The sequence below is a fragment of the Periplaneta americana genome, chromosome 2 (genome assembly GCF_040183065.1).
Source record: "Periplaneta americana isolate PAMFEO1 chromosome 2, P.americana_PAMFEO1_priV1, whole genome shotgun sequence".
Taxonomy (NCBI): Eukaryota; Metazoa; Arthropoda; class Insecta; order Blattodea; family Blattidae; genus Periplaneta; species Periplaneta americana.
Window position 1 is genome coordinate 149,348,057 of NC_091118.1, and position 144,179 is coordinate 149,492,235.

The 144,179-nt window shown below is 35.2% G+C and overlaps 3 protein-coding genes across 8 annotated transcripts; 1 reads left to right on the forward strand and 2 right to left on the reverse strand.

The window, feature by feature from the left end:
• Window positions 1–1,189: 1,189 nt before the first annotated feature.
• Window positions 1,190–7,900, forward strand: LOC138694700 (uncharacterized). 2 transcript variants are annotated; one of them, XM_069818690.1, is made up of 2 exons: window positions 1,190–1,283; window positions 4,670–7,900. In XM_069818690.1, exons 1-2 carry the CDS (start codon window positions 1,254–1,256, stop codon window positions 6,362–6,364), a joined length of 1,725 nt encoding a protein of 574 aa, XP_069674791.1. In that variant the 5' UTR covers window positions 1,190–1,253; the 3' UTR covers window positions 6,365–7,900. The 2 variants fall into 2 exon arrangements, with proteins under 2 accessions (XP_069674791.1, XP_069674790.1); XM_069818689.1 differs by lacking the exon at window positions 1,190–1,283 and adding an exon at window positions 1,331–1,466.
• A 2,134-nt stretch (window positions 7,901–10,034) lies between these two features.
• Window positions 10,035–79,668, reverse strand: LOC138694698 (angiotensin-converting enzyme-like). 5 transcript variants are annotated; one of them, XM_069818687.1, is made up of 15 exons: window positions 79,522–79,663; window positions 55,136–55,375; window positions 43,914–44,141; window positions 38,132–38,290; window positions 34,709–34,805; window positions 33,282–33,425; window positions 29,624–29,815; window positions 26,951–27,048; window positions 25,250–25,419; window positions 20,581–20,705; window positions 15,289–15,541; window positions 15,023–15,121; window positions 14,776–14,916; window positions 12,355–12,530; window positions 10,035–10,352 (listed from the first exon to the last, which is right to left on the reverse strand). In XM_069818687.1, the coding sequence occupies exons 3-15, from the start codon at window positions 44,130–44,132 to the stop codon at window positions 10,252–10,254; spliced, it is 1,974 nt and encodes a 657-aa protein (XP_069674788.1). In that variant the 5' UTR covers window positions 44,133–44,141; window positions 55,136–55,375; window positions 79,522–79,663; the 3' UTR covers window positions 10,035–10,251. The 5 variants fall into 5 exon arrangements, with proteins under 5 accessions (XP_069674788.1, XP_069674789.1, XP_069674785.1 ...); XM_069818688.1 differs by lacking the exon at window positions 20,581–20,705 and adding an exon at window positions 20,736–20,860; XM_069818684.1 differs by lacking the exon at window positions 26,951–27,048 and adding an exon at window positions 27,108–27,205.
• A 5,087-nt stretch (window positions 79,669–84,755) lies between these two features.
• On the reverse strand, window positions 84,756–137,183 carry LOC138694701 (angiotensin-converting enzyme-like). Its single transcript, XM_069818691.1, has 15 exons — window positions 136,967–137,183; window positions 132,008–132,109; window positions 127,689–127,907; window positions 125,830–125,988; window positions 122,759–122,855; window positions 118,149–118,292; window positions 113,338–113,529; window positions 108,681–108,778; window positions 104,025–104,194; window positions 102,463–102,587; window positions 98,506–98,755; window positions 91,831–91,929; window positions 91,534–91,674; window positions 90,288–90,463; window positions 84,756–84,962 (listed from the first exon to the last, which is right to left on the reverse strand). Exons 2-15 carry the CDS (start codon window positions 132,104–132,106, stop codon window positions 84,928–84,930), a joined length of 2,004 nt encoding a protein of 667 aa, XP_069674792.1. The 5' UTR covers window positions 132,107–132,109; window positions 136,967–137,183; the 3' UTR covers window positions 84,756–84,927.
• Window positions 137,184–144,179: the final 6,996 nt, after the last annotated feature.

Sequence of the window (144,179 nt, forward strand, 5' to 3'; positions counted from 1 at the left end):
GAACCTAGTATTTTCTATCAGCTGCTACTTCTTCTACACGGAGCGCTCTGGTTCAGCGCTGCTGTGTTGGTTTTACAGTGGCTCTATTTACAATATAACCACTGTAGTCGGTTTGCTACATGCACTGTCACGTGGTTTTACTATCACGTAATTTCTGTATTAGTGATGAAGGATGAGTGGAACGGAGAAAAATTCTCTCCGACACCGGGATTTCAACCCGGGTTTTCAGCTCTACGTGCTGATGCTCTATCCACTAAGCACACCGGATTCCCATCCCGATGTCGGATCGAATCCTCTCAGTTTAAGTTCCACCTCTTGGGTTTCCTCTAGTGATCTACCCTCATGCACTGCGTCATAGATGTATGGCAGTGGCACAATGTCCACACATGTGCAGAGGTGCACTCGTTATGAGTAAAAAAAAAAAAAAAAAAAGCAAGCAAATCCACCCCCATCACAAGTCGCTGCATTCCACGAGATGATACAAATTAATTTCATTCCAACTTTACCAATCTTATTGAGTACACAGAAGATGCCTTTCTTGCAAATAACGAAACCTCGTTTATTGCAGGCTGCTTTTATTTTCACTTAAATTTACTTGGCATCGGAAAGGGCTTTATGTACCACTCTCAAGAAGGCTCGATTTTCTTGGGAATTTCTGCTGTGAGTCGCCGTGCACTCTGACTATGAGATCAGTCACTACTGGTCTGTCACCTCGCGCCACAGTTCAGCTGTCGTGTGATTCCTGACGCACATGATGTCATTAAAATTTGTTATCAGAGATCGGAAACAACCCTGTAGTCGTAATAAAATTGTATATTCCATTTCTATTTACCGATGATTCGGAGAAATTCATAATAATTACATGCACTCATTAGTCATTTGCTTTATTAAAAACATAATGGTATTTTGCTTGATTGCTGACTCATTTATTTTTCTCGTCTTTTATCTCTTAACTCGAGGTGGTGTGATGTGGAAGGTATATTCCTTCCTCTGTTTACCGGTGACTCACATTAGAATTCTTAGTATTTTGTACACTAGTAATTCGGTGACAAATTTATGCATTCAAGATCTTTCTTAAGTTACGTTACTGCAATATGTTCGTTCATTTTGTACGTAAATCCATAGTTAAATATTTCAGAGATAAGAAGTTTAACATCTTCGTACGAAAGGCTATTTATTCGTCAACGAAATGTGGTAATGTTACTTACGACATCAGACCTTCACTCGTGCTGTTACATAGAAGAGAGACTGAAATGTTTCGTATAAATCCAACAGTCGTTATGGTAAGAACATGTTTTTATATACGTAATTTTATTTTTGAGAAGTCCATCACAAAGTAATTCAAAATGGAACATTTGTGTAACTGCTGTAACGCACTCAATTAACTGAGTAACTCAAATACTCCTAGATAGGGAAGAATGAGCAAGCAGTGGTACAGTTTAAAGTTGTTTGGCATCGTCATGATTGTGAGTTTGAATATTGTCACTAACTTAAGACGTTTGTCTGTTGTTACTGTGATGCATTGTGTTGTCTTAGTTAAAGAAACTTGTATAATATATTATATTACGTACATAGAGACGGAAGTAAAATTTGGAGCAAGTATTCGTGGGAGTCCACCTGTATGTAGGCAAAAATTTCACGCGACTGACCACAAGTAGCATATACTGTACATGTACAGGGGCTCTTGTTTACTACGCATGCTCTGTATGTTGTAGTTCTAAGAGAAACATGCAATAAGGAAGTTCCAAATTTTAATTCCGTAGCTGTACACACGCATGCACACACACATACACACACTTATTTGTTTGTTTATTTATTTATATTTCATTTATTTTTTACTTACGAATTAATTAATTTATTTATTCATTTATTCTTTTATTGACTTATTCACTGATTTTTATTTATTTATTTGTTTGTCTCATTGTTCGTTTATTTATTTCATCAATCTTTGTTCACGTCATGGCGGATTAGATGTGTTCCAGTTATTAATTCGCCATCACTCTCTATATAAATATTACAAAAAATAGTACATATTGAACCTATAAGTATCATCATCCATTAATAATAATAATAATAATAATAATAATAACAATAATAAAACTAATAATAAGTATAGCTCTTGTATTTGAAACTCTAACCTTTTCATTTCTATACTCAATCTCTTAAAAATTATTCTCTTAACTTCATTGACTACTTTTCATAGTTTCCTAGCGTGTCCAACTACTCAACATTTATAATTCCATATCCGTCAGAGCTTTGACTCTCTCTACCCATCTAATTTTAACTCTAAAAAGAAATTTTCCTAATTTATGCAAATTGCTGGCGTTTAGGGGACCATTCATTTTATATAAGCTACTATAGCGTTTATTTGTAGTAATCTTTTATCCAGCCAACCGTTTCTCAAATCATTCGTTGCCTGACACTTTAACACAATATTTATTTATTTATTTATTTATTTATTTATTTATTTATTTATTTATTTATTTATTTATTTATTTATTTATTTATTTATTTATTTATGCATTGCGTCTTCCGCTATTGTTTGTTTGTTTATTCGTTTATTTGTTTTTCGTTTGTTTATTTATTTATTTGTTTGTTCGTTTAAGTTTATTTGTGTATTTATATTATGTTTAATTGTCCATTTGTTCATTTGCCTATTTGTCATTTGTCCATTCGTCCATTTATTTATTTACTTAGTTATTTACTTGCTTGCCCCTTCATTAATTTATTTACTTATATTGGCGGAGTTAAGGTCATAGGGCCTTCTCTTTCACTCCACGTGTGTACATACATTCTTATACAACTACACACGTATATACGTACACTTTCGATAAAGCCTATAGATTTATATTACAACGAAGAACTTTAAGGGCCGTATTCATAGACATTTTTAGCGCGGGCTTTCGGTGGATTATCAGAGTTTTTCGTATTCATAAATCAGTGTTAAGGCTCGTTCACAATAAACCGGGAACGGAAACGACAACGGGAACGAGAACGGAAATAATGTTAAAGAAATGTATTCAAATGAAAGCATTGACAATAGTTAATTATGAATACTCACATTTAAATACATTTATTTTAACAATATTTCCGTTCTCGTTCTCGTTATCGCTTCCGTTTCCGGTTTATTGTGAACCAGCCTTTAGCGATAGGATATGATTTGAATTCTGTACTAGTAACCAGTGGATAGCCGGGGCTAGCTTAGTACGCTCGTAGCGCGTGCTGCGAAATGTCTATGAATAGCACCCTAAAGGTTTAAAATAAAGTATTGTTTAAAATAACTTTATCTAAACAGTTCATCATACAACATATGCCTGACGGAACCTAAATGTACCACAACTGTAGCTTATAGTCACAGTAGCAATTTCGGCCAAAGGTCCAAGGCTCTATAACAAGAGAACAGTTAAATTACCAAACATTCAATTTGCTAATGTTTCTTATTTTAAAAAATTAATTAAAATTATTGTTTAGAGAGAAAATAGAAACTAGTTTCAATTACTGTAATATCTGTGTTTTTCTTTTTCTCTTTTTACTTTTCATTATCTTAATTAATAAAATGATTAACAATTTTGTGCAGTGACACCTGAGCACGAGTAGGCTTATGTACTCTTTCTTGGGGGTGCTGGAGTGATTTTTATATGTAAAAATATGTAACTTATCTATGTTCTAGCAATAAATTATTATTATTATTATTATTATTATTATTATTATTATTATTATTATTATAAAATTATTATTTAAATTATAGAAAATTTAGACCTGTTTAATTCTATTTTACTGTTGTAGTATTAAATAAAGCTATAATTATGACTCTTCAGCCTTTCGGCTATCTGGATTCTTTCTTCAAAAGCATCACGAAACAGCGTGCACACTTACCTCTCTATGTATATTTGGTTTCCATATCACTGAGTTACTGTACTTGTATGCCTAATTCCTTGTAAACAGTATGAAATCATTGTTAAGACCCAAGACAGTGCAGTCATTCTCTCTTTGTGATAAGCTGAATCCTCACGGTAAACTATAGCATAGACTATATGAGTTCCCAAACAGTGTGTTATTTATTTTCTGAACAGTGTTGAAATTGCACTGTAACATAATATATAGGCCTAGTGTTGTAATTTAACGTTGATCGAGTGGATGATACATTTTACTTTGTTATAGATATGTTATTTGAGTTGTTATAAAATTATCATTTTTTGTTTAGTTTAAGACACAAGTCAACTTAGTATATTATTCTACATCTTGAACGAAAATTATTTGTGGGTGATCGTTATAAAACAAGGTACAGCATAATACATTTCTACGCGTTCACAAATTCAGTATAAATATTATATCATATCGTAAACTTGAAGGAACCTTAATTTTTATAATATCATTGTGGTTTCACTGTGAATCTGTTTTGGACTATTTCGAGTTTACATAACAGTAAATCATTCAAGATAGAATTCCATTCAGAGAGTTCATCAAACGCCATTGCGTATTTAATATTTTTCAGTTTATGAGAATTGTTTGAACAACTTAACTCTTTAAAAAATTATACATATTTGCTTCATAAATGTTTCTATGAAATTGGATTTATAAAGCTATATCCTTAATGCTACAAATTTTATTCGAGAAAGTTCCTGAATATTAAGTTAACAAAGGAAATATCCCTTGCATATGATTACAGAGTCTACTTCCTATGCTGTTGTTGGCAACAGTCTTTGGAAGTGTCCTTGTAGAAGGGCGCGAAGAAGATGCTTCCTCGACAAGGCTATCACCTGGACCATATACGCAAACAGTATCTACAGATCTGTCAACAGAACCCGAGACAACAACGGATAAAGTGTCAATAAGTGATTCAATATCAGTGACAGAATTTAAGGAAGTAGCTCCAGAACCGAATAGTACAATCCGTTCATCAATAAATCAGACATTCACTGATCTGTTTGAATCTGAAAAAGAGGAAACACAGTTACTAGAAACAAAATTAGAGGTGCCCTACATAGACTACGGTTTGGAAGAAGCAAAACAGGAACCTATGTTTGTTGAAGTGGCGCAAGTTAACAGTTCAATGACTGCCTTACATTCCAACATAAATAAAACTACACAAAACACAACAGAAGCAGAAAACAAAAACTATGATTTAATTCAGACCGGATACACTGCATACGACAATGTAAAGCCAACTACTGACAAGTCAAAGGAATTGAACAACAATGCAGATGAAATTCGGGATATAAATAGTACTAAACAAGAAACTATGAATTCTAATGAAATCTTGGTTAGTGAGGCAACAAATGAAAATTTAGATATTTCCACAGTTAAGCCATTAGGTGCAGCAATCACAGTAATTCAAAGTGAAACTCAGAATACGTTTAGCAACTCTTCAGAATCTCTGCTTCTTTCTACTTTCAACATAGACATGACAACTGTTTCAAGTCATTCAAATAAGTCTTCTCCAAGCACGGAAGTTACAGAAGCCACAGATATACCAATTACAGTTCAACATCAATTCAACAAATCTCCAGAATCAATGAATATTTCTACTGTTCAACCAGAAGTGGCAACTACGACCAGCCTCAGCAACAAATCATCAAACACAGAAGTTAAAACTACAGAAGCAGCAATTGTAACTAGGAATAACTTCAGTAAACCTACAGAACCAGTGCAAATTTATACTACTGAAGCAGATGTAGAAAGAAATATTAGTAACACATATTTCAGCACTGAAGCTGTAGTAGATGAAGATGAATCAATTACAACCCAGAGCGAACCCGAAAAATCTTCAGTGACAAATGTGACAAGTTCAAGTACTGAGGTTGCAGCAACCACAACGTATGGAATTAACACATTTTCTGAAACAACGCACCGAAATTCAACAACTAATGAAGCTCTAACTACTACGAGCATCACTGCAAGTGTTCGCCCACTGAATAAACCAAATTATGCCGATGAATCCTCCATGAACAAAGAGACAGAGTCATCACGAGATGGATCCACGACCGAACAAAACAATCTGCAGACGTACAGTCCACAATACATATGCATCAGACCAGGAAGATTCCCAGCTAGGCCAAGTTGCACCGAGTACCACGTATGCCGTCGCGTTGGTGTGTGGTTATTTCATTTCAAAGAAAGGTGCCATTATGGCTTTGAGTTCAGCTCCCGCCACAGGCGTTGTGTTCCACCCCATGTGTCTGACTGTAGAAAGGAATTTGTTTTTTCTTACATTCATAATCGACATAATAAAGAAGATGAAAGTAAATCAAGTGAGTCCGTTAATGAAAACAGTGATGAGGACAGTCGTAGCAGTCACAGTGAAGAAGAACCAAGAAGGAATATTCTGGCGTTCCTATTGAAAAAGAAAGTGAAATATGAATAAAAGATTTAATGGTTGAGATGTTTGGACATTTTACATTCCTAATTTTAAAAAATTGTAGCACAACGTATCGAAGAGTGGATCTCTCTTCGTTGTCAGGTGAAAACCTGCTGTGTGGATCGTTACAAATAGCTAGCTTGTCTGACTCCACCCTTCGAAACGTTGTGCTACAATTTTTGAAAATTAGCAATGGAAAAAGTCCAAACAACTCAACCATTAAACCATTCACCGTTTCTCTCCCCTCCTTCATTCAGATCAATGAATAAAATATATTTCCTTAATGAATTGTACATTTATATTGGCATTAGCTGTATGTTAGACTTGAACTAATGTAACATACGTTTGGATGTTGGCAATGTTGATTTCTAATTTTGAGCCATTTCTTGTAATACCTCCTTATTGCCAACTGTTGTTACTAAATAATGTATTTAATTTAAGTCATCTCTTAGTATAGCTATTTATTGCTTCTAAAATAATGTGTAATAGCTTTCTTCCTATAACCATTACAGGCTGCCGTTGACAAAGAGTACCATGATACAATAAATATAGAGAAATGCCTTGAGGCTTTATGAAACATATTTTTGTTGTTACAGTGAAAAATAACAAATTTAAATAGATTGAAACACAAAATAATATAAGAAGTAACGTCAAAAAGATGTGAATTAAAGACATGGTCCATGTATATAATGCCTGAAAATAGCTATTGATCCTTCGCGTGTTTGTTTTTAAAATAATGTGTTTAATCTGTAACTACAGTCAGTATATTGACATTAGTATCTTTTTGTTGTTACCTATTGCCTTAAAAAGAATGTGTAATTTTAAGTCAATTTTTCTACTATTCCTTTACTGTTTACATTTGGTTTTTAAATCTTTTGTATTGTCCCTACTATTATATATTGTTCTTGAAGAATTTCGTTAGTTATAAGTCATTACTTGTGTTATTATTTCAATTATTGTACTTGTTTCTGAATCATGTATGTAACTTGTAACCGTAATCATTGCTTGTAATATCCTTTTATTACTCTTAACTGTTCCATTGTTCATGAATTAAGTATTAATTTGAAAGTGAAATTCAAACATTGTTATATTAATGTACTATTAATTATCTTTTTAGGTCGTATATTTACTCTGAAACGGTTAGACATTATTGTATAATATCATTTGCATTGATTATTCCTCAAACATCTCACTAATCTTCAACAGGATCCATTCTTTCATTAAAGTGCATTCTTATACATAATTCATGTGAATTGTAAACCTTGACCACAATTTTATATTATATTGTTCATTGGTTATAAAATATATATTTTGATGCCAACTATAACCCTAGTATACCTCAGGGTGAAATAGGGTTTATTAAATTGGATAATAAAAAAAAGTCACGAAATTTTGTTAGTCATCTGTACTATTGCACAGTGGTTGTACCAGCTGACCATTATGCATAATAAATATCTGTATTACAGTAGTGTTTAATATGAAGTGTTTTTGCAACGAAGTAAGTAAAGAAATCATCCTTGAATTAACCTAGATCACTGTCATTTTTTATCTCGTGAAGCGTATCATTATTAAAATTATGAGTATATCGCATCAGGCCTTATTTGTATCTTTTCTTCACTTCTGTGAACCGTCTTCTTCTTTTTTTTTTTTGTTAGATATTTAATTCTTGGCTGACTCGGCGAAGAAGCCTCTTTGGACTTTTGACGTTACCATCCCAGACCGCCTCCACAGTTACTTAAACACCTTTTCTTTCTTGATCCTTGTGTCTGTAAGCAACATGATCCCTTGTCTTCAAAACTTAACGAACACTCTCCAGGTTCCTAAATGACTGAGAATTTAGCTTTTTCCAGCATTATTAATAATACTTGTTTAGTAGAAACAAATTAACATATTTTAGCAATGTTATTGTACTCCAATTCAATAAATTTGAACTAGTCTATTTATTGCTGTTTTCCGCATGGATTCATGATTCCTTTTCGTGTGTTAAAATTAATCAAATTAAATTTTGGACGTGAGGCTAGTAGTCAACTGTTAGATCTCTGTATAAAGAGCTCTTTCACCACGGATAATTATTAATTAATTAATTAATTAATTAATACATTTATTTCGTAGGAATAATTCACTGTTCCTCATAGGTTTCCTCATCCGAAAGATACATATTTCTTCCTCCATAGATCATGATCCAGGCATTTATTTTTCATGTTTTTCTGCATAATTTCCCTTTTCCTATATTTCTATTTATGGTGTGCCAGAAGTGTTATTTCAGTTTTTGTTTGGAAGGGGTTAAGATTTTTCAGGAGAGATCTTAATAGATATATCGCGTGAAGTACTCCTTCCCTATGTCCTCTGAGATGAACTATTTTCCATACCATAAATTGGGGTAAACTTGACCGCTGGAATAAACTTTCCATTATCCATGATATCAGATGCACTGAACATATTTTTGAAGTTAATTGTTTTTCTCTGTTTTTTTAAGTATTTTTATTATTTTAATTCGTAAATAGAACTGATACCATGTTTTATATGGACAATTTTATTTCACTTTGCGAGTATTACATTTCCAGTTTCCTAATTTTACCTTCTTATTCTACTTATACGATACGTAATTTTCATGCACTTGCTATTAATATGATGTAGATGTGAACAAATGAACACATACTGTTTTCTTGATAAAGTAATTTCAATTTCAGTTAATTTACTTTTATTTACAATAGGTAACAGCCACTGATGTAGCAAAGGGTAACTCCTTTGTTTAATTTGAGTAAAATCATTCAAAGCTTAATTGTCAGGACGATGCCACGAAACCATATTACCGGTAGCTTCCTCTCATTTTTTCAATAGATAAATAACGTAGAAATACCAGATTCTACGAAGCAATATTCATAAAAAGCACTATTATGTAAGTTAACATAATATATTAAACTCAGAAAAGAGGACATAATATGCAATATAAAAGCTTAATATCTGATATTAAATCTACCATTTTCAAAATATTCATTATGCATGAATTTACTTCGAAAAGGGCAAAAAGATGCAAACATGCACGGAAAAAGTACGGTTATTTGAAATCTTCAGTCATGAAACGAATATTTCCAAAGTTTGAGAAGTGTAACAAGCTCAAGCCTAAACAGAGTGGAAGTGAAATAGCCTTGGAGATGTTGCATGTAACAAGAAACTATAAAATCATATTGGTGGAAATTTAATAGTTCTTTCAGAAATTCCCTCCCCCCCAGATGTTTGACAGCCTTGTATTCGGTAACTATTGAGAGTAGGATCGTGATTTTTGTCCATATCGATAGTTGACAATAGTGTGGACGATTTTCATGTAAATTTAATTTTAAAAACCTCTAATTTGAAGCCACTTCACGATACGAGTTGGTTGCAACACAGCGTCGGAGAACAGCTCATCTAGCGAGATACACCGAGTTCGCTGATCTCTTACATCTGTATCACGAGGAGTGTGTGTTAGCGGCAATGTTGCCGGATTGGTGAAACTTCAAACTTAATTTTCTAATTAACCGTACATTTAATCACAAAACGTAGTATAGGTTTTCTATTCATTTCATTGTACCCTATCGTCCCTTTCAATCTGCAATGTTATTTCACTTCCACCCAGTATAAAAACATGCGTTTGCATGGAAATCCGGACTCTACGCATGAGATAAGTAACCACTACTCCAGGCTTATTTCCGCTAATTTTATTTAATATTATGTTACATAAGTTTTCAATCGAAACAAAACAGAAAATTATTATTTTTCATCCATGTTCTGAATAAAATTTAATACACTGTTCTCGATTTAAATTTTATTAATCTTATGGTCATCTCAGTACAGGAATAAAACGAATCACAGACGTGGTTGTCACTGTCTGTCTTCTACAGATACAAGTAGTTTCATGTGGAAGTCTTCTCATCATCCTTTTCCGGTGCTTCATCCTTCATTTTTTCACTTTCTTTTCTAATAGATTCCAGTTCCTCTTGCGTTTGCACACAAACTGAAAAATAATAAATAACCAGAGATATAATTCAGATTTCAAATAGGCACTACAAAACTTCCTACATAATTTTTTCACGCGTTTTGGATCCTACCTAGATTTAAATAGACGGGGTACACTCAGATTATAGAATAACATGAAATATATTTTATATATCTTGATTACACAACTTTTAACACTATATCACACGGAATAAGTATTATATGTCTTTCACGTGTTAAATTTTACCGTACCAGGTTAACATGTTTCAGCCTGTTATGGGCCATCTTCCAATCTTCAACTTCCAAATGAAATTCTCAACACACAACTCAATTTCAGAACACATACACTATTTGACTCCACATTACACCACACAAACACACCCTCCAGGAAACACAAACAAAAGGCGCCAAGACCAGCACCAGCAGTTCTGAAGATGTCCCATAACAGGCTAAAATATGTTAACCAGGTACGGTAAAATTTAACACGAGAAAGATAAGTAATACATATTCCGTGAAATATATTTTACTTGAGAAATGGAAGTTGGTATACTAGTACAAGTTGATCTGTTTATTCTGTATATAGACGAACATAATTCGTTTATTGAATGTAGCTGCAAGGGGGTATATTTTATAATTACATATTCTATACAATAAAACATATCAACAACTATAAACTCTGCTGTAGCAATGCGAATTTCAGGTGTTAGAAAATACTCTAAATAAAATATTATACATTTTTTTAATATTCGTATATTTCTGTATGTAATTTTTAAAGGAATGCTAACATTAATGGTACAATGTAATCTGGCACTGTTGTGCACTGTAATTGTATTTCAATATATGAGTGAGGCATTGAATGTGTACTCTTCAGTATGTTTTTTTTTTCCTTTTTGTATGAAGGAGAAACCAAAGCCTAGCACCACAACCTCGAGTAGGCTTATTGTGCCTTACTATTCATTTCCTTAAGAATGTTTCAATCCGAACGACTGCTTACTTTGTAGCTGTCGTGATCCAGCTACGTGGTACCGTCTATAGATTGAGCATTGGAGACTTAAGGCTGGTCCACAAAAAACCGGGAACGAGAACCAGAACGAGAACGAAAAGCGGATAACGTGAACGTGAAGATTTTTGATTCACAATAAACCGAGAACGGAAACGGCTGTGCGTATCGATATGCATGTCAATAACGATGTGTAAAGTCGATATTGTGCATTTTTATGTTATTTGTGTACAATTGACCAAAGACGTTCTCTTATGAGTACAAGCCAACCAACATGAACACAAGTTTAAGGCACGGAATGTTTAAGAATTCAATTCATGTGATAGTCTAGTCACATATACACATAGCGCATATTGAAAGTGATTCTACTGAATTTCTGAGTTAGTTACAAGCAATTGATATAGAATAAACTATGTCATGCCTTCCTTGCAACAAAATATGCGATGATCAAATAGCTTTTTGATGGCAACACAATGAATCTAGTAGGCTGTGATCGGAATTGAGAACGGCAAAGTTAAAACTTGGTCAACCTTCACGTTCCGTTCCCGGGCTCCGACAAGCTTCTCGTTAATTGTGAATGCTCACATTTAAATAATTCATTTTAACAATATTTTAGTTCTCGTTGTCGTTTCCGTTCCCGGTTTATTGTGGGCCAGCCTTTAAGAGTTCCGGTGAAATTCTGCTAAGTACCATTCACTCCCCGAAAACGAACTACTTTTCTTCTGACATGCCATCTGTACTCCAGTTTGCAATGCTACATTACACCGTTCTGATTAATTGCTACTCGTATTGTGAAGATAACTAATATTCAAATGGAGAACGATCGTGGAATGTTAGGAGGAGATTCCTGAGAAAAATCTCGGAAACATTGACATTGCCCACTACAAATACCACTCCATCAACACCGGGATTCGAACTCGTGTCCGTATTCATTGTAAGCTGATGTTCAGTCAACTGAGCTACCAAGCTGTGGTCCTTCAACATCTTTGGTTTCGGTCAGTTATTAAGAGTCTGTACTTACTTCTCTTAGTATTCTCCCATCCGATGTATTCTCCAGAGTTCTTGTTTTCTTTCTCCAGCCACTCAGACAGAGGTTTGAAATAATCCAGCAGTCCACTAGCATCCATTTCCCTTTGGCCCGTCAAAACTTCCATAGCATCTGGCCAAGGTTTAGATGATCCCATTTGCAGCATTTTCCTGTAAAATATGTACATGCGCTATGATTTTAAATGTATATAAAGGAAATCTTGTTTATTAACTCAAAACATTTAGGAAGTTTCTTAATTGGATAGAAATCATCAAGATTAGTAACTCCTGTAATATGCAGTAAAATTTATTTTATGTGTTTGACACTTATGGCTGGTTCACAATGAACCGGCAACGGAAACGAGAACAAGAATGGAAATAATGTTAAAATAAATGTAATGAAATGTGATCATTCACAATAATTAATTGTGAATGCTCACATTTAAATGCATTTATTTTAACACTATTTCCGTTATCGTTCTCGTTATAGTTTCCGTTTCCGGTTTATTGTGAACCAGCCTTTAGGCCTACACGTTATACTGCAAAATTCCTATACTTTCAATATTAATTTATTTCGGTTACACATTTTTTGTTTATACGTCTTTTACACTTATACGATCGTATTTTAAACCTTAGGAGATATGAAACAACATTTATACGTTCTAAATCAATTTTTCTCGAAATGAGGTTTGCCGTGAAAATATAAGAACGCGAAAATACAGCACATTAGGCCTTCGTGTTCATTTTTAAGATGCTGCCGACTTTGAAATTGATGGAAATTCGAAGCTTCCCATGCTTTCCTCCAACAACCTTAATGACGCTTTTACTGCTTTAGAAACAGCGAAACATTTTGTAACTCATCGTGATGTAACTGAACAAATTATGGAACAGTATTATCACAATCTGAGGTCATGATTAGGAGCAAGCAGTCCGAAATAACTGATTTTTTAAAATAATTCTTTGCTATTAAATGAATGTCACACAATAAGAACAAGGTAAGTCATTGTCGTAAAGTTTTCTGCATTGGAGTTTGAAATGTAATGTATCAGCTAGCATTGGTTGTAAAGCAGCTAAGATTTTCAACAAACAGTCTTACTTTTTTCCAAATATATGCGTTGTAAATTTGAGTACCTGTAGGCTACTGCATTAAAGATTCGAAGATGGCTTAAATGTGAAGTCCTAAATTTCTCTTGTGAAATTTTTACTAAATTGACTTAACTTGTTCTCCCCGTATAGTCTAAAAATGTTATTTCAGATGTTGTTTTTATTTTTTTTCAATTGATTATTTTATGACGCTTTTCAACTGCTATGGTTATATAGCATCCGAATGAGATGAAGCCAGCCAGCGAAATGAGTTCAGGGTCCAACACTGAAAGTTACCCAGCATTTTCTCTTAATGGGTTGAGGGAAAACCTCTGAAAAACTCAACCAGGTAACTTGTCTCAACTAGGATTTGAACCCGAATGCTAACCGTTATTACACAGCGGTGGACCAGATGTTATTAAATGTTATTTCAGTTGTACGTCTTTCTCACTTACGTATTTTTTCTTCAGACCCCCATAGAACGTATAATTCAAGTTTTATACGGTATGCATTACCACATGGAGAGCCCAGTCGTAATTACAGTAGAGCGTCTCGTTTAGGCACAGTGAAAACGTAAACAAGGCGCAGGTAACATGTGGGGGGAGGACGAGCCATACGATTAACACGAAGGATGCACAAGGTTTTAGTTACAACATTTATAGCGGAGCATTAATTGAAATTAGCTATATTTTCCAAAAACACATAAAACAAAAGAACACAAATTGCATAACGTTATCATATACACATTTTAACGAACAAGCAATTGTAACGTTGAAATAATTCAATATAACAAATCAAATTTTGCTATTTATATGATGTAGGTTTCAAGCAGCATTTTTACGGACATGAATTTCATTCTCTGTACGACTAACATAATATCACCGTCTTCTATAGCCGAATTAACAAAACTACAGTGTATTGGTCTGAAGTGACAACACTATTTCCTAAACATAATTATCCCTTCTAAAAGTTCAATTTATTCAGGTACTGTACTGTCCTTGCAACATAACACTAACAACTATATACTGTATAATAAGTGTTATATCGGCCCCATTTGCAATTGAACCCGAAACCAAAAAGAAGAGGCAACTTGGATATATATTATGTACTTGTTAATGAGTCAGAGTCCTAAAAGGTGACTGCGGGGGGGGGGAGGATGTCAATTTTTTTTTTTCCACTGTGAGAAAAATTATACTTGTTAATGAGTCAGAGTCCTAAAAGGTGACTGCGGGGGGGGGGGAGGATGTCAAATTTTTTTTTTCCACTGTGAGAAAAATTATAATTATTGGCATAGATTATAGAATCAGATATTAAAAGAAGTTTTTTCATTTACCCTAAGAGATTGCCGGCTTCCGTGCTTTTGTAGATATCACATTCGTGAAGAGGTTTCTTCGGATCGTTAGGATCAAACTGACCTGCCTTCTCACACAGAGCTCTGTGGAACTGGAACTGAATTACGAAGCTCACAAAGTATCTGGAATCATAGTAACCCATTACGATTACATTCTCATCTGTTATAAACCTCATAATCACAAGTGAAATTAGCTTCAAATAACACTGAAACTCTGTATTGTATGTACCTTATGTACGGTACGCTGGCAATGATGTGGTATTTTGCACCAGGATCAAAATCTTCCTCAGTCCTGTCAACAGGAGGCTCAATTCCTTGATATTTCTCCCTGAAGAAACAAGCAAAATAATGTGTTTATTATTGCAGTGTTTTTAATTTAAAAAAAAAACTCAAATCAATTCCTACAACTTTCACTTCCAATGTACGCTACTATTATTTTCACTTTGTCAAATGCCTGGCATTAGAAAACAACTTTGTTTCGTTAATATGACACACCTGAGTCTCCACCACTCGCAGTTGTACTCGTCACTTGTAATCTCTCCTTTGAAAACATCCCATCTCCAGAGATCCGTGAGATAGGCGTAAGGCAGGAACACGATCTTCTGCAGTCCTTGCAGATAAAGGAAGTTGATTGTAGCCTCGTAGTCCTCTTCCGCAGGAGCTTCGCCTTCCAGCAACCCGATCTGCCGCAAGTGTTTGGGTGTCGATACCGACAAGGCCATCACATCGCCCACAGCTTCATGGAATCCTATGGATAACAATATTTTGGAGATTAATACAATACAGTTTTGAGAGACATTTCCAGAAGATGCTCGACGTTTTCGAAATCTTAATATAGCCTGCGTATTGTAGTAGAGGATGGACATGTAACTCTAAACTCGACGTAAATTTGCCTGTGAGTGTCGACTGGCACGAATCTTTATCCAAGGTATAGAACTTTCACGGAATATGGTGTTAAATGTTCCATACTATTTTTTTAAGACTTTGCACTGTTGATTGTGCGGCATGAATTGCAAGTTTTCAGTGCTGTTCTTCGGAATTCATCTTTATACAGAGTGATTCACGAGGATTTACCGTCCTTTACGGAGCTTATTTCTGAAGACATTTTAAGCAAAAAATGTCATATAAACATAGTTCCTATCTAATATATAAAAGTGAATGTGGGTATGTATGTATTTCTCTATACAAATCTACACGCTTTGACCGATATGTGCCAAAGTTTGCATATTTAACCTTCATAACCAGGAGAAAAACATAGGCTACATTAAAATTGTGCAAATGGACGTTAAATGAATTAAACAATAAAAAAAAAATAAAATAAGTACGATCAAACATTCATGTTTAATACTAAATTGCAATCTTCTATAGTCAATTGTTTTTTGTTATTGTCTGTTGTATTCAACATCGACTTTCACGAGGCCATGGAAATTATAATACGAAATTAAATAACATTATTGATACAGCATGAAGGCTAAAATCTAGGCAATTCATGCAATAAATATCTTTACGCAGTCCAGGACCATATTATGAATTTCTCGATGCAGTTGTAGATAGTGAGCAAGCTGTGTTTTATTCAACCGAATTCTTGAATTCTTTGAGACTACAAGGACTCCTGCCATATAATTGTTCTAATATTTGATATTGAATCACCAATAGTACTATTGCGAAATATTGACCCACCAAAATCATGCAATGGAACAAGAGTTGGTGTGAAAAAACTCATTCAAAACGTAGTAATAGAAGTGACAATATTAACTGGAAAAACGAAACGAGAAGATGTTTTTTTCTCACGTATTCCAATGATACCCACTAACAGCCCTTTAGATTTTAAGTAATTGCAATTTCAGTGCGACTAGCATTTGTAATGGCCATTTTAAAATTATGATCAAGGACAGTCGCTCAAAGTAGCAGGCATTAACTTAAAAACTGCGTTTTTAACATTCTTAACTATATTTTATACAGAGAAGTAGGGGGAAAAAAGATTTTACACACATCAAAAAGCAATTCAATGATACTTTTGTCATATTGCTAATGTATTATGTGAATATAAGTAAGGCGACTGAAAATAACACTCTATTAATTCTAAAATATACGTCTCTCAAAATATTGTTGTTCATGTCAGAAAATGTGTTACTGCGAAATTCTAACTAGCCTACATAATCACGTTGCCAATTTAGTATGTTATGCGTTGTGGAAATAACAATCTCTTAATTTCTAAAAAAATAAAAACCGGTATATACGTCTCTGAGAATATTACTCTTTATGTTAAAAATGACTTATTGTGAGTTAATATTGTATCTGTATTCTGTGTATAAAATAAGAATTAATATAATATGTTCTGAATTTGTGAGATATAGTTTCTCAAGTCATATTAAGAAAAATATGCATACAGCGGTTAAGGGTAAAAAAATCTTTCAATATAAATTAAATTATATACGTATATATTGATTCTTTGGTATGATCGATAGAGAGAGAAATTTTGGCTCTCGATGGCACCCCAACGGGTTCAGACTGGGAAAAAGGGAATTCCCTGTTTATCGTCAGCTGTCTCTGAAATTCAAGTGAAAGCATACACAGACATGAAATTACGTGAAATGCACAGCTTCAGATCAATGTACAGGTCTTATAATTATTTTATCTCTGCCTCTGTACAACGTCACATTTGCGGGGAGGAAAGGAGATGGCAGAAAGATTGTAATGCTTTTTAATACCTTGACTTCCATGACCAAGATAAGCCACTTGAAATTTAACAGTCACTGACCGGCAGAGATAAAATGTAAGGTCTGTAGAACATTGATACAATGCTAAGTGGGCCTATAGGGACCGAGGAGTGTGTCTTTGTTTTGCTGAACTTCAAGACAATGCTAATTCATTTAAAGTTTGTGTGACTGTAGCCTTTATGTTATATGTTCGTTTGGTTTTACTTTATTTATAGTTTGGTTTCTTTATTATATTATTTGTGTTTCTGGTGATGTGGAAGAGAAGGCCTGATGGCCTTAATTATGCCAGAATAAATAAATAAATAAACACATATATGTATACAGCATATATACATACAAATTAAAACAAATTTGAAAGTAAGGCAAGTGATGAAATGTTTTCTTTCGTTGCCTGATCTGTAGTTGTTTTAAATTGAGTTAATCCTTTGAGGCATTTGGCTAAGAAGTTCATTAATTCATATAAGTGACGCTATGTAAAGATTCATCTTTATGGACGAGGAAAGCTTATTGAAGACAATTCGTTTTGATTGTCTATAGTTGAGTTTCTAAGTTTTCCGAAAAGTCTAACAACCAGTTTAATTAAATAAAAGAAGCAAAAAGGACAACCCGGGCAACGCCGGGTGCTTTCAGCTACTTCTCAATATTTTCAGAGTTACACTAATTTAAAGTTGTTTGTAAAATACGTTTTTTCTTTAGTTTGAAGATAAAAGAATAATACAAATAGAGAATGAACCATTCAGAAGTATCATTTCTTTAATTGGCAAGTATTATGAAGCTAGAAATGGGCTGTGAACTTTTTAGTTGCTTCGTACAGACATATTTTTCCATTTTTAACTAGAAAATTACATTATTCTTACGCACTTATTACACCAATTATTAAAAATCACACCACTTCCACCGATTTAATTATTTGCAGTTCAACTTTGCATCCTAATTTACAGTTTTGGAGAGTTTACAACACATTTTAAAAGATATCGGCATCCCCTTGAGTACTCTTGGCCGCACGCTTGTGAACGGCACTCGTCGCTCTACGTAACTGCATACGGCTATCTTTGATTTCCGTAGCGCTCGCGCTGGCTGCTGACTGCACGCTAACCAAGATCACACGTTCACAGAAATGCGTTCCAATAACGAAACGTAACTCTGTAAATATTTAGATTAGGACTCATGTTTATATGACATTTTTTGCTCAGAATGTCTTCGGAAATAAGCTCCGTAAAGGACGGTAAATGCTCGTGAATCAACCTGTATAATTTATTTATTATTTTGTTGAAATATTGATTGAAAACGTTACAATTTTATGCATTTTGTTCATTATGTTCTACAACAATACCTAATACATAAATATCTCACCGATTCCATTTCAAATGACAGGCGTTTATTTCGAATTTTATTGAATGGTGCGGATAGTTAAAATTTACTAAATTTGTATTATTATAATATATTAGGCACTAGATTCTGAACCGATTAATATAAAGACTGTCTATAGTAAACTATTATTAAAGATAGTTCTTGTTTTAAAATGGACATTGAACTAAGACACTAATGTGTACTGCTTTAAAAGGTTCTTTTTTCTATAAACTGCTTTTTTACACTAATTTAGATGTTATAGTTATTGTTGTGGGATTTCATATTAATTCACAAATCTGTTTCGAAAAAAATATTATTATGTAAGCAACTTAGTAGACAATTCATATTATCAGTTATTAAAACAGTACAAAAACTGTTACAAATTCTTATAGACTATAGCCTACTAAGTTTTACGAACTGACTTCAATCTCGCTATTGTGTGATTTCTAAGATATTTTATTCAATATTTTCAGAAGTAATTGTAGACATATCTTTTTGACATATTCTTTTAAAGTGAACATTTCATTTTTTCACCATAATCATCTTTCCAAGAATTAAACCTTTTGACCTCTTACGATCACAGCATAGATTTTTCTTTTCATCTTTTCTCTGAATAATAAAATGATCTTCTAGTTGAGGATAATGAAACTTAAATGTGGCCATTCACAATTAAGGAGAAGCTTGCCGGATCCCTGGAACGGAAAAGTGAAAGTTAATTGTAAATGCTCACATTTAAATACATTCATTTTAACAATATTTCCGTCCTCGTTCCCATTGTCGCTTCTGTTCCCGGTTTATTGTGGACCAGCCTTAACACGTAGTATTTTTAGTTTTATACACAGTGAAATTAAGTGCGACCACAATCAATGATGCCATTATAAACTATGTATCACTTATAAAAGGCACGTGGGCATAGATTGATTTTATGTCTGTTCAGTGCTTCGAAAAGAATTTTGCAAATGTCATGTCCCTAACATATTGAATACCATGGAATTCCCCTGAAGATATTCTCCGTAAGCGAGTGTACACGGGCGTTCAAAAATACCTGACCTGACCCCTATTAATCGATAGTGATCGATAATTTGTTCGTGTAAGTGTAGCTTCTTTAGTTATTACTTCTATGAGTAGATGGCGAAGGTAATCGTCAGTGTTGCCAATAGTATATAAATATAGGCTATACCCGAATTATAAAATTCAAAACTTTATACCCCTCTAATGATTGTGGAAAAAACATTAGATTTACGAGTATACTTTACTTTATAAAGTATAAAGGAAAAAAATAAAATAATATTGATGTATTATCATCAATGGCAAGCTGACAAGAATCAATAACTTAGGAATTACACTCTTATCTTAAGCATGCTCATGAATATAATAATTATTATTATAATCAAGGTGCAAGACGAGCAACTCAGTGCGACCAAGCGTTGAGCCGTCTCGAATGAGGGTGACAATAATTTTATATATGGTATTCTCTATCTAGGATTCTATCTCCGTCCCATCAGAAGTCTTAATTCGCACCCTGGATTATCCAATTCAGAATCGCAACCAAAGGATTCATAATTAACTCCAGTATGATTGCGAAAGAATTTTGTATTACTTTCTAGCCATGAGACCGAATGACAACAATAGTTTGAGAATACACGATTGCAAAGTAAACTGTAGATCTCCACTTACACAACATGTCCTGCATAAAATCGTATTGTATTGTTAGTACCTGGATTGGCACCCCTCTTGTATGTTCTGGGCTGGTGCTTGTACTGAAGAAAATACTGCACATGCCCCATCTCGTGATGAGCAGTGAAGAGATCATCCATGTTGATACGGGTGCACTGCTTTATCCTGTGGAGGAGAAAATAAATTGAGGTGTACCTGGGTTAGCGCCCTCCTTGTACACGAGAGGTTGGTCTTTATATTGGATGAAATACTGCACATGTCCCATCTCGTGGTGAGCGGTGAACAGATGGTCCATGTCAACCCTGGTACACTGTTTGATCCTGCAGAATAACGAAGCATTTCAGTCAGGGAAGAGTGAAATCTACTGTAAGCCTATATCTTATTGGGAAGATAAGCGGAAGGTGTAACCGGCTATGGAGCGAAGAAATCTCATTCCTGCAGACTCAGCTTCATTGACATAATTCTCAAAGAAATATGTTAACATAACACTGATACACCCCGCGCAAACATAATATGGAAGTTAAACTTCGATTCTCTTCCAAACTGCTAACTACATCCTAAATTAATTTGAAAGGAAAATCTATGGGCTAGTAAATGATTAGAGACACTGAAGGATTAGAACAAATTAGGGATTAAGACAGATATTTAGAGAACCTGAAATATCTCACGTAATTGGACTTCCCTATTCAAAACAAGCGACATAACTTAATGTGCAATCCCTATTGATTGCAGCGTTACATGATCGCAAAATTAGTGTATTTTAAAATGCACGTTTTTCTGGAAAACTATTCAAAACACAGCAAAATGGTATGATTTTTTGCTGCTCTTTACTAAAGGAATCATCCACTAGAATTAATATTACTTAGGTTCACCCTGTATACAAACATAAAATTTGTACAAAGTTAAATTGAGCATAAAATTTACTTTATTATAAATATGGCTGAAATAAATAAATATAGAAATTTATTCGAATTAAAATATAATTAGGCTACACTTATTAAATAAGTCTGTTTTTTATACAGCATGAAACAAATATAATTTATAAAATTCATTATAACTTTGAGAGTGATTTGATTAAGAAGCATTGCCTTAAAGGAGATACATTTATTTGATAAATTATTTAGCCTAAATTAGAGCCTGCTTGTATTTTTCGAACATCAATTGTGGGCAGGTAAACAAAGTATTTTATTGTTTGATTTTCTTCGCGTTTGCAGTCTCTTACGGGAATACCACATCTGTGAAAGTGTTGTCAAAATTTACCGCGATCAGTCCAAAATTATGTCAATACAAAGTTGGGGAACATACTTTTATTCTTAACCTGGGAAAGGTGGCTACGTACATTGTCGTTCGGATGGTCGCATAACAGACATTTTACCGAGGCTAGCACCTCGTTGGATTTATACTTTTATAATTTTTGAGAAGGATAAAATAGTGAGTTGAAGTAACAATACATGTTTTGTTAAGACTTAGACTAAGGCTTTTTTACTGTCACAATATATATAATTTCTATGAAAAGATTGTCCATACTTACTCTCAGTGGCGTACGCAGAATTTTGTTAAGAAGGGGTCATTATTAATAGTACATTATGCAATGAGCCTATAATGGTAGTAATTAAGACGCAAGTAATTTGTTTATGAAACGAGCGCAAGCGAGTTTCATAATTTTCATACGAGCGTCTTAATTACCATTATAGGCAAGTTTCATACGACGTTTTATGCTCGACCATATTTCTAACTTGAAATTATTCAAAAGTAGGTCATGTTATAGTTATGTGAGTAGCGAACTGACCTGAATTGTGAGATTTGCGCAGACGCGAAAGTATTGCTTTTTTCCCAGGCCGAATGTCATTGACCTTGATATAACCTGGAAATTGATTTAGAATTGAAAAACGAGATGACAAATTGAATTTATTTGAATATTATTTACAATTAACGTTAATTATTACAGTAACAGAACATAACCTTCTGCGACAGTATTGGATTTCCAGCCTCCGTGACTTTTCGCTAATTTTCTTTCGATTGCATATCCAAGAATAATCGATACTTGCGGTTTTATAACGGTACAAAGGTGATTTGTCATTAGCTGAACACCTGAACTTTAATGAATAGGTATATTTTAATGAGGTGCATTAAAGGGCTACTACCAGGTGTATAATTACTACATTTCGGCATGCTCGAGCATAAAATTGTTTATAATTTACATTATCGGTATTTAAAATTTTGTGTATTATTATTATTATTATCATCAGCTGAGTTTTCACAGGGGGATGTGAAATTCTTTCCGGGAAGAATGTTCGTGACAACATCGTCGCGCTGCGGCTGTGAAGAAACAGGATGAAATTTCCACTAACCTCGCGAGAATCACTACGCGACTTTTTGCTAAAAAATTGTTTGAGCTTTGCTGCCGCTTAGGCATATCAAAGAAGCCATAACAATAATGTGAAGTGTATATAAAAATATGAACTCTCAGATGCACAAAACGTTAAACGAACGTTTCACAATAAAGTCAGAACTCAAACTAACGAACGGGCAAATACCGCTCTTCAAATGAGTTTAAAATCGACAATACATAATATTTAACATCTGCACTGCAGCATTGTTGAAACAACCTTTTTAATATGTTTCACAAAAAGTTAAATTTCATATTGTACCAGCTTCATTTTATTACAAGGTCTCTCTATAATAAATATAGCATTGTTATAATTCGAACGTGTCGCAGCACCAAGCACAGAGATTATACTGAATAAGGGATATGAGGACTATGTCTTACGTCGATGTAGATTTTGTTACTCTGACAGTGAAAAATTAGAGAAGTGGAAACGATTATGGATAAAAAAAATACTCGAATCTAAATAGGTCTAAATAGGCCTATGTCATTTTTTCAATAAAAGCTCAAGGGAAAGTTAAAACCCGGTAACCTTCCTTGCGTATGCCCCTGCCTGCTATTATACTTCCTTATTTATTATATTCAACTGGCTTTATGCGAAGTACATGTTTTTATTTTATTTTGTAAAAGGATAAGTTGTCTAGCGAAATACCTGCATTCAAAGAAAGGTCTAGAAGTTGTAAAGGGAAATAATAAACCCGAATAGGTTAAGAATGCCATTAACTTTACAAAGATATGACAGTAATTATTCCGTCATAATTGAGCTATTGGTCTGATAAATATTTTTTTCTACAGAGTACCGTGTATTTTTCGAATAAAATTCTTCCAGTACGTAACAGTCAACACTTACAAAAATCAACTAGAGAAAGGGACAAACATGCAATCCCTACTATTTTGGATGGTTGTCATTTGAATTTGATACTTTTAAAAATGCTCATATAGTGACCAGCTGTCCTCTAATTGAGGTTCTGGCTGATTCTACGTATTATATCAGGAGTAGGCTACATCTCTCTTGACGATATGTGTCAGAAGAAGAACAATCGTTTGTATGTATCTGAAGTTTGACTAGTGTAATATGTAGATAGTCGGCGATGTATGCATTGGAGGGGGAAAGGAACTGGCCACCATACTGAATTATCTCCTGGCCTAGTTGCCTCATAATTGGTGCCTTCTTGGTATCACTTGTGAGGTTCAGACCTATCTTCGGACGGTTGACTAAACAACAGCGACCAGCGCCGGTTAAATTTGTTCTGATGTTATTGAATTTCTTGTACAATAATAGTACTGTGTTATGGTATTTTATTAATCGTCTGAAGAATATTTATTTTTTAATTCTTCTTTCGTACTAATTTTGCCATTGGATATTCCATTGTTCTCTAATATATTGGCGATTTTTTGCAAGAAATTAAATAATATATAGTACCTATATTATTATTGCAAAGCTAAGACTTTTCGATGTTGAGAATGTTTCCTCACATTTGTAGCCAACATAGAATATTCATAAATAAATGGACTCCCTGATCATATCGCTAACATACGGACGCAGCTTAGGAAACTACAGGACGATCACATGATAATTTCAGCATACTTAGTCCCTATGGAAGACATAATTTTTCAATTCTATGTTGGAAATTGAATCCTGGTCTTCTGCATTTGTAGCCGAGTGCTTTACCATTTAAGACACACAAGATAAACATTTGCTTATTTATTTTACTTTTTCGTTTAAAGAAAATTCGGTGATAAGTTGTACTATCAGATATTGCATAGACCTATAAGGAATTGAAGTTGTTATATTTTCTTCAAAACTAATTAATTACTGCTATTAGAAAAACATAGCATAAGCTTATGCTCATCTCCACACCCACTGAAAATTGGACATACTGTTTGTGAACTTTTTTACTTAGATTAGTCCATACTACTACCACAATCTAGTATATACAAGTACGAAGCTCAATACGTGGTAAATATGTATCCATAGATTGTTGCTAACCACTAGGATCGCTACTATCGCCTCATTACAGATAATGCAAAATAGTACCTGCACAACCTATTGTTTCTAGTACCCCCACAAACTCAAGCTTCTGACTGTATATACTAGACTGTGCTACTACCTCGTAAAATATTCACTATTCCCCTTGAAGCACCCTGCATTTTTATGAAACCATATACTTTCTTTCCCCTAAATAAGAGCCATAGAATACATTTAAAAATATAACATATACCGCATGTTCCTGATTGGTTTATAAAATAAACAAGAACACCTTAATACCTGTCGTTTTTATGTCACATTTGTAACAAAATCAATAAATGAATTGACTTATACCTGAAATCCTTGCTGTCATAGAAGTCCCACGCTGAAGCATGGCATATGAGTTCTCTGCCTTCCGGTTTTTCCAGGATAGAGCGTTCCCAGAATATATCAGGCATGGCACTTAGATTAAGAGACGTGAAGAATTCCTCAGACAGTTTAAACATCTTAAGAGGAGTGTAGCCCTATATAAGGAAGTATAGGATTTGTAATTTTCATACAGAATATTGTAAACACTGTGAAATACTGACACTAGTTAGCACATCAGACTACTCAGTCTGAATATGGATTACGACAGAAAAATTATTGAATCTTATCTTTACGAGGTATTTTAAGGCCAGTACCCCATTATTCAACCAGTTCTTATATGTGCATCTGAAACTTGACCATATACACAAGAAGAAATTAATAGAAATGAAGCTGCAGAAAATATGAAAATTTCGTGGAATTTTATAGAAAACCAAAATGGACAGAATAAAAAATAAGAAAATATAGAAATTTTAAATGTATAACAATTTCAGATAAATTTAGAAGTAAATAAATTGAAATGATATAGGTATACCATAAGAACGCAGAAATACATATTACCCAGGAGAATGTTAAATTTGAAACTGAAAGGTAATCGGCCCAGAAGAAGACCTCGATTGAGGTTGACTGACCAAATTAAAAAAATAGCAGCTCGTGGTTTCCAATGGGAAGAGAGATTAACCAACAAAGCATGAAATGATAGGGACTTAAACGGCAGATCTATTATCGACCTTCTATATCAGGCTTGCTGAAGTGGGCGCCAATTGTGGCGTACGTCACTCATCCCTTCCTTCCACTCCACGCGACATTGACTTGGTAGGGAAGGATATTTGTATTCAATGTCTGTGTTATGTGATTGCGTACGAGTCACAGAGACGTCATTCAACGCCTGTGGACTGTGGACGGAGAACCAACATATTCTATACCTGCCCACTGCGTCCAGTTTTACTGTCATATTCGTCATTAGCGGTACAAAATTAATCAGAAATCGCTTATTTTGGTTCCGTAACTTTTTGGCTGTTGTCCAGTATTATTTGTCTACGTTTGCTCTATAACAAGACTTCACTAGCTCAATCTCTCCTTCTATATGCATATATAGGAATATTTTCCTTATTTATATTTTAGTTGTCAAATGTGTTAGTCTCAGTGTATATCTGCATCTGTTTCATCTTGCGTGTCTAATTTTCTTACTTGATAGCTACTATGTGTCCGTTCGTGACGCGACAGCCTTGATCTCATGTTAACATGCCTCAGCAGAGGTGAACGATCATCGAACTACAATGAAAGTGTCTTGTGTCCAGCACGACGATCCTCCAGCCGCTATAGCTGGTTTTCGAAACCGGATTTCGCTACTTGTCTTTGCTCCCCAAGTTCGTCGTGATACTGGGTGGGAACCGGTCCCATACACTGACCGAAATTTCATAAGGAACTCCTTCCTCATGAGGACTCGAACCAACGATCATTCCGTAATGCGAGTCCTAGGCATGATACCTTCGACTGCTTGGACCACAACGCTACTACTGTGCGTCTTCTTTCATAATAAAAACATAACATTATTTTCAGTTGTATGTCTCAAAGGCGTGTAGACAGTAATATTGGAATAAAGAGGAAAAACAGGTAAGAGAAATATTGTTTCAGAAATTTATACGACATGAAGCAAGTAGACAAAGAGGAAAATACGTTGGTTACCTGCTTTTTCATTTGGGGAGTGACATCTACTGCTTCCTTCTCGGGATAAGGCGAAGATATATCCATTATATTATTCCACGAGTGAGACCACATGTTACCTGAGTGAAAACGTAACGATAATTCGATATGAGTGTCAATAATGTTGATCAGTACATACCTGCTTAAGCATAGTTGACGTCACATCGATTTTATCTTTGCCAGGATATGGGGTAGAAATGCTCTCAATATTACCCCACTTCTGTGACCACATATTACCTACAACCACACATCACACATTATCTTGAGCTATTACTTTTTTCATAATAACTCTTGCAGAGAGTAATGGAATATAGTTCTGTATTTAACTTATTTTTTTAATTACGTATATAATATATTCAAAGACAGTAAAACGTTTGTGGTGATTATGGAATAATTACATAAATAGAATGACAGGAAGATCGAAGTAGGTACTCCTAAAAGAAAAGTCGCGCTACTGTTGTCATAAATCTCGGACAATCTATCCCAAAATTGAATTCCAGATTCTTTTGTCCAGAAATCGTAAGTTGAGTTACAATTTAATTCAATTTAGTGTAAAATGGTATTCATGATAATCTTTACAAAAAAAAAAAAAAGACAACATTCTTTGACTAAACCATTTGTGTATAATGCATAATCTATAACTAGCAACAAAAAATCCGATTAATTGATAACAAGGCAGATTTTTTTTTACATGAGCTCTTAATTTTATTAAAATAACTAAGCATACTGTTCCAATAAATGGAGATACAAAACTTATCTTAAGGCCGGCAGCATACTGGATCGGATATTCTGTCTCAGACAGGACGGTTTTGTCTCGGACCGTTTGATGTGACGGTGATTAGGCTACTTGCATTCTTATGAGGCTACAGCATACTGCATCGGACGAATGCTGCAGCCTCATAAGAACGCGTGTAATCACCGTACATCGAACGGTCCGAGACAAAACCGTCCTGTCCGAGACAGAATGCCCGATGCAGTATGCTGCCGATCTACGAGAATATTCGTATTTAGGTTGGTTATACGATGATTTGCTGAATATACAAAAATTAATTACGTATATTCTTTTGGAAAATACATCCTCTAATCGTAATTATTATTATTATTATTATTATTATTATTATTATTATTATTATTATTATTTAATCACTAATGCATTCACAAATGTTTATACATACGTTATGTCTTTTGAACTTCACAGTAAAAATTACTTTCGAATATTGTAAAGTGTTTAATATCAGAATATTGCCAAGTTCATTATTATTAGGCCTATAATATTATGTACAGAGCGAGATAAATCTCCTGCCGTCTCTCGATATTACAATCTGGCAAGCAGATCGCCATATCTCGCGGATAACGTTTGACGCCATTAATCTGGCAAATGATCTTTTGCGTGACTAGTGAATTATTTTTGTAAGGAAATGGAGGGAATCTTAATATTGAACTTCAGATAAAGTTACTCAGTATGTCTTTGCATTACGTCCTATACGTACTAATTATATTGCAGTGAAGTATGAAGTCCTGGAACACTAGCTGTAGCTCCTCCGCATTAATGATGTGTATTAGTAATTTTATTTCATCCTTATTAACACTTATGAAATAATTTAACAACACAATGTTTCGAAGGGTGTGTAGTCTCTTGGAAAGCGTTGCCGAAACTGCGTAATAAGTTTCAAATACAAAAATGCACTGCTGTATTGTGTACACAATTAGGTACCTATGATTAAAAAAAATACGAATTTCTCAATACAATTCAGACAGCTTGTTAAAAGAGATTGACAATATAAAGTGACAGAAGAATTGGACGTAGTTACACAATAAGAGACCAAGCGCCAAAAACCTGTTTCGAGATATTGGCCATTTAAATAAATCTGTTTTTCATAAAACATTTTATGCAAGAAGTATTATAACATTCATACTATTACAGAAAAATAGCACAAATAATATAAAAAAGGCTAACCGATTTTTAATAAGATACAAGCAGTTGAATTAATATTTCAAAACAAAATAAATAAATGAATTTTATGCAATAAACGAATTTTTGCTTATAAATAGCAGCAAAATTCAGATATCGTATTCTTAATTTTTTCCGAGTTAAATTAGCTGCCATCAACAGATTTGTGGAAATAGCTCTTTTTTTTTAATTGTCGGTTGATCTATTATTTCATAACTCCGTCCAATTGTGTCGCTAGTCTAGTTTAACAACTGATAAGGAAAACTCACACATTACGTCCTGAAACGGGCTTAAAGCAAACCTAAGATACCGCATTCTTACATAGCTACGAGATTACTCTGTGTCCAGTAATGCGTTAGATTTTCTTCGACTTCATATATAGAATATAATGGAAGACATTTTGAGCAATTGCTATAAAAATTAGGTAAGATTCTCTCCATTAATTTAAGTAATTGATTAGTTAAGCAAACGATCACTTGCCAGACTGTAGTGCCGTGAAACAGCAAGAATATTATCTGCGAGGGCTGGTGGTCTGCTTGCCAGGCTACAGTGCCGAGAGACGCCAGAACGCAGGACGTTGTACAAAAAATTGTGCAAGAATTCTTACTGTATTCATATTTATCCCCAGCTTCTAAAAAAAATCCGTAAATAAATATGAAATAGTATAAAAGTAATACTAAACAATTTATGCAGTTTTTTCTTACCCAGAAGATGTGCAGGTATCGGTCCACGTGGAGTGACAAGATTTTCTCCGTAAGTTTCTCTGAGCTTCCTCCTGACGTAAGCATGTATCTGCAAGTACAAAGGCTGCAATTGGTCCCACAGGCGTGATAGTTGCTCTCTGAAGTCGGGAGATTCGTAGTCCTTCAGCCAGTATTCTGCGTTGTCTGTGAAATCTGGAAAATAAGAATTCAACACATATTTTAATAAACAAAAAGACATTAAGTCTCCATTTTGGTGAAAAAGTTGAAACTAATTTAGAAAACCTATTCGCGCATCGCATACTTTATGGATTATAGAGTATTTTAAGTCTCACTTTATCTTGAAATTTCTATATACACAACTTTAATAAATGATAATAATAGGGACAAGAACCTACTAATGTATAAAAATTGAAGTGCATAAATTCAGCAATTGTGAAGTATGAGATGCTTTGTGATAATAGGAATCATTGGAACACAGGAACACTATATCCCTTTTCATGCGACCAGTTCATGAAGGTCGCAGCTTTTTAGCCGGCCAGAATAACACGAGCCATTTGCACTTAAACAACATTGTCTAGTTGTAATGTTAAGTCCAGACAAAATATTGTGGCCACGAAGAAGATGAGACGTACAGTACGGTATGTACTAAGTCACTTGAATAACGTTATAAATTATAATAAAGATACTGAGGCATTATTTGACATCAGTAACATAAAACATATATATATATATATATATATATATATATATATATATATATACAAAACAAGTGAAATAGGAATATCACACATTATAAGAAAGTGTGCTAACTATGTTGTTTGAATTTGATGCATCACACGTTCAAGAAAAGGTTTATTTTAATTTATTTAACTGTAACTGTTAACTTTTTGAAAAAAGTGTATTTTACAGCTAATGTATTACATTATGTTAGCAATGAATTTATTAATAACGAAATTAATGCTGAATTTGCCTCATAAAACTAGTTAGTGCCATTCCATACAAAATTTTAAAATTTGTAACGTCAAGTTCTGGATTTTTTCAATATTCTAGTAAATTAATGTCATAATAATAAATAGTTAAATGGCCTAATATGAACTTCATCTCACCAATGCTTGAAAAGTAATGAAGGCTGAAATATTTGGGGAGTTGATATGTAGACTATTATTAAAAATATTATTAAAATGACATGCTTCATTGTATCAACGTAAAAATTGTGCCAATACAATGATGACTCTATATATTTAAACTTACTTCTGAGTTATTATGGATTTTTACTTCGAGCATGTATTAAAACTTACTGTAAAATAAAGAAATGCTAATATTTTCAAATCGAATATTTTTTACCATGCTCTATTTTTTACGGTGAGATAAACAATTTCTTAATCTATTACAAAAAATTTATGATGGGATCTCTAATACTTTGAGAAATATTAAATAAACAAGAATTGCAAACGTTGCCATTAAGGATCAAAGTCGCGTGCAGTGTATTACATCACGCGCTCATACCAGACATCCACACGCGCGCTTAGCGATCGATATGACAAATGCTAGATGTTGCGACATCCGCTCAACTGTACGCTAATAGATTTCACGTGAGAGTTTTTTTTTCCTGTTATAATCTCAGCGCAACTTTTTCTCTTCAGTTTAGACGGCGATTTTGATCTGTTCTGTCACTCTAAGTTGTAAGTGTGCAATATGCCTAAATTAAAGACGAAAAGTTGGCGTCATCTGTGGTCTTGCAGCACTTTCGGACTTCAAAAACATTCGTCACAAGTCTGTAAAAGAAAAGTGACAAGTAGGATGTGTAAAAAGGCCCCGCATTTAGTGGTAGGTGATGCTATTTGAGAACGCTTTTTCCATAAGATTTCAAAAATTGAAATAATTAGTGAAGTTACTGGGACTGAAAGTAAAGTCGACAAAACAACAAGCGAAAAAGAATGTTTACAAACAGAGGCGGGAAATTCAACGAGTGAAGAAGCATATGCTCCTGAACGTAAGGATGAACACGATTTGCAAATACCTGCGGAGTGGCTTTTCTTTGGAACTAATCACGGTAAAGGGCCCAGTGACAGTGTAAGGGGTACAATCAAGCGAATCGCTGCAAAAGCCAGAAACTCTAATTTCAACTCCTAAAGGACTGTATGATTGGTCAAAATGCAATGTACAGGAAATTATTGTGTCATTCACATCCATTGAAAAACATGAAGAAGTAGTTACAAAATCTAAATCCTCAAAGATTTGCCGGCCTCAAAACTGTTCCCGGAACAAGAAGTGTTCACTATGTGATTCCAGTTAATGGAAAGTTAGCAATAAAACCCTATTCTGATTCATCAGAAGTACCGAAACTAGTTGAAATCAGACGTGTGATGCGCACCGGTCGTCAACGCGGAAACGCTTCTCGCAGTGACCAGCAGCAGTGTTGGCGCATGGCGCAGCGGCATAGATCACCCTTTACACGGCGAGTTGTTTTAATTTATAACTTCCTTATTTTGAAGATCCCATTACGAAAATTTGACAGCCTAATGAAAATGCTCAGCAAATTGTCATTTATTTTTTTCATGCGAACTGAAGTATTCGATTTTATGTAATGGCGTTTTTTTAAATATATTTTTGAATTTCTTTAAACACAATTTTCAGAGCTGCACTGAATTATAGTATCTTAATAACCTATTTTGTAAGCTATCTAACGATATCCTTAAAATTTTTTTGTAATTATTCTTATGGTCAGAAAACAAATTTAAAATAGAGCTATGTGCTCAAATAAAAATATTTTAACTGCCCATTACATTTAAATGGTAGCTGTCGCAAACATAATTTTGTACATGATTAATATATACGACATAAAGAGTTGAATGTACAATTTTTAACAAATTTGGAGATATGAATGTTTTTCGTCATGCTGTTTTGCATGGAATTACCCTACAAGTAAATGCCTTTTACATATAACTCGTCTCTCAATCACTGCTAAAGATTCAGGCATTTTTGTAAATTTATTTCTATACATCAATTTTTATTTCTAGACATTGAAAATGTGCCAGGAATTATTTTTTTCCTAGTTTAATAATCTGCAGTAAAACTGTTTTACGGTTTGCCAACTTGTCAGAATCGTCAACAGTCACTTGGACACAAATTGACGTCACAACTACTTTATTGGAGATACACACGGGAAAAATTTCACTTTGCATGTGTAACAGGAAGTTCAGGTAGTCTTCATTAGATGCTGCACTTGCCAACGCGTACGCTTGCTCCTGTCTATCGAATGTTGCGCAATCTACTTTTGAGTATCAAATACAATGGGGAGTATCGTCTAAAATGAAACAAAAGCTTAGGAAGAGTACAGCTCATAGGAAGTGAGTAAAAACTTGGTCACGCAATCAATGGGATTTAAAGAAAACCCCTGTCGTCTCTTTTTAAGAAACTAAAATATGCAACTTGTCAGTTACCCTTGTTTTATTTTTCAACGTCACGTACAACTAGTCGCTTTAAGAGAAACACCCCAGAAGTGAGGCCATAATATCACATGAGAACCAAACCTTGAAAGCGTATGATTTTGTATTGAACAAACTAGTCGTATGAAGCAAAGTAGACTGAAGCTGTGTAAGACTTCCAAATTGTTTTCAATTTCTTATTACATCCGGGATAAATGTTGGGTACTCACTGTTGAGCGTGGCAGCTTCGTTGCTTAATGCCACGTAATGCTCGAACATTCCTCGACATTTCTCACCAGACACTTTTCTCCATTCCACCCATACGTGTTTCAACTCCTCTGGATCTCTGCTCTTGGCCAGAATCTCCACTAGTTCTGTTGAGCATAATTTAAATACAATAGTATTATTTAGTAATTCCAATGTTGGTATCAATTTTACCCCCAAAAATGTTGTATGAAAGTAAAATAAAATTGATTATTGGATTTTAACTAACTCTTGTACGAATAATAATAATAATAATAATAATAATAATAATAATAATAATAATAATAATAATAATAATAATAATAATAATAATGATAATAATACGAATGAATTGGTCATTTTACTAATCAATCAATCAATCAATCAATCAATCAATCAATCAATCAATTCAATCAATCGTCGGCCTCGGTAGCGTACTTGGTACAGCGCTGGCCTTCTATGCTCGAGGTTGCGGGTTCGATCCCGGCCCAGGTCAATGACATTTAAGTGTGTTTAAATGCGACAGGCTGATGTCAGTAGATTTACTGGCATTTAAAGAACTCCTGCGGGAAAAAATCCCGACACACTGGCGATTCTGATATAACCTCTACAGTTGCGAGCGTCGTTAAATAAACCATATTTAAATTCAATCAATCAATCAGCCAGCCAGCTAGCCAATCAATCAATCGTACACTCAATCAATCAAGTGAATCAATGGCACCACAATCCTTGTTGAGTCTTGCTCTACCTAAGTATAGTTTTTCAGCGATGCCTATCTTCTTCCTTCTCTTCTTATTTTCCTAATTATTTCTAACCTTTTCTACACTGTCCATCCATTTCAATCTTGGTCTACCTACTCTTCATTTTACATCCAAACTAGTTAATTATCAAAACTTCTCATGACATGACTAGCTCATCTTAATCTTTTTATTTTGATAATAATATTTTTATTTCGGTAAAATGTTTTTTATAGATTATAGACTGTAGTTAATTAATTTCTTCGTATAAAGATAGTCATAAATAATAGTGCCTCACTCCAACAAATATGGGTTCACAACTTCTAAATTGCGTACTAACATGAATTTTACTTGACTATTTCGTTTAAAAACTAGTAACGACGTGTATCCAGATGATCAATAGTAGTAGCAGTAATAATAATAATAATAATAATAATAATAATAATAATAATAATAATAATAATAATAATAAAAATAAATTATGATAAATATTTTATACGACTTTGAAATTGCATACAACATACTAGAATAATTCTTAATATTGTTAGTGTTGAAACTGCAAATAAATTATAATGGATTCTGTATTAGATTCCTTATATCTACAATTCATTTACACTGAAATATTAACAATACTTCGCGATATAAGTGACCCAAATATAATCTTTGGAATACTACACCTGGTTCGAGACTCAGATCACATTTATTAGGATTCTTGTAGTCGCAGATCTTCGCCTTACTGTAAATGGAGGACATATCTGACACCAACTGGTCGTACTGAAAATAAATAAAAATTAATGTTAAGTTAGATATACCTAACCTTTATTAATACAGCTAATTTAGAATAGAATGTTTTATTTTCTTTGGCAGAGTTAAGGCCATAAGGCCTTCTCTTCCACTCAACCAGTCTTAATCAATACAATACCATATTTAAATTACGAATATTTACACTACACTTAAAAGATTTTCCAGCAATATTCTTCAATTAAGTTTTAACGACTAGTTAAAAAAATTAGGATAGAGAGAATTATTATATTAAGTGCTGCTCTCTATCAAATTCTCTTCGATTGCATCCATTAGCCTACAAATCCTTTCTGTTAGCAGAATCACGTTCTCACTTCGGAGACCTCTATATAATATAACTCTTGTCCCAGGAGTATATTATAATCTACAATTGCTTTTAGAGAACCTGAAGGTTCATTGCCGTCCTCACATAAGCCCAGAATCGGTCCTTATCCTGAGCAAGATTTAGCCAGTCCCTACCATTTAATTAAGGAAAGTCAGCAATAACTTAATCTAATCTGTATTCTGTTTGACTGTAGCAAAACTAATATAATCCAATTTAAATCCTGCCCAATTCAGCCTCGCAAATTTCAAGCCCAATAGTTAACAACAGATCCCTAATACAAACAACAACAATGGTCTTATGGTGTTAACTCTGCCAGAGAAAATAAAACATTCCATTCTATTCTACCATCATATCCCACCTCCATCAAATCTATTTTAATATTACCCTTCCATCTACTTCTCGGCCTCCTCAAAGATCTTTCTTCTTCAGGTTCTCCCAACTAACACTCTATACGTATTTCTGGATTCACCCATACGTTCTACATATCCTGCCCATCTCAAACATCTGGATTTTTAATGTTACTAATTATGTTATGTGAAGAATATAATGCGTGCAGTTCTGCATTGTGTAACTTTCTCCATTCTCTTGTAACTTCATCCCTCTTAGCCACAAATATTTTTCTAAGCATCTTATTCTCGAACATTTTTAACCCATGTTTCTTCCTCAAAGTGAGAGTCCAAGTTTCACAATCATAAAGAACAACCGGTAATATAACTGTTTTATAAATTCTAACTTTCAGTTTTTTTGAAGGCAGATTGGATGACAAAAGCTTCTCAACCGAATAAAAACAGGCATTTCTCATATTAATCTCCAATGTCATTTATATTTGTTATTGTTTTTCACCTCTTCAAAGGATAAATTATTAATTTTTATATTTTCATTTCGTACTAAGTCCTGGTCACGAGACATAATGATATACTTTGTCTTTTCGGGATTTACTTTCAAATCTATCTTCTTAATTGCTTCAAATAAAATTTCCTTGTTTTCCCTAATAGTTTGTGGATTTTCTTCTAACATATTCACGTCATCAGCATAAACAAGCAGCAGATGTAACCCGTTCAATTCCAAACCCTCCCTGTTTTCCTGAACCATCCTAAGGGCATATTCTAGAGCAAAGTTAAAAAGTAGAGGTGATAGTGAATTTCCTTGGTTTAGTCCGCAGTGAATTGAAAAAGCGTCAGACAGAAACTGGCTTACACGGACTCTACTGTATGTTTCATTGAGATATATTTTAATTAATCGAACAAGTTTCTTGGGAATACCAAATTCAATAAGAATATTATATAAAACTTCTCTCTTAACCGAGTCATATGCCTTTTTGAAATCTATGAATAACTGATGTACTGTGCCCTTATACTCCCATTTTTCTCCAATATCTGTCGAATACAAAAAATATTATCATTACGAACTATTACGCCTAAAACCACACTGATGTTCTTCAATAATGTCATCCACATATGAAGTTAATCTTCTCAAAAAAGTATTGGACAACATTTTGTACGACGTCAGTAAAAGTGATATTCCTATAGTGATCTATATAAGGGCATAAAGGAATATACGAAAGAATATCAGGCAAGAAGGATGAGAATGGTGACTTGCTTGCAGACTCTCATTTCATCCTGAACAGGTGAAAAACATATTTTGGGCAATTACTAAATGTACATAGGCCGAATAGATATGTTCGGGAGGATATTCATATACATACTGCTGAACCATTTCTACCCGAATCCACACTTTCTGAAGTGGAAATTGCGATAGAAAGGTGTCGCGACAATTCGTCCCGGCCAATTTCTCACTACGACAATTCGTTCCAGAAAACAATTCGTAAGTGCGACGGTTGGTACATTTTACAAGTCTGTCCCGGTCAATTGGTTCCATTGTAATTCGTCCCGGACAGTAGGTAGGCCTACCACAATAGTGCATCAAAGAATGCTAAGTTTTTATGAAAACGACAAGATTTTAAACTGAATAAAACATTCTAAATCGAAAAGTACTGTATTTAATAATACATTCTACATTTTAAAGTGTATAAAATTATGGATCGTTCAAGGTTAACGTTATCAGAAAAGGGGAAATCAAAATTGATATATAATTAGTGCCTTTATACGAAGCAAGGGCAAGTGGAAGAAACATTGAATAGAGATGCGAGAAAAGAGGACAAAGCTTATCGCGAATACATAGGCCTATAGCAAGTGGGATTTATGAATTTCATAAAAGAGAGTGACCACTCGCATGGACCTGACCGGGGCAGATGCAAGGCTTTGGAAGTGGTGTTACGCAGTGGTGCCAACTTATATGGGCTCGTGAGGTCCGAGTCCACCCAATAATTTGTCGTGTTATCATTATACTTATGAGATTTATTTAACTAATACTTCAAATGTTTGAACCCACCCAGTGTTTTCCAAAAGTTGGCGCCACGGTGTTACGTATTAAAGAGGCTGCAGTATCGTCCAATGAATTTATAGTTCTATAATGAGGCAAGTAGGAGAAACAAACAGCGAAACTTACCTGAAAATTGCGCAAACTGATTCATTAAGCCGTACTATATAAAGAGAAAGGCTTAAACTACGGCCTCCAAATTATTGAACTACGTTGGTACTTGTTACTTGGGACAAATGTTTTCACGGTACAAATTTTCCGGGACGAATAGTCTGTACCGAATTTGTCACGGTACAAATTGTGCTTGGTACAAATTACATGATACGAAAAGTACTGGTACAAATTTCTTGGAATAAATTGTCGCATAATCCGACAGAAAAGCTGAAAAAGTGCATGTCTCCAGGTATCGATCAAATTCCAGCAGAATTCATACAGTGGGTGAAAACAGGAAAACATGAAAACGCATTATTCAGTGAAATTTATAAGCTTGTACTTGCTATTTGGGAAAATGAAATTGTACCAGAACTGACCAACCATAGTTGGTAAACGGATTTGTAGTGCTTGATACTAAGATGTGCTGCCTTGGTTCACTTACTTTCTCATATTTATCCTCATCGAGCGCCGCATATCCAAGCACCGACTGCTTCTGAAACTGTCGTCTGATGTCAGGATCCTTGTACGTTGTCCAGGGATACTTGATGGTTTCCTGCCATTGCTGCTTTGCAAACTTGGCTGCCTCTGCCGATACAGCGAGCTGTGTTGAAGAGAAATATGAAATCCTATGATTTCAGTCATACAATTTATTTGAAGCGTGTAATTTCTAATTCAGATCATATCGCTTACACTTTAAAGTACATAGTTTTAGTTAATTGTGAAATATGTGCCTTATACCTTAAAACAGATCCTACTCTTTGGGAGAGGAAGGGCTTACTGTATGACAAAAGTAAAGAACATGTTTTCGAAATTGAGAATTCATCCTTATTGTAGGAATCGTATTGAAAACCTCTCAAATTTTTCGAGTCTAAAATTACATGTAAATAATATCGTGTGCTATGATGACTTATTTTCAGGAGTGTTAATTTCATGTAAGACAAATCATGTCTAAAAATTATTAGGGCGTACAATTTATTCCTGATATCAAAGATGCGTATTTCCGTTGAAAATTGCAATCACTAAGCCATGAGTACATTACCTCATCCCCTCCTTTCTACCCTGAAAAGAGAGAGAGAGAGAGCAACGAATGCTAGAAGTTGCTTTTGTTTACGTCTGCTACGGGTGTACTGTACATCGTCTTGAATACTCACTCTGCCTTAGAGTTATTATTGCCGAACGTTTCATAGTAACACGATTTCCTCTAAAACGCTGAATAGGCTTATTTAGATTTTTCAAATCTCTCCTTGTAATTTATTACCAGTTTCATTTTGGTGTAGTGGTTACCTTCCATTCTATTTTTTTTTATTTTGAATACTTTTTTTTATTTAACTAGCTAGCTAGTGAGTACAAATTAAATTTATAAAACAAAATGTTTCTAGCCACTCCCGTAAGAGCCAGGCTCGTGTACGGTGAGATCTTAGTCAATAATATAACATAAAATTTACAAGGACAGTTTACTAAATACAGTAAGTAACTTAATTCAAACCAATAAATACCACACTAGAGCAAAAAAAAGAAGAAGAAGAAGAAGAAGAAAGAAAGAAGAGAAAAAGAGAGAAAAAACACATTTAATAAAAATTGACAATCAGTCAGAAGCCAGTGATATTCAATAAAACATGAATATAGTCAACAGAAATAAAAGGTAAAGAAATGCACACATTTGTTAATAATATATATCATGAATAATTTTATAAATTTCTTTTTTAAAAGCTTCAATTTTAAAATATTTCAAATTTGGAAAATGGTTTGTAATTTTAATTATAAAGTCTTGGGCCGAAACTAGCACCATGTTTAAGAGCTGCACTTGTATGACATTTAGGCTCAATTAATGGGAAAGTAGACCTTTGTCTTCGAGTACAATATTCATGTCGATTAGATTTATGTTTTATTTGATTTCTGTGGTAGTAAGTTAGTAAACTATATTTATTAATTTCTCCAATAGTTAATACTTTAAAATCTGTATAAATTAAATTTGTTGGGTAATCCATATTTTTGGTTAGACAAATGTTTATTAATCTTCCGTGTAATAAAATTAATGGATTAAGTACAGATGATGCTACTCCATTCCAATTTATTATACTGATTCATTAATAACCCGGCACACTCTCATTAATACAAATTTCCGGACTATAGACACCCAGAGAACTTTTCTTCTTCAAGAAAAATTCCTCGAGAACTGAACCTGGGAATCGAAACCTCCAGATCTGGAAGCCAGCATAATAACTAGGGAGCGGATTTTTATGTGCTAAAAATGTAAATATATTTATTTTTATGTGCTAAAAAGTACGAAAATATTTGCTAAAAATGAAGAAATATTTTTTTTTTTAAATATGACAAAAATACCTTACTTAGCTTAAAAAAATTTTACTACGTACTCACCAACCACACTTGAGTGCTAGCAGTTGGCCGAGAATTGCAGTAAACAACAAAGATCATCTCCAAATTCTCCGTCACAAATGCATGCCGATTATCTCTGAACAACGATTTACACAGTGAAAATGATCTTTTCACATCACAGGACGTCAGACGTGCATATTTAAAGAGAGGAATGTCACAAACACAAATACCATCAATTTCACCTACAGGCATACCCTCCAATACTTGAGCAACTTCACACTTTTTTTTATATCCACTGTTTTTGCCAAACACATTCTGGAATTTGTCCCTTAGTACTTGTACTTCTGAACCTAGTAGCGAGTCTAGTTTCATTTCCACGGCACGCACCTCCCTGTTTCAGACAACAGGTTTTTAGATGATTCGAGTTTTTTATGGTGTCACACAAAAAGCTTAGATTTGCTAATAGGAAAGCCACATCGTTTTTAAACAACCATCTTTCAGTATATCTTGAAGGATAACGATTGACGAAGCCCGATAACAGGGAATCACAACAAGATAATATTTATTGCCTTGCGAGAGGCGAGAGATTTGTTTAAATTAAAATATAATGTTCATACATGAGCTCTTATCTTTTGTGTTTCACAAACAAAGCGTGGAATGAAATCATCTTCAGCAACAATAAACATTCCTAATTATGTGTCCATGTTAATTTATTCTCTAATAATAACATTGATATGCTGCCTAGCAATTCTCAGAACTTGTGGCGATACTATTACGAAAATGGATCATGGATACACCACACAGCGCTTAGAAACACGAAGCAACCAAGAATTCTTAACCCTTCAGTACTCGCGTGGATTACAATAGTAATCCACTGATATTTAATCCTCTATTACGTCACTGCCTGCAGCACTGCGTAGTTGAGCGTCAATGCAATTTCTCGTCACAGTCTAAGTGAGGCATTACTGGTGTTTAGACGTATTTGTCGCAACCCTTTGGAAAGTTATACGAAGTTTTATAAAGTGATGCACAATTTTTCCGAGTGGATTACCATTGTAATCCACGCGAGTACTGACGTCAGTTTTTTGTTCAGGTAAGTGAAATAGTTTTTAATATGGTTATAAGTGATGCAATGCAGTAAGTTTATGAAAAAATGTGTGGCATCGTTCCATTCTCTTCGCAGTTTGCTCCAATGGGTACGGAAACTACAAACAACATTTGCAAATGGCTGGATGAAGATATGGATGATGGCATTGAAAGTGAAAGTGATGATGAAAGCAACAGGGGAGATCTTTAGAATGAAGTTCACGATTCTAATTCAGAACAAGACAATGATGATGATGATGATGATGGTGGTGGTGGTGATGGTGGTGGTGGTGGTGGTGATGATGAAAGACTAATGTCTATAAATGATGGAAACTGCTATACGGATAGAAAAAAAGACTACAATTTGGCAGGAAGAACCAGTAGCTCAACGAGGGAGAAGACGAGCACAAAATATAGTGATTCATTTATCGAGCCCTAAAAGGGTTGCAAGAATTGCGCGGACCCACACAGAGAGTTTTGACTGCTTTATTGATCAGACAATAATCAATGTAATTGTAAGGGTACTAATATTTGTATTGAAAAAGTGAAGCGTAATTACGGACGTGACAGAGATTGCAAATTAACAAATGACGTAGAAATTGAGGCACTCTTGGGTATTTTGTATTTTGCTGGCGCCTTGAAATCGGGAAGACTGAACGTAAGAGAACTATGGGATAAAAATGACACAGGAATAGAGTCAATTTACCTGACAATCACCTACAATAGATTCTAATTTTTGTTACGATGTCTACTCTTTGATAACATTTATGACAAAAGGAAAGGAAAGAAATTTATGAATTGGCTGCTATACGTGAAGTATTAGAGTTATTTGTTCAGAACTCACAAAAGTGCTATAGTCCAAGCGAATATGTAACTATAGACGAGCAGTTGGTTGCATTCAGAGGACGATGTCCCATGAAGAGTATATACCTACTAAACCAACAAAATGTTGGATCAAAATTTTTGCTAAGGTGGATGTGAAAACATATTACACTCATAACTTCGAAATTTATGCTGGTATTCAACCAGACTGTCCATTTCACCGAAGTAACAGTGCACATGCAGTGGTGAAGTGGCTGGTTCATCCCATCAAAGGAACAGGAAGAAATGTGACCACCGATAACTGTTTCATGAACATACCTCTGTGTTTAGATCTTCTAGAAAATGACAAAATTATACTTGTAGGAACATAGAAAGAAAACAAAAGAGAAATCCCTCCTCATTTCACAACTACTAAGACAGGCAAGTTAACAGTACATTGTTTGGATTCAATGAACGCTGCACAATTATTTCGTATGTACCAAAGAAAAAAAACACTGTTAGCATTATCAACCATGCATTATGATAAGGCAATGGATGAGGAAACGGGAGGCAGCTAGAAACATGAAATAATATCATTTTATAATAGAACTAAATGTGCTGTGAATGTCCTGGAACAGTTATGCTCAGCCTATGATGTAAGCAGAAATTCACGACGCTGGCCTCTATTTTCTTTGACTTACTAAACATGTAATTTGTTTGAACTGTATGGAAGAAATGCGTAGGCCTACTTAGATAATTGAATCAGATGTAGATTAGGCTATCATGTGCGTTAAATCTGAACTGCAAAAACATCTGTAAAATATTATATGTGAAGTGTGAATGATTGTTACATCCCTGAATTTTTTCATTGCTACACCCCTGAGTGAGGTATTTAGTTATCAAATATGACGTAACAAAGGTCAGCAGTAGTGAACTTGCGTTTCCTGTGGGAGAGTTTACATCAAGAGATCAGGTGACCTTCAAACAGCGAATGAGCAACAATTCAAGATAACCTACATAATTATGATGATAGTGAACTAACTCGTAACTATGGTGCAACAATAAATTATGACTCATAGACACGTCCAGTGTGGAAACATTATGTAAACATGTCACTTGAATGCAATTTGTGTACTATAATACGTTTCATTATTAATATTTATATTTAATACGTTCCGTTATGCGTAACATATCCATTCTCATTACTGTAATAACTGAAAACAATATATTTCTTAACATTTAAATCTAATTGCAATGTTTAAACCATGTCTGCAAACAAAAACAAATGTGGATTACCATTGTAATCCAGGTGAGTACTGGCGTTACGAAATTTAACGCGAGTAACGAAAAAAAGATAACGTACTTCTGAGTGATATAATTGGTTTAGTTTTAAAATATTTAAAATTTCTCGTAAAAAATTATTTAAGTAAAAAAACTCCAAGATTTATGTGTTTATAATAGATTTCCTGAAAATATGTATTTACATAATTTTTTGGTGAAAATATGTGTTTTTATGGGAAATAAAATTCGGGTTTTAAATTTGAAACTTCATGTTCGGAATTTTTAACTTTGTTAATTGTGTTTTATCACACGCAAAAAGAATATTTAATTACATAGGAATCCGCTCCTTAATTAATAACCACCACACCATGGAGGCAGTCAAGGAATGAAAAGAAAGTATAAAATTAAAGAGAAGGTTAAAGTGCAGAAATGGAAGAAGGGGACGCAAAAACTTAAAATGAGAGGAAATACGAAAGTGAGAAACAAATAGGTGAAGGGGAAGAAAAATTCGAAGGAAACGAAAAAGAAAAATACGAAACTAAAAGAGGAGAGAATGAAGAGATTTCGAGAAAGAAAAATGCAGTATGAAGGGAAGAAGAAGAAGAAGAAGAAGGAAAGGGAAAGAAGAAGAAAGAAAGAAAATATAACGAGTTTATGAAAACCTGGAATACATTTCGAATAATATAGTTACTGTATGTATGTAGGCCCTATGTTTTTACCTTGTTCTTTAAGTTCTCGTCTGTGATGTTGGAGGCATACGCCCACTCCGCCAACGCAGATTTTGTGGCTCTCTCGCTAAATTCCTTGTCCAGGTACTCCAGATATTCTCGCGCCTTCGCCTCTTCGTCCGGAGCCTCCTGCATCTCTAGGTCAGGGTCGAATCCCAACACTGCCGTTACGGCGAGAGTAGCCAGCAGTGCCGCTAACTGCCACGCCATTGTTTCAGCCTGTGAAAGTAGCATTTAACTTACATGTCACAAAGTTTTCGCTGATTTTGTTCATGCATTTCATTTTTTGTTCTTAAAAATTATGAACCAGAGAAATCAGTTAAAAAATAAAGTTAAAAAGTAGCCAAACGAAGTCAATCGTCTAATATTATATATTGTGACAATGATGATGTCGAGATTCTGTGGTGATTATTACTGTGCTATATTCATATACATATATTGCATGACAATAATAATAATAATAATAATAATAATAATAATAATATTCATTTATTTATAGTGTTTGGGCAAGTCTTTATATCTTAATGTCATCTATCATCTGATATCTTCTTCTGCACCGAACTCTTCTCCCGTTTACCATTCCTTCCAGTGCATCCTTCAGTAGGCAGATTCTTCTCAACCAGTGACCCAGCCAATGTCTTTTCCTCTTTCTAATCAGTTTCAGTGTCATTCTTTCTTCATCCATTCTTTCCAATACAGCTTTGTTTCTTATTCTGTCTGTCCACTTCACACGCTCTATCCTTCTCCATATCCAGATTTCAAATGCTTCTAGTCGACTCTCTTTATTTCGTCGTAATGTCCAGGTTTCTGCCCCCCCCCTACAATGCCACACTCCACACAAAGCACTTCACTAGTCTCTTCCTTAGTCCTTTCTCCAAAGGTCCGCAGAAGATGCTCCTTTTCTATTAAAAGCTTCCTTTGCCATTGCTATCCTCCTTTTGACTTCCTGGCTGCAGCTCGTGTTACTGCTTATAGTACACCCCAAGTATTTGAAGCTGTTCACTTGCTCTACTGTCTCATTTAGAATTCTCAAGTTTACCTTCTTTATTTTTCTTCCTATGACCATGATATTTGTCTTATTTGCATTTATCTTCATCCCATACTGCTCACAGCTGTCATTTAGCTCCAGCAGCATATCCCTTAGTATCATTTCCTCTTCTGCTAACAATGCCATATCAGCAGCAAATCTTATATACTTTATTCTCCTTCCTCCTACTATCACTCCTCCCATGTTCTGAAAACATTTCTTCACTAAATCCTCCAAGTAGGTGTTGAATAGGGTAGGTGATAAAGGTCATCCTTGTCGTACTCCTCTCCCTATTTCACTTCTTTCTGATATTTCAACTCCTATCCTGACTTTGATTCGTTGTTTCATATAAAGATTAGGCTACTGAACAATAATAATAATAATAATAATAATAATAATAATAATAATAATAATAAAAGCGTGTAGTTCCATTTTTTGCTTTCTCATGAACGCAAAAGTTTGAAATTCAACATAGTGTGAAATAATAGTTATTTACGATATGAGTATCGTAACGTTTCATATTACAATACGAGATGGCAGAACTGTGACCCATTTTCTAGTTGTACACCGCTTCGGCGGGTCACACTGTACATGATGTGTATCTGTGGAGAGATATGTCGTGTACTAGGGTGAGTGTGTATGTAAGTGTAGTGTCTGGAATGAGTCAGGATGATAAAGATGAGTAAGGGAGAAGGGGAAACCCGGTGCCGGCACGTAGCCTACTCCTGTCGAATAGCACCAAGGGGCCGCCAGGCTTAACGTCCCCATCCGACAGACGAATCACTATCAACAGTGACATATGCCTTCTCTTCATATACACTGCGGAGAGATTTGGGATTTAACCCAGGCATATTGGTGCACAATCTAGTGACTACAAGTTGTGCACCGCTATCTCTCCTAGTCCCGAGGTAGAAATTTTACATGAAAATTTCTGACCCTGCCGGGAATCGAACCCGGTAGATATGTCAATGTTTGACCATTGAATGAGCAGGCATATAAGCAGCCATCGGATGTATTCAAGCAGGCGGTTCCTACTTTACAACCACAAATACTTGTATCTTTATTCCATGTTCAGTTGTCTTAAAATCGACTAACGTTCCAAACAATTTAACATACATAATTTAGCACAACTATTTCCATTTTATAATGAAAAAATTGCAGACTGCGTATGGCAATCGAACTGACTTACGAACCTTCATGTACAATTTTAAACAATGTATTTGACATGTGCGTACGTCGTAACACCTGTTACTCTCAAGGATGGAGAAATCGTATTTCGCAGTGTTCATCTGTTTCTAGGATCGTTCAATCTCGTGTGACAGAAATTCCGCATGCTCCAGCCATCTAGTGGTCATATTTGAAACTAAATTCTCTTTGCTATCTTGCGTGGTGTGTTATATCACAAATTTTCATATTATAAACATTGTTCTTAAGATATAATTATATTAACGGTGTTGATCTTATAAAGAGCGGCATCATTAGGCCTAAAACTCTTAAAACTATACCGGTAGGTTCGTACAAAATCTTTTCGTTGCCAAATGTTTTCCTCTGAAACTAATTACATTTCACAGTATAAGTAGCCTACAGTAGCTATTGGAAGTGGCGGGGAGTCACAGTCACGGTGGAGGGGGGAGTGCTAATGGTGCTGAAGTCTCCAGAATGTGCCTTCCATTAATTTATGCTGCCTTTAATAACTTCAGTGGTCCCTTACATTTTACCATGTACTCCATTTTCTGTATTACGTACTCTGTCAAAGAGTGTTTTTCCTTGGATAGTCCTCAAAATTCTCATTTCAAATGTTCTCAGCTTTTGTCTAGTTTCCATTGTCTCAACTTTGGTTTTTGCTACTTATTTCAAAATTGATCTAACTTCTGTTTACTTTCGACTGTAAAATATTTGCTGCGTCAATAAAATCTTTCGTGAATCCTGATATTAATTTTGTGCTGCTTGCTTCTTTAGTTCTTTGCATAGACTCTTCGATTAGCTTGTCTGACCGTTAAACGAGCAGACCAGCGTTCAAATCTTGGTTAGGACAAGTTATATAGGTGAGTTTTATCCGGGGTTTTCCCTCAACCCATTAAAAGCACAGACCATTTTTAACCAGTGTGTCGCGAGGAAATGAAAATAATAAAGATTTTCGAAGCAAAAATTTCTCCTCCCATTGCGAACGGAATTTTTTTCACAATCGTCACGAAATAACTCGACTTCGATACAGATATTACGAAGATACAAGCGCCACTGATGCCATCGTTGCTCTGTCATGCAAGGGGTAGTGGAAGGGGTTAAGGGAGGAAATATTTGTTCTTACAGTGTTCAATGCTCACAACTCACGTTTCCATCACAACTCATTAAACGGACACGCAAGAAATTTTGCCCCTTAGGAGTTCTTTTATATACCAGTAAATCTACTGACATGAGCCTGTCGCTTTTGAGCACACTTAAATGTCATCGGCCTGGGCCGGGATCGAACCTCGGACACTCTACCGACCGCGCTACCCAGACCGACAGATTGAAGTGTTGTGGCTTGAATTTAGCAGTGATTCGGCGCTACCCATTGCCTTGGACATGCCTAATATAGATAGACTGGAGACAGGTAGTATGGTGAAAAGAACCAAAGAAGACAGACCGGTATGGCATAGTTGCGCCCCGCAGTCATTTGGGAGGCCTAGGCATGGCATAATTGCGCCCCGAAGAAATCAGGTAGCAGAATGGACATGGCATAGTTGTGCCCCGATGGACATAATACATACGAAAGTGATTGTCATAATATAAACAAATTACTTACAAATATTACAGTGATAGCTGCATTGAAATTAGATAGGCCTAGCATATGATCAATTTTACTATTTAAAATAACACTTTTTTATCAATCACACAAATAAATGAACTGCATTTTTGGCTTCTAGGCTACGTCGATATCTTAACCCTACGGTACAGGGTTTCGAAAATTGAAACTTAGAACCATTGTGAATTATTAACTCTTTACCCTTTTCACTAAACTTGACATTAATTTTAAATTATCCTCACTATACGCCACAGACGGTGTGAAAATTATTAATAAAATGTCAAAGACTGCTAAGCCCCCATATTCCAACGGCTCACTCATTTGAATATGTCAGTTAATAAAGTACTGCCAACTTCATGGTGTTCATTTTTACGGTAGACTATTGATAATCACTGCATAAACAGTAGAAAAACAGTTAATAAAGTACTGCCAACTTCATGGTGTTCATTTTAACGGTAGGCTATCGATAATCATTGCATAAACAGTAGAAAAACAGTTAATAAAATACTGCCAACTTCATGGTGTTCATTTAACGGTATCGATAATGTATATTAAATCGCATAAGAAATCAATAAGGTTGGTTGATTACGAGGCTCGAGTTTCCGTAGTGTATTTTTCTCTATCTATTTCATCGGGCCGCAACTATGCCATCCCCTTTTCTCTACCTGATGGGAACGGGGCGCAACTATGCCCACAAAACAGGGACCCTTTTTTATCTCTTGCATTTTATCTGACCGTGGGGCGCAACTATGCCCTGCCCAGACAGACACTTCTTCAGATGGGAAGAGAGGAAGAGGAAGATCTCCTAAACGATGGGCGGATTGTGGATCCACATCTTCAGAGGATGAAGCCTGATAGGGGAAACAAACTGGATGAATTCTTACATTAGAGTAGTAAGGAGAAGTATTTATTCAAGTATATTAACTACTTCTTGTTTCGAAAATGCTTGACATAATAGTTATAAACGTAATCTAATCTGTGAAATTCTATTTGTAAGATTTTCCTTCAGTCCAGTTTTAGGGTCCTATGAGAGCAACTTTTAATGAACATGCGATGTCGTGAGGATTTCAGTTTGAAACAACACTGGAAAGTACCTTTACAAATGACAAAAGTCATGCAGTAAGTTCGGCTTACGACCATTTCGACCACTTATCAACATAACTTCCTGAGTTCTGAGAGTATAGAATACTATACTATACTTCATACATGATTATGATATAAAATATATGTGCAGAGACCCGAAGTATAGTATAATATACCTCCATTTATGCCCTAACTGTAACCTGCAGAATTTTTTCGGCATTTTTCCTCATGTCAGTGACTTTCTTGAAATGTAGAAATTATAATTGAACTTTAAAAATAAAACAACAAATGTCTCAGGACTCGGGACAATATTGCTTCTTAACCGTCAAGGAACAACACAACAGGCTACTCACTATAAATACATAACTAAAAAACCAGGACATGCATTCTTATTAAATATTACACATACTAATTTCTAAACGTATAAAAATGGAAGCTTGTATATGTTCGGGAGAAAAATTGAATGTTATTTAATTTTAAAATAAGGTATTGTAAAATAATGTTCAGAAGGATGTAAACAATACTCATTCGTTTGGCTGGAAGATGAAGACATATCTGCATATATCACGAAAAACTGAAGACAAGATAACTAGGTGCGAGAATTAAACGCATTAACTTAAATTAATGTTATCATTATAATATGTCGCAGTATCCTACTTGAGTTGAGATAACACTAAACTTGTCACTTTTCCATGCTATAATATAGTAGCTCCAAGACTTACTGAAAAATGTTCATAATAATGTTGTTTTCATAGAATAGAAATATTATTTTTATTGTTGTTTTATTTTGAGATGCCTTGGTATCTGACAGAAGTAATTTCATTCTTAACTAAATCGATCAGTATTATTTCACAACAAAACATGTCATGTGAATATATTATTTCGTTCGGTAAAGATGACATAATTGACCAAGCGTTCTGCCATATCGGTGAAATATATTAAACTCACCGCCTGCTTTAACGTATCCGATGGCTGCTTATACTGCCTGCTCATAAGACGATTCTAACAATATTTTCGCTGAATGGTAGATGGCAGCACCAAATATACAATGTTCATCCGTATGTCTGTTCCAAAGTATGAGAAAAAAATGTTATTCTATCTATTTTTTGTCAGTATGACACTGAAGTGTGTTAGGAATAATAACGATAAGAATCTTGTATCAGAAACTCTTGTGGATAAATTCGTGAAACCTGTACTTAGTAACGTAGGAAAGTTCCACATAGAAAAAGTTTCCCGATTTTCTTGTTAGGAGAAACTCTCTTCTCGGAAAGCACTGAAGCGTAAGTTCCTGGGGCACTTGTTCACTTTTTTTTAATTGACTGGTTGCAAAACTCTCTATCTGAAAACTTCATACAGGTCTATTTTTTGTAAACACCAAAAACTGGTTGCATATGAACAGATCAGGTCTTGGTCAGTTTCTTAAGAACAAAAATAATTAATTAATCTTGCAAGTTCCATAAAATGTCATACTAGTAGTTAATTTGCAATTTTAACTTGAAAACAATTTTTAATTTTGTCACATAAGCCCTTTTCTTCTTTCAAGGGCAAAGGATTTAATGAATTAACGAAGTTATTAGAATCGCGAAACAAAATAATAATAATAATAATAATAATAATAATAATAATAATAATAATAATAATCACATACTACAAACCACTGCCTGCTGGATCGCATCTTATGGCTGCTTACATAAGATGCGATCGAGCAGGCAATGCTACATACATAAAGCATAGGATCTATATCCACAAGCGACATCACTGGCCGTTAGAAGCTGCCACCTAGCGACAATTTTTTTCTATTCATGTTAATGTTTGACCTTTGAATGAGCAGGCAGTATAAGCAGCGACGGATGAATGGATGCGTTCGAGCAGGCGGTGATTGAACTAAACGTCATTCTTGACAGTCGTATAGCGGATGTCATTATACTAACAACCTACGAGAGTCGAAAATAATGCGGGAAAGGGGAATTTGGTAAGGGATATTTTTTAATTATAATAATAATAATAATAATAATAATAATAATAATAATAATAATAATAATCCCTCTTATTAAAGATCAACAAATTCAAACTTGAACATTGTTGATGTATGCACAGCAATGAGAGGAACTGTGACGTAAGTACTAAGAATATGTTGTGACATAATTAAAATAATAAGCAAATTGAGTTTAAGTATTCTAATAGTAAAGATGGTAAATTTTCGCAGTTACGATAAATGCGGCCGAAATATGCCCAAATTCTACCAAAATAAATAATTTTATGTTTAGGAGTAATGTTAAGTTTATTATTGTACATTTTTTAATGTGCAAAAAATGCGAAATTATGTGTTTCAGCGAAATAAGAGCCAAATTTACATTATATAGAACGACCATTATTTGGTAACTGGAGAATTAAGAGAAAGACTATCAGTAGCCTGGCGAGTAGAGCAAGAAGTTAATATTAGGATATTCAGTATTCCGAAATTAAAAGACGAGAAAACTAAGCAACATTATCAGGTCGAAATTTCAAATACGTTTGCCACTTCAGGAAATTCCGACGAAGTTGAGAAGAAGTTAGATGTTAATAGCATGTGGGAAAATATCAGATATAATATCAAAATTGCAGGTGAGCAGAGCATAGGTTATTATGAAACTAAGAAAAAGAAACCGTGGTTTCATGAATATTGTCCCATGCTAATTAGAAAGAAGGAAAAAGGCAAAATTGAAATTCTTACAGTATCCAGTTGAAGCGAATAGAGATAATTATTTCAATGAAAGACGGGAAGCAAGTCGTATACTTAGCAATAAAAAGTGAGAGTACCTGAAGGAAAAACTGACTGAGGTAGAAACAAATATTAAGAATAAAAACTTTAGGTATTTGTATAAGGGCATAAAGGAATTTAAGGAAGGATATCAGGCAAGGGTAAACGTGATCAAGGATGAGAATGGAGACTTGTTTGCGGACTCACATTCAATACTGAATAGATGAAAAAACTATTTTGGGCAACTACTAAATGTACATAGACCAAATAGAAATGATCAGGACGAAATTCGAATACAAACTGCTGAGCCATTTATACCCGAACCCACACATTCTGAAGTATAAATTGCGATAGAAAATCTAAAAAAGTACATGTCTCCAGGGATCGATCAAATTCCAGCACAATTAATACAAGAGGGTGGAAACGTATTATCTAGCGAAATTTATAAGATTGTACTTGCTACTTGGGAAAAGAAAATTATACCAGAACAATGGAAGGAGCCCATAATTTTATTGTACCTAAGAAGGGGGAAAATACTAACTGTAGTAACTTTTTAGGAATATTACTTTTATTGGTGTCGTACAAAATTTTATCCAATATTTTTTTGAGATCAACTCCATATGTGGATGAAATTATTGGAGATGATCAGTGTGGTTTTAGGCGTAATAGATCGACTATTGATAAGATTCATTGTATTCGACAGATATTGGAGAAAAAATAGGAGTATAAGGGTTCAGTACATCAGTTATTCATAGATTTGAAAAAGTCATATGACTCAGTTAAGAGAGAAATTTTATATAATATCCTTAATGAATTTGGTATTCTCAAGAAACTAGTTCGATTAATTAAAATGTGTCTCGGTAAAACGTACAGCACAGGATTTGGAGTTGGACGGGTTACATCAGCTGCTTGTCTATGAGGATGACGTGAATATGTTAGGAGAAAATCCACAAACTATTAGGGAAAATACGGGAATTTTATTTAAAGCAAGTAAAGAAATAGATTTGGAAGTAAATCCTGACAAGACAAAGTATATGATATGTCTCGTGACCAGAACATGTACGAAATGGAGATGTAAAAATTGGAAATTTATCCTTAGAAAAGGTGGAAGAGTTCAAATATCTTGGAGCAACAGTTTATAAGCCACACTCGGGAGGAAATTAAACGCAGAATAAATATGGGAAATGCCTGTTATTATTAGGTTGAGAAGCTTTTATCATCCAGTCTGCTCTCAAAAAACCTGAAAGTTAGAATTTATAAAGCAGTTATATTACCGGTTGTTCTGTATGGTTGTGAAACTTGGACTCTCACTTTGTGAGAGGAACAGAGGTTAAGAGTGTTCGAGAATAAGGTACTCAGGAAAATATTTGGGGCTAAGATGGATGAAGTTGCAGGAGAATGGGGAAAGTTACACAACGCAGAACTGCACGCATTGTATTCATCTGACATAATGAGGAATATTAAATCCAGACGTTCGAGATGGGCAGGACATGTAGCACGAATGGGCGAATCCAGAAATGCATATAGAGTGTTAGTTGGGAGGCCGGAGGGAAAAAGACTTTTGGGGAGGTCGAGACGTAGAGGGGAGGATAATATTAAAATGGATTTGTGTGATGTGAGATATTATGATAGAGACTGGATTAATCTTGCTCAGGTAGGGACCGATGGCGGGCTTATGTGAGAGCGGAAATGAACCTCCGGGTTCCTTAAAAGTCATTTGTAACTAAGTAAGGACATTTTTGTGCTTTCGTAAAAAAAATCACAATCTAGGCCCCGCCACAAATAGATTCTTACTTTTTTAAATAGATTGTTCACTCCTTCACGTTATTAGCGAGCTTTTACAGTATGAATAGCAGAGAAGTATAACCTAGGCGATATCCTCTTTCTTGGTATCTGAACCGCTATTTCAACTAATCTGTATGGTGGTGGTGGTAGAATATTAGCTGTCTATGCGATCTCTTTAGGCCCATTGTTCACTTACAAACAAGTTGTAAGTGGTAGCCGGTGATTGTTAGTAACATTATTTATCGCGATAAAAGCATTTCATTTGTTTTGACATGTGTCTTAACATACACCATATCACTGACATTTTATATGTTCCATTATTTATTTATTATTTTCAATAATTTTAAAATGTACCTGTTAAAATATATTGATGACATTGAATTTATTAAACCAGTCTGTCGATAAAAAAAAATGTTCCAGTCGAAAACGCTACAAAAGTGCTAAATTTGTTTTTTAAAGTGTTATTTTTTCATTTTTCTGTATACTTTTAAGACTTATAAAATCACTGATTAAATTTTCAATTTCTTTACTATGTTAATATTTATGATTTACTTTAGCTGACTAGTTCGACGTCAAGGGCCCGGTTTCTTCAACTTTTGTTAAATTTTAAAGTGTGTTATTCCATTTTAACTGTAAACTTAACAGTAGAAGCATTTCTTAAACCGCTGTTAGTACTAACAGGCTGCTAAAATCCATGTTAATTTAACTGTCTAATTTCATTTAGTTAAATCATTTAACTCTCTGTTAGCATAAAAGTATTCAATATGGCTGATGTCTTAGATGCTGAACTTTTATATCTTGATTATTTAGAAAATGATATCCATGAATACATAAACAGAGCGGATGATTACTGTGATTTGACAGAACAGAAGTTGATACAAATATATAGGCTATTTTCTGCTAAGCCTCAGTTTTCCTTTTCACCGTAGATTCGTTTGTTTGTTTTTTCTCAATAATTGTTTTATACCGCGAAATTATTTCCAGCAGAAGGCTTCTCTCGAACGCACGTAGAGAAATTAGTCCCACTGTATCTTTTTGTTCTAGTCTTTTCAATTTCCAGCAATACCAATACGCCACTCCACTCTACTGTGATACAGACGACGGAAAGAAGCAGAAATCAAACCTGAGAGAATAGAAAGACTTCTGTCCTCTCTGAATCAAACAACGGAAAAAAAGCGAGAATCGCATTTGTCAGAGTTCAGAAAACAGAATTGAGCCCATACTTGCTTATAGGTTATGGTTAAACTCTAGAATCTCTGGTCCTAACAGAGTGTTAACAAACAGTATGTTAAAATGTGAAATATAAAGTTGAAGAAACGCAATATTTTTAACAGCAATTTATACTTTTAACTTACAGTTAATTAACGCTATTTTAGGTGCATTTGTTCTGCATTAACCAAAGCCTAGTGGAGATACCGCGCTATCTTCTGGTTTCCTGTTGTGATGGGGTGTGTTCATGATTGTGACGAAAAAGGTGTGTGTTTTGAAATTGAGTTGAGTTTTCAGTTTATGTTTTTTATTTTAAGATGCTAAAACCTACCAGATCTACTATTGAATTTTAAACGCACTTTCAGCATCTGTGTTGAAGAGGAGAGGCACAAGTGTGAGCATAGATTAATTTACAATAAGTGCTACCCACAGGAGCCCCTGTTCTTCAGAAATATTGCCCGACAATGCTACACTTGATCTGCTTGACACGTCTTTGCACGCTGAAGTGACAGTAAGAGAAAGTAAATAGCTCGGCGGCAGATAACTGTTACCGTGCGGCGAGTAAGAGGAATGGGAACACTCACCTGTGGTCCTCTCGAGGCGCAGTCGGCAACTGGAGGAGATGTTGCGGGTTCGGGAGGTTTTGTCTGTGCGATGACCGTTCCTAACAATCTGCCCGTTGGACCGGTTCTGAGGGAGGTGCGATAGGGGAGCGATGGATACCGGGCGTCGACCCTGATACCAGAACTATTGCTCCTCACCTCACGTCACTTGTCGTTGTACAGCATCGGACAAAACTCAGACCTCGCACCGGCGAGCAAAACCTTTAATATGAACACAAAACCAACCGAACTCATTCATCCATATTAAAGTTTCTTTGTACGCTAGCATTATTTAAACAATCTTTATTGTTAGTCAAAATCTTATTTATTTATAAAAGGACAAAGACTCAATTACAATAGGCAATACAAATAGAAAGGCGGAACAAGACCTCTGCGCAAGTGGTATGTGGGAGGGCTAGGTTCAATGATCGCTTTGGGAGGAGGTACTGGTTGAACGAAGCTAGCGATCTCTTCCAGGGATTGGATCATTTCTGTCTTAACTCTACTCTACCTTCTATCACGAGCATCTTATCCCTTAGCGGCCTCGAGCTGATACTGCCTGCAATACACTCCGGCACAAATAGACTCCGCCCCCATATGCGTAAAGTTACTTCACAGATTCCTGGGACGGACCATAGCTAGTGTATAGTGCGTTCATTTTCACGACTGTTTATAATGAAGATTATACACGTGTTACATATAACGTTTGTGCGAGATCGTGCGTATTTGCTTGGTTTCCGCACAAAACCAATCCGCGGTAAGTCTAAAATTCCACATTCAGTATTCCCAACCTAACACACATAACAATTTCCCTCTTCTTACCGCTTAAGTGACATATTGATTTTACTGCTTTAGGCTTTTAACATATTATTTTTAGAGACGTTCAATATAGTAATAATTATAAATTGGAAACTTACCACTGCAATTTCACCTAAATTGCACTGTTAATTATTGTTTTTAAATATTTGTAAAAATTAAGTAAACTCTGCAACTCTACTAAAGTTACTGCATTCTTGATGCAAGTAACATTAAGGAAGCCGTGAAAAAATCAACAAGATTCCAGACTCATCATTGACTGGGGGGAAAAAAGACAGACGTATATCACGGCCTGCTGGAGTATAGTAAACACAGAAAATATTTTAAAACAACAATGTTAAAGATAGATATTTTTGTTTTGCAAATTTGCCGTCATTGAACAGAAACCAAGATGGAGATTTCATTGCAACTAATTAGAAATCCCTCTTTCAGGTATGTAATAAATGATCTTCGCACAAAATAATGTACGATACAGGAGCGGTATGTTTTCTTTCAATTCTCGAAAATTAAAAAAGCTCAATACGTTTCGCTTTTTCAAACTTTTCCTCGAATAAGAAAACTTCAACATACCGCTCTTGTAACGCATATTACTATTTATGCTATTCTAGCATTAAAATTTTAAAATATGTAAAAAAAAATACTATTAAAAATTTATAAAATGTAATGTTATGACGTAGTAGAGGCATGAGTACTGGATATGACGTACTATATTGCATGATTGCTAAGTAACCGTTTCTAAGACAATATTATTTTGTTGTTTTGAGACTTACAAATGCGTTGTATAAAATTGTGTTGTGAAGGCGGTAATGACGTCATGGAATACTAGTTGCTAGGTAATCTTTTGTGATACCAATGCCAGAATTAGGTCAATTCTGTACGATTTATAGCGTCATAAGAAGCGTGTTACAGTGCTAGGATCGCATAAATACAGATATGAATGCAAGATACAGGTATAAATACAAATTAAAAATTAAATAAGAAATAATTGGACATATAAAAGACACGGATATAAATAAAATTAGATAAGGGATAAATACAGTTGTAAATAAAAGCTGTAAACTGTATAAAAGAAGATTGCAGAATAACAGATAGCAATATTATTTTATAGATAGCAGTCCAAGAGAAATTTATTAATAATATGGTTATTCTTATATGGATCATATGCGGAGACTAAGAGGAAGGTAGAAAATAGGAAATATTGGAGAATGATGGGTTTGCAGGAAAGATCTGCTCTTGAGCAGAAAACTATGAATGAATGAGAATGGTTATTAAGAAGTCATGAAAAACTTTAAATTACTCTAATTTTGTTAAGTTTATAGAAAATATGTACACTTTTTATCATAAAGAATAGACTTCTTTTCACAGAACCTTTTTCAATTGTTTCACTATTTTTAAAATGTCAAATGAAATAAATAAACAGCAATTGAAGTTATGTAGGCTTATACCCTATTTATTGAAAATTCATACCAGAAAATAATGATTTTTGCCTCAGCAAATGCAAATTGGCCTTATTCAATGTTACTATAGATGTAATACGAATACAGATTATTTCAGTGAACTGAGGAGGTTCAGAACTCTAATTGGATTGAGATATGGAGCAGTAGTTCTTTTACATGCCAGTGAATCTACTGAGATAAGCCTGTCGCATTTAAGTACACTTAAATGCCATCGACCTGGGCCGGGATCGAACCCGCAACCTCGAACACACAAGGCCAGCTCTATAACGACTGCGTTATCCAGACCGACCAGGGTTCTGAATGGGAGATGTGAAGGCTGGTGGGTGGGCGAATACCTGCTAGGCCACAAGAAATGTGCCTCAGTTTCAGTTTCAGTGCAAACTCAAAACCCGGGGAAACACACGAAATGTAAAAGCCAGACTCAGCCGAAACATTTCGGGCTTGGATAAATATATTATAATAGGATGCTAAACTGCGGTTAGCACCATCTGACGGCAGGGGGCTCAAATAAGATGATCAGCGCCCGACATCGTAGGTGGTGAACATTAGAACTACGTGTTGGGTACGTTACCCGGACTTCTATATTTATCCGTTCGTTCGAGATGTTGCTCGAGAAGACAAGATGGCAGCCAGAAACTTGCTAATAAGTGGACATAAAGTGATACTACGTGTGTGCATAAGCAATGTATGTTAAACAGTGATGTTTATGGACGTTGTAAAAATAGTGTTGTTGAATGTATTGCAATAGTAATATAATAAATTGAACTATCTAAGTAGTTTTTGCAGACTTTTCCATTGCGCTGTAAACTAAATACCCAATGAATACAGTCCCAATTATCTAACCTTTTGCTTTATTTTCTGTCTCTATCTGGTTATATTTTAATTGGGTAATGTAAAATAGATCGTCTCTTTTATCTTCCTGTTGGCTCCGGTAATAATTTTCAGTGAAAGATGCTGTGAGGAATAAAAATGTAAATGTTTTATTTTAAATTGGGTTAGTTTGAGAATAAGGAGGGATGGAGAGAATAATTTCTGCATAGTTTAACATTTTCGTCACCAGATGCGCTGCTAAATACATGGAGTAATTAGTTTTTATTTTCGCTACTTGGTGCGCTACTAGATGTAATAAGTTCTCCACCGCCCAACAGGTGGCAGCAAGATCAATTTCTACATTAGCGCCTCTAGTATGTGTTACGGGAAACTCAGTAAGTTTCGCATCCTATATTTATCCATGTTTCGGGCCTCAGGGACAAATTTTACTGCAAGACAGGTCTATATACATCACAAAGTTTCCTACTTCTACAACTCCACACGCTTCAATCAAATAATTACTGTAATATAATGTTATATACGACTAAAAAAAAAGAAAAGAACACAAAATTTTGAGTTCAAGGTAGCAAAGTGACTGAGGCCCGGCTTGACGTGCCTCAGCCAATCAGCCGCCACTGGTTTAAACGTTGCATTTTAAAGGGTGATACAATTCTTAGCATGGCTTCCTACGGGAAGAAAGTAAAGCTGTGGATCATGTATCGTAGATTTACAGAACGTAAAATAATTCTGTTTCTGATAGAGGGCTCCAGATACAATTTGTCAACCATTTCTTGCCTATGTTAAATTTCAATTCTGGATAACTCTGTTGTTGCAGTCGTCGTTAAAGAAAATAAATTACTGATTATTCTATTTTCAGACTAAGTGGCTGGTCACGAAATTACTACTGTACATCGCATCTGCTTTGCCCATCACGAATCTGACAATAGCCTATATTCCGCAGCAGATCTTGTCTCCATTAGTGAGAACCTGTCAGTTGACTATGCTAATATTTCATGAGCCAAGGACCCTATTACAGTATTTCGCTTTCATAAACGAATTCTTTTCTAAGAATCTAGATGACAACCTAACCTTGAAAACTATTAAGCAGTTGAACATGTTAACAGTTAGTCAAATATCATGACACTCTGTTAAAACTATTTTTGTAAGGTAGGCTCTAGTTGTTATACAGTATGTAGGACACACAATGTCGTGTGGAAGTTAGAGTATCATATTGACGTCTTCCAGTTCTAAAGTATACAGTACGAGTAGGCCTGGTAAATAAACATCAACTTTCCTACGGTTTTATTAGAGAATTTTCTTCGTAGTTTGTTAAAGATCTTATTCTTCAGGTATTAAGCAATATATATGACTGTTGTACCTTCAGTGTTACCCTTCAGAGATCCGCCATCCTTCTTCTTCTGTGTCTCCCAAAATATCTTCTATTTTTTTAAGTTTCTTAGTTCCATATTTTTTTAGACAGTCTTGTGTCTGGTTTCTCTCCAAATGTTCTTTCATTGCTGTTTACACCTCTTTATTCTGTCGTTTATTTCATAGATGTTCAATTCTTACCTGTTGTAATATCTTAGAGGACATTGTTTTGCATATTTGACTTGTTGGAACAATTTAATTTATCTTACTTTCCTCCTATTCTTTTATTGTCCACAATTGAAGGATGTGATCCCAAACCTCGCTCAGTACATTTGGCTATATTTATGACTTATACATATAAATGCTTATGTTTGAGACCTCTGTTATTATATTTTAAGGGGGGATATTGGCTACAGATTTGAGGGTAAAAAAAAGTCATTTTTCAATTTATTTTTTTATATAAATATTGGACATACCTTTGGGGAGGTCGAGACGTAGATGGGAGGATAATATTAAAATGCATTTGAGGGAGGTGGGATATGATGATGGAGACTGGATTAATCTTGCACCGGATAGGGACTGATGGCGGACTTATGTGAGGGCGGCAATGAACCTTCGGGTCCCTTAAAAGCCATCTGTAAGTAAGTAATTGGACATTTATCTTTACGTATGTCAGTGAAGGAATTTTTACGATTTACAGAGTGATTCACGAGGATTTACCGTCCCTTACGGAGCTTATTTCCGAAGACATTCTGAGCAAAAAATGTCATATAAACATGAGTCCTAATCTAAATATTTTCAGAATTACACTAATTTGAAGTTGTTTGTAAAATATAATTATTCTTGAGTTTTAATGGTAAAAGAATATTATAGATAAAGAATGAACTATTCAGGAGTATCATTTATTTAATTAGCTAGTATTCTGAAGCTAGAAATTTGTTGTGAAGCCCATAGTTGCTTCGTACAGAACTTTTTTTTTCCGATTTTAAACAACAAAATTACATTTTCTCATGCATTTATCACAACACTTCTTACAAATCACGCCACTCTTGTAAATTCTTTAAGACTGTACATTAGGATGCATAATTAAACTGTAAATAATCAAGTTCCTAAAGTCATATGCTTTGTTAACAATTTTTGTGATAAGTGCGTAAGAATGATGTCATTTTTAGTTAAAAATTGGAAAAACAAAATCTGTACAAAGCAATTAACAACACATTTTTAGCTTCAGAATATTAGCCAATTAAAGAAATGACACTTCTCAATACTTCATTCTCTATTTGTAGTATGTTTTACCTTTAAAACAAAAGAAAAAAAGGGAATTTTACTATCAACTTCAAATTAGTGTAACTCTGAAAATATAGAGATTAGGACACATATTTATATGACAATTTTTGCTCAGAATGCCTTTGGAAATAAACTCCGTAAGTGGTGGTAAATTCTTATGAATCACCCTGTATACAATATTTTGGTAGATATGATAAAGTTAGGTAAAATAATTCAAATAAAAAAGTCCTTAGACAAAATCATGAGGTTGTAATACTTCAGCAAATTTATAGTGTTTGTTGGATCTAAATGTAACTTATGTGATCTGGAGTACGGTCTATAGGGTAAAGTTGCCTATTTCCGTGATACCCCTAATCCCGTGATACTTTTTTTAAAATTAAATATCAGTGAAAGCTTTGCCGTTCGACCATAGCGCCAGACATCTTTGTCGAAAGATTACATCTTTCGCCTACTTTTCAGACATCGGTGAACTTCCTAGTAAGATATCCAACCTCGTGACATTCAGTGGAAAAAAACGTTTCACGGAATTAGGCAACTTTACCCTACATCAGCTGTGGCGAGAATGTGACTCGCGAGACATTGTGGCTCGCAATAATAACTGTGCATTTCGCTTGTTTCTATCCTCCGCCAACCCCCACCCTCTCACTCACTGGAGTCAAACTCCGTTCCATTTGTATTTGTCTCTGACCTGCGAGTGGCATAATATATGTCTCTCTCGAAACCATGTACGAAAGTTCCAAGTAGGATGGGAGGACGCATTTTTTGCTGTCAATATGATGAGAATATTAAATGTATGATTTGTTCACAAGTATTACGAGGAAAACGGCTGTATAAGTTAACATAAAACGGCATTAGGCCTATACTACATGTTACTGATGAAACATTAAAAAGTTAGATTAAGTGTTACTGTCATCATCATCATCATCATCATCATCATCTCTGTACGTCGACCCTTTTTCAGCAGATATACGAATAATGCGGTTAGCTCTTCAATTTGAACTCACTGATTTACTATGTGATGTAAAATGAAAGCTAGATGTGAGGACTTGACAAATGTTGGACTTTCAAATCTTTGCCAAACAATAAATATCCGAAGCTTCGTTCTTTCGCTTGCTCTGTGGAAGCCATGTTCGCTACAACTTACGTTTTTGAAAAATTATTTTCAACAATTAAAATAGTAAAAAAAAAAAAAAAAAAAATTAGATCACGATTGACAGACAAATACCTTCGTGATCAACTACGACTAGCAGTAAGTGACATAATTCCTGATTTTGAAACTTTGTCGCAGAGACATTCTGAAGATAGTTAATTTTAGGTTGTGATATTGTTCATTTATTGTTCATCTCTTTCTTCGTTACGCGTATTAAACATTAGTTTGTAGCCTTGTACTGTATAAAATTATATTTAAGTGCTTGACGTAAGGAAAATGAAAATCAGTTAATAAGTCAGACAGTTGCTTAACTTCCCCTTCGGGTGTCCGCCTCCCTCTATAGATGCTATGCACGTTGCAGGTTACACAGTGGCTCGGTGCACGATTACATTTTCGCCACCGCTGCCCTATATGATAGGATGTGAGCTGATGTGACATTCTCTTCATTGAATTTCGTGCATTTTGGGAATTTCTGGGCTCTTACTACTGTATTTCCATGTGTTTTATGTGTCCAAGTTTTAATCTTGTTATTGATGTTTGTACATCTCTGATGAGCTACATTAAATCCGGCGCTTCTGGTATGCCAAAAGTATATTTAGGACCTCCGAATAACATCGATGCGCGAGTCGCCTTTCTTCCCACGGAAATAGTCTTTGTGCTCATTTGTATGAGAGGCTGGATGAGCCTCAGGGCCGTAGTATGGCCGGAAGAATTGGAGCAATGCAGAAAATACATTACCTCATTTCGAATCGAATCCGCGACCTTCCGGCTTGCAGCAACGCAACACTACCGTTTGCTCCCAACTACTTATTATATAATATAGGTACATTTTAAAGACCAGTACGTAACCATTCCCTCGGAAGGACAGATAAAGAAAAATATCAACTGTTAATGCACCCCTCAGAGAATCGAGCTCCGCACTGCGAAACCAGCTAGCTTTTCTGCAACTGGTTTGTTCAGTCGACCTGTATGACTAGCTGGATCGCAAATCGCATCATCTTGTCTTTCATAAAATAAAACAAAAAAAGAAAGACAAGTCAGTGAAGATTCCGCATCGGATGAATAATGGCATGATAGATTATAAACAAAAAAGAGAACTTTCCTATGAAGAGAATCTAAATGAAGGAACGAGAAGACCTGGCCGGTTAATGAACCCCGATACTCCACGAAGTGCCAAGACAGAGCCATTAATTTTTACCAACAGGCTCGTGCTTTTGTATGTGACTTGTCGGAGAGAGAAGTTTGGCACGAGTGCTGTTGAACTAAGCGCCTCATTAGACAGAAAAAAAGTTAATGACAAGCTATTGAACTGTAGGAATGGATTCTGACACTGAACGCGATATTCTTTCACACAGGCCAGGCCAACGCCCTTGAGAGAAGAAGTCCCAATTGGGGAACTTGCTGTTCTTTGGAATGGGAAGAAGTCAGACAGTAAGATTTATGGTGACTGAAATGTCAAGTCTTGAATTTTATAGTGGCAATGAATAAATTTATTGGTTAATTGTTTTAAGTCAGCAATTCTGCACCCAAAGCATCAGTCAATTTGAGGAAATCAAGAATAATCGTAAAGTCTCAGGGTGTTAGCATGTAAAGAAAACTCGAATTGTTTTCTTGAAGTATGTTTAGGTTTCATAGGTTTCTAAAATACAATTTGTTTCAAGCGGGAAAATAAAGCTTGTCGCATGCTCATTACGTTCAAAGCTCTGTGTTAACGTATCAAATAAGCGCCTTAACGGCTCAGTTGGCAAAGCGCTATCTTACGACGACCGCGACCCGAGTTCAAGACTCGAGGCTGGCGAGTTGTATTTTTGATGGGCAAAGCCAGGGTTATGAAAGTTTTTTTCGCAATCCTCTCTTTATTGTAGCAACACTCTTCAGAGTTTCCCTTTCATTGTCTTCTCCGTCTCGAAAAATAGGGCAACACTTGTGTTTGTGTGACACCGAACCGATAATACTTCATGACGGTTTTTCCAGAAATTGGTGATAGTGGTAGTGGATTCTAGAAAACTGGTAGAGCTGCAAATTAGGCACCGAAGCCCCCCTCCTCCAGGGTATCCTGCCTGAAGGGGACATGACGACTCGTGCAGATCTATGAGGTACGGCAGCTACCATCAGAGATATGATACAGTAAATGAATTTGTTGGCTGAGAGGAATGCATGTTTGGTGGATGGTGGGGCCGGCATTGCAGGGTAATACAATGGACTTAACTGATTACATCACATATGTACAAGAATTCTGTATGAGCTAAAGTGTTTAGGAATGCTTATGTCCCGTCCGATAAACACCACTACCTCTAGCTCTTGTGAAAATCTTTGAGCTTTACCACAACATTCGCATACATCATGTCACACTTTTCATCACATTCCACAAAAAATACTATTCTATTTCAATTAGTGATGTAAGAAGGAAAATTTTCCGCAGAAAATTATCTCCATTTCAAAATGTCCCACTATATTTTTCCGAAAATTTTCCGCATGGCCAAATTGTTGGTTTCGTCACTCCCTTGCTTACATCCTCAAGATCTACACATGTATTGCTCATTCACAATTGTCATTAGCCAAAATCTCTCCGCAGTGCATATGAAGAGAAGGCGTATTTCACTGTTGATAGTGATATGTCCTTCGGATGGGGACGTTAAGACTGGTGGCCCCCTTGGTGTTATTCGAGAGGAGTAGATTATCTGCCGGCACCAGGTTTCTCCTTCTCCCTTCCTCATCTTTATCATCATCACTCATTCCATACACTACATTTACACGAACACTTACACATACACTCACCCTAGTACACGACATGACTCTCCACAGATACACATCATGTACAGCGTGGCCCGCCGAAGTGGTGTACAACTAGAAAATGGGTCACATTCCTGCCATCTATCCGTAATATGTGGAACCTAAATCACGTAAAGTGAAGTGGGTAGGCATTAGATACATACATACATACATACATACATACATACATACATGTATACATACATACATTCATTTTATCAAACGTAAATAATAAGTCGTCTTTGATTACTATGTCAATACTGACTCCAAAACAGCGCCTTTGTCAAGTCTGCTTTACCATAACATTGATTCTGGTTAATAAACAAGCTCTGATACTGGCATGTAAAATAACTCCTGCGGCACAAAATTTCGGCACACCGGCGACGCTGATATAACCCCGACAATTGCGAGCGTCGTTAAATAAACCATTTTTATTTTTACACAGCCACCGGCGTAGGTCAGGCGGTAGCACGTTTCCCTGCTGATCCGGAGTTGCTCACGGGCGTGGTTCGATTCTCGCTTGAGATGATTACCTGGTTGGGTTTCTTCCGAGGTTTTCTTCAACCGTAAGGTGAATGTCAGGTAATCTATGGCGAATCCTCAGTCTCATCTCGCCAAATACCATCTCACTATCACCAATTCCATCGACGCTAAATAACCCAGTATTGAGACAGGGTCGTTAAATAACCGAGTAAAAAAATTGCAACAGCACTACTGTATTTTTCTCCACGTAGGGCTGACGTATACTTATCATTTTAAAATCATTATAGTACTTACTGTTGACCGAGGAAAACATTAATATGGTGTTTCGTGATTCCCCCACTTCGTCATGTCTGTAGATTCCCCACTATTTTTGCAACGCATTCACAGCTCAGTCAGTCACCAAGTGTGAAGGTCTACATTGTATTAAAAGTGGGCTGTGATTGTTTCGTATAGATAGTTAACTTTCAGATAGCATTTATTTTTAAATACTGATCCGTTTTTAATTACGCGTGTGCAGTTTTCGTGTGAAATTGTAATAACAAATATGTTGTATAAATGGTTGCTATTTGAACAGTAATAGTAATCTACCAATCAGAAAAATAGGCAGTGTTAATTATATTGGAACAATAATTATAAAACTAAGAAAAATGAAGAAATTAAAAAATTCTCAATGAAAGGAAAATTTCAGGGAATTTTATAGTCTAATAAATACCAGCACAAATTATAAAACTTTGTGAAATAAGTAAGCTAAAAAATTGCTTGAGGGAACAATTTTCAAGAAAATGTATAGTTTTATTCTATCAATGCAAAAACAATAAGCTAGTAGTACAGAGAAAAGGGAATTTAAAGATATATCATTCTTAAGTCTCTATCCTGAAATAAAATAAATTGTTTCTTAAAAATTACTGCTGTTAAATTTATTTTTGCACGATAGTGTGTGTTTTCGCCGTTACAGCAAACGGCCACCACTATTGGAAGTCGATTTTACTGAATTCAGAGCTGCCAACCTGGATAAGTATGTTCAAATATTACAAATTACTACTCTAGGACTGTAATTAAAACTATTCCTGCCATCTGCCGACACCTATGACAAACTTCTTGCTGAGAATCAGTCAGCTGTTCATAGTCTAACAGTACGTAGGTACTGTATATTAATATAAAAAAACATTATTTTCAAAATATACTATCGTGCAAAAAATACTGTAGTACAATACACGTTTGTAAGTGCATTACAAAATCTCGGAAATTGAAAAACTCGCTCTACTCATTTTTCAAAGTTTTTCCCTCGATATTGTAAAAGCATTTCCCAACCTTGTATCGTAATATAATATTACCACAGTCTAGTATATACAGTCACGAAGCTCAATACGCAGTAAATATGCATCCATAGATAGTTGCTAACCACTAGGATCGCTACTGTCGCCTCATTACAAACAATGCCAAATAGTACCTGCACAGTCTCTTGTTTCTAGTACCCTCATCAACTCAAGCTTCGTGACTATATTACTAGACTGTCCTGTATTATGGAATTATTACGTAATTAACATTTTTGTAGTGTTTCTTACATCTCGGACTCCCAAAGAATTTTCTTGCGTCTTGAATCGTCGGGTGCTTCTGCGCAGGGAACGACAGTAGGCAGAGTTTACTGCACGATTTCACTTTGTTATAAAATACAACTAAACCAGTGGATCTGGTCTCTATAAATATAATCACGTTATAAAAAGGCTTGCTGTACAACTTCTACCTCCTTCCTCAAAGACAGGATAATACGGTTGTTAAATTGTCGCTAGGCGAAGCTATATCACGTCCGGAAATGTTGACCACTCTGTGTTCGCTAATTTTAAATTGTGATACTATACTTCCTTATGGAGCTACTTTATAGAAACAAAATTTCCCTGAAGAATATTTGAAAGTTCAAAGTCGTGTGTGAACTCGTGAGATCTATCCACATACAAGGCTGAACAGTGAATACCCTCTTGATATTAGGAATGTAGTAACGGAACGAATTACGCCAATTTATTGTCCAGTATTCTTAATCAATTTCGTTATTGAAGTATCTAATTATAATTGCATATTTTATTTTTCATCTTGATATTTTAGAATACTCCTTTTTTATTCTCTTCCTTTACTTTTTTCCATTTTCGCTTTCTCTATATTTTTCTCTCAACAACTTTGTTCCTCATTTCCTATCTCCTCATCGTCCTTTTATTTTTCTTCCTCCTTTTTTATTTATTTGCTATTGAACATAACAGGAAAAGTCCAATTACAATGTTCAAGACTGACAAAGTAATTTATAAAACATAAACAATGAAACGGAAACATACTCTTATTAAAAACTTAACAAAATAGAAAAAAGGAAAAGAAAAAAAAAGAGAAATAGAAAATAAGGTGTGAAAGTAGCTTCAAATTAACTAGTAACAATATTCTGTAAAATATAACAAATAATTCTATATTTACAAAAATTCATATTCAAAATATCAACATTCGGATGAGGAAGTAATTTATTGTATAATTATAACATTTGGAAAACTGGGTAGTTTCTGTGCGATCCATTATTTGCCCTTAGTATTAAAAATAAATTTCGAAATTTGTATTAAGCTTAGGTGGATTTCTCCTATCATTTTTATTTCTTCATTATGCCAAGTATAAGACAGAGTACCTATAAAATACAGCGGTGCTGTAAATAATCGTTTTCGGCATGGTGTCTGTCTGTATAGGCCTACAGCGATTTCTTATAAATTACTGATCATATTCAGTATCTATGACTCAATTCTATCGGGGTTGAGACACATTAAGCATAATCTTTTTATTAAAATATTAATTTGTGATAGAAAAAATTAACATATAATAAGCTTTTCCAGTTAATCTCTAACGATTGTCTTTTTTTTTAGTTGGCTATTTAACGGCGCTGTATCAACTACTAGATTATTTAGCGTCGATGAGATTGGTGATAGCGAGATGGTATTTGGCGAGATGAGGCCGAGGATTCGCCATAGATTACGTTGCATTCACATTACGGTTGGGGAAAACCTCGGAAAAAACCCAACCAGGTAATCAGCCCAAGCGGGGATTGAACCCGCGCACGATCTAAGGATTATTTTACGTAAATACGGCGCATCTATATTGAAAGTTCACTAGAGAAATCCCAGTGCAAGAACCGGATAATGGAATCAGGGGACGAAGAGTGTAAGCCTTCTTAAACTAGTGGTAAAACTAAAAGGCTTGTGATATTGAACCTGTTTGTAAAATGATCAGAAAGGAAATAACTTTTTAAGATGGTACACTTACTTACTTACAAATGCCTTTAGAGAAGCCAGAGGTTCATTGCTGCACTTACATAAGCTCGACATCGTTCCCTATTCTGAGCAAGTCCCTACCATCATATCCCACCTCCTTTAAATCCATTTTAATATTATCCTCCCATCTACATCTCGGCCTTCCCAAAGGTCTTTTTCAATCCGGCCTCCCACCTAATGCTCTATTTGCATTTCTGGATTCACTCATACGTGCCATATGTTCTGCCCATCTCGAACGTCTGGATTTAATATTCCCCATTATGTCAGGTGAAGAATACAATGCGTGCAGTTTTACGTTGTGTAATTTTCTCCATTCTCCTGTAACTTCAACCACCTTAAAAGCCCGGTTCAGACGGTGCTTGTTTTCTTGCGTGTTTCCTAGCTGGCTCCCGTGTTGGCTATCTTCGATGGTTGTTGTTCTGACGGAGCTGGCTCTTTTCACAGTTCAAATTGGAAAATCATCTGCTGTTTCATCTGTTGCCAACACTCATGGTCAAAAAGAAACTAAACCGTGAGTGGGAAAACAACTAAAGTCCTAATTTAACAATACTAAATGTCGTATTAAGACAATTTTATTAAGCCATGAGTGCAAAACAGCTGAAGTCCGATATTTAATTGCTGTTTCTTAGAAACTAAAGAATATACGAAAAACAGGTTTAGTTGGAAAACAACGTACATGGCGACATGGTTTCAGTGGTGATACTAGATCATCATATTTGGTTCCAGCATGCAAACCAACACGAAAAATAGCAAGGAACTTACCCTCGAAATCCAGAAAGCTAGCCACCAAAGCAGCCACCAGAGCGCATTTCTTCCAGCAAGTGAGCACGCAGGGTAGCCATCAGCGTAGCCACCTTGAAATCCATTACGGAAACAAGCACCGTGTGAACCGGGCTTTAGCCCCAAATATTTTTCTTGTTCTAATAATTCACTTTCTCCTGCTTGTTAATTCTACGATCACTCCATTATAGTCTTTGTCATAATCTTATTGTGAATATTTTCCGCTGCTGGATTATGTCTCGAGAAATTCCTCCGAGATTGTTAGATTGTGTTACTTTCTGGAGAGTTCTCATCACAAGAGTGTCAAGAATTCTGTCACATGAAAATCATTGAGTCAGATTTTCAAGACACACTGTGTATTATGGATATGATAGGAGTACTGCCCGAAGACGTTAACTTTAAATGCGAACTACTTACTACTGCGAATGGGAAGGGCTATGCTGAGAATCTCTCTGCCAATGTTAGAGATTTCCCCTCTCTTGCTTGTACTTAGGTGCGGTATAAAAGTAGTAAGTGGGGTATTCTTACTATTACTTCAGTACATCCCCTCACCGGCCTCAAAGTTAATGTGGTAGGGTAGTAGTCGCAGTTTGGCACCTTGTCAAGGGCAGCTGTCGCCAGCGGGTTCAACTGGGAGTAGCCCACCTAACAACAATACAGAGTCACATCCACCCATTTGATAAAATCAGGCTATTATTATGCTTGGGTGTCTCACCGTCGGAGAGGAAATTAACGATATGACTGAATAGCCGAATAAAAAACAAAATAGCATTCTTGGAAGCCCATACTTTTATTACGGAGTTTGAGCAATTGAAGGGCTTCCTGCAAAAAGGGGGTGGCTCCACTTCTTAGTAAAATTAATGTTTTGCTTGTTTCATGCGTTAAAAAATATGCCCGAATTTTTAGTGCAGGAAAGATGTAATTCCAAGCACTTGGTAGTACATTACAGTGGAATTGAAACTGAAATCCGAATAGTTTGGTTGCAAAAAGAAGGCAGCTCCTGGAACTACATACAGAGTAAACCGTAATCGCCGGGCTGATCACGTAACACCATCCCTCGAAATGTCCTGGCTCCGTCTCGAACCTTCTCTTTCACATATTGCATTTCTCCACTCCTGTCTATCTTGCGTCTCGTTTTCAATATTTATCCACCCATCATAACCTAGATACACGATCACAACACTCCTCAATATTATCCATTCCCTCCCACCGAACATCCTCATATTCATCTTCTTTCACTGTGGCTGTTCCTTGGCTTTGGAATTCCCTACCGAGTAATGTCAAGGACTGTCGGACATCAAACCAATTTAAGAAAACCAATTTAAGAATAGACTAACGAAATATTTTTCTAATAATTCTTGTTAACAATAATAGCTATTTTAGGTTTCTCAATGTTTAATGGTTATATATATATATATATATATATATATATATATATATATATCACAGAGTAAATATTTAAATTATCTCATTATTATTATTATTATTATTATTATTATTATTATTATTATTATTCCTATTTCTTACTAATGTTTATTATTGTCACACTAACATTACTTATCCAACTTTCATTATTTACTTTCATGTTGTTTTGTGGTCTAGATATTAATGTAATAACTATGTAAGCAATTGTATTCTATTAGAATTAGAGTCTGGCTGGGCGGAAGAGAAGGCTTACTAGCCTTAGCTCTGCCAGATTAAATAAATAAATTATTATTATTATTATCATTATTATCATAATCATCATCGTCACCACTATTTCGTACCAATTTTTATTATTGTCACACTAACATTACTTATCCAACTTTCATTATTTACTTCCATGTTGTTTTATGGTCTAGATATTAATGTAATAACTATGTAACCAATTGTATTCTATTAGAATTAGAGTCTGGCTGGGCGGAAGAGAAGGCCTATTGGCCTTAGCTCTGCCAGATTAAGTAAATAAATTATTATTGTTATTATTATTATTATCACTATTTCTTACCAATTTTTATTATTGTCACACTAACATTACTTATCCAACTTTCATTATTTACTTTCATGTTGTTTTATGGTCTTGATATTAATGTAATAACTATGTAACCAATTGTATTCTATTAGAATTAGAGTCTGGCTGGGCGGAAGAGAAGGCCTATTGGCCTTAGCTCTGCCAGATTAAATAAATAAATTATTATTATTATTATTATTATTATTATTATTATTATTATTATTATTATTATTATTATTATTAAGTAGTGTAATCAATTTCAGAGGGTTATTCTTTGAGATAAAAATAAAAGTTAAATGCAATTATTTTGCTCATTTTTACTTTCTTTTTCGAGATAAAAATTGTTTTACTCGTATATGAAATAGTTCATAGCGTGTTCTGGTGTTGATTTAATTTCCAAACGGTTCAGTAAATTTAAGAGAGCAGTGTATTATGATAATAAACGATTGAAAAAATTTTAGTTTTGTTCTTTAAATGTGTGGAAATTTGAGTCTAACAAATGTAACTTTTCAATTGCAAAGTAATTTTAAAATGCTACACTTGTTCGTATCGAATTTCTTCCCATTTAAAGGACAAAACTAAAATTATTTCAATAATTTATTGTCTTAATACACCGCTCTCTTAAGCTGACTGAGCATATCGGGAATTAAATCAATGGCTTTCCCAAAACACGCTATGTAATGTTACATATAAAACAATTTTTATCTCGTAAAGGAAGTAAAAACGGGTAAAACTGTATTCAACTTTTTTGTCTGAAATATCTCTAAGAGTACCCCCTGCAATTAATGACATTACTTATTGAAGAAAGGGAGTAGCTCCACTATTTTTTATATTTTAACCCCCTAAATTGCTGATTATAATAAATGAGTGAGAGATAAAATGAAACTCCTAAGTATCCTGGACATACTCTGAAATAGGAAAGAAGCTCAGTCAAAATTTGAATTTTTTAGAATGATTTTGTTGTTTTCCACAACTTCGTAAAAGTGGAGCTACCTCCTTTTTGCAGGGAGCCCTTCAATTGCAACATGCAACCTCACAGCTAATACCTATGGTAATGATACTTCTCTTCTCTTTTCGAGGTAGGTGACTCTGAGTAAGGTTCTTCGTGTAGTTCTGTTCTCCGGAAATGTTCTGTGAAAATGACTCACTGTCAGAGTACATTACGACGACTTTCTAGATCTCTTCTTTTAGCCAATTGATCTTACTCTTATCACTACATAGACGCTACAGTTCAAAGTACCGTTAAATAAAACGATAATTAATTTACCTGGACAAGTTGTAAATATCGGCGATTTGTGTTCGAATCAATGTGAAACCAAGTATAAATTATGGTGAATTAAGGATATTATGATGAGGTATGTTCCTTCGCGATAAACTCTTTAAAAATATGCGTGGCGCAACAGCCCATGGAGGAACAAGGCCGAATGCTTATCTCACGCCCACGTGTCTCAGCAGAAGTAAACGATCATCCAACCAGAACGGGATTAACATGTGATTAGCATGACAGTTATCTTCAGCCGTTATAGCTGGCTCGGAGAACCCGAAATCGCTGTTTACTCTAGAACCCAAAATTCATCGCGATGTTGGGTAGCACCGGTCTCTTACACTGGTCGAAATTTCATGAGAAAATATTTTCCTTCCAAGAAGACCCGAACAGCCATCATTCGAATACGTGATGTCTTAGATCACTCGGCTACGGATCGGCATTAATATAATACTCTTTTATCGTTTATCATTTCACAAAACTCGGCACGCGCAATACTAAAATCGCTTTGTTGCGTATGTTATATCCTAAATAATGCCAATAGTATATGTGTCAATATTTAGCGGTAATAATTAACCATTGTCGTAGAATATTTCGCCATTGCAGACAATTTTTAATCACATTCTTTTCCTTGAAAGTGTTGAATAACGCTACTTATTGTCTCGAGACAAGACAAACTAAGAACTATACTAGTTTAATAATAATAATAATAATAATAATAATAATAATAATAATAATAATAATAATAATAATAATAATAATAATAATACTGTCTGAAAGTGGAAGACATACCGATAGTTCACTTTCAGCAATTAAAACGAATTAGGGGGAACGAAATCTGAAGGAAAAACACGGAACTTAAAAATAATCTACCTTCCAAAGTAAATGAACCAGCTGAAGAATGTAGTTTGAAAGCAAACTTTTAATTGAACAAATCTAGACTTTCGGGAAACAAAATATTAAATTCCATTAAATAACACTGAAAGTCTACATACTGTTATTTAATAGGCCTATGTTATCAATAAAATATCTCAAATAAGACTGTAATATGCTTTGCATGTTCATAATCTTCGTACTCGATCAATAAAGCAAAATTAATCAAAGAATTTTCACGATACACAGTGTAGCATCAAATGAAATATTTCTTATGTCAATAATATTAACTAATATGATAATTATTTTTATATTATTATTAATTATTAATACAGACATAATAATTAATAATATAGATATTATAGTAATATTAATAATGGGACTGTTCATAATTTAATAGAACTGTGAGGCGAACCTAGCGGCAGAAATTGTAATGACGCTCTGAGTCTCAGTTTCGTTCTCTCTAGAGCCAGCTTGTATACGTAAATATTATGTAAGCAACGAGTTGGACACATGAGAAATTAAAGTGACTTATTGTTGAGGTCATGACCAGACATCGGATTCTAGGGCAAATGCCTATTTTGTTTCTTTAAGAGAAAAGTAAAAATAATTATTAATATTTGTGTTTCATGGAAATTGAAAGGTATTCAAAGAGTTTTATAGTGCCCTAAAATGCCCTAAAACGGTTATTAGAGCCTAATTTGTTAATATTCGCCTAAAAATGCCTAACTCACTGTAAAGTTTCGCATTTTACTCTTACTTTTTATAATTTATACATGCATTCACTGCGAAATTTAAGGCATTTAAAAAGTGGAAAGTTTGCTTCACACCGGCCATGAAACCATTGATAAAGGAAACAAAATGTTTTGAATCTCACGACACTCGCAATAGATTTCACCGAATTTAACATGTTTGGAGGCATAAATGCCGACAAAGAACCAACCTTAGTTTTGAAGCAGGCAACAATCACAACATGTGCTGCTACCGATTCAGAGATATACTATACTATAAAAATGACTGTTTTCGGTCTGAAACCGATTAGCTGTACTGCCCTTCAGAGTGTCATAAAATCACAATTTTTGGAGAAAGAGTGTTTTTGAAATATTTATGAAAAGTCGTAAAACTGCGAATTAGTAGGGTAAACCGTTACAAAATATTTAAAAGAATGGCCCTCCTACCAGAATATGCAACAATAAGTGGAACTTTGTATTTTTGTCCAATTGAATCTCAATAACAGCGGTTCATTTGAATGCTCGTTAACAGTTGCTCTTTCCCTCACCTTATTTGTGTTGAGAAGTTTTGAGCGGTAGGACGTTTTCCTGTGAAGTTTAACGCGATAATGCCGAAAAATATAAGTGCAAAATCTACATTGATCCGGCAATGGCTAACAGAATATTCAGAATTCACTTATGATGGAAAAATAATATTCTGCAAGATTTGTAGCAAACAGGTATGTAACAATAGTTGAAATATATAAATTCTATTAATTTTAATGAGTAGGCCTATAATATTTATACATTGACTGAGCTATCCTGAGGTATAATTCTTTTTAAGACCACTACACTTTAACCTTTTAAATTCCGATAGTTAAAGTATTTGCAGGTCATTAAAATTTTGATTGTTCGAACCCACTAACTTTGTGATAGAAATACGGCAATACAACAATTAGGATTTTATTTTAATTCAGTTTACTTTACATTTTTAGATTTCGCAAGAAAAGAAGTGCCACCTAAAGCAGCATGTGCAAGGAGCGGCTCATAAGGCTAAAGCTCAGCAGAAAAATCAACTGCAACAAACTTTACTAACACAGCCTACTTCATCCAATCTCAGCAGCAATTTCTATGCTGATTTAACCAGAGCGTTTGTTGCTGCTAACACTCCCTGGAATGCAATTGAAAATCTGGTTTTAAGACAGTTTTTACAAAAATACTGCAAACAAAATATCCAATCTGAGTCGACCCTAAGAAAAAATTACTTAGACAGAATATACAATGAAACTTTAGCTTCCATTCGGGAGGATATAGGTGATTCTTACATATGGGTCTCTGTGGATGAAACCTCAGATCCTATGAATAGGTATCTAGCAAATATGGTAGTAGGGAAACTTAGTCCTGATGGACCTTCGATTCCACACCTCGTATGTGTTAAGGAACTTTCGAAAGTGAATAGCCAAGCCATTGCTTATTTTGTAAATAAAGGCCTACATTCTTTATACTCAGGTAATATAGACGATTCTAAAGTTGTTGTTTTGTACTGATGCTGCCTCATACATGGTTGCTGCAGCTCCACTTCTTAAAACATTTTATCCTAACCTCACGCATGTAACCTGTCTAGCACATGACCTTCACAGGGTTTCTGAAACAATCCGGAATGAATTTCCTCTTGTCAGTTCGTTTATTTCTAACACAAAAAAATGTTTTTGTAAAGCCCCATCCAGGATTTCAATATTCAGAGAGAACTTTCCAGATATCCCACTCCCACCTCAGCCGGTTGTTACACGATGGGGAACCTGGATTCAGTCAGTGGTGTATTATTCTAAGTATTTTAAAGAAGTGGTCACAGTTATTGATAAATTACCTGAAACTGATAGTGCAGCGTGTGTGAAAGCAGTGAAAGATTGTCTGAATGACTCACGAGTGAAAAACGATATTGCCTACATAACATCAAACTTTTCTTTCATACCTGCAAGCATTGAACAATTAGAACGTGAAAAACAATCTCTTTGTAGCCAAATAGCAATAGTAAAGGAAGCTCAAGTGAACATACATTCTGCTTTGGGCGAAACTGGGAAAAAAGTTAAAAATAAGTGGGACAACGTGTTAAATAAGAATGTAGGATTTTCATTGTTGGAAAAAGTATCAAGAGTGATATCGGGGGAAAGTGTAAATGTTCCAGTAAGTATTGATGTTTCTATTGTACCTAATTTAAAATTTGCGCCTCTCACATCAGTTTCGGTTGAAAGAAGTTTTTCTGCTTTCAAAATGATTCTCAGTGACAAAAGGCAAAGGTTAACTGTGGAGAATTTAGAAAAAATTCTGGTGGTGTACTGTGCAGATAATTATAATAAAGTCTGAGCATGGAACTGAATTTCAATAACTTAAAATGGGTAATCTTGATATCAATAATCATTATTTCATTAGTTTCAATATATTAAATTTGTGCAGCTCTGTTTATAAATATAATATAGTATTCTTTTTTAATGTTTAAACATACTTTTTTGTGCGTATTTTAGTGTATAACTAAACATTTCAGTGAAAGAAATAAGTATGATACCTTGATGTGCCTAAAATGCCTATTTTCATTAAAATAGAGCCTAATTTTACAAATTTTGAGCTTATTTTAGGCGCCTAAAACTGCAATTTTTAGTGCCTAAAAATCCGATGTCTAGTCATGACACTCCTGCGACAACAATGCTGTAAGTGCGCTCTGATTTTTTTTTAATTGGGTTATTTTACGACGCTGTATCAACATCTAGGTTATTTAGCGTCTGAATGATATGAAGGTGATAATGCCGGTGAAATGAGTCCGGGGTCCAGCACCGAAAGTTACCCAGCATTTGCTCGTATTGGGTTGAGGGAAAACCCCGGAAAAAATCTCAACCAGGTAACTTGCCCCGACCGGGATTCGAACCCGGGCCACCTGGTTTCGCAGCCATACGCGCTGACCGTTACTCCACAGGTGTGGACCGCTCTGATTTCATAGAAACAAAACTGAATGTGCAGTATTAATTTAAACACCCGCAACAATGAAGTCACTTGATACAATCATGTGATGTTGAAAGATCGTTTTCGGCATGTAAACTAATTCTGACAGAAAAGAGAAGTTTCACAGTAGAGATCTTGGAGAAATCGTTGGTTGTTTATTGTCATATTACATGAAAGGCAAAGGAAGTTTAAAAAAGTTGTAAAGTTAGAAAGTTAAAAATTTACCAATTAAAATATGTATGAAAAATGAATTAATACATTAAAAAAAAAATTAATAAAAAAGAAACTGGCCACCCTACCTCATTACCTCCTGGTCTAGTTGCCTCATAAGTGGTGCCATGTTGATATTATTTGTGAGGTTCAGACCTGTCTACGAACAGTTGACTAAACAACAAACAACGATAAAAATGTTGGATCTTTAAATATTTTCATTTTTATCGTAATATTATTACACCAAATAAACCTCTGAAGTGTATTTTTACTGCATATATTTCAATTTTAGCGCATTTTTAAGGAGTTTTTACTGCATAGTTTAATGCATATTTCAAGGTTTTTAGTGCATAAAGCCAGTGGCGGAGTTATGGGGGAGCAGTGGGGGGGGGGGGCTTGTCCGTGTTTTTTTTTTATTAACGTTAGAAAATATTTAATTCAAAAGAGCTTTTTTGGTTTTGTTTATGATTAAGTTTCTGTGCTTAAATTGGCGAATTAATGTCTTCAGATCATGTGTCTGGACTATAATATTTATTTAAAATTTTTTAATGTATAAGAATTTCTATACCTCATGAGGAATGGAAGCACTGTAATGTTTGTTTTGTAACAGCCTGTACTCATGTGTTAGAAGTCTGCAGATGTTAGGCCGCCACTTGAAGAAAAAAAGAAAAGTGATCCCGGTATAACGCGTAAACTTAAAGACGAGATTAAATAAAATAATTAGAGTTTACATTTCATATGATATCTTCAGGAAAGCGTGATATAGATCCGAAACATCGCGGATATGGATGTAACAGTGTAAGAAACATGCCCCCCCCCTCCCGAAAATACATTTATTAAATGATCATTTTCCGTTATACTGTACTGTACCACGGTCAAGCTATAACGGGGGAAGGAGGTAAATGATGTCCCCCATAACCTCGTTATATGGGAATTCTATGGTTTTGCTTTGCCCCTTCTAAGGAAACGGTTCTCTCTCTGCCTGTGCATAAAGCTCCATGGTCAAATCATAACATTCTTTTGGAATTTCTGTAAATATTACTTATGTCCCGGCCACTACAGGAAATTGATAAAATGCCTTGGATTTAAAGTATTGAGTAGTAGATAATTGATGTGATCACTGGGAGAGCTGCAAGCCCACCCAGCCCGTCCTAAATACGTACTTTACTTACATACGTAAAACGTCGTGTGTGAACGAAGAATACCCGTCATATTTTTTTAATGTAACAGTGGGTTTCAGTGTTTCCAACATAGTAATAATATACACACCTAATCAAACCTTACCTTACCTTTCTCATAATACTACACACCTAATCAAACCTAACCTAACCTGTCACATACCAGAAATGCTACGGAGTATATAGAAGCTAACCGCCTTCCGAAATGCCGTCTAGTTTAGTTTATTTGGAGAAGAAGCAATGGCGACTTTCATAATAATTACATTTTACATGTTTCGTGATATACTAAATGTGTTAATGTAGTAATAATTCTCTATATATGGTACAGTAACATTTTAAATGTGTTGTGGTTGTGATAAAAGTATTGAAAATTGGTTTATAGCGCCACATTGGCAGTGACAAGAGTGTGCAACATTCGTTCAGTGGCCGGTGGATATTCTACATTGACCGGAATTTTTTCTCTATTTTGTGGAAATTCTCGTCACTATCAGTAAATTCAATGCTACCACTATCATCAAAACCATCATTTTTACCACCACCATAACAATCGTGATTATGATCATCGTTACCATGCCAACACTATCTTATAATAGTCATTCATTTCACTTGTACGAAATGAAAGGAAGACGACCACCGCGGTATATATAATTTTCTACGGATAACATTGTTTGTGGTATCTACGGTGAAATACCTAGGTATATTGTGCCTCACACAAAGTAAACTGAAGATAGATCTTATATTTGGCCTCAAAACCTGAATCAGTTAGCAATCTTGGCAAGACAGACAATAATCACTGAGCGACATGAGATCCATATTGAATCTTAGTAGGCTACATCAAAGTTTTAAATTGTTTGGTGGAAGGGAATAGTGTTTTGTTGTAATAAAAAAAGTATATTTATATCAAGCCAGTTCTGTTCTTAAATGTCTTACCTCGAACTTGTGAATTCACAGCATTCAACAGCGTCCTGGAAAATACTTCAACCGACAATCGGACACTGGAGATAACTGTCCCTATCTAGCATCCGCCATATGGCGACTTACTAAACTAATTATTTCATTTTGCAGAGTCAATAATGTTTTATTTGCTCCGTTCCTCACGGCCAATCAGGACACCAGCTTCAACTTTTCGATCACAACTGAGATCATTCATTGGTTTGTGCAAACCTGTATCATTAACGAAAGTTAAGGTAAGAGCGAAACGCGTTCACTTTCACCATCAGCTGTATTTACACAGACAAAAAGAGAACTTGCAAGAAGTACAGTGCAACCAATTTCTATAGCTCCTCTGAGATTCGTAGAAATTTAAATTTGAACGGTGTTAAAATACTACGAAATTAAAGTGTTCAATGTGTTTTTTATTATGTAGTAGGCCTATACATAGGTACTATTTAATCACTTAAGTATTGTTAAAAATAAGTTCACATGAAAATGAAATAATATCATTTCGTTAACAAAAAGAAAAGACATGTATACTTAATTGCAATTAATATACCTGAATCTTTTCTGGTTGGAAGTGATATAACTGTGCAGACTGAAAGTAGAAATAGATAGACAGACAGACAGACAGACAGACAGACTGATAGACAGACAGATAGATAGATAGATAGATAGATAGATAGATAGATAGATAGATAGATAGATAGATAGATAGATAGATAGATAGATAGATAGATAGATAGATAGATAGATAGATAGATAGATAGATAGATAGATAGATAGATAGATAGATAGATAGATAGATAGATAGATAGATAGATAGATAGATAGATAGATAGATAGATAGATAGATAGATAGATAGATAGATAGATAGATAGATAGATAGATAGATAGATAGATAGATAGATAGATAGATAGATAGATAGATAGATAGATAGATAGATAGATAGATAGATAGATAGATAGATAGATAGATAGATAGATAGATAGATAGATAGATAGATAGATAGATAGATAGATAGATAGATAGATAGATAGATAGATAGATAGATAGATAGATAGATAGATAGATAGATAGATAGATAGATAGATAGATAGATAGATAGATAGATAGATAGATAGATAGATAGATAGATAGATAGATAGATAGATAGATAGATAGATAGATAGATAGATAGATAGATAGATAGATAGATAGATAGATAGATAGATAGATAGATAGATAGATAGATAGATAGATAGATAGATAGATAGATAGATAGATAGATAGATAGATAGATAGATAGATAGATAGATAGATAGATAGATAGATAGATAGATAGATAGATAGATAGATAGATAGATAGATAGATAGATAGATAGATAGATAGATAGATAGATAGATAGATAGATAGATAGATAGATAGATAGATAGATAGATAGATAGCCTATTTTAGGTTTCTTATGTGTACAGTTTCACCAGAAAATACTTCAAGATAAAAAAAATACCGGTCCATCAAGAAATCAACGATTCATTAGAGTGCAGTCATCCAAGTGAAGAAATCGGAGCAGGAACTTCTTAACAATAATGTGAATTTTTATGCAAATCTAGATTTGAATAATTTCAAGGGAAAAATTGTTCCGGGGCCGGGTATCGATCCCGGGACCTCTGGTTGAACGTACCAGCTCTCTCCCAACTGAGCTACCCGGGAACTCCACCCGACACCGTCTCAACTTTTCCCTTTATATCCACACAACTCGCGTGGGCTGACGAAACGCCAGAGACCCACATCGAGTGCATACATACTCTGTGTGACTTGGAATTGTGGTTTTCTGTTAACGTACACAAAGACGTATATATTATGCAAATCTAGTCTTTCAGGTGAAGCTTCCTGTAAAGCAGATTTGAATAATTTCAAGGGAAAAATTGTTCCGCGGCCGGGTATCGATCCCGGGACCTCTGGTTGAAGGTACCAGCGCTCTCCCAACTGAGCTGCCCGGGAACTCCACCCAACACCATCTCAACTTTTCCCTTTATATCCACACAACTCGCGTGGGCTGACGAAACGAATTTTTATTTATTTATAATAATAAAGACTACATCAAACCTTTTTTGTGAAGCACTTGTTTTAAAGTTTTAAATATTTTATTCTTGCTACACCATCTAATATAAGAAAGTGAATTAATATTATTATTAAAGATGAAAGTAAATGCTCTGAATTTCACTTTTTAAATATAGCAACCCTAAATTATTATTTCTGTTGATTAATACTGATCATGTGTCAAGTTATTTGACTATTTTTTTTATTTTATTGGTTTATTTTACGACGCTGTATCAACATCTTTGGTTATTTAGCGTCTGAATGATATGAAGGTGATAATGCCGGTGAAATGAGTCCGAGGTCCAACACCGAAATTTACCCAGCATTTGCTCGTATTGGGTTGAGGAAAACCCCGGAAAAAACCTCAATCAGGTAACTTGCCCCGACCGGGATTCGAAACCGGGCCACCTGGTTTCGCGGCCAGACGCGCTGACCGTTACTCCACAGGTGTGGACTATTTGACTATTACACTTTTACTACGTCATATTACTTTTGACCAATAAAACGGTACGAAATGACGTCTTTCAAACAATCATGGCTGCTTATCGCACAATTTTATCGCTTCCCTGGCATTTGTTTAATTTTATCGCTTCTCTTGCATTTGTTTCTTTTTATCACTACCCTAGCATTTGTTTCTTTGTTTGTCAACATTTAAAACTGCAAATTCTTTACGGTAGATACTATAAAACATTTTTACGGTCGTCATTTGTTTCCCGCATAGATAGTCGACTGAAAATGGCGGCTCCGTTCAAACATTTTGGTGAAGGTAACATTAGTGAAATAGAATTTTAGTAAGTCAATTAATATCTATTTTATTGTTTTAAAGTACTTTAGTTCTTCTAATCTTTATATGCTTCCTTCTGTTTTTATCACCTCACTACCACTTGTTTCTTTGTTTGCCAACATTTCAAACTGAAAATTCTTTACGGTACTATAAAATATGCTTTGCGATCGTCATTTGTTTACAGCATAGACAGTAAATTGAAAATGGCGACTTCGTTCAAACGTTTTGGTGAAGCTAATATTAGTGAAATATAATTTTAGTAAGCCAATTAATATTTTATTGTATTAGAATACTTTATTTCTTCTAATCTTTGTATACTTTCTTCTAATCGTGTAATAGTCAATTAAATCCCATTCGAGTTTTGATTTTCTCTAGATAAATTAAAACTTCTAATGAGATTACTGTTAATAAATGTTGATTAAAATCTAACGTCCCTTTTGATTTCTCTTCTTCTTATTATTATTCTTCTTCTTCCTCTCTTTTTTATTGCAATGTTAAGGCTATAAATAAACCTATTATGTCTCAAATGACTGGCCACACCAGTTTCTTCGGACTTCCCGGATTCCTTCATTCTTCTGAAGCTTTAGAAATACGATATCTCTGACAGAGTTTCTAACCTATATGTAGGTAAGACCAATGATAGGGCTGCTATTTCAAAGCCTTTGGTCGGCTTCTGTGTGTACAAACCCGCTTAGAGAGGGCTGCCTCTTCAGCCTTGTAGAGTCTTTAAGGACTTTGTTCTTGTTACCCCGAGCATGAGCATCTTCAACCCCAATGTGGGCCCCCTCCCTGCATCAGCTCACAGACCCATTTCGCCGAAGGGATTGATTACCACAACCTTGAGCTAGGTTACACGGTTTAGCAGGTTCACCACGTGCAGGTTGGAGTCGGAATTGGTAGATGCTAATGTTGTCAATGGGAACTGTACCGCGCTTATCTTTAGACTTGATTTTCCTTCACACTCCTTATATGACGCGAGATTTCCTTCTGCTTCGTATGTGTAGTGAAGAAAAATGAAAATAAAAGTGTTTGGTTATTTTTGAAGTAGTCTATGTATTAAGAATTGATGCGTTATTTTTATAAAATAACACCCGAGGATTTAGTGACTCGTAAGTCCTCGGAATATTGTGGGCATTGTTGTCTGCTAGAATTCGATGCCTTTTAATATTATTCTTTCGGAAACGCTGCTCGATTATCAAACTTATATCAAATACCGGGGTAGTATGCTGAGGATCACGCAAGTGTAGTTCCTTAGGGTGCTATACATAGACATTTCGCTAGCCCACGCTACGAGCGTGCTAAACTAGCCCCGGCTATCGACTGATTACTTGTACAGAATTCAGATCATATATCGCTAACACTGGTTTATGAATACGAAAAACGTTAGTTCGCTGATCATCCACCGAAAGCCCGAGCTAAGAATGGTCTAATTTGGCCGTCTGTTCAGTGTTGCCAATACCAAATCTCACCAAAGAGGGTAAAACCACAATGCTACGTACTGAAATAATAATAATAATAATAATAATAATAATAATAATAATAATAATAATAATAATAGTAATAGTAATAATAATAATAGACTAATAATGATAATACTTACTTATGGCTTTTAAGGAACCCGGAGGTTTATTGCCGCCCTCACATAAGCCCGCCATCGAACCCTATCCTGAGAGCAAGATTAATTCAGTCTCTAAAATCATATCCCACCTCGCTCAAATACATTTTAATATTATCCTCCTATCTACAGCTCGTGGATTTTGTCAAGACACTCGCGATGCGCAGTAGGGGAACAACGTTCCTGTGGATGGGATAGGAGTAGAAGGGAAGATCGGGAGTGTGTCTACCAAGTTCAAGGCAAAGGCTAACCCATTCCCCTGTAATTCGTAAGTAGACTCATCCGATCTCGTGCGCAGCTCTGTAGGAAGAATGGGAGAGTGTCTGGAAGTAATGCATGAGCTGTACCTCTCGGCCTCCCCTAAGGTCTTCTTCCCTCCGGCCTCCCAACTAACACTCTATATGCATTTCTGGATTCGCTCATACGTGCTACATGCCCTTCCCATCTCAAACATCTAGATTTTATGTTCCTAATTATGTCAGGTGAAGAATATAATGCGTTCAATTCTGCGTTGTGTAACTTTCTCCATTTTCCTGTAACTTCATCCCTCTTAGCTCCAGCACCTTATTCTCAAACATCCTTAACCTCTGTTACTCTCTCAAAGTGAGAGTCCAAGTTTCACAACCATACAGAAGAACCGGTAATATAACTGTTTTGTAAATTCTAACTTTCCGCTAACTATGCGAACATTTGTTTTAATCTAGATTGGTGATAAATATGGACAAACACAAGTTTTATAAGTACTAGTTGAAATTCCTGAGCGTGTATTTATTTAAATATCGGTTTGTAAGAGAATAGTAATTTAATTTAAAACTAAAATTATACAAAACAAAATAATGTTCAACGGTTGAATTTGTTGTTACAGTAACCTTTTGACAATGATCCAGAGAGAATTCTGAACCTTGGTATGCCATCTTCTCTAATTCTGGAGTTCATTCCTTGTCTTCACGCAACCTGAAAAAGGGAAAGCAATAGTTAATTGAAACTGTTTTACATTAAGTTATATGTAGACTGAGATGTAACGTTCTATAGGCATATACCTCAGCCGATTTCTATGCCTCGGATACGTAAACCCTTACCGTGCCAACGCGTTTACTCCATAACATATAATTCAGCATTAACAGGGGAAACTGTTACAAGAATTTTGATTTATTTTTTTAATGTAAGACCCGCAAAACTCTATTTTTCTCCACACAAGATCATTTTACTTGCATCACTTAACGACAAAACAGGCCAGGTCTAGATAATTCTGTGAGATTACAGTGGATTCTACGAATATTGAGGAACCAGTCACTTTGTCTTACAAGAGCACAATACACATTAATTTTCGGGTTATTATGCGTATGCTCAGCAATTGAGAAGATCAGAGCTGAAGTGGATCAAGTCCATGAGACGTAGTTTTGAGATAATAGAACTTAAAGTTAACTTGCTCTAGTGGATTATCTAATTTGACTAGCAATAATTTTATTACTCCATTCTCAAATTCCATATTTATGAAATATAAACAATTGTAATGTTAATTGATGCAACGCTTTGGCGACTTGATCTACTATGGCTCAGAATATCGTGAACAAATAATCTGAGCCAAAAGTGACTGGTGTCACCTACCGGCGAATGCTTGGAATTAAGACTCCATCCATTACTGCCCAGAAAAGCTCCAACTTCAGATAATCAGAAAATGAATTAAACTCAATTTACGAAAATTTGTGACTTGATCCACTTTAGCTCTGAACGCCTCAATTGCATGAATGATTTCATGAGCTCATATTCTTATAAAGTGTTGACGAACATGCCCGCAAATATGAAAACTGTCCTCATCACGAAATATTGTATAAACTTTATAGCTTACGATCTAAAACTTGTGAAGAATGGTCGTTGAAAATTCATATATTTTGCGACAAGCTTCTCAGTGAGGTATGGGTATCAACTGCAATTTAAAACAACAAAACGCGAGCGTTTTTCAGCATCTTTTGGACTAATATTTTTTAAATGTTTACTTGTTCAGCATATTTACACACTGATTTCTTGGGACTTCGCACATAACTTGTTTCGATGGCTTCAACAGACTTGTTGCTTGCAGAGGGTTTATATGAGCGCATTTCTTTCATCTATTCATATTAATGACGAATATTGTTGGCGTTGGTACTCATTCAAATACAACTAGATGTTCCCGCAATGCAAAGTGGAAGGATTAATGTTACATGGTAGCGAGATGTATGCGCTTTGTAAAGCGGATGAAAGGAGACCAACAACTTAATGCAGTAAGTATTCTCGCATTATAAGACTTAATATTTTGATAATAAATTCATAAATCAGCTGGCTACACATTCCTGGATACAAAAATTCTGAAGATATCTTAAGGGAACTCTAAGTAAAACTTGTAAGATATATTCTGTACATCAGTTTAGAAAGCCCTGAAAAGGACGTGTTCCCCAAATGAACAACAGGAGAACACCAAAGAAGGTGCTCAAGTACGAGGCGCATCCAGAAAGTAAGTTTTCCGATTTTTTCCCCTTGAAAGTAAACGTAATTAGCCGTGTCAATTGCGCATGCGTAAGAGATCTATGACGTATCAATCATATGCCAGCCGGACAGGTCCCGCCTGGTGCCAGTAGCGTGGCAGCAGTGGTCCGAAATGGAAGCTCTTATTCCTTCTCCCGCCGCCTGCGAGGTTCGGTCGGTAATAAAGTTCTTTAATGCACAAAGCATTGCGCCTATTGAAATTCATCGGCAGCTCTGTCAGGTCTATGGGCTGAACATCATGAGTAAGCAGATGGTGCGTCGCTGGTGTAGGCAGTTTTCCAAGGTCGTCAAAGTGTCCATGATGAAGAGCGCAGTGGGCGACCGTTCCTCATCAATGATGATCGTGTTGAACTGGTGCGGCAGTGCATCATGGAGAACCGTCGCTTCACGATTACGGAGCTGAGCAGCCATTTTCCGCAGATATCGCGATCCTTGTTGCATGAGATTGTCACTAAGCACCTGCTGTTCAAAAAAGTGTGTGCCAGGTGGGTGCCGAAAAACCTGATACCCGAACACAAAATGCAACGTTTAGGAGCAGCACTGACATTTCTGCAACGGTATCACGATGACGGCGACGAGTTCCTCGACAGGATCGTCACGGGCGATGAGACTTGGATTTCGCACGAACAAAGCAGCAGTCAATGCATTGGCGGCATAGTGGATCTCCGGTCAGAACGAAATTCAAACAGACGCTGTCGGTACGGAAAGTGATGTGCACGGTGTTCTGGGACAGGAAGGGCATTCTGCTCATTGACTTCCTTCCAAGAGGTGAAACAGTGAACGCTGACCGTTACTGTGAAACACTGCGAAAATTGCGACGTGCCATTCAAAACAAGAGGCGTGGAATGCTTACTGCAGATGTTGTGCTCCTCCATGACAATGCTCGTCCACATACGGCTCGGCGCACAGCAACTGTTTTGACGGAATTTGGCTGGGAGTTGTTTGATCATTCACCCTACAGTCCTGATCTTGCTCCCAGCGATTTTTACGTTTTCTTGCACCTTAATAAATTCCTGTCCTCCGGTGAGCGTTTTGGCAACGACGAAGAGCTGAAGACGTCTGTCACACGCTGGTTCCATTCACAGGCGGCAGAGTTCTACGACAGAGGGATAGAAAAGTTGATCCCACGATACGACAAGTGTCTCAATTCTGATGGTGGCTATGTTGAAAAATAGCTGAAACATTGCTGTACCTGTTGCCAATAAATGTTTTCCTGAAAGTGTATCTTCTTTTTTTTTAAAAAAAATAGGGAAACTTACTTTCTGGATGCGCCTCGTATGTTTCTTCTGCGAAAAGAAATGTCGGGTGACCATTACGACCATAAATTGAAAGCTGAGGCCGTAACAGAATACACCAGTGACGTCTAATACTAGACAGAATGAAGATCATTATTGTTATTGATGAGGAGATAGTGGAATTCTAGTAATGGAAATGCAACTACGCCCCTGTATCCATTCGGCTGACGAGAGCAATGTTAAGTAACAATATTCTGTGAAACATCCTTCGCGATAGATCTAACTATAGCGTTTATAGCTAGACAGTAGAATAAACTTCAATACCATACAGAAATTCGGCTGTTTTCATTACAATTTTACAGTGCATGAGGGTTAAGTTGGCGTGATTTCTACTGTCCTTGTCTGCGGTCCTTGTCTATCGACTGTCAACAGATGTAAGGGGGGAAAGGTTTTCTTTTGTAGAATTCTTGGAATTCCCTTCCCTCCTTCTCCCTTGGCCCTTCTAGAACACACTTTTGCAAACCCAATTAGTGGGTCTCTCAGTGGCGTCTTGGCGTTGTTCGAGTTCATTTATTCAGTAGTATTTTGTGAATAGTGAATAGTGAAGTAAGTGTGTGTCTCGTTGTGTCAATTTAATATAATATAATATAATATAATATAATATAATATAATATAATATAATATAATATAATATACAGTAATTCACAATTTAAACAAAATGTTTTCGGAATTGCATGGTTTCCCTGTTATCTTAAACATTGTAATGAGTGTTGCGCTCTTGTTTTTAATAATCATGGTAGGCAATATGGGAAAACGCGGGAAAGCCTTGAAGTCGGACAGTATGAACATGGTTATTAATGTACACAAATTCTTTACTGAAGAATATGAGGCGCTGAAATGCGGAAAGCAAGCAATATCTGTGTCGAGTGTTATCGAAAGAACTGCTGCAGCGACAGGTATATCGTCTCGTAGTGTTAGCAGGATTTTAAAAAAACAAAGGGAGGCGCTAGAAAGTGGAAGTGTTCTGCGAACTCCAGGAAAGAAACGCCCAAACAGGACCCCTCAGAAAACTGCAATTGCCTCATTTTCTGCCGCCGCTATAAGACGAGTAATTTATTCTTTGTATCGGACTGATTTTTTGCGTAGTTTGAAGGATATAAATGACGCATTAATTAAGGAAAGCTTATTCACTGGAAGCATATGGAGTTTGAGAGAAATTCTTTAAAAAATGAAATTTAGGTATGTTAAAAATACTCAAGGCAGAAAATTTTTAATGGAAAGGTCAGATGTTATTTTAAAGAGATTTAAATTCTTAAGAAAAATGAAAGAATTACGCGCCACTGGACGCGCAGTTGTTTATCTAGACGAAACTTGGGTTAATGTGAACCATACGAAAAGCAAAGTTTGGAAAAGCGATGATCACGAAATTGACTTCCCACTTCAAACCCCAATAGGAAAAGGTCAACGGTTTATTATTTTACACGCCGGATGTTCGACAGGTTTCATTCCAAACGCGCTTCTAACTTTCAAATCTAAATCAACTAAGGACTACCACGAGGAGATGGACAGCACTGTATTTAAGAACTGGTTCATTAATCAATTATTACCAAACATTCCTCTCAATAGCATCATTGTAATGGACAATGCCTCCTATCATTCAACAGAACTCAATAAGGCACCAATTTCATCAACACCGAAATCTGAAATGCAGTCCTGGTTTCGTAACAATAACATTGAATTTGATTTACGATCCACGAAACCTGTATTATATGAACTTGTAAAAACTAAAAAAGATAATTTCAAAACATACGAAATCGACCAAATTGCGACAATGCACTCCCATACTGTAGTGAGACAGCCATCATACCATTGTGATTTAAACGCGATCGAATTAATATGGGGGCAGGTTAAAAATGACGTTGCGAAGCGTAATATTTCGTTCAAAAGTAAAGATGTGAAATTGTTGTTTGAGAGCGCTCTTGCAAAAGTGACGGAAGATAATTGGAGAAAGGCCTGTGAACACGTGGAAAAAGTGGAACAATTTTATTGGGAGAAGGACGGACTAGTAGACGAAATTAGCGATCGATTCGTAATAAATTTGGACGACATGGACACGGACGAGGAACTTTCTGGCGGAGAGGAGTCAGAATTTGAAGAGGAAGAGATTGCCGCCGCTGCTAACTCCTGGTCGCTGGAAGGAGTGTCGACCATACCGCCGTCACCATAAATGAGGGTAGAGAGAGATGGTGAGTATTCTTTCTCTTTCTAAAAGGGACTAGACAAGTAAATCCTCATGGACTGTAGTAAATGTCACTTATTTTGTATGTAGGCCTATTGGCTTCAGCTGAGATCTTTCATCACGGTGAACACGTGAGTAAATCTCACTACTTTGAGTGTATAATTTTGAATCACCATATTCTTAATGGTCCATACTTTGAATACTATGATGATGATAATGATGACAAAAATTATCAGCAATGCAACTGCATTTACAGAAGCTCTCCAACCACTGTTCACTTACGCTTTTTTGTGTGCTCCCACCCGATGTATTCTCCAGTCTTGTTGTTTTCCTTCTCGAGCCATTCAGACAAAGGTTTGAAATAATCCAACATTCCACTAGCGTCCATCTCCCTTTGCCCTGTCAAAAGTTCCATTGCATCTGGCCAAGGCTTAGATGATCCCATTCGCAACATTTTTCTGAAAAGTCGGAATAATTTTTGCTTTAAAATAAATCTTAATAGGAGAAGAGATTAATATACAATTTTGTAATGTAACAGATAAATGAGGTTCGTTATAGCTAGAGACAGTTCAGAAAATCCTCTAGAGATACATGTACAAAAATGTTCATATAACTTACAGGTAACTTCTCCACCGAGGATATTGACTCACTTGGATACTAGAGAATATATACATATATATATATATATATATATATATATATATTTTTTTTTTTTTAAGGAAATATTGTCCTCGTACTCAATTGTCCCGTTAGGTTCCCGGGATATAAGCTCCAAAACTCAAATGAAATTAATTTTCTTACTGCTCGTAGTATGTAGGGCCTATGTATGTATGTATGTATGTAAAATGTTAAATGTTATGTTTTATTTAACGACGCTCGCAACTGCAGAGGTTATATCAGCGTCGCCGGTGTGCCGGAATTTTGTCCCGCAGGAGTTCTTTTACATGCCAGTAAATCTACCGATATGAGCCTGTCGCATTTAAACACACTTAAATGCCATCGACTGGGCCGGGTTCGAACCCACAACCTCGAGCACAGAAAGCCAGCATTATACCAATTACGCTACCGAGGCCGACTGTATCTATGTAGGCCTATGTATGTATGTAGGCCTATGTATGTATTTATGCATGCCATTTAAATGTAAATGTATGTTAGTTCTTGCATGCATTGTATTCTTCACCTGACATAATTAGGAACATTAAATCCAGACGTTTGAGATGGGCAGGGCATGTAGCACGTATGGGCGAATCCAGAAATACATATAGTGTGTTACTTGGGAGGCCGGAGGGAAAAAGACCTTTTGGGGAGGCCGAGACGTAAATGGGAGGATAATATTAAAATGGATTTGAGGGAGGTGGGATATGATGATAGAGACTGGATTAATCTTGCACAGGATAGTGACCGATGGCGGGCTTATGTGAGGGCGGCAATGAACCTGCGGGTTCCTTAAAAGACATTTGTAAGTAAGTAAGTAAGTATGTTGTGTGTGTACTCGACATTATAAATAAAATTATCATTATGAAATTACCTTAAAAGGTTGCCTGCATCTGTACTTCGGTAGATGTCGCACTCATGGAGTGGTTTTTTGGGATCATTCGGGTCGAACTGACCTGCCTTCGCGCACAGGGCTTTATGAAATTGGAACTGGATAACGAAGCTAACGAAGTACCTGAAACCGAAGCCAGTATTTACTGTCATAACTCATAAGTATGTAAATACGGTACAGGCCTAAATCTTTTTGAAATTTGATAGGAGTGATCAATTAGTTTATTATGAATATACTGTAACTTACATATCGGATTAAATATTGTACACACATGCTTACCTGATGTATGGAACGCTGGCAACTATGTGGAACTTAGACGCTGGGTCAAAATCCTCTTCAGTTCTGTCAACTGGTGGTTCAAGGCCTTGATATTTTTCTCTGAAAAGTGTATTTGTTGTAATTGTTAATTCAATATAAGAACTCAAAATGTCTGGAGTTCTTTGTAGCAAAATACTTCAATAAAACATTCCATGGGAGACTCAGTGTGGAAGTAAATTTCTGTCCTTCACAACAAAACCTGAGTGCCTGTATTACTCTTCCTCATTTCACAAGTAGGCTATACCAGCATCGACTGAAAAATACATCGCATTGGTACAGTTATTACTACCACAGTATAGTCACGAAGCTCAATACGTAGGGAATATGCATCCATGGATAGTTGCTAACCACTAGGATCGCTACTATCGCCTCATCACAGACAATGCGAAATAGTACCCGCACAGTCTATTGTTTCTAGTACCCTCAAGAACTCAAGCTTCGTGACTGTATATACTAGACTGTGCTACTACTACTACTATTATTTTATTACTTTTACGAGTAGTGTGCGTCTGGTTCGATACCCGGCAGGTCGTGGTGACATTTTTGACGGACAAAGAAGACGTCGCAGAGGGTTTTTCGGAGAAATCCTGGTTCCCTCTTTCATTCCAACAACATGCGCCCGCCCTTCCTTACGTTTGAGTCAATGCAAGAGACATGAAGCAGGAGATTAATAACCACCCCCTCCGTATTCGTTCGCGCCTTGGGAGCGCGAGTTTGACAGATCCGTAAAAAAAAAAATCTTGCCCCCCCCCCACAAGCAAAAACTGAAATGATGGCCCTGGAAAAAAATAAGCAAATTAAAATGTCGAATACGGCAGCAGACGGTATAATGTTTCCACTTTTTATTTATTTATTTATTTATTTATTTATTTATTTATTTATTTAATTATTTATTTATTTATTTATTTATTTAGTAGGTTATTTTACGACGCTGTATCAACATCTTAGGTTATTTAGCGTCTGAATGAGATGAAGGTGATAATGCTGGTAAAATGAGTCCGGGGTCCAGCACCGAAAGTTACCCAGCATTAGCTCATATTGGGTTGAGGGAAAACCCCGGAAAAAACCTTAACCAGGTAACTTTCCTCGACCGGGAATCGAACCCGGGCCACCTGGTTTCGCGGCCAGACGCGCTAACCGTTACTCCACAGGTGCGGACTTTATTTATTTATTTATTTATTTATTTATTTATTTATTTATTTATTTATTTATTTATTTATTTATTTATTTATTTACTTACACTTGAGCTACATTAGGCATTGCAGCCCGAAAGAGCAGAAGCTCGTGCTCGGGCTTAAAACGCCATGAACGCGTATGGAGGAAGATGAATAATTAAATTGATAATAGAACTCCAAATTTCTATGACATCGGCAGTAGAATGAGATGGTGACGCGATACTCAATTTGATAGATGGCTCATGGTTCCTGGGTCCATTCTGGATGTTTTCGAAACGCCATTGTTTCGTTTGTAATATTAGAAAATTCGATCATGTGAACCGTCACTAGAATTGTTGTCTTTGAATCCACTTAAAGAAAGAAGATTCTTCAACTCCCTCTTATTACTATTTGAAATCATCCACACCTCCACACCCTCTTACCTAGCATCTCGTTTTGTTTACCTTTTACTACCTCGAACCCGGAACATGTACCTTCTCTCTATTTCTCAGCACAGAACATCCTTCTACTCATCATATTTCAGCATATCGTTTCCACGCCTCTGAAATTCTCTCCCTAATCCATGTCAGAGACTGTCGGAAATATCAAAATTCTCTTGCTTGTTGAGCACCTGTCAGGTTGCGCAAGTTCGGCTTAACACATGACATACTGTATAATAAATATTGTAACTATGCTGTTGTAAAATTGACAGTTAATATGTAATGTATTTATTATTATTATTATTATTATTATTATTATTATTATTATTATTATTATTATTATTATTATTATTATTATTATTATTATTAATCACTTATCACTATCATTATTGCTATTTCTATTTTTCTTTTTTTTTTCTTGTATTAGCTCTATGAATGCTCTATAGTGTTCTGTTTTTTGACTCTGTTGACCCTCTATAGGGCTTTAATTTAATTTGTATTATTTTCATCAGTGTTTATATTTCTTTTTTGTATTTATATGTGCTATCTGGTAGGATGGAAGAGAAGGCCTTATGGCCTTAATCCTGTCAGATTAAATAAATCACCCAGCATTAAACTCACGACTATATAGCCCGTAGCTACTATTTTCTCTACCAACAGAGCTATACGGCCGCCGAAAATTTGATAATACATACTAGTAGCGTTTTTGCATAAAGAAATAGATCTAATCTGTGTTGGATTTGGGACTCGATCAGAATACTTGTGAAGTGTAAACATCACGGAAATAGCCTACTGTTCTTGCCATAGCGGACTGCAGTCTACTGCGGTTTAAAATGCAACAGTTTGTAGAAATTTTGCAACGTAGTGTTCGCATTCTTTAACGTTTGATAAACATTATGTGGGGCAGGAAGTGGGACACGGAAGAGAATAGATAACGCTCGAGAAACATAGACCTGTTTGTGAGACAATATTGTACACCAGCTTATATAAAACATAGTGTCTCATATTAATAGAATCCTACGTTTGGTTACTTGAAACCTCCAAACAACTCGCAACAGTATAGATATGTATGGAGTATAGCTTGATGGCATTCAACGCTACCTTACTTCAGGTCTTCTATTCATTTCCTTATTTTTCATTGAGGTCATCAATATACAGGATGTTTAAAAAATACGGGACATAATTTCAGGTATGTATTTCCCACATGTAGACAATCAAAATAGTTCATTACAACATGTGTCCGAAAATGCTTCATTTGCGAGTTATGGCCTTCACAACATTGAAATTCACCGGAATGTTTTTTTTTCTTTCCGCAGGTCGTTGTCATTACAGATGATGTTCAAAATGTCCACCTCCTGCTTGAATACAGACCTCACATCGATGTCTCATTGACCTGCGAACACGATCCCAAACTCCAGGAGTATTGCGTTTGTCCTCAGAACATGCCACAATTCGATTCCGAAGGGATTCCAAATCAGGCACCGGAGACGAATAAACCAATGATTTTAAATGGCCCCACAAGTAGAAATCGAGAGGGTTCAGATCAGGTGAGCGTGGAGGCCAAGCAATTGGGCCACCTCTACCTATCCATCGATCAGGAAACCTTCGATCCAAGTACCGGCGAGCCGTACGACTAAAGTGTGCAGGAGCGCCATCATGCAAGAAGTGAATGTGTTGACGATTGATCAGTGGAGTGTCTTCTAAAACATGAGGTATGGTGTTTTCCAGGAAGTTTGTGTACGCCTGCCCCGTAAGTCTGTTTACAAGTACATGGGGTCCAACTAATCGATCACCAATGATACCGGCTCACATGTTGAGGGAGAACCGCACCTAGTGATGAGGTGGAACAGTTGCACGTGGGTTTTCATACGCCCATACATGCTGATTGTGGAAATTTGTTATGCGATCTCGTGTGAACTGTGCTTCATCTGTAAATAATACTAAGGCAGGAAAGTTCGGATTTACACCACACTGCTGCAAGAACCACTGCCAGAACCTAACTCGTGTAGGGTAATCTGCTGGTGACAGGGCCTGTACATGTTGCAAATGATAAGGATACAATTGATACTCTTTCAACAGTCTCCAGACAGTCGTATGAGGAACATTGACTTGCAACGCTACCCTTCGTGTGCTGATAGAAGGAGTCATGTTCACAGCCTCCAGAATCTCCTCCTGTACTTCTGGAGTTGTAGATCTTGGTCGTCCCCTTCCCAAACCAGGAGAGTTAAATTTTCCATACTCGCACAGACGGTAATGGAGGCGTACAAATGTCTTCCGATCTGGACATTGTCGCTGTGGGTACCTCTCCTGGTACAAACGACGAGCCAGCGCAGCATTGCCGTCCGCCTTACCGTACATGAAGTGTATCTCTGCCAGCTCTTAATTTGAATACATGTCGCACAGTCTAACGCCTACACAACACTGAATGTAACCTTCGCCTCGGAATGAACTGTCAGAGTGCCCTCTTAATGTCTCCTTTGATGGCAACGACCTGCGGAAAGAAAAACGTTCCGGTGAATTTCAATGTTGTGAAGGCCATAACTCGGAAATAAAGCATTTCCGGACACATGTTGTAATGAACTATTTTGATTGTCTACATTTGGGAAATACATACCTGAAATTATGCCCCGTATTTTTTAAACATCCTGTATAGGTTTAAGTGACGGTGACGGGATACTCTTGTTTAATCCACAGTATCTTGATGCTGTCTGGATTTCTCTTTGTGTATTAATTTATATTGTTATTTTGTTTTCTACGTAGGCCTATAGCAGGCGTCTCAAGGCCAACGCATAAAAGTTGGTATAGAGAGCAAGTATAAATAACATAGTCAACTGAAGAGATAAGCGTAGTACCCGAAGATAGCCGATCGCTGATTAATGTTACAAGCATGAGCGAGCTAAGTTGTAACTGTCGCGGGAGAAATGCCACAAAGCTGCACTTTTGAGTTGTACTGTCACTATAGACGGTTGTTTTCGGAAGGAATTTCTTAAGTAGTTTGCAGTAATAATAATAATAATAATAATAATAATAATAATAATAATAATAATAATAATAATAACAATAATAATACATTTATTTTCTAATTATATACTATCTATGAGTAAAAAGAAGACATCTGAAGCATGAAGAACCATACATGTTACGTAATTATTTAAGCACCAGGAACTGGCCACCTAACTCCATTATCTCCTGGCCTAGTTGACTCATAAGTGGTGCCTTGTTGGTATCACTTGTGAGGTTCAGACCTGTCTTCGAACAGTTGACCAAACAATAACAATATTTCATTTCTAATAAAGGTTTTTGGTATCGCTCTTTTTTTAAGTTTACACTATATTTAATAAAATAAAATGCAATTAAATAATAATAATAATAAAATTACAATAAAAACTTGTTGGTTGTTAAAGTAAGTATTCTTACGTTACGCTAATATTAATATATTAATTACAATAATAGTTAAATAATATATTTCGTAATGTTTTCAATAATTAAAAATAACCTAAACACCTTAGAAATTCACAAGCAATTATTTTAAATTAGAACTATTCAAATCTTAAATCTGATCTGAAATTCTTTTCTCAAGTCCTTCAGTATTTCATTATATTTGTTATACTGGTCTTGATTCAAATCAGGTAACAATTTTAGATTAATAAAGTGGTAACAGTTACCCACTGAAACTTGCGTCTCCCACAATTTCGCTTTCCCTATGAAAGCTTTTATTTCTTCATACATTTGCGGTAATAAGAACATTCTTTCCTCGGAGATGGACACAATGACTGACTGTTACATCGTAGCGGTTGCAGATGTCTATTCAAACGTCGCGGTCAATGACGTCATCCGGAGATATACGAACTTCTCCTGCATCTTGTTCCACTCTTACATTGAAAAAGAGAAAGAGGAGGAAGTGCTCTGAGAAGGCCCTATTGAGACGTCTGGCCTATAGGATATACTGTATATAAGGTCTCGCAAGTACGGATTACCGACGGAAGGAATGCGAATCAAGCCCTGCGATAAGGAAGAGCGGGCGAGAGGAAAGGTCACGAGATAACTTGAATGATATTCAAGAGTGCAGTCGGAAGAGAAATGACATCGATAGAACCAGTCTTGCATTGTGATAATTACATTACGACTTCAGTTTGTTCCATTGCATGTGAATAAGTGTCTTGTATCGCACGGTATTATTATTTCATTCGTAAACATATGTTGCGCGTTTAATTAGCTTCGAATTTTTCTCTTGTTACGCTCTTCATTTCCACAGGCGATGTCCCCAACTGTTCATCTTCTTGGAAGAGGCAGTACTTTCTTCGGCTCGAATCTCTCGCCCCCTCAGCGTGCCTACATACACACGTCAAAACAGACAGCAACGCCATCATTGCTTTTCGGTAATCGTTTCTTGCGCGTGCTATATATATATATATATATATATATATATATATATATATATATATATGTTCTCAAATGCCTTCTTGAGCATTAAGTATGTTCAAAAATGTAATCCTATTCACTTTTTCGAATGCCTTTTCAAGAGTACAGTCACAATATTAAATTAGATATGTTAACAATATCATGTAGATGTTTTGGCCTTTCTTTGAACCAACTATATGTTGCAAATCAAGATTTTCAGGTATAACTCCCTGTAAAGTTGATTTGAATAATTTCGAGGGAAAAATTGTTCAACTATATGTTGTCACATGGTGAACCTCCCTGAAGAGAATTCACGGCCACCGCGGGGTCGTTACAGGACAAGTATAAGATAAAGGACAAACGCCCAGTCCCGTGGAATGAAGATAAATCTCTACCTATGCCGGGAATTGAACTGCTACTTGGTTAGGAAGTTCACGAACTATCTATTGAGCCATAGCGCGAGACATAAATGTCAGAAGTCGATTATTTGCTTACAACAGTTTAAATTTTGTGCTTACATCACATATAATGCGAGATCCTAATTTATTGTGAGTGTTGAAATTTCTGAGAAATCTTCCGTTATTTGTGTGTATTGAACTCAGTTTTGTTTTGGAAGAGAAAATAAAATTATTGGATTATACCTGAGCTTCCACCACTCGCAGTTGTAGTTTTCCTTTGTGATGCGTCCCTTGAACACGTCCCATCTCCATAAATCAGTAATATACGCGTATGGTAGAAACACGATTTTTTGTAGTCCTTGGAGGAATAAATAGTTGATGGTAGACTCGTAGTCTTCTTCCTTCGATTCCTCCTCCAGAAGTCCTATTTCACGTAGATGTTTAGGTGTGAGCACCGACAGGGCTATTACGTCACCCACGGCTTCGTGAAATCCTGTGAAAAATTCATTTGTAGAATGATACAGAATCTTTCAGAAATACTTTGATAAACCTTGGGGGCATATTCCTCACAAAAAAAAAAAAACAAACAAAAAAAAAGTTCATATAAACATATGTCCGAAAATCCTTACTTTTTAGTTATTAATGAAAGAACATAATGAAACATCTGTTAGATATTGTCAGCTTGGTAGCAAGTGTTGCAACTTTAATCAATTCATAAACTCATAACAAATGTTCAAAATTTTCTCCTCTTACTTCCACACAAGCATACACTCGTCAGATCATGGACTGTCACACCTTTTCAAATACTCCCACACGGTGTCGAACGGTTTCGCAGGCTTCCATGACACGTTGATGAAGTGTCTCTGCATTAGGAATGCCTGCTGCATAAACCAATTGCTTTAGATGGCCCCACAGATAAAAATTCACAGGATTGAGGTCGGGGGAACGTTCAGACCAAGGAATTGTTGACATGCATTAACAATTGTTTCATTTTGTTCTTTCATTAATAACTAAAAAACTAAGGATTTTCGGATATATGTTTGTATGAGCTTTTTTTCTTATTTTGGTGTTAGGAACATGCCCCAAGGTTTGTCAAAGTATGTCTAAAACACCCTATATATTTTAATTAATGTATCATAACATCTACTAGGGGCATTTCTTTGGCGGTAAAGGAGGCGGACACGTAACATTAATATCTACTGTTAATGGTGTTTTAAGTCTCCCGCTATTCTGTGGACCTTCATGGTCTGTATTGGGGATCACTTCTGTAGCCACCAGTGTAGCTCAGTCGGTTAAGGCGCTTGCCTGCCGGTCTGAAGTTGCATTCGGGCGCGGGTTCGATCCCCGCTTGGGCTGATTACCTGGTTGGGTTTTTCCGAGGTTTTCCCCAACCGTCAGGTGAATGCCAGGTAATCTATGGCAAATCCTCGGCCTCATCTCGCCAAATACCATCTCGCTATCATCAATCTCATCAACGCTAAATAACCTAGTAGTTGAAACAGCGTCGTTAAATAACCACTAAAAATCACTTCTGTAAGGCTGGTATTACATTATCAATGTTCTTTCGCAAAGATCTTTTATAAAGTCCACACCTGTGGAGTAACGGTTAGCACGTCTAGCCGCGAAACCAAGTGGCCCGGGTTCGATTCCCGGTCGGGGCAAGTTACCTGGTTGAGGTTTATTCCGGGGTTTTCCCTCAATCCAAATGAGCAAATGCTGCGTAACTTTCGGTGTTGGACCCCGGAATCATTTCACCGGCATTATCACCTTCATCTCATTCAGACGCTAAATAACCTAAGCTGTTGATAAAGCGTCGTAAAATAACCTACTAAAATAAATAAATCTTTTATAAAAACATATTACAAAATATGTGACAGTGTAATGGGTTTTCATTTACAAAAGTTTCTTTCATAAAATATCTTTTATATATGTAAGTGCATCTTGTTATCTTTTGTGCGAGATCGTGCATATTTGCTTGTTTTCCGCACAGAACCAATACGCGGTAAGTGTGAAATACCACATTCAGTAATCCCAACGTAACACACTTAACAATTTCCCTCTTCTTACCGCTTAAGCGCGACATTCATTTTACTGCTTTAGGCTTTTAACATATTATTTTTAGAGACGTTTAACATAGTAATAATTATAAATTGGAAACTTACCACTGCAATTTCACCTAAATTGCAATTTTAATTATTGTTTTTAAATATTTGCAAAAATTAAGTACAGTCTACTACTCTACGAAACTTATTGCATTCCTGATACAAGTAATATTAAGGAAGCCGTGAAAAAATCAACAAGATTCCAGATGCGGATGTTATTACTGCAATATGTTATATAAATAATATTGTTAAAATATTAAAATGAAAAATAAATCATTACATAACCTTACCGTTTGTTTTAAGTTCGCATTTATAGACTGGGGGGAAAAAAAGACAGACGTATATCACGGCCTGCTGGAGTATAGTAAACACAGAAAACATTTTATAGCAACAATGTTGAAGAAAGATATTTTGGTTTTCCGAAGTTGCCGTCATTAAACAGAAACCAAGATGGAGATTTCATTGCAACTAATTAGAAATTCATCTTTCAGGTATGTAATAAACGATCTTCGCACAAAATAATGTACGATACACGAGCGGTATGTTTGTTTTCATGTTCTCGGAAATTAAAAAAGCTCAACTACGTTTCGCTTTTTCAATCTTTTCCTCGAACATGAAAACGTCAACATACCGCTCTTGTGACGTATATTACTATTATAAAAGATTTGCCTGGCTTGAAACCCATATATGGCGGAACATAAATATAGTTGGACTGAAACTATCACAAATACACTGATATGAGAACATGAAGCGAATGAAATGTTATAAAACACCAAACAAGGACTACAAAAACATAAATAAAAGACGAGAAGTGTACATAAAAATAGCAGAGATTATAACTGCTGTACAGGAGTGATGCACAAGTCTAGACAAACTGAAAATTATCTTCATCCATTCTCAAATAATAATTTATATAACTTTTCATGTCCTCGCACTGTACCTCTTCATTTTAGTGAGTTTTGATAGATAAGTTTCTTGTCACGTCTCGCAATCCATAGTTTAACCCACAGACGTTTTTTCTGTTTATTTTTCAGCAGTATGCATATTGTAATATTTTAAACTAATTGTAGCAAAACATGCATTAAGTACTGTTCATCGTTCATTTTTGAATATCTGTGAGCAAATAAAGATTTTATTTTGTTTAACTATAAATGGAGGCTGAGGTTATTGTTTCTTAATTTTAGGTTGCTTTTGATACGATATTTATATAATGTAATATACACAAATCCTACCATTTATCACAGATATTTGATAAAATATTTTATCATATTCTTTGTCAAAGAACTTTGATAGTGTAATACCAGCCTGATATAATATATGACTCACTTACATGGGTGTTTCAGAAAAACTTTGACTTTGGGGACGTGTTCCTCACAACAAAACAAGAAAAAAAGTTCATATAAACATATGTCCGAAAATCCTTTGTTTTTTAGTTATTAAATGAAAGAACATAATGAAACATCTGTTAGATATTGTCAGCTTGGTAGCAACTGTTGCAACTTATTAATCAATTCAGAAACTCGTAACAATGAAAGTTTACGTTCAAAGCGTTTCGAGGTACACTCCCACAACTTAACTTAAATTTGTAACTATAACAGTATTCATTTTGTTAGATAATCGAATGATGTTATCGATACAAGTCGATACCGCGTGGGAGTATTTGAAATGGCGCGACAGTCTATGATCCTACGAGTTCAAGCGTGTGTGGAAGCAAGAGGAGAACATTTTGAACATTTGTTATGATCCATCTTGAGTCAAATTCTCAACACATACATCAATTTCAGAACACACTCGTTATTTGACTCCACATTACAACACACAAACACACCATTACAACAGGCAGCGATATCAAGATGACGCTATGATCCAGTAGGCTCTGACGATGCTGTAAGCCCACGTGCTTAAACATATAACACTAGTAAGTTGCCCATTTATCAATCTTCTGATTTGTTACGAGTTTATACTCCACGCGCTCTTATATGGATGAACTACACTTCAGAAGAATGTTTGAACTTAATGTTATACCTTATGTGTAGTAGGTATAAATTGTAGTAGTTACTTACAGAGAAACTAGAATCATTCCCCGGTCCTCACTTACCTGGATTAGCACCGTCCCTATAAGCACTTGGTTGATGGTTGTACTCAATGAAATATTGAACGTGTCCCATCTCATGGTGAGTGGAGAAAAGATCGTCCATAGTAATTCTTGTACATTGTATGATTCTGTAGATTCAAAATGCATTTCAGTACAGCGAGGATGTCTTCTGTATAAACATGATTGAAACATGACTGATATTATACTTTAGGTTCTGATAGATTGGAAGTGAAGGTAATGGGAGATAGTCCCTGGACATTAACATTTTCTTTATTGGTAGTTCAAACTCCAGAAAGATTATCATAGAAATGGGGCACAAACAGTGCCTACCTATCTAAATTCTCTATTCCTCCAGTGGTTAGGTACAGCTTACAGCAGTAAAATTTTGAAAATATTCAACATTTTTTTTCCTCCATTACTGTATCTTGTACAATAATGAAAATTAGTATGCGTAAAACACTGTCCTTCTGCTATATAAAAAAAAATATATTTTTCCGATTTAAAAAAAATTATTTACATTTTTTTTTCTAAATTCAGTTTACTGTGTAGTGATGAAGAGTTTCCCACATAACTCAAAAACTATCCAACAATTTTTGTGTGTATTTATGCATGTCATATCTACAATATGATGCAAGATCACTTCTCTACCTTTGATAGATTGTCTGATAAAAAATAAATTAATTTAAAAAAATGGTCAAATGTCATATTTTCTTCTAACACAAAAAATATATATATTATTTATTAAGAAATGTAGTTGAAAGAGCATTATATAGTAAACACGAGTTTCAGCAATAAAATAAAAGAGAGAAATCATGAAAAAGTTAGCAACTTTATGAATAATGAGGGAAACGCTTCATCACTGCACAGTAAACTGCCACCATATTGAATTTTGAAAAAAAATATATAAATAATTTTTTAAATCGTAAAAATATTTTTTTTTTCATATAGCAGAAGGACAGTGTTTTAACATACCAATTTTCATTATTGTATAAGATACAGTAATGGAGGGAAAAAATGTTGAATATTTCCAAAACTTTTACTGATCTAAGCTGTATCTAACCCCTTAATAATATTAACTTATTAAAGCTTTACTTTATCGTTCATATCTAATGCTCTGTAAGTGCCTGTGAGAGAAAAATCTTAGAACGAATCAAAATGACTTATTACAAAGAACATTCTCCAGTTACAAAACGTTTTCTGCTTTATCTCTTATAAAAAGGACCTGTGCTTAGGTAAATTATAACGCTTTAAATACAAGATGCAATCAATATACTTCCGAACTGAACCTGTATTTATTGTACCGTTAAACATACATGCACGCGTCACTGAAAATCATTCCTTCCACACATGTTGAGTCAGTCTATTAAACAGTGTCAGATTATCTTTAAAAACTGAGCTTCAACACGTGATTTTGTGAAAACATGTCAAGAATTTATTGAGATTGTCCTGTGTATTGCCTACATTCAGGGTAGTCCGGAAACTTATTGATTGCCTTTTGTACAAAAATCTTTTAATTTTAAATTTCTTTATCGAAAGATAATACTAACTAAGTTCCATAAGTTTACCTGAAATCTTTGCCATCGTGCAAATCCACAGCTGAAGCCTGGCAAATAAGATCCCTGTCCTTTGGTTTCTCCAAGATGGAATTCTTCCAGAACGAAGCGGGCATCGCACTCATGTTTAGCGATATGAAAAATTCCTCAGCCATTTTGAACATCTTCAAAGGCGTGTAACCCTGCCATAAAAACAATTCAGTGAGTGTATATTTTCCTCTGATGGGCAGAATAAACAATTGATTTTAAAATTCCTGTCATCTCATAATATAATACAATTTAAAAAAGAGATTAAAGCCCTGTGGCTATAAATTTTACTTTATTATAATTATATAATATTTTTCACCCACCTAATGTGCCGTACGTCAATAAATCGTTTTCGATTGTATACCGATTACCATCCCAGCCGTTGTATTCAAGGATCGCGGGTACAAACCCGGACAAGAGCGATGGAATTTAAAGGGCATTCATATCCTTGACCTATCTTCCTCCTAGTAGGCAGTAAGGTTTTGGGTCTCGTGTTGTAGATTCACGATACATAAAAGAACACTCTCCCTGCTAGGACGAACCAGGAAACATTTTTTTTTGGCTAATTGAAGGGTTCAGAGCTATAGTGGGCCAAGCGCCATTAAATAAAAACGGAGAAAGCAAGGCTTAAATTAAGTGAATACCATAGTTTAATGAAGATTGATATATCATCTAGTTTTAATGTGTATAGTTTATATTATTTGCTATATATTTCCATTGAAGTATAGTAATAACTTCATTTTAACCCTTGTTTTCTACGGTTTTAGTAAATGGCGCTTGGCCCTCTATGGTGCTGAACCCTTCAATTATTGTCCATTTTAAAGTTCGACGCTGAATAACCTCTGCAGTTAAAAGTATCGTCAAATGAAATTCTACTACGACCACCACCATCACCACCGTTTTTGAGTCTTGCTTGGCGTTAGCGCTCTGATCTTCCGTCCAAGCAACTCGGGTTGGATCTTCGACCTGATCGTTACAGAATTTGTAGTGGACAAAGCCAGTGTTGCCAAACTGTGTGGAATTCCGAAAAATATATGGAACTTTTATTGCTGTGCGGAATGATTCACTATGTGGGTTTTGTGTGGAATTCTGACAGATAGGCCAACTAAATTTTTGAGTTAATAAAAAAATTAATGTGCATATAAAATACCGGTACACTTGGCTGCAGAGTAGCCGTGGGTGGGTTATCTAAGCGACTCTTAATCTGTAGGGGTACCTTGGGTTTTGTAAGTTTGTTTGTAGGTTGTTGACTCTTTCTTTATAGACTTTCTCCCGAGTTTTAAAAAATCTGAGTGACAAGAAGATACTCGACACCGCTCATGGACTCGGGCAGCTGCCTGACAATGAACTTAAGGGGGATGGTGTCGGCTTGGCGAACAGATTTTTTTTTCCGCAATGGGTCATGTTGAGATGGTCGAAAGTAACAATACTCTCAGTCACTAGTCTGGTTTTCCCTACCTCTTTAATCTGCTCCATGTACGAACCGTAACAAATGTATTTCCCATTGCCTAATATTAAATTGCTTAATATACACCGTATTTAAACAAATAATACTAAATAGGAATAAATATGTAGATAATACAACACAATAACACAATATAAACAAGTTTCATACAATGGAAGATAGGCATATTTCTAAAAGTACTGTAGCGATAGCAAAAGCGTGAATACCGGGGGGACACTAAACCAGATGCAGAAAGATATGTAAGTACAGTACTTTAATTTATATGTATATACTGCAGGATTATAATGCACAAAAATAAAGTCATGTGTGGGATTGTGTGGAATTTAGTTGTAACGTGGGTGAATTTTAATGTTGCTAGTGAATGTTAATGTTGCAACACTGAACAAAGTTGACGTTGCAGAGAGATTTTTTCGGGGTCCTCCCGTTTACCTCTTTCGTTCAACTAATACTTCCTACGTCTCCGTCGTTTTATCTATCATCTGCAGTAGTTAAAAATAGGCCCAGGATAGACATTGGGGTATTGTCCGTCTGAGTGGTTATATCGAAGAGTCGCCGAAACAGGGGAAATCACGTGACAGTTACTTAACGGGCCATTTTCTTTAAATTATTTTAATTATATAGACTTTCAATTCCGTACAGCAAATATTTTCAGAAAATAACCTCACAACCAGCTATGAGACATCACCACTCGGACGGACAGTAGATCTATCAAGGGCTTAGGGCTTCGGGAACTGAAGCTTATCAGTACTCTTCTGGCGGATAGAACTTGGTTCTGTCAATGTTGAGGTAGGATGGCCTGCCTGTCAGCGTCGGATTTACGAATACCACCCAGGCTACTAGTAGAATGCAACAATCATTGAATGTATGGCTCACTATGGGCCAATGTGAGCTTAAGTGCATGGATGCATTCCAGTTTCAGTTCTAGAAAAATCAATCTCTGCTGCTGCTGCTGCTGCTACTACCACTGTTACTAACACTACCACTAACTCTATTACTACTACTACTACTATTACTACTACTACTACTACTACTACTACTACTACTACTACTACTAGCGGTAGCGGAGTGGTAGTGGTAGTAGTGCTAGTAACTGCGCGGAATTCATAATCATGTCTTCAAATTCCGTTCAGGATTCGGATAATTTTATTATCCGATGTCATTAATTTATTATTCTCTTACGTGGAGGCAAGGCCTTATGCTTAGTCAATCATACATCGATATTCGCCTATGTTAAATCGTGTAGATAGGCCTATTTAAGCCAGTTCATACTTTAAAAGAGGTTTTGTTGAATGTTTCTTTTCGCAAGTGGAGTATGTAAAAAATCTTTAAATATTTCGAAAGTTGAAACTTTATTTCCAAGTAAACAAAGAGTTCATAGAGGCGTGCTATTCATTTTATTAGTCACAAAATGCTTAAATTTACATTATTGACCTTATATGTGTATGTGTATGTATTTATTCACACTGCAATGGGTATATACCCGGTGGCAGTGGTAACTAATTACACTCAATAATGACAATAATAAACGTATTAATTAAAAGTACAGTTAATAATAATACCAATAATTAATACAAATTATTAATACTAACAGTAATTTATAATAATAATAATAATAATAATAATAATAATAATAATAATAATAATAATAATAATAATAATAATAATAATAGGGAATATTCTAAATTAAAAGAAGCACGATCACTTAAAATAACATTTAAAATAAATTTAATTTGTATCTTAAATCTAAGTTCGAACTAAAACCCACGAGTATGATATGTTCATATCTGCACAAGTACCTTTCCACATTACACTCATTTCGCTGTCGACTCACTCACTGCACTGGAACTACGACACATTTCACTGATTCTATCCTGATTTCACTAACACTTCAAAAACATTTCACTGTTCAAATACTTTGCACTGCCACTATAAACTATAAAGCTTCCCTGACAGGAACACGTTTCACTTACAGAACACACTTCACTGACACAACACACTTCACTGACACAACATAATTCTTCACTGATACAAACGTCAATAACAAAATATCATTTACATCCTTTACATACTGTGTATAATTACCGTCTATTAGTGAAGTCCTTAAGCCTATTTTAAATACGTTTTTGGTTGTTGGTAAAGCCTTTAGTAAGTCTGCAGGTAAAGCATTCCAGTCCCTGATAGTACGATTGAGAAAAGAAAACTTTCCAGTGTCCGTCCTCTGTCTTCTTTCCCTCAATTTATATGAGTGGTCGTTCCTTGAAGAGTAATTTGGCGGCTGCAACCTTTTTTTATTTCTCTCCAGGCAGGCTCACCTCTGTATGTTTTGAACAGTGCGCATAATCGAATTCGCGTTCTCCTGTTCTTGAGTGTGTCCCATTTTAATGGTGAATTTTTCCGACAACACTTGAGAGCCCGTTTTTGAATCTTTTCCAGTGTTTCAATATGTTCTAATCTGTAAGGATCCCAACATGCAGCACCATATTCCATTACTGGACGTACTAGTGATTTATATGCAATCGCTTTGGATTTATCAGAGCCTTTTCTTAGTATCCTCATCACAAAGTATAACGCTCTCCATGCTTTTCCCGCTGTGTTCGTAACGTGTTCCCCCCAGCCGAGATCGCTGCTAAATATTATTCCGAGGTATTTACATTTGTTAACTTCCGGAATGGTTTCACCCCCTAATGTATACGTTGTGACTATTTTATTTCTTTTCCTTGTAAAGCTGATGGCTTTGCTCTTTAGAGAATTTATTTTCATTTTGTTGGCTATTGCCCAATCGTTTATTCTATTTAGGTCAGTCTGAAGAAGAGTAGTATCTTCATAGCTTTTTATATAGTTAGCCATTTTAACGATCGTAATGAGAAAGTACCATGGACCTTTATTTTCACGTGAACAGAGTGTTCATAGGAGCGTGCTATTCATTTTATTAGTCACAAAATGCTTACATTTACATTATTGACCTTGTAATTAGCCATTTTAACGACCCTAACAAGTAAGTACCACTCTCAATACAAGCTAACCCTTACAGAAAATCTAGCCTTTGAAACATATTATATACTTTATATTCATTTATGAGAATATTCCTAGGATTACAAATGATGACTTTCGGAGACCTGAGAGTTTATATGGAACAGCATAATACGACATTGTACTGATCGGTACCCTATACGTACCTGTTTAACCATAGCTGATGTTACATCGACTGTAGCTTTGCCGGGATATGGAGTAGAAATATTTAAGATACTACCCCACATTTGAGCCCACATGTTACCTATAACAAATGACAACTCTTCATTTTGTTTGTTTGCGAACAATATGCATGTCGAAATACAATGTACGATCGGAAGACAACTGTGAAGCATCAGAGCGACAGGATGTGACACCTTGTTTAAAAATCATTAACTTTATGCTGAGGCAGACAACATTACATTTGCTGGATAAACATAACAAACATACAAAATAACATACAAGTCTTGAAATATATGCAGAATGAACCGTAGTAAAATCTTTAATTTTAACGGGTTATTCTTTTAGATATTTCAAACAAAAAAGTTCAGGCCTAATACAAATGTTCTCGTTTTTGCTTCCTTTTCGAGATAAAAATTGTTTGATGTGAAACATTTCATACCGTGTTTTGGGAAGGCCATTAATTTATTTCCTAATATGCTCAGTCAATTTAAGAGAGCAGTGTATAATGATTAGAATAAGTGATTGAAAAAAATGTATTTCTGTCCTTCAAATGTGCAGAAATTTCACCCGAACAAATGTAAGTTTTCGTCCTAAAAAGAATTTTGAATGCATCACTAGTTTCCAGTTTTCAGAACATACAATCAATAGAATATGTTATTGGTACCTTTCACAACAATAATGTTAAAGACATTTCCTCATGCATAGCATTGTTCCTAACTTACGTTGTATATACAGAGTGTCCCAGAAACACCATCCACATTATTCGAATAGGCAATCCTGATTTGGATGGATGAATACCTGATTTAACGATTTTTAATACTGAAAAGAAAATAAACCTTAATTGAATATAACTTTCATCACTCCCGATACTCCTTCAAAATGCATCCACCATGACACGTGAATCATGTGAGTATACTACACTATAACTTGAAATGGACGATTTTTCTGAGAAACGTTGTATAAACGATGAAATAGCACAAAAAGAGGATGAAATTAACATTCAAAATGGTAGGTGTAATAAATCTGTTATTCAGAATGTTAACAAATGAATAGGCCTACGTTTTTCATTTTTAAACGTAATCTTTGTGAAGAAAAAATAATTAATTTTGCTGATTATATTGCTAGTTTTAATACATCTGTACACTGGATTAAAAAAGAAGATCTAAACTTTGTTGTAATAGTTTATGACATACCATTAAATGGATGACTGCAGATGACAAGTGATATTTGAATTTTTATATATGTTATTTTAAGACACTGCATCTAGCGCAGCCCTGGCCATAAACGGGAAGTGAAAGGAAAGAGAGAAACCCCCGCCCATGTCCTTTACGCTTATACCGCCTAAGAAACAAACGCACGGTAAGGCACTCTGCATAGTGGTGGATTTAAGGCGTCCAGCGCGAGCTGAAAGTTTGTAATAGCATTGATATCTGCCTGATACAATACGTCACTGGACAAAGCTTACCTTCTTGTCCGTATCGGACCAAAACATTACTGTCTCAGCAGGGGAAGATGGAGTGGGGAGTTAAGGGGTAGACTAAAGTGACTCGATTGAGGCATTGTATTTGGCGAGACGAGTCTGAGAATTCGTCATGAAATTACCATAATTTTGGAAGATTTTTCTTGTCAGGGGAAAATCTGACGTTTTTTCCAAGGACATTTACTACGGGCAACGTTAACTCTTGGAATCCCATGTAATTGGTCTCTCAGGAAAATGATTTGGTGTATTATTTTCCTGTTTATTTCTATACCAGTGATAAGTATGATTGTGACTTGCAGAGCAAATATGAAATTATGGTAGAAAAGGTGTAACTACCATGAGAAAACAGACAGTGACCATTTGCACTCAATACCCCTTTACTTTACTTTAAGATCAAATGCACTAATCCCCTCCAAACCGGCGTTGACCATTTGCTGAATGCTTTTACTTGAACGTACAACATCTACCATTTGCATTTGGCGGTCACTTCCCGGATCTGACCAGCGTAACCTATAAACAAGGCTTCATCACGCTGAGCACGACGTCATAACATTACGGCCTCAGGAAGATTGATGTAAGTAAGAGGTTCTCTTCGATAGAGTTTCGTAAAATTTAACAGATGTAAAAATCAGCGTTTCCCTTCAAATGTAATTAGGCTACTACGAAAATAAGCTCTACTTTCAACAAATCTTTTCGTAAGAAATTAAAAACCGGGGAACTTCTTGACGACTTTAAAGCTTATAATAAAATATGTGGAGAGTAAATAACATGTTTTCTTCCATCAAGGCCTAAATAACTTAAAAAGTAACACTAACAACCTGAAAGCACTAAGAATTAAATTTTATGTAATTAATTTAAGCATGACTATCCATTAATCTAAAAAAATACACTATTTCAATGCATATTAAACGTTGCAGAGAAATGTTGCAATGTGCAAAAGACATGTTAAGTCTTCAAACTTCATTATTGTTAATACGGTAATGTAAGTAAAGCTATAGGTCTCTCTGTGGTATAAAAAGTGAGTAGTGTTACTTCCTATCATCCTATGATACTGTAATATTCATCACCAACTGCAGTCGAAGTAAGAGCAATCTGTAAAGTGACCGACGAGTTAAAATGATAGATCTTGTGTGTTCCAACAAAAGCAATTAGGATTAGAGGATTATTTCATGTTCTAATGATCAACGCCGGAGAAAACACCCCTCAACACCTTTATGAACCACAAATTACACATTGGCTTGCCGGAAATTAAAATCAAAACTCCGGCGTGAACAACCGGTGATGTTGCACCAAGTTCGACTAACGGTGCGTCAAACTCCTTGTATTATTGCCCTGCTCATTACATTAACATACGGCTCGCATTGTGATGCTGTCAAAGGCTAGCAGTATTAAAATAACTCCAAGTTCTCTAGAGCATCCGCATCAATAATGTTTTAGCCTCAACTAATTAGGTTCAAGAAATTTCTCGAGTAAAATTATAAGCGACTCCACATGGAGTACAGTGATTTATTGCAACATTTCTACTACTCTACGTCATTACTAAAGACGTGACACAACGCTTTTTTCTATAGCACCGATGGAGTAACAAGGGTGTGGGGAACAATTAAGAGCGAGGAAATATTTTGACTTACTGACGTTAACCTATTGAACAGGGCGATAGCACAGTCTACTATATACAGTCGCGAAGCTTGAGGTGATTTTTTGCAAATCTCGTGATAAAGCGCTCCAAGCGGTTAGCAACTAGAAACAATAGACTGTCCAGGGTCGACTTTGGACTGAATTGTATTTCCATCGAGTGCTAGCTCGTTGCGTATTTCACATTGATGCTTGTGAAATGTTCGTTATTGGTTGTAATGAAAATGTTAATGGCTAAAATACAATAATTGGAATAATAATATTTTACTAGAGACGTAGAAAAATTAAGTTCGTTTTAATGAAATTTATTGATCACGTTTTATTTTCAATTCTGGTGGGATTATTATTGCTTAGGCCTACTTTTTTTTTCAAAGGATATGTTTTTAATTATAGTTGTTAATTTTGTTGTTGTTTATATTTGTTACTTTACTAGAGACGTAGAAAAAGTCTGTTACAATAAAATTTATTAATCACGTTTTATTTCCAATTCTGGTGTGATTATTATTGCTTAACCTCATCCCACTTTAACTACGTAAGCCTACACTACAAGTACCGGTACACGTAAGTTAATCCATTAATTCATATTTCCATTATTATTGTTGTAAAGGGAAATGCAAATTAATATTTTTTGATTTCATAGTTTAATTATCGCTATAATCTTGAATGAGTGAAGCGATTATAGTAAATTTCAGTTCGTTTTGCACAAACAAAAATAATATTAACCTATTTCTTGCAGATATCTTCGAGTTTATGGTGAAATTTAATATACTTCATTAAAATAATAAATTAACTTTATGCATTTAATATTTCAATAATGGAAGGAAGGTGTTAATTTTTCCAAAAGAACACAACGAATGTGTAACATATTTTGTCGGCTGCTAGGAGAGAGATCTGCGATGATGAGGCGATAGTAGCGATCCTAGTGGTGGGCAACTATCCATGTTTGCATTTTTACTACATATTGAGCTTCGCGACTGTATATAGTAGACTGTAGCGATAGTACACTGCGTAGTAAAACTGTCTCCGCGGTGAACTCAAGAGGCGCGTGGGTGTGCTTAAGTTGGTAACACTAAGGCAAGGCAACGGAGCAACGGAGCATTGACCTTGAACAGGTAATTTGATTTAGTACATGTTGTACATAAGTCGCTCAGTTTAGCGGGATCCGTTCCCAACGTAACTAAGTATAACTGAGTGTGCTAGCGCATCTACCTCGCTGCGGAGAGACTTATACTACGCACTATATACTTACTTATTGGCTTTTAAGGAATCCGGAGGTTCATTTCCGCCCTCACATAAGCCCGCCATTGATCCCTATCCTGAGCAAGATTAATCCAGTCTCTACCATCATATCCCACCTCCATCAAATCCATTTTAATATTATCTTTCCATCTACGTCTCGGCCTCCCCAAAGGTCTTTTTCCCGCCGGCCTCCCAACTAACACACTATATGCATTTCTGGATTCGCCCATACGACGCACTATATATTACACTTAATATAAGGCAAATTAAAAACTGTCACTTCACACCCAGAAGATGAGCTGGTATTGGCCCCCGACGCGTGACTATATCCTCTCCGTAAGTTTCTCTGAGCTTTCTCCTGACGTAAGCATGTATCTGAAGGTATAGGGGCTGCAGCTGGTTCCATAAGCGTGACAGTTGCTCTCTGAAGTCTGGACTTTCGTAGTTCTTCAGCCAGTACTCCGCGTTGTCTGTGAAGTCTGAAACACATTCTGCCATTAATGCTAGAACTGAAATTTATTTTGTACTCAAAATAAAGGAGTCGAATTTATTGGTTAATAGTAACTAGGGCAAATACATATATTTATACGGCAACTGTACTTTATTATATTTTAATAATTAGGCTGTATTATTATTATCATTATTATTGTTTATAGTAATTTATTGTTGTGATAATTGATGGTTATGGCCAAACACATATGCAAACTGTGCGTTGTTTTAGAAATTTTCTATCAGAAATGAAAGCAACCAATCATCAATTTGGACAAAAATAAAATTTCTTTATGAGATTATTACATCTCTAATTCACTATATCAATATTTATTGTTAACGAGGATATTAAGAATTTTGCTACGTTTCATTTTTGGGATTAAACTGCACTTTACAAACTATTAACCGGGGAAAGTAATTCAGCAAAATAAACTTAAAAGTAAGTGGCATTTGATTTCCGTTATTGTAATATTAGTGCAAATTTTTAAGATCATTGCTATTATTTTTGGGGGAGGGGGGTTGTTTTGTAGAGCGTATTCTAATTCTTTTCTTTTTTCTTTTTTTGTAATTTTCTTATTCCAATACAGGTATCTGAAATTGGACTAATGTTTTATATTTTATTTTGGAAATTTTTATTTACAATTACACAGAGCAAGTCAGACCTTAGCGACCGGCACTCCTGCCATCTCTCGGCATTAAAATTTGGTAAGCCAGCTCTCGCATATAACTTTCTTTCCGTCTTGCGGCACTACAGTCCGGCAAGTGATATTTCGGTTAATTAGAACATCATTTACTGAGTCGGAAATGGAGAAAATATTTCCTGAATTTCGAAGCAGTTCCTCAAAATGTCCTCTATTGTATCCGATAAACATGTTGTAACGATGTATGTAGTTCTGATCCCTTAGGTTTGACTCGTCTTGTTTATTTCGAGACATATAACCGTCACGACTAAAGTTATCTTATAGTAGAATTTATATCCTCGATTTCAGTGGGCTTCAGTTGTTGAAAGCAGAACGACTTCTAATAGTAATCTGATAATTCCTTCATACAGACAGTAGGTGGCAGTATTGTCAATACTTTTTCCCTCTGGTTGTCATATGATTATCAGTTGAATGACACAAACTGAATGCAAGAATCGTAATGAAAAGGACTGGCAACAACACGTTTTTTTGTATCGAAGAAAGACCCTTCTACCCATTTGAATCATTCATTTCTCAACCGATAACAACTTGCGATATTTTTAACAGAAACTGTCGGCGAAATCCTTTGAAGCTAAGTGCACACGAGGATGTAAATTCTACTATATCAACCATATGAAGAGTTCGCGGGAAAAACGATGAATGTCACAGTTTTCTTAAGGTTGATGTCATTATCTAATTCAATGTTTCACTGCGAAATTTAATGTTGTTCTTATGAAAAATGGTAAAAAGGAGAATTATCACTACGAATACAGTAATCCTTTCCTTTATTTTCAATAGAAACAGCACTACATCTTGCAGTTATAGGCTCAATTAGATCATTATCTAATCCTTAACAGAAATGTGACGTTCATCGTTTTTCCCGCGAACTCTTCATATGTATTAGCCTACTTCAAGTTTCATATGGCTCTTAATGCTTTTTATGTTTCATGATTGCCTAATGATAGATAAATGCTGAACAGATAACAATTGCTCGATTCACTTAGAAGTTAACTGAAATCACGAATAAATAACAAAGAAATGTAAAAGTTATGTAAAAATGAAATACACTATGAACACAGACATTATTCAATTAATAATATAAAAAGTATGGATATATACTGTACGTACACATGTATAGGCCTGTAACTTCCACAGAAAAAAAAAACATTTTAACCAACAACACTTCGTAAGTTGGAATTTTCCTCTCATTCTTAAGGAGATTCTTTCATTGCACATGGTTCTGTTTTGTTAATCTTAAATGCTAATCCATTTTACAACTCATATGACCAGCGAGTTTGCTGAATGTGAATTTGTACAAAAAAGACTGTAAAAGCTATCAAATTAATTATAAAATCGTCTGATGTGAGTCCAGGCGGGTAAATTGCCTGTACGTATTTTACGTGTAAATACTTGTAAAATACGTAATGTAGAAAATTGTTCTATACATGGAGTAACAAACTAACATTTATCGATTTTGACAATCTAAACATCAATTACTTCATTCCTTTTAAGTCCTGATAAGAAAAATGTCTGTTGCAGCAGAAAAAAAATACCGTAGCTTTTACATAGATTATAACATTTGTTCATAGGCCTACTTACTTTCATTCACGCTAATAATTAGAAAAATAGCAATGCTTTGCTTACTTTCAGTTTGTTGGAAAAACCTCCGTAGCATCCTAAATAATTAATTTTTTTGGGGGACTTTATATATATATTGTAAAACACAACTAATAATGAATGAACCTAACATAACAACTAGTCGTTAAAATTTAACTCGAGGATATTGCTGTAGAATCTTTAGTGTATTTTAAAATCCGTGGCACTACAGCCCGTGAAGGGCCTAGACCGACCAGCCGGCTGCTGGCCTCACGCCCACATGCCGAGGCAGAGCTGGACGATCATCCAACCAGAATGGAGGTATCGTGTGGTTAGCACGATGATCCTCCCAGCCGTTATAGCTGGTATTCGCAACCGGATTTCGCTACCTATCGTAGCTCCCCAAGTGCATCACGATGCTGGGTGGGCACCGGTCCCATACACTGGCCGAAATTTCATGAGAAAATTTCTTCCCCCCTGAGGACTCGAACCAGCGCGCATTCCGTAACGCGAGTCCTAGGAGTGTATTGTAAATATTCATAATTAAAATATGTATGTCACTATTGTATTGATTAAGGCTAGTTGAATGGAAGACAGAGCCTTATGGCCTTAACTCTGCCAGTGAAAATAAAACATTCTACTATTACATTCTATGTTGGTTATTTTATTTAATCTGAGTGTAATGAAATCTATTAATCACTTTCTGTAAAAGGGTAAAATATATGTTTTCAAGGAGTCCTTTACTAGAAGAATAAGTACACAGACTGCATCTTAAGACTTCGCTCCGTGCTCTGACCTATATACAGAATGGTTAAAAACTTATGCTACAGCAAAACATAGTAGCTAGAGGATACTAAACAAACATTTATTAGTAAGCAATGGGTGTCCTATCTCGCATCGGTACGACGCTAGATTTGTTTTAACTGTTGGATGGAGAATTATGCATGCAAGAACCAGTGACAACGTGCAGTACTGTGCATTACGAAAATGATTCAAAATGACACTCCCTTTATTCTGCACAATACTACCATCACCGAAGCACTGACTGCTACTCTTGTTCAAGGATGCCAGATGTAGTACGAATGATGTTAAAGGCTACGAAAATCCGTGGAAGATTATCGACATGGTCTACTGGTGTGGCGTACATAATGATCATTGCATGTTTCCGAAAGAAGTTAAGCGGATTAAAGTCCGGTGATCGTGCAGGTCATGGGACGTGACCGCGATAACCCACACATCTCTTATCAAATGTTATTCCATTATATGTTCCAATGTTGACTCTGATGACTGAGTTTTGAATGAATGTACGTATATAAATACCAGACGGTCACGTACTAATGCGTATAGCAACGCCAAACAATCATGCAGTCCACACCTGTAGAGTAACGGTTAGCACGTCTAGCTGCGAAACCAGGTGGCCCGGGTTCGATTCCCGGTCGGGGCAAGTTACCTGGTTGAGGTTTTCCCGGGGTTTTCCCTCAACCCAATATGAGCTAGGTAACTTTTGGTGTTGGACCGCGGACTCATTTCACCGGCTTTATCATCTTCATCTCAATCAGACGCTAAATAACCTAAGATGTTGATAAAGCGTCGTAAAATAACCTACTAAAATAAAAATAATCATGCATTCAATGCGCCAGACAAACAGCCACAACACCAAAACAACTATAGAGCCGTACCGGTGCGAGACAGAATACACATTGCTTAAGAAAATGTGTTTGTTTTAGTACTCTCTCTCTCTCTCTCTCGCTCTATTAGTCTGTAACGTAAGTTCTGAACCAACCTGTAGAATTTTGTTAGCAGCCTGAGAAAACATCCGACTTTACCATCCAGCATTGCAACACATAGTACAATAGTGGCAAAAAAACCGGACCGACCCTTGTAGCTGATTTCAGAGCCTTGTTCACTCCATAGCACGATAGACTGGTAGCTAAGACTTTCGTGGTTCGAATCCTACCTGGGAAGGAAACTTTTTTTTTTGTTTCTTATTCAAATTTATTCCCAATACTTTTCGATTGCTGGTAGAATTCATGTTGTGGGAATAATAAGTTAATTAACTAGTAAAATATCGCTGCAATCGAAAAGTATTTGGAATAAATTTGAATAAGGAACAAAAAAAAAGTTTTCTTCCCAGGCAGGATTCGAACCACGAAATCTTAGTTACCAGTCTATCCTGCTCTGGAGTGAACAAGGCTCTGAAATCAGCTACAAGGATCGGTCCGGTTTTTTTTTTTGCCACTACTGTACATTACATACGACTTCATATCTGAACATAATCTTGATCTGAATGTAGATACAAATCTGCTTAGTTCAAAAACAGTTCAGAAACTTACTGTTAAGAGTGGCAGCCTCATTGCTTATCGCCACGTACTCATTGAACATTTCTCGACACTTCTCGCCAGACATTTTCCTCCACTCCACCCATATGTACTTCAGCTCATCTGCATCTCTGCTACTGGTCATGATCTCCTCAAGCTCTGTTCAACATAAGTTTATAATATAGACTAATATACGAGTAATGTAAAATACTTCAGGATAATGTAGTTTGAGTAAACCTACGTCGATTTAACCCTGTATGTCTCTGTCCGAAGTCTAACGGTTGGGGTGAAGTTGACAGGAGGATATTTGAACATCTTGCTGTTCGTATACGGCGTATACTATACTTGATGTACACGTCAGAGCTTTGCACACGAGACCACCTGGGCATCGCAACGTAGCATGTGTAAATTGCAACTCATACCTATACTGTATTTGTTTTTTTTTTGTTTTTTTTTTTTTAACTAATGGTGGGTACTTGACTGTACATTGATATAGTTACTGAGCCGTGTATACCGGCTCAGTCAGCGAGGTCGACTCACATCCATCATTTCCTTTCATATCCGTTACGTCATAGCAGCACGGGTACATAGGTAAGTGAGGATATGGGGGAACTTAGTCTTTTTGGATAGCTATATTCTAAGAATCTCACCGGTCCGGTGGCATCAATGACGTCACGTTGCAACGAAAATAAAGAACAAAACTGCTGGAAGAATCGATGCTGTCATGGCGACCGTGTAAGTGGTTACCTGTGCTACGCTAGCAAAATTTTGCGAAATTTTCGTACTGCCATCTCGTTCAAAGAAAAGAGATCATAATCAACTTATTTCTTGAATCGGTAGTAATAACTGGTCCGTTGACATGTTCGCTCATAAGCCATTAACATATTGTTTTTACGTTGTGCTCATTACAAACAATACAGCAGAACTAAAGCAGAACACACCGCCATGACACAACGGTGCACGATGTCATTCGTCTGCTAATTCCCGCCCGATACAAGACCCAATCAGATTCACTGATGGCGGCTGATGGAGACTGCCACCACCTCTGCAAGTTGATGGCACCGGTGCGACACCGGTGGAGCATCAATGACGTCATCGGTGGAATTCGGAACACCGTGATGCCATCGGATTGCTCACCGGTGAGATTCGGAATACGCTCTAAGCTACAAGCACTCGGAAGGCGGACAGCAAGCGAGAGGGACTCTCGGAAGCGGGATGGTAACGGAGACAGTAATCCGAAGAGAGTTGTATGTTCCGGACTAGGAACTTAAGTAGGGGGTATCGTAACTTGGGATTCGTCCATTGGTAATGCATATATACTGGTACTTGATAGAAAGACTCCTCTCGTTTACCGATTCAACATCAAAATTATTGTCATACTGTACTGGGTTATATCTTACTTGATTACAAGCCGATAGTAAGATTTTGTGTATTGTATCTGGCACAGTTGAATGTACCTTCAGTAAAGTTCTGTGCAGATCCGCTGTTATTACGTTCTTGTCAATTACATTCATTATTATATAATAATTTATATCCAGCCCTGCTTTATTTCTGCTCCTTACGACTCCGCCATATTGATCAAATCCTTATTCACCTCTAACATCTGATGTTGTAGACAAGCCGTAGCGAAAATGTGACTAGAGAGCACATTGTGGCTCGCAATGATAGCTATGAATTTCTCTTGCTTCCTACCTCCCCCAACCCCCACCCTCTCACTCACTGGAGTCAAACTCCGTTCTTTTTGTATTTGTCTCTGACCTGCGAGTGGTGTATCATCGCAATGTCTCTCTCGAAACCATGTCCATCTACAAAAACAAAAGTTTCAAGTAGGATGAGAGGACGCTTTTTTTTTTTTTTTGCCAATATGATGAGAATATTAAATGTATGATTTATTCACAAGTATTACGAGGAAAACGGTTGTATAACATAAAACAGCATTATACTACTGTACATGTCACTCATGAAACATTAAAAGGTGTTGTTGTTGTTATTGTTATTGTTATTATTATTATTATTATTATTATTACTATTATTATTATTATTATTATTATTATTATTATTATTACCATCACCATCATCTCTGTACGTCGATCCTTTTTCAGCAGATATACGAATAATGCGGTTAGATCTTCAATTTAAACTTGCATATTTACAATGTGATGTTAAATGAAATCTAGATGTAAGGACTTGACAAATGTTGAACTTTTCAAATCTTTGCCAAAAAATAAATATCCGAAGCTTCGTTCTTTCGTTTGCTCTGTTGAAGCCATGTTCGCTACAACTTACGTTTGTGATAAGTTATTTTCAACATTGAAAATAGTAAAAATCAAATTTTGATCACGACTGACAGACAAACACCTTCGTGATCAACTACGACTGACAGTAAGTGAGATAATTCCTGATTTTTAAACTCTGTCGCAGAGACATTCTGAAGACAGTTAATTTTAGGTTGTGATAATGTGTCCTATGTTTTCTTGTTCATTTCTTAATTCGTAACAAGTACTGAAAATTAGTTTGTAATCTTATACTGTATAAAATTATATTTGAGTGCTTGACGTAAGGAAAATGAAAATCCGTTAATAAGTCAGACAGTTGCTTCACTTCACCTTCGGGTGCCCGCCTCCTCCATAGGTGCTATGCACGTTGCAGGTTACACAGTGGCTCGGCGCACGATCACATTTTCGCCACGGCTGTTGTAGACGAACCCATTACTCTGTTATATCAAAAACAATGGAACAATGTAAATGTACTATGATACTCTCATTATTGTACTTACGAAATTTATAAGTATTCTGTATGTGTACTCTATTTTGTTCCTATGTTTATCCATCTGGTTAAAAAAAAACAAAAACACAATATTATCCTAAATGCATTAGCTTGCTGGGTTCTAGTATGACGCTATAACTAAAGTTAATGATGACTTGAATTCAATATCCATATGGTCGAAAACGCACGGACTTAATTTAAATGCAAGTAAATCGCAGGCTCTCTTAATAGACAATCAAAGATCGAAGTATGGCAAACAAAATTTGCCACCGATAATTGTAAATAATACTACAATTCCATACAGCTCGACTGTGAAGAACCTTGGCGTTTATATGGATTGTCACCTGGAATGAAATAAACAAAAAAAAAAAAAATATATATATATATATATTCTATTATTCACTCATTAAAGCGACTGAAGCACTTTCTTCCTGATAAATTAAAGTTAATCCTTGTACAAACACTGGTGATGCCACACTTCGACTACTGCGATATTATATTAAGTAATCTAAGTGCAAATTTGAGCAGCAGGCTACAACGTGTGCATAATGCGTGCGTCCGTTACATTTGCAATATTCGTAAGTATTATCATGTTTCCCCGTCTTTCCAAAATCTGTCTTGGCTGAGGCTAAGTGACCGACGAACCCTACATTCTCTTATTCTCTTATTTCAAATTCTGCGCACCGCTACCCCAATCTATTTGGCTTCTCGCTTTCAAAATATATCTGCATATCATCAGCTAAGTACCAAGTCTCATCATAACAATTTGCTCATTATACCTTACCATAAGACATCTTTATATTCTTCATCCTATACAGTTTCAGTTGCTAGAAATTGGAACTCGCTTCCGAGTGATGTAAGGGGTTGTTGGACAATAACTTCATTTAGGTCAAAATTACATAAATTCTTACTTAACAGATTAATTACTGATTAATATTTATTACTTATAATGAAGCTAGCATCTGTCCATTCTTATTATTACCATTAATTTCTCTAAATAGAATACAACACTTCTAATGACAAAATTTCATTACATTAATATTCTCATTATATAAATATATTTTAGATTTATTTTTTTCTCCCTATAATATAGTTCTAGTAAACTTATATAAATTAATTCTCATCATTTTACTAGCTATCTCAACTTAATTATAATTGATTGAATAAAATTAGCTCATAAATTAAGTTATTACTGTATCTTATAGGTTTATCTAAATTTAAATAAACATGTACTAGTCGTTAAAACTTAGCTGAAGAATATTGCTGGAGAATTTTTTAAATGTAGTGTAAATATTCGTAATTTAAATATGTGTTGTATTGATTAAGGCTGGTTGAGTGGAAGAGCCTTATGACCTTAACTCTGCCAGCGAAAATAAAACATTCTATTATTATTATGAAGGTAAGAGGTTATTCTCCATCAGATTTAGTAGAGTCCATAGAATTCATATGAAGGGTAAGCCAGTAATTTATCTTGTGTAATTATTTTTTTTATTTGGGCTTCATGTAAAATAAATTCATTAGAATAGCATCATGATGCACAATTTTTAATACTGTATTATATTACATTGTTCCTAAACGTAGAAATACGTGTATAATGCCTCTCTTTTCTCTATTTAAAAATTCGCCCATCTGTATTCTCTCCAACCATTAAACTTCGGACAGAGGTATAGCAGGTTAAATTGTTACAGATTAACCCAAACTACATTATGCTGAAATATTTCACATTCCTCCTGGGACACTGTATATACATAATGTAAAATGTGGCATTTAGCAAATAGTAAACTGGATCAGCCAGTTAAATTTTACTGTAGCATTGACAATGACATTAATTTAAGAAATATATAATAGAAAAAAATGACCTGGTTGCAGGCTAAGATTGCATTTGTTCCGATCCTTGTAATCGCAGATCTTGGCCGTGCTGTATATTGAGATCATGGAAGACGCTAGCAGATTCAGCTGTAACGAAATTCCATCATGTCAAAGCAACGAAATGCAGCGGAAGCAAATTTATTATAATCTTAAATTTCAAGATTACATACACAGCTTTCACAATCAATACGAAGGGGAAATATTGCTAATAATATGTTGAAATAAGCCCTGAGGTGGGGAAGGAAAGGTCGTTAACACCAATCAGTACCACAACACATCACCACTACAATCATCATCATCAACATCAATGCCATCCTATCACTCTTTAATTCATTCCTTCGTCAGTTTTATATTTTGTACATTTAGACAGTCACAAAGAGGATCTCTCATTTCACATGGTAAAAATGCGCAGAAACATACTGTGTAAGATAGGGGTCGTCAGTTGGGAGCACTATGGAACGCGGACTACCTGCTCCGCTGCTTCGACGCCGCGTGTTTTAGAGAGAGGAGAAGTGTTCAGCAGTGCTGTGTTGTAATTGATACACTCACAAAAATGATGCTAGCAGTACAAACTGACCTTTGCATATTATTATTATTATTATTATTATTATTATTATTATTATCATCATCATCATCATCATCATCATCATCATCATCATAAGGTTCACACCTGTGGAGTAACGACTAACGCGTCTGGCCGCGAAACCAGTTGGCCCGGGTTCGATCCTCGGTCGGGGCAAGTTACCTGGTTGAGGTTTTTTCCAGGATTTTCCCTCAACCCAATATGAGCAAATGCTGGGTAACTTTCGGTGCTGGATTCCGGATTTATTTCACCGTCATTATCACCTTCGTCTCATTCGGACGCTAAATAACCTAAGCTGTTGATAAAGCGTAGTAAAATAACCTACTAAAATAAAATAAATGATCATCATAACAATTAATACCTCCAGGTTCCTTAAAAGCCATTATTATTATTATTATTATTATTATTATTATTATTATTATTATTATTATTATTATTATGATTATTATTATTTGCTTTTGTTTAGTCAACTGTCCGAAAACAGTCACAAGTGATACCAGAAAGGCACTACTTATGAGGCAACTAGGCCAGGAGATAATGGGGTAGAGTGGCCAGTTCCTTTCCTCCATTGCATACATGGCGAATTAGCTACATATTACATAGAGTAGGCCTATCAGACTTCAGATGCATATCAATAATTGTTCTTCTTCTGACACATATCGTCAAGTGAGATGTACTGCCTGATAATAGATGTACATAGCTATCAGTCAGAACCTCAATCAAAGAACTTATTATTATTATTATTATTATTATTATTATTATTATTATTATTTATTTTTTTGTAAAACTATGTACAGTCTTCCCCTTCTACGCCTTCCTTATCAGTTAATGAGAAGTTTTCCTACATTTCGAGTAACATATTTAATCTATCTTTCATAATACGATTAAACAGTTTAATTTAGGAATTTTAAATTCAGGTTTTTTATGATGTGCAGAGAAAAATATAAGGAGAGGTGAGAGAGAAAGAGTCGTCCCTCTCTCTGAGAAAAAATAGTGAATCATTCCCTGTTGGAAACGAATAAGATTTCATGTATTAAGTGTTATTGAAGTCCATATTTTTTAAATTTCATACGTTGTTAAAGTTTTACTTTTTACACAATCATAAATATTGAAAACGTCAATGATGTTATTTATGGAAGAAATATAAAATACATACTTATTTGAGAGTTCTCCAGGAACAGGTTTAGCTCAGGCAAATGCCTTTGGTCTACGACTGTTATAATATCGAACGATACCGCACAGAAAATAGTGTTTACATTTCCCCTGGATCACGAGTGAGAAGTTTCTGTGTTGTGTAGTGCGACAGATAACACAGGCTGAAGGGAAGTCAAGGCTATTGTGCGTTCGGAGTTTACAAAATACTTTTGATTATATAGGCGTCTTCTTAGCTGGCATCTCCTCTCTTTGCAATATAGGTAACTAAAGTAAGTCTAAAGTATTTTCTAACGCATACAAAATAAAATAATTAAATCTATTCCATTTAGTCGGTTATTGGAAATGCAACATAACATAATATAGGCCTGTAACTATATTTTACAAGCATTAAGAGCGTTTATATTTAAAGCAGTGCTTATTTACAGTATTTATATTTAGTTCTGTTATTTTATACACGTTATAAAATTTGTAAATAACTTATTTTAGCTATAGGACTACTGCAAAGAGGACGTATGTGCTCTAAGAAGATGATTATAATACCCATTGGTATTTCATAAACTCCGAACGCTCTATAGAGCAGTAGTAGTATACAGATGACTTCCATTCAGTGTATTTCTGTTTAATTCGTGGTAGTGAAATACACGTTACAACAGCGAATCTTAATTTGTTATACGTATATTACGAAGAAAATTTAAAAAAGGTTTGATGCTATATTTCTGCGGAAATATCCTGGCGTTCAATAATAGGCTAATTTGATTTAGCAATCCAGAACTTAGTGAATAAAGTAAGAGAAACATGTTCATTTTTAAATAAACAAAGAAGGTGCATAACTTGCGTTCTAGCTGAAGGAAAACCTCAGGCTATAACATAGGCTATAGGCTTAGGCTACTACAGTCTTCCACAAAATCATTAAGAAAGTTAGCTCAGCAGGCAGGTGTGTCTAAGACTTCATCTTGAAAAGAGAAAATTGTTAAAACTAAAGTTTTATAAGAAAACTGTCGTTCATAAAATGGACCATATGCCTAGAGTTCAATTCTATGGAAAGAGACAAAATCTAGAGTATGTCAGAAAATGTGAAATGTTCATTAGGGAAGATGGTCTACATTTCCAACAGTTATCAGCCTATAAAGTAAGCCAATAAATCACATGTGCAAAGTAATGTCACGAGATTTTATTTCCGAAAGGTGGCGCTCTGAATCACCGCTATGCGGCTGTTTGTTCATTTCACTTCTCGAACGGTGCCGTACTAAGCGAAACCTGTATCCAGACGTACATCCGTTGCACGAGAATTTTATTTATAACATTAAATTTTTGTACACATACCTTCTCGAGTTTCTCTTTATCCAGGACTGCAGGTCCAAGGAATGAATGAATCTTGAATTGTCGTCGTATGTCGGGGTCCTTAAATGTTCTCCAAGGATACTTTATGGTCTCTTCCCATTGCCTTTTCGCAAAATCTGCAACGTCCTTTGTGGAAAGTAGCTACGAAAACATATTTGTACATTTAAATGCTGATATTTTATTTTAATTACACCATCGACTCAAGTAATGAAGAAATTAATATAGAACCCAATATTTTTAAGACACTGAATAAATATTTCAATGAGAGAATAATCAAGGGATGTCAATGAAATTTTAGGAAGTGTCTGAATTGGTAACACAGAATTATTATTATTTATTACTTCATAATGAAACTACAAGTAGTATGACGCACATCTTACTCATTCAGATTTTGCCAGCAATTTTAAAGCATTCCAATTTCTGACAATGCATATTATACACTGTTGCAGGATTTTAAACTTAGATTAAATTTAACTATGTATAATAATAATAATAATAATAATAATAATAATAATAATAATAATAATAATAATAATAATAATATTAATTTTATTATTGAATATTCTGATTTATTGAACCCTATTTTACCATAAGGTATATTAGGATTATAATTAAATATATTTCCGATACAAATACACAGAGATTACTAGCGAATACATATTATAACAGACAGACAATAATTATATCACATTCAAATACATATATACAGTATATTACACATAGAAACATATATATATGACGTAAAAATCAGACATATCACATAAAATTACATGTATATGACATGGAAAAAAACAGACATATTACATATAAATAAGTACATATTTAATAATAATAATAATAATAATAATAATAATAATAATAATAATAATAATAAAGAGAATATTATACAAAAATTACACACGACACACAAAAACAGACAATTTGCATAAAATAGACATATTACATAGAGAATGCACACATGACAAAAAATACATATTACATAAAAATTGCACACATATGACATACAAAACATATTACATATAAGTTACATATTACTCACAAAACTGACATATTACATGGACGTTTCATACATACGACATATAAAGACATTAGATACAAATACATATTAAATATTGATACAGACAAATTACGCAGAAATGCCTGTTATTGCATAAAAAATATGTATATACACTATTACACACAAGTACATGTTCTTACATACCTACAATGAACAATCATAATATATTGTGAGTGTATGTGACTTAAGAATTTAACATTGTTAAAAATAAAATGGAGTGCTGATTGGCTATTGTAATGGATATTCTCGTGGTTGAGATAGACGGAGAGGATGTGTCTTCTCCTTTCAAAGAGGGGGCATTTGGAAAGCAGATGTGGAACTGTTTGGTCTTCATCACATATGCACTTTATACTGTTGGGGTGATTTGCGACTTTAAATCGGACTAAATATGTTTTCAATTTTCCATAGCCAAAAATAAATTGGGTAACGATAAAGTTGGGTTGGAAGAATTTACTTTTAATTCTGCTCGTTATGGTAGGAAAGAATAGGTTCCTTGTTGTACTTCCAGTTAGATCCATCTGTCGTTCCAATTGTCCAACATGTACTCATACATATTGGATTTGAAATACAAAGGGAACACAGATTATATTCATGTGTCTGTTTGGGCTATTAATAATGGTAATACAAAATAAACTATAAACTGTGACTTGCCTTCATTCACAATCTAATAAGAGAAGTGTATTGTCGCAAAACGCGTTCAACGAATAATTGGAAGTTATGATATTATTTTTTTAGATAGCCCAGTAGCTGTTTGCTTCTTATCAAAGGAGACTATCGAACATACCATTGTCTTAAGATTTTCTTCAGTAATTTGAGTTGCATATTTCCATCTGGCTAATTCAACTTTGTTGCCATATTTGGTGTATTCTTTGTCCAAATACTTCAAGTAAGCTCGTGCCTTTTCTTCTTCATCTTGAGTTTCTGTTTCTAAGACAAGCGCCGATACTGCCATCACAGACGCCGTACTCACAAGAATGAAGAGCTGCCACGGTAGGATATACAACTATAAACAGATAACAAATACACCATGATGAGAGAATTTAAATCTTAAACCTAACGAAATTATTATTATTGTTATGATTATTATTACAGAAGGCAATTTCATTTTCTGTTGTTTCGATACTATCCGTCATAATGAAAATGTTTGTGAGAACAAAAGCAATTCTTTGACGGTGGAGGATTAGAAATAACAGTAGAGTAGTGTGCCTGAGAACAGAATGACAACCCTTCGACAGTGGAGTGAGGCAAGATCGTCACGCGTTGCATGGATGTACAGTACAGCTCATTGTCTCGGAATCACTAATCCTACCTTTGTCCTTTGACTAAAGGAGTAAGAAACTTAGAATGTTGTTCTCAACACATTCTTTCAATTTTATACAGGAAAGTCTGACTTCAAATAAGAATCTGTCAGGATGCAACTCTTGTAATTTAAATGTTTAAGGTTCACTATAACCGAAGCGAGGATTCACTATAAACGGAAATATTAATGTACTTTTCCCGACCACGAGCTTTTGCTTCATCGGGAGTGCGAACCAAAAGTGTACCATTATTATGATCGTTAAAATAAATTATTATTATTATTAAATATCTTGAATAATATACTTCACCTATGCTGAGTTTCGAGAGCGGTTGCAGTTGCTGTAAGTCGAAGCAAAATGACTGTGTCTCATTAGGTTCTGTTCTCATAATTTTATGGAACGTACTGGCACGAAGCTTATGTGCGCCTAAATCGCCTAAGAGCCTAGTCTTTTTCACTGTATCATCGCAGTTTCTTATTGGGAATAGAATGTGTGCGCAATAACTGCATTCATCATTGGCCGGTGTACAAAATCCTATAGCCTATTGAATTCTGTCAAAAAAAAATCTTTTTACTCTTAAGTCGGCTATTAACACTTTAATTGTATATTTTGAAGAGCTTTGTAATATTTAAGTCGGAAGCCAAATAAAGTCTCTGACTTTTTAATATATACGAGTCGGGACCAACGATTTAGGTTCACTATAACCCAGTTCACTATATCCAGAGTTGACTGTATTATTATTATTATTATTATTATTATTATTATTATTATTATTATTATTATTATTATTATTATTATTATTATTATTATTCACGCTGTGGAGTAAAGGTTAACATGTCTGACCGTGAGACGAGCGGGCTCGGATTCAGTTCTTGTTGGGACAAGTTACCTGATTGAGATTTTTTCTGAGGGTTTTCCTCAAGCCATTGAGAGAAAATTCTGGGTAACTTTCGGCACTGAACCTTGGACGCACTTCGCTGGCATTGCCACCTTCATTTCATTTAGATGCTAGATAGCAGTTGATATAGCGTCATAAAATAGTCAATTTCTTCCCTCGTGAAGACCCAAACCAGCGCGCATTCCGTAACGCGAGTCCAGACACGATATTGTAGACCACTACTGTATAGGTCTAAATACAGTAATAGTACATTATGCAACTAGCCTGTAATGGTAGTAATTAAGACGCGAGGATGTTTATGAAACGAGTGCAAGCGACTTTTTATGCTCGACCATATTTCTAACTTGAAATTATTCATAATTATTCATGTTATTGTTACGTGAGTGAGTGCAATAGCCTACCTCATGAATTGTGAGATGTGCGCAGACGCGAAAGTATTGATTTTTTTCCGGGAAACGAATGTCGACGACCTTGATATAATCTAGAGAGTAAGATAAACATTAGTCTTGATATAACCTTGAAATTGAATTCGACATTGAAAAACGAGATGACAAATTGAATTTATTTGAATACTAGCCGTACCCGTGCGCTCCGCTGCACCCGTTAGAAATAAATATAAAGTAATTATATAATTAAAATAGGACATTTGATCCAGGGAACATTCGTGTTTGATAGAAGGATAAATCGTTTATTATGTTACTTCATTTAAATTGAATTAAAAAATTAAAATGCGATCATTTTGATCCAGAGACCACTCATTTGGTCATAAAAATTAGTTTAGGAAATACAGGACACGAATATACAGAATAGCCTATCAAGTTTTCTGTCCATAAGAATCTATTTTATTCTTACCTGTCCTCGATTCACTCAGAAGTTACTGTGATAACATTATAGCATTATGTCCATCTAGAGAAACTACACTTTCCAATAGTGAATTAATAATTAATTATACAAATCGGTTAATTTAGCTTCCGATATTACTTCATAGAAACGCAGAAACATTATCTGTAGGCTATCTTTCATAGCTTTCGATTGTTGCTGTCCAAGGCCCATTATAGACGAAGTCATTTGTTTTTTAATTCATTACACGGCCTTAGATGGCAGTTATTTTAATTTTAAAACTCATTTATCTCATTAAATATCAGTCCTATCAAACTTTTTCAAGGAATAAAACTTATCGAAAATTGTTTTTAAAGAAACTTTTGTCATGTAACATTTTTCACAAAAATCAATAATAAGCGAGATATTTCGATTTATTTAATTCAGGCCCCCTTATAACCTTTTAAATAATGTATTTTGAATGCCATATAGCCTAAAATCTAAGTTACAACGAACTTAATTTATATTCCAATTTTCATCGAAATCCGTTCAGCCATTATCGCGTGAAAAGGTAACAAACATACAGATAGACAGACAGACAGACATACAAACAAAAATTTCAAAAAAGCGATTTTCGGTTTCAGGGTGGTTAATTATATATGTTAGGACCAATTATTTTTGGAAAATCGAAAATTACCAGAAAAATTTCGGCTACAGATTTATTATTAGTGTAGATTTAACGCTAATTATTATAGTAACACAACATAACCTTCTGCGACAGTATTGGCTTTCCAGCCTCCGTGACCTTTCGATAGTTGTCTTTCGATTGCATATCCGAGAATAATCGAAAACCTGAACTTTAATAAATAGGTGTACTTTAATGACATACATTAAAGGAATGATACCAGGTGTATAATTACTACATTTCGGCATGGTCGAGCATAAACTAAATATACATATATACTACTATTAACGACTACACTACCAAAGGAAAATGTGATAAACACTGTGAATATTGCCATGTTAGAGCGAGGAAGAGAAGAGGACAAAATTACTGATCATGCAGTTTATCATGTTGCAAATACAGCACAGAATAGACATCAAAAACTATACAAGACACGCAGACAGACGAATATACATCCAGTCTTTAAGAAGGAAATGTAAACCGGAAACGCTTTATCATCAGTCGCGGTACATGAAGAAAGAAAGAATGTTGCTGAAACTGATCAGAAAGAGGAAAAGGAATTGGCTGGGTCAGTGGTTGAGAAGAAACTGCCTTCTGAAGGATGCACTGGAAGGAATGGTGAATGGGAGAAGCGTTCGGGGCAGAAGAAGATATCACATGATAGACGACATTAAGATATCGATCGTCTAGTTCAAAAGTGCGACAACTCAAAAATTGCCATTTTTAGTTACTTATACTACTGAAAGCCCCTTTCGGAGCTCTTTCCGATTCAGTATTGAGGTAAGTCATATTTACAATCAAAAAGAAAAAAAACTAAATAAACTGCTTTAGAAATAATTATAACTATGGACTTTACTAATTCATTATTAGTACTTTTCGAAATATATTAATAATGAACTGGAAGATTGTGATAAACTCGTCCTGAATACTGACTCATTTCTAATTGTCGTGGTTATGAACCAGAACTCCGTTCCTTTCTAAGTGATTTATTTGAAACTTTCAACTGAAGATATCTCAAAACTTGTTTTTTTGACTTTTCGCACTTTTGATCTAGACGATCGATATATGGACCATATGCGGAGACTGAGAGGAAGGCAGAAATTAGGAAAGACCGGAGAATTCTGGGTTTGCAGTGAAAATCTGCCCTTGAGCAGAACACTATGAATGAATATTAATGCATATTATACACTTATCTCATTTATTTGTATTTTATAGTCTTCATTCCCGCCTAAAATGTAAAAAATTCTGCCATTGTTGGGAACCATAGTTTTAGATTAGTATATGAATTTGTCGCGGCATTTTAAATTATATCTTTAGTGTGCTACATTTTGAAAAAGGTTGAAAAACGCTGGTTTAACGTTATGCATTACCGTTGAAATACTAGATCACAATAATCATATTACCTCTAGATGATGTAGGAGGAAATGCGATTGTTCTTCACTTGTCCCCATTATAGAACAATGATGTAGGGTGTCCGTGTGCTCTAGAATTGCATCCTCCATGATCTGAAAGCAAAAGTACTGTTAAGTATCACAATTTCCACTGACACCTGAATATTTTGTTTTAAATTAGAATGGAATAGAATAGAATATATTACACAAACACATGACGACGTCATTGCAATATAGTTTTGTATTACAAATTACATACACATTTTAATTAATCTATAGACTAATATTTACTTAGGACATATAAGTACAACGAAGGATACTATGGAATGAAATGGAATAAATTTATGAGAGGAAGCACTATGTCCCAACAGTGCGACCTGCTACGATTGATTGCGCTAACCCTCAAGGTAGGCGCGTTCCCAAAGTTGAAGTTTTTACTGCATGTTCTGAAAGGTACGATTAAGAAAACTACACTGTCTTTTCTTTTTTGGATAAAGTGAATACTTTAAAAAGTAAAGATAGAATAAGGTTCTAAGGAAAATATTTGGGGCTAAGAGGGATGAAGTTACAAGAGAATAGAGAAAGTTACACAAAGCAGAACTGCATGCATTGTATTCTTTACCTAACATACTTACTAATTAGGAACATTAAATCAAGACGTTTGAGATGGATAGTGCATGTAGCACATATGGGTAAATCCAGAAATGCGTAAGTATAGAGTGTTAGTTGGGAAGCCAGAGGGTAAAAAGACCTTTGGGGAAAATTTAGATGGGAGTATAATATTTAAAAAATGTATTTGAGGGAAGTGTGATAAGATGGTAGGGACTGGATTAATCTTCCTCAGGATAGAGACCGATGGCGGGCTTATGTGAGGGCGGCAATGAACCTCCGGGTTCCTTAAAAGTCATTTGTAAGTAAGTAACTAAAGAATAAATAATATATTATGTATTATCCGGACACTAAAAAATTAATTTTCATTTTATGTATTTCATAAACTGACTATATTACTTATTCGTTCAAAATACAAATTACGGCTCTGTTGTTAAATTATAATACATGTTAATGATGTGGTACAGGTTTTTCAGACCTGTAATATATTTTGTGGGGATAGATACCTTTAGAAAAGAATAAAATTAAGTAATAATTAAAAAAGTGTTAAATTGTTACTAATATTAATAACAAAAAGCTGGTATACAGAACAAAATTTAAGTATCTAGCTTAAACGGATGTAGGTAAATTCTCATTTTTAAATCGAACTATAAATGATTGGAATGACCTACCTTAAGGAGATTCAAGGATAACTTAAAAAGTTGTATATAAAGTATAAATTAAAATTAAGGTGACATATATTTTTAAGGTGACATGTATTTACTTAGCCTGACGGGTTACTCCCTTGGTTTGAATTGTAAATTATTTAAAAATAGCTTGTAAGAGGGTCTTAGATTAGAAATGTTTAGTTTAAATGTAGTTCTGTTCATAAGTATGAATAAGGGTGTAATAAATTGTTTGTCTTAGTTGAACTGTTGCATCAGTGAAGCGTGGTGAGTCAGTGAAGTTATGGTTTTACAGTGCAGTGAATAGTTTCCATCAGTGATAATTTATAGTGTCAATGAAATGTGTTCTATAGTGTCAGTGAAATATGTTATATAGTGTCAGTGAAATGTGTTCTAAAATGTCAGTGAAATGTGTCATAGTGCCAGTACAGTAAGTGAGATGAGAGTAAAGTGAAAGATTATTATAAGTACCAATGTGAAACTTATATAGGGCCTATACATAATATGTAGGTTATAATGTAAAATTAGGTTCACTTATTAATTAGGTTACTTTATGCATTATTAATTTAATTGTTGTGTATTAATTGTATTGTGTATTGTAATTTTATTGTGTATTGTATTTATTGTGTGTATCACTGCCACCGGGTGTTTGCCCAATTGCAGTGTAAATAAATACATACATACAAACAATTGTAGAAAATAGAAATTTCACCCAATTTCTTCCTTAACAACTCTTCGGATCCCCAAAAGGCCGCGGTCACCCGGTTGAGAATCACTTTCCTACTCTACATCTTAGGCCTGGGAGCCACACTAAAGTAAAGTGAGGAAAAGGGGCCTCATCATCAAAAAGGGTGTAAACCATGCTGCCGCCGTTCGAAGAACCTTTAAACAGAAATTTCTTTGGTAGCTCTCTATTGCAGAGCGGTCTTATCGCGTCACACACTCGGGCTGGATATCCGGCTTCCACTGAAATCATATTTTTGTGGACAAAATCGTATGATGAGGGTATTAGTGGGATTTTTCCCGTTTTCCTTAATTTTACTTTGTCCTCGATTAAATAGGAATATGATCAATAGCGAAGCGTAAGTGCTTTGGTCACTGTGTGTTCAAACTGTATGGCACAGCTCACTAGAGATTCGCGTCCTGTCAAAGGCACCGCCGAAATTTTACTTGTTTTCTTTTACTATAACACTTATATTCGATCTATGCTAGTAGAAAAAAATAAAGAATTTGGTGAAACGGATATTAAATTGACGTCATCCGAATTCGCTCAACATATTTACCAAAAACTTATGTTAAATTAGCTTATTATGCATACTTTCATTTCATTATTTAATATGGAATACTATTTTGGGAAAATAGTAGGCCTACACATATTAATCAAATATTTATATTACAGAAGAAGGCATTAAGAATAATAACAAATTCTTCTCTTGATGAGCACTCTAAGCCCATTTTTATACGTGAAAGGGCCATGACCTTAAGTGGTATGTATCTTTTCGAAAGATTATTATTTCTAAAAGATAATATTAATTCTCTTTCATTTCGAAAAGATGTACATACTTATAATACGAGACAACAAGAACTATGTAATATACCCAAGTTAAGATTAACAAAATCAATGCAGAATTATAAATTTATATTTTATAAGGTAGGCTATATAATAAATGTTCCAAAGAACTATTTCAATTAGATAAGAATGTTTTTTTCGGAAACGAATTTCTGGTTGGCTGATTGACAGATCTTTTTATGATATTGGTGACTTTTTTTATCTTAGTGATATAATATTTTAATGAGATAATTATTTATGATTATGTTTTGATGTGATTCATTTGTACTTGACTATTAATATCAAGGCACATTATTGTGCTCACAGATTTGTATATAATAATAATAATAATAATAATAATAATAATAATAATACTTACTTACAAATGGCTTTTAAGGAACTCGAAGGTGCATTGCCGCCCTCACATAAGCCCGCCATCGGTCCCTATCCTGTGCAAGATTAATCCAGTCTCTATCATCATATCCCACCTCCCTCAAATCCATTTTAATACCATCCTCCCATCTACGTCTCGGCCTCCCTAAAGGTCTTTTTCCCTCCGGTCTCCCAACTAACATCCTATATGCATTTCTGGATTCGCCCATACGTGCTAAATGCCCTGCTCATCTCAAACGTCTGGATTTAATGTTCCTAATTATGTCAGGTGAAGAGTACAATGCGTGCAGTTCTGCGTTGTGTAACTTTCTCCATTCTCCTGTAACTTCATCCCGCTTAGCCCCAAATATTCTCCTAAGCACCTTATTCTCAAACACCCTTAACCTATGTTCCTCTCTCAGAGTAAGAGTCCAAGTTTCACAACCATACAGAACAACCGGTAATATAACTGTTTTATAAATTCTAACTTTCAGATTTTTTGACAGCAGACTGGATGATAAAAGCTTCTCAACCGAATAATAACACGCATTTCCCATATTTATTCTGCAAATAATAATAATAATAATAATAATAATAATAATAATAATAATATATACGATAAATTCAACTATATGAATGAGTCCATTCCTATACACAAGGGGTGCCCGCATACATACATAACCTACTTGGAAGAGTTTATTATAGGCCTAATAATCGATGAAGGGGTTGCAATATATTTAAAATAAATGGTGTTACTCAGTTGTGTTTTGACATGGACGCGAAAGAGATGCGTCCACAATATATATAATGTAACTAAGAACGTTAATACAAGATTGTCATTACACACTCACATAGATGGATAAATGACAATAATTACATGTACGGGAGTATACCAGTTATTTGCTAATTGTTTGTGCCTCAGAACAGTTGTTTGTTTGTTCTCTTGTGTAATAGCACATTCTTTTTTAATGCATTATTATTAATATTGGAGAATTGACTGTTATTCATAGCTTATTTCATTCTCTTCATTATACATTTAAATCTTACAGCAAAGTCTATTTATTTATCCTAGTTCCATTGCCCTAATTCCTATACGATGTTATACACAATCGTAGGATTTTTTTTTTTTCAAATTTCTGGTCACTTTTTTTATTTTGGCAGGTATGCAATTTCGCGCCATAACGACCTACGCGATAATCGCCTCTAATTATTTCTTTTAATAATTTCAATTTATCTTTGTCCCAAAATTCAAGTCAAATTTGTGTGTGTAGATAAGGATTTTCGTATATTTTTGCTTAACTAATGCAAAGATAGTTCTTTAAAAGACACGCGCAAATGTAAGAAACTACGATATATTATAAAGTTTGTTTTAATACAGAAGTGCCGCTGAAATTTGCATAGACGTAAGAATAGCATAAAATCAAAATGTGTGGAAACCACTAGCTTAAGTATAGCACATAGAGATTGACAGTCAAGTGTGTAGCTTTCCCTGCGTAATGTTCGCGGACGTACGTTGCCTATGCTACGAAGAAGCAGGTTGCTGTAGGACCCCTACGGGACGCCTAAACGTCGATACCCACTTTTACAGAGATGTGTAAAATCTGGTGATCGTTGCGAACTAAAAATGTCTCTGTGGTATCTCTAGGCTGCAAATCCACCAACCTTTCCCCAGGTAGTTGTACGCACAATAGGATATCAGTAATTCCAGTATAGAAAAGCTTCCATCTACCTCTCCGCGAGAGAAAATACAAGTATTATAATACAAGAAATTCTTACCTTGTAGGGTATGATATTGAAGTTTTCTGATCTAAATTATTTGAGTATATCAGCGAAGCGCAAACTGTATTGAAATTGGAAATTCTTCTTGTTGGAGATAGCCTGAGCTACCGAGTCATAGTAACTATATAAAACTAATTAACCAAAATGACACAGGTCCAAGTAATCAGAGTTTGGTGCACACTTCATTCACATGCAAACGACCACACAAGAACCTCGAGATTTGTCGAATGAAGTGAAGTCGAGGTTGGTCCCTGAGGTCAAGGCAGACATTGTGACGTCATTCATTGATAAGAGGGAGTTCTTTTAGGATATAGTCCATACCGTTTTTTATTCTACAATCTTACGTTCTTAATATTACTATACCTATCTCTCACTCTGAACATAGTTTAGTAATTGTAAAGCATTGTTTTTAATTATGTCCTTAAGGTAAATATTTAACTCCAAGACTAAATAGAATTATAAGTCGTGCATTGAAATATATTCCTAAAAGGGATTAGTAGTTGATTGACCTACTGGTCATTGATAAGATAATGTGATTCGGTAAATATTATGATAGATAAATATAACTTGCAGACATTTAAAATCAATAAGAGAGCAGAGATTTTACGTATCGATGACATAGGAGTGATTTAGCAGAAAAGGCGAATGTCGGATATTACAATAAATTAAAATAAAAACTATGACAATTGTACGTTTGTCTTGATTATTTTCCCTAAATCCATGAAGAAAACTATCCGATGATTATTAAAGTAGGTAAATATTGTGTTTTATTTCAGATAAATATCAATCAGTTTTTCATTAAAAGTTATATTTCTTGGTGCATCATCCCCGAATAAATTGATTGAATATGAAGTAAATTCGACTAATATTTTAGTGAAATTCGCTGTGCACAGACAGACAGATAAACGACGTGCCTAAAGCCATTTTTCGATACCAGGATGCCGCGAACTTGTATTTGTGTTTATGCGAAAGTCTCAAAACCGAATTTACATTAAATTGAATTAAATGAATTAAATATTATTTAATTTAATTTAATTTAATTTAATTTAATTTAATTTAATTAATTCAGTTTAGTAGACCATTAGACAGTAGTAGCCTTCGTTACAAATATATTGAAAAACACGATGCATTAAATTTGAAAAACATAAATCTAATTGAAACAGTACACGAAATATTTTGAAACTATAAAAATTAATGAAAAAACTTCATGTATTAATTGTAACAAAATGTAAATAAATGTATTTATTAAAAACAATGTCATGCAAATTTGTGTTAAAAAACTCACCACCAGAGTAAAAAGGATTATTTAATAGCAAATTATATAATCTAGTTTTAAAGCTACTGATTGGTTGATTGGTAACTTACTCTATGATATTGACGGGGACGCCCCCATAACAGAAAGGTTTGTGTTAATCCTGTGTAATCTACAGTATGGAATATTAATTTGTTCACTATTTATAATTTCATGATCATGGAGGCCTATATTGGCCACTAATGAGTAATTGTCAATATTATGTCGAGTGTAAAATATTAGATATATACAAATTGTTTTGTTGTTTAGTCAAATGTCCGAAGACAAGTCTGAACCTCACAAGTAATAGCAAGAAGGCACCACTTATGAGGCAACTAGGCCAGGAAATAATGTGGTAGGCCTATGGTGGTCAGTTCCTTTCCCCTCTATTGCATTCATTGCCGACTAAGTACATATTACACTAGTCAGACTTCAGATGCATACAAACAATTATTATTCTCCTTCTGATACATATCGCAAAGTGAGGTTTACTGCCTGATAATAGGTGTACATATCAGGCAAAACCTCAATCTGAGGAGATATTGATGACTTAATATCTGTGATTGTATGAAAAGTGGTCGACAGTGTTCGAGATAGTTTGATTTACATAAAATTCTAATACTTTCGTATAACGTGACAGTAAAAGGTAGACTTCTGCCTCATTATTATCATAATCACCAACATCTTAAGGTGTAGGCCCTTGGTCTGTTTCGACAAAGTCATAGCCCATCTTCTTCTGCGATCTGTCCGGCTTTGGAATATGGCTTTGCTGATGAGTAATTCAGTTTTCACATGGCAGAGTTACCAATCCTCCGCACGTAATGAGAGGTAACTATTAAAATTAGGTACATTTTCGGCTTTTACCCTTCAAAATTCTCCTATGTTCCTTCAAGCTTGGAGCTCAAATAGAAGTAGATACTTTTTCTCAGCCACAATTTCCTTGCAAGAGCTCACGATCTCGTAGAATCTGTTCAGTTTCCTCGTGTGCAGTTCGACAACTTTGTTGAACACCCACTTAACAAATTTAGGCCTACTACTTCCTACACAAGCAACTGTGACCAACCCCGTTCAGAGTTGTCACATTTCTAGTGATCCTCGACCGCTCAATGACTGCTACTTCAGTTTATTCATAGATGTGGCGACTCTCCCTCCATGTGGAGATGAAGAAAACCCGTCAGATTTTCAAAACGAGTGTTATGATTGGTTATTAACAGGAGAAGACAAGATTCTACCGCAGTAAAGAAAGGTGGCAGATAGTCAGTCGACAGAGTAATTTCCGTGAAAATGCACTCGAGTATATTGAACGAACCTTTCAAATTTGGTTGGTTTCCAATGTGATTTATTGGCATTTAAGCCCTTAACAGTTAGCTTTCCAATATTTGGCAGTAGTTCAAGTTTCAGTCGCTACTGTTTTAAATGTTTTTCCTTTGATTTCCTCTTCGTTCGTTCGTTCGTTTGTTCGTACGTCCGTCCGTCCATCCATCCAACCGCCCTTCAAATAACATTCAGTCTGGTAGGTTAGGATCGCATGTCCCTATAAGGTATCCTTTTCTACATTGGCTCTGTCTGCCCCTTTCCACTCTTTAGAAATCTTTTCAACTTTAAGATGAGGGCATCTCCTTCTTTAGCTCATTCTCTCTCACCGAGGCCGTTGGCTAGAAGAAGAAGATTTCTCACACCGGAAATAATTCCGTCTCCAGAGTGTATTAGCCAAATGTGTTACCTTCCCTCACCATCAGGAGGTGCAGTTGGACTTTACCTTCCATCAAGAAATATGATCTGTGATTTCTTATTCCCTCCAGTATTTTAAGAGATATTCTGATTTAATTTTTACATATTTATATGATAGCGGTAAGGGAAAGTAAGATAGGAGTTTTAACAGAGCTAGAATGGAATGAAACGAAACAGAATAAAATAGAATAGAATTTATTGCACAAACAAACAGGTGAAAATATTATGTGGTTACAGTATACAGAATTACAAATTACATACACATTTTAATTAACCTATAATATTTACTTAGGACATTTATAACTGCAATGAACAATATTATTGCTAACTTTGAAAATCAGAACATACTGTACAATTAATATAAGCTTATAACTGAATAATTAAGTAAATGATTAAATAATAATTTAGTTATAGTTTTTTTGCCACCTAAAATAATTTATCAAGTGAATATATGCCTTTCTGGATTACATTTATCTTCAGCGTGTTCTTAAATTTTTCTAGTGACAAACATTTTAATGACTGGGCAATGCATTATATATTTTCTATATAACATAAGAATAATTTTTCTGGTTGTTGGTATATTTATAGCGGTTTAATGCTGAGTTATGTCTGTGCCTGAAAAGTTGTAATAATAGGAAACACACTGCTCAGCAAAATTATAATAATTTTCTTCAATATAAATTAAAAAAAACGAGGTAGGAAGTGTCAGATTCATGATGATGTAAAGATCAACATACTGTACAAGCAGAAACAAATGGAAAAAATATTTTAATAGTTTCTAAAGCGGGATACATAACTGGCGAGAGAGGGGTGGAAAGCATGGGGAAAGCGTTGATTCCCCGTCCACAGTCCACTGGCGTTGAATGACGTCACTGTGTCCCGTACGCAATCAAGTAACATAGACACTGAATACAAATCCCCTCCCCTACCAAGTCAGTGACGCGGGGGTAGAAGGAAGGGATGAGTGACGTTTCCGATGACTGACGCAACGCCACAATTGTCACCCAGTTCAGCAAGCCAGATCTAAAGTGTGACGTCGCTTATAAATTTCTCGATTAGATAGTTTGCATTAAGACTTTTACAAGAAATGTTAAACTACTGGAAATACTTGTAATTACTCAAATGTCAACAGCAGAAGATGAATACTATTTTTTCAATTTAATTTTTTTTTACATGCAATATCTTTAAGACTGTTAACACGTTTATTGGTCATTTCTGATCTCTTATTTTTCAACTTGTAGAACCACCAAATGATTTATCTGAGGGTGAATTAGACAAACTTTAATGACTGGAAAATAATGAGTTCATTAAGATGATGTAAGATTGGATATAAAAATGATATAGGATAATTAACTTGACAAATTTTTACTTAAAATACTTTTCGTTACCGTATAGTTAGCTGTTAAATAAGTAGTGATAAAGTAGCTACATGTCATTTCACATGACTATTTTTCACATTTTACGTTTATTTTCGCAACTTCTGAAGATTGTAGATACTCTTTTTTCTTTATCAGAATCACTCATAGATAACAACCCGAACGACAATGGATGATATAAATACTTATTCCAACCGGGAGATGAAAAAATTATATCGAAATTCATTGTTATTGTCCTATTATCGGATTACTTATCTTTCATGAATGTTTGCGTTGTATTTGGATAAAATTTTTCTTATTTACGGAGGACGAAACAAGGAAAAGAAACTATTTCTATACATATAAGTTCAAGTTCTGTTAACAGATCATAGCCTATTATTTATATTAAAATAATACGCTGTATTTATCTCCCGAAAACACAATTCATAACATTTAACATTTAAAGTGCACAAATGATTTTTTAAAATCAATTTGCGGGTTAAAGTATGATTGTAATATGTTAACCAGCAATGTATTTTAGTGGTTCCCAATCCTTCATGATTCACTTAATAGTTTTAAATAAAAATACTGATTTTAATACGCATGAATTTCCTAGATATGGAGAAAGACGAAAGTTGTAGATCAGGGCTGTGAGAAGAGAGAATTTGTAACAAACTGCTGCATCTGGTGTATTGCTCGTAACATTTTTTGCCCAGAAGATAGGCTATGAATATTAATAGACTAAAAGGTTAAGGGAAGGAACAATTCAATCAATATTCTCTTAACACAATTCCTATTTCCAAATAAAATCCATAAATAATACTGTAGCTGTAGACAATGAAATAAAAGTAGGCTACACGAAGTTTTAGAGACAGCAAACAATCTAAGTTGTGCTGGGTATTTCTGAGCAGCTGACACCTGGGTAAAGAAAATTTGTTGACGCGTTAAATAAAAAAAATTCAGTGTCAAAAAATGGAAGTATGCAGTAAGAAGCGCAACTACAAAACGGTCGCCCTCGGTAGCGTAGTTGGTATAGCGCTGGCTTTCTATGCTCGAGGTGGCGGGTTCGATCCCGGTCGAGGTCGATGGCATTTAAGTGCGCCTGGCTCATGTCAGTAGATTTACTGGTATGTAAAAGAACTCCTGCGGGACAAAATTCTGGCACACTGGCGACGCTGATATAACCTCTGCAGTTGCGAGCGTCGTTAAATAAACCATAATTTAACTACAAAACGCAGAGATTACTAGTGGTAGAGAAATAATAGATTCACGGGTGCAAAACGAATTAATTCTTGAGAATACGGAAAATAATTGTTACGAAATCCAACAGGCGTGTTGTTTAAATGCGTGGGAATCTGAGAACTATAATACATATAAAAGTAGAGGATTTGTTAGCAATGTTTCGTGCTGAGTGGTGATTTATGATTGTGTGAATTGTACATTATATTATGTAGATTTCGTGAATTTGTTTATTATTTTTGTTCTACTTTGTATTTCTCTTTTGTACAAGTAACTACAACTTTAACATGAAATCATATTCAGTAGATATACGAGTAGGAGTAGAAAATTACTGCACATAGTGGTTCTCCTCGTTTATCAATTTTTGCTATTAAGTACTTATTATGATAACAGTAAAAATAGGCGTAATATAGCAAACTTAATTTTATTATTATTATTATTATTATTATTATTATTATTATTATTATTATTATTATTATCATTATCATTATCATTATTATGTTCTTGTTATTATTATTATTATCATTATTATTATTATTATTATGTTATTGTTATTATTATTATTATTATTATTATTATTATTATTATTATTATGGTATTCCATATCAATTAATAACAGCTATTTATAATATTTATAATCATAATGTACAGGTTAGGATTGAAAACAAATATTCAGTATGGAAACGAATAAATCAAGGAGTGAGACAGGGTTGTAGTTTATCTCCTCTATTATTTATAATATACATGAATCACATTATTAAGGAATGGAGATTGAAACCACATGGAAGTATACCGATAAGTCGTTTGTCCCAAATAGATACCTTATTATTTGCTGATGATACTGTGTTTATGACAACTTCAGAAGATAATTTACAAAGTTTGGTTTACAACTTTAATCAAATGGCAGAAAGTTTCAATATGGAAATTTCAACTGACAAATCTAAAGTGATGGCTTTTTTAGGAAAGGAACCAGTGCGTAGCAAAATTTGCATCAATAATAAGATCATCGAACAAGTTAAAAATTTTAGTTATCTCGGTTACCAAATTTCATATGAAGAAGAAAAAGATTTGAATGAGAAAATTATTAAATTCAACAGAGCAATGGGGATAATTAATCAGATATTCAAACGAACCTTAGTACAAAAACACACGCGCACCAGAATTTATAGAACATTGGCCAGACCTATACTCTGTTTTGGTAATGAAGCTTGGACGATTCGTAATATCGATTCGCAAAGATTAACGGCGGCAGAAATGAGATTTATGCTTCGTACAGCGGGATACACGAGAATGAATCACATTAGAAATTTTGACATTATGAAAGAACTGCAGATTGAACCGATTACGGAATACCTACAGAAATACAGACAAAACTGGAGATCACATGTCATCAGAATGCCTCATTCTAGAATTCCACGCCAAATTTTGAATTACCATCCTGTGTGTAAGAGAACCTTGGGCAGACCGTTCAAGCGTTGGCAAGAGACCGTAACGGGCCACAAGGCCCAATACATGCAAGAATGATGAAGATGATGATGATTATTATTATTTATTTATTTATTTGTTTATTTATTTGAACTTATAACTGAAATGT

What these genes read in the sequence shown, in the direction of transcription:
- LOC138694701 (XM_069818691.1), bottom strand. Translation starts at nt 132,106, where the DNA reads ATGGAGGATGCAATTCTAGAGCACACGGACACCCTACATCATTGTTCT. An exon ending in AAGAAAATCTTAAGACAATG is followed by an intron (nt 125,989 to 127,688) that starts GTATGTTCGATA and finishes ATGTTTTCGTAG; the next exon opens with CTACTTTCCACAAAGGACGT. An exon ending in AATACCAGCTCATCTTCTGG is followed by an intron (nt 108,779 to 113,337) that starts GTGTGAAGTGAC and finishes CATTTGTTATAG; the next exon opens with GTAACATGTGGGCTCAAATG.
- LOC138694700 (XM_069818689.1), top strand. Translation starts at nt 1,419, where the DNA reads ATGAGCAAGCAGTGGTACAGTTTAAAGTTGTTTGGCATCGTCATGATT. An exon ending in TGTTTGGCATCGTCATGATT is followed by an intron (nt 1,467 to 4,669) that starts GTGAGTTTGAAT and finishes ATATGATTACAG; the next exon opens with AGTCTACTTCCTATGCTGTT.
- LOC138694698 (XM_069818686.1), bottom strand. Translation starts at nt 44,132, where the DNA reads ATGGCGTGGCAGTTAGCGGCACTGCTGGCTACTCTCGCCGTAACGGCA. An exon ending in TGATCTGAGTCTCGAACCAG is followed by an intron (nt 33,426 to 34,708) that starts GTGTAGTATTCC and finishes TATGCTCAACAG; the next exon opens with AACTAGTGGAGATTCTGGCC. An exon ending in ATGGGAGAATACTAAGAGAA is followed by an intron (nt 10,353 to 12,354) that starts GTAAGTACAGAC and finishes ATTATTTTTCAG; the next exon opens with TTTGTGTGCAAACGCAAGAG.